Source organism: Amphibalanus amphitrite, unplaced genomic scaffold, assembly GCF_019059575.1.
Source record: "Amphibalanus amphitrite isolate SeventyFive unplaced genomic scaffold, NRLGWU_Aamphi_draft 000320F_arrow, whole genome shotgun sequence".
Taxonomy (NCBI): domain Eukaryota; kingdom Metazoa; phylum Arthropoda; class Thecostraca; order Balanomorpha; family Balanidae; genus Amphibalanus; species Amphibalanus amphitrite.
Window position 1 is genome coordinate 371762 of NW_024881815.1, and position 142710 is coordinate 514471.

The following is a 142710-nucleotide window of genomic DNA, read 5'->3' on the forward strand; positions in this document are numbered from 1 at the left end:
GGGGGGGGGCGTTTCGGCCCCCCCCTAAGATCTCGGAAAGTTACCGGCCGATTTTCAAAATTCAAACGGCGTTCGATAGCCCCACCCGGGAACTACCTTGTGACCAAATTTCATTGACCTAGGTCAAACCGATGACGTCACAGGTCAGGTCAAAGGTCAGATTTTCACCGTTCACAGGCATTTCAAGAAATGTGTTGTGAAATCGAGTAAATTGGTTATTTATTGAAAACCATCGATGGTACATTGTTCGTCAAACACATACTTTGCTATCTGAGGTCACTGATACCAGGTCAGGTCACAGCGAGGTCAGGTCACCGGGGGTCACAATATGAAAGTGTCGTGTGATGCATGTTTTATGGTCCATTTTACATGACAAATGCGATTATATGGGTTAGGCAGCCTTTGGGGCCAGCCTAGGTCACGTTTTGGTGAAGGTCAGGTCAAGGTCAGGTCAAATTAGGTCAAATTTCAAAGTTGATATTTTTGCATAAAATGGGTATTGATTCGATGCAGCTCGTCACGGGGAGTCTAATGTTGGCTTTTGTTTTGCTCTACGAGGTCTAGAATCGCCAAAAATTGAGTTTAAAAATTTGACGTCATCATTTTTGAACAGTTTTTTCGCTATAACTTGGCCAAAAAACGAGATATCGATCTGAAATTTGGTATGTAGATAGAAGACGGTAGGCACTATCACATATTTTCCGGTTTTTTTCGAAACTCAAAAAACTTTTTGGATTTTTTGGCTAATATTTCCAAAAAAAATGCTTTTTTGATTTTTGGGGGTCAAAACTCAAAAATTTCAAAAATCCGAGATAGCAGTTTTGTAGCCCTGTCAATTCTACACCTTTTATGTCTTGATCATTTTTTCTGTATCTTCAAAGCTGTAGGCCTGACAGGTCTTGTCGCGAAGGTCTTTTTCGGTCGAAAATGACAGAACATGACGTCATTCTGACGTCATTTGTGGCCAACCTATCAAAGCCTCTGAAAAAAAAATTTGGTCACAATGTGTAAAATTGATGCCCGGAGGGGTCCTGAAAGTTTGGTGGCGATATCTCCAGCCGTTTAGGAGATATCGACCAAAAAGGACAGGGGGGCCGTTTCGGCCCCCCCCCCCCTACGGGGCGCGGGTAATCAATGGAGTCTTGACGCAGTACCTTTTATTCCGAAACAGAATGACAAACGACGGTAAAATCTCTTGCGGAAAATATTTCGCACCTGACTTTTCAATTTCCCTGAAAATTGCATCAGGCAGAATGGTCTACACAATTTCTCGTAAGCTGTTTAGCATCAGGCATGCACCGACCTACGCATCAGGGTAGTTTAAAAGCGCTTCAAAACATGAGGAGGGCACTGTGTCTGACCGCAGATCCAGGATCTAGTTGGCACTCAGCGCCTCACTGCTCTTGAAATCAGACGAGAGTCACGTTACATATGGTCATGACAAATGTATGCGTACTGCAGGCACGTGTATGCAAGTCAATGCTTGTGTCATACCGAGCCGAAGGCTTCTCAGCTCAGTTCGATTACATGTACCAGCGCCAGCATTGTAAGGCGGCTAGCGAACGCGTCGGTACATTTCAATTTAATGCAGAGCTGTTGGAGCGTCAACGCGAAATTCAGGCTCGTGCAAGCGTCGCAACTCGCAACGCCGTCATATACATGGATGCCTACCTTCCTAATCGATGACGAGCCGTAGGACGTTCCCTGGCCTCTTATTTTAGGACTTGGAGCGCAAGTGCTCTTTTATTCCGAAACTCGTCCGCATAACCAGAAGATATCCAGTCACCTCTGACATTTGTTAGCCGTCTCGACCGGGTCTCCGGCTCGGCCCAGAGGTTATTGCTCCACAGGCCGGGACAGAGACTCCGGAGCCGGGACAGAGCAGACTCCGCTCGGAACTGGACAGAGCAGCCGCCGGGGCAGAGAGGTGAAAATTTGAACACGGCCGAGACTGGCCTAACTCGGCTACGGAAAGTGCTATCGACTGGCTTAACCCTCGCCCGCACATGCCATTTTCCCATCCTAGAACGCACATGGGGGGGTGGTTGCCACCCCCCCCCCGCGCCATTTCGTTCCTGTTGGAGATAGAGCTTAGCAGTAAAGACCAAAAAGATTCTTTGGGAAGAGACGAATCCAATGATACCCAGTTTTACCTTCTCAGGTCAGTCATTGACCTTCCAGGTCAGGTCAAACTAAAAAATGTTGCTGTTTTGGGTCACCGTTGGATATCAAGTGCGCTGCTTATCAAATACCAATGACGATGCTGTTTTCTGGTGCCAAGCCAGCTAGAACCTCTTTGTCACACTATCCGACCAGAATTTTGCTGCTGAGGTCATTTCAGGTCAAGTTAGGTCAAGGTCAATTATATGTGTTTGTATGTCTGTGTGTGTCTGTGTGTATACTGATGTGTGCACCGATTTTTTTGGGTCCATATCACATGAAATCATGATCTGAGAAGTTTTTACCAAAAATGCAGTCAAAAAAACTTCACAAAAAGTAAATTCAGCTTGCCTAAAACGCAATTATCTTAGATGACCTAGGTTGACCTTGACCCTGACCTTGACCCCTGTACATCATCGAACAACATGTTCCATGATAGGTGGGAGGTGAGACTGGCAAAAAAGGCCGAAATCAGGGTGTCAAAAGCTCACAAGGCCCATGGCAAACGCAAGATGTTGAGAATTGGCCATTTGGGTCATGACATGACCTGAAAAACAAGGTCATATCTCCGAAACCAAAAATCACAGAAACTTGAAATTTTCAGCGGACATCAAGAAAGGATAGACGAGCAGCTATACGAAAAATCAGCCTTCTAGCTCTAAAAATGTTGAGTGCAGAGCAGAAAGACTGCCTGGGGGGGGTGGCAACCACCCCCCCCCCCATGTGCGGGCGAGGGTTAATCCGTGTTACTTGAGCCTGTTATGAACTTCGCAATTCAACAAGGAAAGTAGGTACGCTTAAGCTATGCCGCAAAAAATAACCATTTGAAAAGGGATACAGTTACAAAAAGCTAAACGGCATCCAGAAGTCAGACCAGAATAGTGAGTTAATTGAATGCTCAACGCTAAAAATACCCTGGCATGTGTGTTGCTCAAGAAAGGCAAGAATGTCGCCAAAGCGTTACGTTTTAATGATCGAGCAGCCGACTAAAGGTTGCCTCTGTGATCTGTCCACAAGCCAGTCACTGCAACTGGCTCGCTGACACAGACGGCCATCTGGAGCATGCTTGTTCAGGAGCGCCTCGAGATCCAGTTACCAGTTTGGCGCTGCTGAACAAGGAAAATTTCGCTTCTCTGAGACTGTGAGCATATGACGCGTTTATTCGTTCGAGGAAGGGAAGCGGGGGCTGCGGGGGCCGGCGGTTGCGGCGCCGTGGGGCAGACCCCGCCCATTTCTGACAGTGCGGGGACCGCGGGGCACGCCCCGCCCACCCCCTCCCCCCTCAACACAGGCTCGACTGCATGCCAGCCAAGCAACAGGTAGGCCCGCCAGAGGCCCGCGCATGCGCGGTGCGCACTGCGGCAGCCTTGAGCGGCGGCGGCGGCGGCGGAGAAACGGCGGAGAGCGAGACAGGGCGGACCGGGTCGAGCGGCCGGCCGCTGCGACCTGTCCGGGCCCGAGGAGTGCTGCCGAGGTCACCGCGGGTCACCGCCGGTCAGTGGGGACCTCCTGCTCCGGGACCAGGCCGACCCGACCCGTGGACCATCGGACCGCGGCGCCGGCCGCTGCGGACCCGCCGCAGGTCTCTGCTCCCCGGCAGTATCTCCGGCGGCACCGGGCAGGTTCAGTGGCCGCCTGCAAGGCTGCCGGGCTCGCTCGCTCGCGCGCGGAGGGCGGCGTTTTTATGCGGGTGGCTCGGCGGCCGGCGGCGGGCCGCCTCGTCACTGGGGAGCGGGCGCGGCGCGCCGAGGGGAGAGCGCCGGCCGGCCGGCGGGGCGGTGCCAGTCGCGCGCCGCGCCGGCCGCCGTGTGGGCTGTGCCAGCTCTGCGAGTGACACACCAGCGCACGGGCGGCCACCGATGCCGAGCTGGGGCCGGCAGCGTGTCGCGCGGCTCGGCCAGCGGCGCCTTCAGATGGCCGCCGACGACGACGACCTGGTGCAGTTCGACAGGGACGACCCGGACTTTGTGCGCCAGGACAGCCAGCGCTCCATTCACGGTGAGTGTGCCGCCGGCTGGCCGTGTGCCATGGACCGGCGCCGCCGGCGTCCGGCTGCCGTCTGGCCGCCGCCGACGGCCGGCCGCATTATACGTGACCGGTCCGGCCTGCAGGACAGCGGCCGATACGGATCGGCCGGGCCTGTTGCACGTGCCCACTGCCATCTGGCGGCCGCCGCTGGCCGAGCTGGAACGTCCAGCGGCTTTACCTGGAGCCTGGTCCACTTTCCGCCTCTGTGGTCGGCCGAGGCGCCATGATAACCCGCTGTTATGAGCTTTCCTGACTTTCAATGGCCATGCAGTAACGGTGCGCCGGTTTTTGTGTTTGCGCCGGGCCTGGGCCGCCCGCCACCGCCTACCTGTCGCCCGGCTCGGCTCGGCAGTCGCTCGTTTTCCCCGGCGGCCGACCTCGATCAATATACGGCGTCCTCCCCTCGCAGGCCGAGAAGGTTCCACCCTCGCTCGGACGCGGCGGCTTATTATTCGCCCCGTGTGCCTCCGCCCGGCTCGGCGCGGAGGCTCTGGGCGCGTCAATCGTGTGCGGGGCCCGAGCTGCCGGGAAGCGGGACATCACCGGAGCGATGCGGGGAACTGGGGCCTACCCACTACCCAGGGAGGTGCCGGGGACTGGGACTTACCCGCCCCTGTTGGTCCATCCCTGCTGGTCTGTTTCATCATCCGTCCTCCCTTCCTTTCCCCGCAGAGCCTCTGTGCTTGGTCAACTGATATCGTTATATCTTTGGACCCCATCGATGGTCCTTCCCGCCGTTTCTAAGTGCCCCTATATGTTCGCTGGGACTGGGTATCGCCAGCTGAGCCAGGTCTCTGAGCCGGCCGATGCTGAGCTGTTTCCCTCTCAATGGGTGGTCTCTGCCGTCGGCCGGGGGTGTTTTAACCTTATCTCTTCATCAGCTCTGTCCACTATACTGGACGCGGCCGTCCACGCTATCATGGTTTTTCTACTCTTCTGGTACCGGCCACTCTCTAATCTTCTCCTCCAAAAGTTATCATGATGTGATCTGTCCTACGCATGTCCTGGTAATCGATGATGCGCTTTATTCAATGTTTATATGACCACATCCGTTGGGTTTTTAGATGATAAAAACGCTGCTAAGCCGTTGACGGTTCCGAAATCCTCGAGCTCCTTAGTGATAATCTTGGTTGCCAATTGGCCTCGGCCAATATCTCCATGTTTTGCGCTACATAAGCCTTTTCCTGCTGGGCTTGCGATTCTGCTGTAAGTTTTTAACGGGTGCCCTAACAAATAACCGTCTTGTTTATCGTTGCCATGGGTCTAAGCTCCGGTGAATAAAATGCTGATGCTTCATTTCGAAAAATGCGCACGGCAGCAGCTTGTTGCCGACTAGCCGTTACATATTTGCCGACTGGGTGCGTTTACACGGCCACCTATTGCACAAGGCACGAAAGGCAGGCCATTCAGAGCGCAGGACTGGCGACCACCTTAGCGCTGTTTATTTACGTCGGTGTGTTGTCAACGCTCGGACTGGCACTCAGTCCCGCACTGTTACCCGAACCAGGGGCATACCATGCCGGTTTTGTGGCTATGCTCGGCTTTCATCGTGCCGCGGCTGCCGAGGTTCAAGGCCCTGTCTGTTGCCGCCGGGCTATAGGACGGACTCCTTTGTGGCGGGCTAGAGTCTGGGCTGGAGCGGCCGGCGAGCTCCGTGCAGTCGCGAAGAGACGGTATCTGCTCGGCTGGGACGGAGGTCTGGCCGGCGGCTGTGCAGGGGGAGGGGTGGCCGTCGTGCCCCGGCCGAGGCCATGATTCAGGCGATGACTCGGTCGGCATGTCCGGCTCCGGCTCCTCCACCGCCTCGGGCCGATGGTGGCAGCTCTGCAGGACGGACAGAGCCGCGGCGGCCGCTGCACCGCTGGCAGCGGCGGGACCAGGGCCGAGCCGACCCTCAGAGCCGTGGAGGGCGCGGGGAGATAGCAAGGTACCCAAATAACTAGTCAAGCTGTGAATCACATAAGTTGCCGTTAAAACAGGCTTAACAATTATCTGTTGAAGAACATTTCTTAGCTTTAGATTCGCGCTGCTATACGACGCGCACATCACTAGTCGGTCCTTGTCCTGGATGCGCCCGTGATCCTGGATCCCCTCTGGCTGGGGCCGCTGGACGCGTGTGGAGGACCAGACCCCACTACAGGCGCCGCCACGGCTCCAACCAGCCCAGCCGAGCCCCGAACAAAGCACACCTCGCGCACACCGTGCACCGCCGCGCCGGAGTGCCGCTTTCACCACTCCAGTGTCCCAGAAGTGCGCGCGCAGAGAAGGAATGCACATTACACATGGTCTGTGCGACACTGGTCTTTGTCTAAACCGCTCCTTCACAGGGTACCCAGTCGCAGACAGACCTGCGCTGCTCGTTCCAGCCGCGGGATGTCCCCTCTCCTTCCCTCCCCTCCCTCTACTGTGCCGTGCTCGACGCGAGGCGGCTCCTAGAAATGACTGCACGACCAACACTACCACGAACGCGATAATGCGATTGTCCCATCTATCCGACTGCCTCGCCAGCGCGCAGCGCTCAGCTGCGTGGAACACCTGAGCTTCCTCGCGGGGGCGTGGTTCCTTGTAACTTCCCTGGATGCAGTTCCTTGTGCCCCCGGGTGAACAGGGTTCTTGGTTCTGCCCTTCGAACAACAGAGCTCTGTTTTAGATCGGTAGGCTGCAATGCGATGGCTGTCGTTCTCGGGATCAAGAGCAGTAACGATTTCGCCGATGTTATTTACGTGTAACGAGCACCGAGTCGGATGCCTTGTTAGAATAGCCTTTTGACGGCCGTATATAAAAGCGATATGCAGGTATTTGCAGTGCCTTGTATGGGCTCCGGGAATCAGACAGTTGGCGGAAACGCCGGATGATCAGACGTCCGCCCATCGGTGCTCGATGCTCGCCTGACTGATCGCTCGTCGGCGACCGACAGTATGATTGGCTGCTGACGGCGTGTCGACTACAGGCGGCAGGGGCGGATCCAGAAAATCTCCAAGGGAGGGGCCATTAGAAACCAGGAGGCCCCCATAATCCCACCTATTGGAGGCCCCATCTTCCCACTTGTTGCCCCCCCCCCCCAAAAAAAACTGCGTCTATTGAGCTTATCTAGCTGTTCAGGCAACATCTCATCGGATTTCGGCCACTTTATTTTCAGGAGGCCCCCTTTTCAGCTTTTTAACTTTTTATTTTATTTTTGAAAAAAATCGGCCAAGGGGGGGCATGGCCCCCATGGCCCCCCCTTGTATCCGCGCCTGACAGGCGGACTCGGCACAGTTCCGCCACCCACGCCGGTTGTGGCTCTCCTCAGTCTGCTGACGTCAGCAGGTGACGTTCTGACGTCAGTGCCCCCGCTCGGATGACAGAGGGGTCCCGGAGAGGGGCCGTGCCGGGGGTCAGATTTGGCAACACCGGCTGGCAGGGGCGCCTGACGTCCGCCGACCAACTGCACGGCACGTCACATATTGCACGTCACGGCCCTGCCAGCCATGTGATGCTATTTGTAATGGCACGTGCCCTGTGGTGCCCCGTCACGACGTAAATGGCTTTCGACGTGACCGACGCGGTGTCGATGTCTGTTTGACCTGTCGAATGTCAGCTCGAACTTTCCTGGTTTTTTGTCTTCTTTTCTAATGACCGAATCATATTATTTCATATAAGCGGACTTAGTTTGTGCCTTGCATCACATTTTATTGTCGTTTTTCTTAGGTTTATAGTTGTTAATACTGACAAAAAGATGGGTGTACTTTAAACTTTGTATCCATTTTAAATATATTTTTCTTATTCACATATTTAATTTGTATAATGCCTACTAATTCATTTTGTATGCAATTCCTTTATTTTTTAGTCGGTTGACGTCAGCTGCTGACGTTATGACGTCAGTGTCCTCGTCTGGGTGACAAGGGTAGGTCCAAGATTTTCAATTAATTTGGAAGATGGACTTCAATTTTAGATGCATGAAACAATGCATTGCTTCATGCTTCAATGTCATACAAACACAATTCTGGCCAAAGCGTGCCATTTCATGGGCAATAAGTTGTGTCTTTAATACATACTTTTGGTCTAAGTAATTTTATCATTTGTGCATCTTATTAGTTTCTCAGTTTATTTCTGACTTGATTGTCTTATCATTGTTGTAAGTCCCATGGGCTAGCACCGTCATACCCCTCTTACCTGAGGTGACTCGAGACTGCCCATTGCCCAATGCCCATCGGCTCCACTGCACAGCCGCGACGGTATTCAGTTCGCAGTCGCCGGGCTCTGAGAGACGCCTCCGCCCCGGCGGAGTCTGCCCCGCCCCCGACACCCCGATCGACGGCCGTGTCAGCTGACAAACAAGTGTGTCGGCCAGCTGTGTCAGAGTCTCGGGTCGTCCGACACCTGACCTGACATCCAACCCGATCGTCCCGGTGCCCCTCCCCAGCAGCTGGGCTTCCGGGTCGGTGTGTCCGAACAGTACGGGCTGGACACAGTGGACAGGCCGGTGGGCGGCTGGGTGCATTAGGTTTGCAAAAGTCCTGGGGGGGGGGGGGGGGGGAGTTCATTGCGCAAATACAGTTATCTGCATGATGGCCAGGTCTTTGCGTCACACGATTTCACTTTTCGCTGTTTTTCGGCCCGCTACTCATGTGAACGACTCCGTTTATATATCGAAAATGCAAGTGATCACTATTAGAAATGCCTGGCTCATGTAATTCATTCGCGAGATTCTCTTTTTCAGACGACCATGACCTCGAGCATTGACTTCTCTTCAATGTCCGGCCAATAATCCGTATCCAATGTTTCATCGCGTCCTTGTCTCGGACTTACACACCATGCACCCACGAGCTATCATGAACTGTGAGGAATCCGGCAGCGGTACTTCTTCCTGCCCGGCGCCGAGCCCCGTCAGCATGCTGGCTGAGCCGCGCCGCCGTGCCAGCCGCGGCCAGAGCCGTGACCGATACACGGGGAGGTCAGATGACACAGCCGCTTCCTAGCCAGATACACACATGGACGATCAGATGACACACCCGACTCTGACACAGACACATCAACTCGGGACGGCCAGCTGACACAGTCGCGTCCTAGCCAGTCACCAAACACGCAGGACCTCCAGATACTAACTATACGGCAGTCTCCTAGCTCAACACAGAGGACGCCCAGAGCACACAGTCGTCTCCTAACCAGGCTCATGGGACTTCCAGCTGACACACCCGCCTCTGGGCCCTCACCGGCGCCCCGTCCGAGCCTCCGTGATATCACCTGGACCCGGCGTGGGGTTCAGCGCCACGGGGAGCCAGTGCTACCGGGGACGTAACCTACTACTGATGGCTCATCACGTAACCGTCACGCTCCCGAGGGTCAACATCCAGAGACTTTGGTCGGGGGCGGCTCTCCGTGCTGGGGAGACGTTTCTGGGGAGGCTTTATTGCTGACGATGGTGCAATAAAAAGGGATGCTTGCAAAGAGATAAAATGGATATAGAAATATCTTGCAGGAACTTTTTCATCACAACATGCAGTCTTCCAATGTGGCGTCCTTGTTTCAACGAAGACTCGCTCATTTTTAGCAATGCTGAAGCCAGCTAGCCCTAAAATCCAGCTAAAACCCCTGCTGCACTAATGCCATCCATACACGTGCCGTGCCGTTAACTCCGGTTTTAGGAGCACATCTAAATAAGCCGTGACGGTCAACAGGAAAGTTATTGCCGGCTTGTCGGGGAATGTCATCGAGTATTTTTGTGGTTTCTTGGAAAAGGGTCCAACATTTTTGATGTAGTCCTAAGTGCTTGTCTACTGCACCGTTACACTAGATCGGAGCACTGACATTCCGCGTTGCATTTGATGGGCATTAAGTTGCACGGCTGTGGCGTCGACCTGCCTTTCATCACGAGGTATATCGCCGGCCACAGGAGACTCTTTACTAGATGCCGCTGAAGTGCGACGACTTCTTTTTATAATTTTGTCGACCTTTCATCGCGTTGTATACCTACCGTTATCCTTGTTAGATTTCGTGCATCGTGCACGAAATTGTCTTCATTCGTTTTGTTGTAGGTAATGCCGACATTTTTATCCCCCTAATTTTGAGTTGTTTACTGTGGACAATGGGCGCATTTTAGGAAACTGAAGTTAGATATTTTAAAGAAGGCCGTGCCATGTGACAGGCACGTTGTTAGCGTATTTTTCCAAACCAATTAAAAGTAATCAGAGCGAGGCGACTCAATGCTACCCCATATGCTACCTGTTTACTGGCGCCAGCCAGCGCTGCACTGTTCCGGCCCAAAAATGCTCGCCCGCGGACGGGTTGTTGCATCAGTTGTCCTCGTGGTGGTGCGGCGCTGTCGGCTGTGGTCGCGGCTTACCGTGAGTGTGTCACACTGCTCGTGGGTCACGGATCGCTGCACAGCGCTCACGGAGCGCACGATCGCCGGGCCTGATCACCGGCTCCCCGATCGGAACGTTTCACTGTTGTACCGCGTGCCGCGGCGATTGGGAAAACTTTGTGTAATCTATGTTTGTTTTTATGTGTCCGACTCCGAAGCCATGCCTTTCTAATGGTCTAGGACCTTGGTTAGAGAATCATTCGGTTTATGGTTGGAAGTGACCTATTTGTTTAAAATTGGCGATAGCATTCCTGTCGAGCATTTTATTGGGATTTCGGGAACCATGTCATCTCCGCACTAGCCTGGTTATGCCATAACTTCGTTGAATGGAACTGCAGGTACCGTTTGTCGGCCCAGTTTCCTCATCCTGCTCTTGACCTGCCTCCGCTTGCTTTCGGTTGCAGCCTCCCCTCCTCTCCGCTCCCGGCCGCGCGAGCCGTGATGTAAGAGCGACTGATGGCCGCGTGAGAGAGGCCGCCGCGTCGACTTTCCCATTTCTCCGTCTGCGGCTCGGTCCCCGGCGGCGGCGGCGGCGGCGGCACGCCGAGAGCTGGTGGCTCTGTCACCAGCCGCTGCGCTGTGGGGTGAGACGAGTGACCTGCACTGCAGGGAGCTGACAAAGTTCAGAGCTGCCTGCTATTTTAGTGGCAGGATATTGGCCATGGCCCCGCGGTATGTAATTTGTTCGGCCGTGCCAAGGTCTGGGAATGTTTTGTGTCACTCCTGTGGCATAGTTCTGCACATTCCTGGCCGGAACAATGCATCTCGGTGAGATGCGATGTCTGGCAGAGACAACAAACCTCACTTACCGGTCCTCACAGCACGGTCTGGTCGCGTGGGCCGTGTCTCTAGGACCGGGAGCGCCGGCGGGCGTCGGCATCTCCCTTCCGCTTTCCTTGGCCTTGGCGGCAGGAGGAGCCCTGACCCGCTGGTGGCAGGAGCCGCGGGGGCAGCCGCACCGTACTGGAGAACCTTGGCTAGCGGTGCACCTTGACTGATCGCACCGGTGAAAGGCACACGGCTCGAGCTTTGACGAGATTCCTGCATTGCACCACGAGCTGCAGCCCTCCCCAACTGCCGAGTTTTGCTTTTCGTGCATGCGACCGTCGTTCTACTACGTACTAATAAGTACGTGGTTTTCTGAAGAATGACAGGGTGTGCCACACGACAGTTATTGTTTCGGTTGTTATTTCCTGAGACCAGTCGCAGTGCTACGCATATTTGGCGATGGGTCAGGTTTTCCCTGGCACAACGGTACTGTCAGTTCGACGAGGCATTTCTTTCGGTGATTCGTCCTTGTTGATGTTTTCCTGGAGTTCATGCGCTCCCGTTGTGATACCCGTTTTAATCTGACTCGCACGTTTGGAATTTCCGACCGGTTCGGTCGTCTGAATGGCGCCTGCAGGTTGATAGCAATCCTAGAAATAGAACGATCGTTGCTCTTCAGGCTCGTTTTTTTTTTGTAGTCCGCTGAGACACGACGGCCACATTCATGATTCAGCATACGTATTTTGATCTCCATGACTGTGGCTCACTTCCGCCGACTGGCGGCAGCTGGTCCTACCCCAAGGTGACCTGACCTCGAGACGCGCGACTGAGAAACGGGCTTCCTTCCGGGACTCCTCAGTAGCGTGGTGCTTCACGAGTCGCGTTCAGCAAGTGAAACTCTCCAGGCGCCCAAGGGGCCACCTCCGGGTCCATTGCAGCCTTAAGCGTTTGAGGAGCAGCGCGGTGACACGCACCTGAGGAGAGCGGCTGAGTAAAGGAGCGGACGGGTCAGCTGCGGGTTGCGTCACAGCCGCTCCGGAGCCCCGCTGACCCACTGGCCCGGATCGGCGTGTTACCCAACCCTGCGGCGAGACGGACGGACGGCTCACACCCTCCCTCTCCGCCTCTCTCCGCCGCCAGCGGGCTGCCCAGCTCCCAGAGACGAGCTCAGCTGAGAGATCGCGCCAGAGGTGAGAGCTGAGCTGCTCCGGTAAGCCGGGATGTGTATTCGGGAGGCCGAGAGCTCGACTCAAGGAGGGAGACCGACTGATCCGATGGCTAGGCTCTAAGCCAGGTCAATGGAACGGCTGTGGATGGCAGGACGGGCGGAGCGGAAGCGGAGGTCGGGTCACCGAGTCAGCTCCGCCCTGTCGGGTCACAGCGGAACACGCGTGACTCACTGGGCGGGGTGCCGGCGCGCCTCTTCGACCGGGCGCCGGGACCCGCCCCGCGCCTGGCGCCGCTTCCGGTGACCCGCAGCGGCCGGAAGTGTCGATACCGGGCCGGTTTTGTTCGGACGACCCCGGCCACTGGTGATGTCCCAATTACAAGGATACGAGTCCGCCGGAACTGATGTCTGCGTCGGACCTGAGCACGAGGTCATATGCCTGGACCGGGCAGGACTGCTGTCTTCGAGCATATTAACTTTTTCGAGCGAGGCTGCGAAACATCATTTAGGTAAGCCTGAAAAATTTCGCTATGAAATTGATAGCATATGCCAAATGTTGTCATTTGTTGTCAAATAAACATTTGCTCTCATTTTTTTATGAACGACTTCCACCGTGCACTGTCTCAGACATCTATTCAGGGAGCAGCCGGGTCCTGATATTGAACCGTGGTCGCAAGTAGTCTGGCAGCTGTGCAGTCCTATTCCCGGATGTTACCTGATAATCTGGTTATCGGGAATCGGACAAATATAGGAACTCCGAGCAAGAGGCCTTGCAGGCTGACATCTTCGGCGTAAAAAGCCGGCAGATCAGCCACTGCCAATGCCCCTCGAAGGTCTCCGTGGGAGGACAAAAGGAATAACAAACTGCCGTTCTCCAGTACCTTTCAGCCGTCATAAAGTAGGCACATGCGGTATACATATGTCAACTGAAGGCTGCCGAAGCTTGATCAGTGAAGGCATACTACAGCCTATCTTGGCATTGATCAGCCGAAAAGATGTGCACTAGCGAATCACGTCTGATCGCAGTCTGTTGGTGATTGGCGGTCGCCGGTTCGTCCGTGACATGGTATGACGTCGGTCCGTCGGTCCGTCTCGCTGGTCCATAGCCCTGCCATCCATCTGTGGTGGCCGGACGGCCGCGAGCCGCCGAGCCCCCGTGTCCCTGTCGATCCGGGCCCCTCGCCACGGCCTTGTGGCGGTGCCGCCGATGGGATCGCGGGCCCCTCGACACGGCCCGCCCCGTGTAACGGTCCCCGTCAGCGGCGCCGGCGAATTCTGAAGAGCTGCTGGCGCGGCAGCTCAGCCTGTCGGGTATTCTGGGGACCATCGATATTCAGCGGGGACGTATTGTCATGTCTGCAGATGCCGCCCGTGCTGACTGCGGCGTGGGCTCCCCATATGGCTGCGCTTACGTCGCATGGTGCATTCGCTGCTGCTTACATTGACTGGGATATCTGCTGATGCTTACCTCAAATCGATCACCGTCCTGCTTTCATTTGTCTGTGCAGCGTTTAAGCTAAACCCGTGCCATTTGCTATGCACGTTGGGGGCCATGGCGACATCTGCGCGCTGTGTTGGGCAGGCGGATGGCGTTCCGTGAGGTTTCACCATCCTGACATTGAACACACCCTTCCATCATTGTCTGGCAGCGCTCGTTGTCAGTGCTGTGGGGCGTTTACGGTGCACGTGAGCGGGGCGTGCGCGCTCCCCGGCCGACCTCCATCCGCCATGGGCCGCTCCCAGCTTCCAGAGCGGAGAGTCATCGTCAGCCACGGGACGCTTTCTCTTTCGGCGCCGAGCTCCGTCCCGTGTAGGCATCTCTTATGACACTGCCGTCCACAGCTTCAGACTTTTTTGTCCGCGTATTTCTCTGGGAAATCAATTTCTCTCTGTGCATAATTACAGCTAGACAATTCGTTTCCAGATTCGTTTCGATTGGACCGACTACCCCGCTATTTTATTATTCCATTCGTACTCCTCCCGCCGTTTGGCTGTCGCCTGTTTCTAGGCCAGTTCAGCGCCGCCACTCAGTCAGCGAGGTCGTCCCCTGTCACCTGAGGCGCTGCCCTGTCCAGAGGACCCGCAGCTGAGTGAGCGATACAGGCACGTCCGGCTGTCCGGCGGTCCCAACACTGGCCCCGTGCCCGGCCCGGTGACGCCCGGGTCTCGTGATCGTTCCGGGTGACATTACTATTTCTGACGCTTCTCTGCTTTGTTTATAATGCTTTTTATTTCTTTGTTTCATCATTTGTTCAAATCGTTTATTTCCCTCTTCACTTTGGTTTATTCTTTCCTTTGTTTCATTTGTGGAAGGTAATAATTCCCTTGTCATGTTTCTCCTCAGCCTGTCATCTTTTTGCCTTATTTGTCTTCTTTTCCTGATTTCTCGACTGAAATACATTTTTCTTCACTCATTCTGTTTTGCGCTATTTTATCGTCACTTTTCCATGCATCTTACATTTCTCTTCCTTTTATTTTCCGTGTCTTTTTTCTTTCTTCGCTCCCTTCCACCTCGCTTTCCTGTATTCGCGTTGGCCGTTGCGTCGCAGCTCTGTTCTGCGGTTACCTGACCTTGGCTGCGGCCAGCGGCGCGGCTGGAACGGCGGCCACGCCTCTGTCCTTCGTCAGACCCGAGCTGCCACAGCCGCGCCAGCCGCGCCATCATTCCGCACGAACGGTGACAAATAACAACACACCGGGAAAGCGGTGGCCGTCGGCCGCCGTCAAACGGGCGATTTTTGGACGTCTGATTGTTAACGGCAGCCTGGCACCGGCGCGGACTCGATGGTATTTCAACGTCAGGCCAACATGGATCAGAGAGACTGATTGGTGACCTTGGCGCTGCATAACATAGCGGTGGCTTGAATAGTCACGGTTTGTTGTCGGACACGGATCCCCAGAGCTGGGCTCTTTCAGGGCTTAATGCGGGCTGACGCCGCTGCATTGTGACGGCATAATTTGTCGTCAGCGCTCTGACGTCACTCTTGTCTTTGGCCTGGCCGGCGGCTGCCATGGCAGTCGCCATGTTATTCGAGTCGGGTGGGGGTTGCCAGAGGCTGTTGCCCAAACATTGCCACACTGACCTTGGGCCCGTGCCGCGGCGGCGGACACAGCATCGGAGTGGAACTGGATAGGCGTGAAACTAGCCGTGTGGCGTCACACATGTTCCACATGACGTCGCACACGACCAAATGACGTCATTAGTGATTGCAGAGCTAGAGCCGATCGTATCGGAACGCACCGTATAGTTATTTCTGAGGCAGCAGCCGACAGCGAAAGGCGGAAGCTGCCGAGGTTTGACAGACTGCCCGACTGTGTCCCACATTGGAGGGCTTCCATCAGCTGATCGGATTACGACCGAAGGATGGCTTCATTCTGACATTGAACACGGGCTTCCCATTGTCGAGTATCGACGAATAGGGACGAATGTTACTTAAAAGATAGAATTTTCAATAAGGGCAGCTTATACCTATGTTTGCCAGTTCATGCCCTTTTGGCTTTTGCGACACGACATAAATTAAACACTAAGTTTGTTATTAAGAAACAATTAGTTTAAATGATTTAATGCATAGTTCCATGCGGTTGACGTGTTATTTTAATTTTCAACAGACCAACGGAATGTGGGTTTGGGTTGGGTCTGTTCTGTTATTGTTGACTCAGTGCTTGGATTGGATCACACCAAGCCTTCCGTATCACCACCAGAACAAACGTTTCTGTCCAGGCAGGCTCGACCCGCGCATTTCACATGCCTACCGTTGCTGGCTTTTTCCGCTGTTGATAGATCCGCTCACCTATCGCTGACATTTGCGAGAAAATTCCCGTCATTCGCCGGTGTATTTCGGTGAGGCTTGGAAAAAATGAAAAGCTAGTGTGAAATGCAGTATCACAGCTGGCTTCATGCTTGTGACAGGGCTCAGGGGTTTCACCGTTTCCCTCGGTCGTAAATGTTTGTCAGCCGCACGTCCTCCTCACATCCTTGATCCGATTCCGAACGGCCCGGTTAGGTGCTGGGCCACAGCTGAGTGTTCCTGTCGGCCACATGTGCCAGCAGACACATTCCACTGCACTTGTCACAGCTGTCCACCGCCGCCCACGGAGCCGCCCCCGCTCCGGGTGTCCTCACACCTGTCCGCGAGCCCCCGCACAGGTCCGGGAGCCCGGCCGGCCTTGACCCCCCGGCTGACCTCTCAGGCCGCCGGAAGCGAACATTGTGCGCCTGAGAATAGCCTAGTCGGCGTGTGACGTCACCTTGTGTCTGATGACGTCTCTGCGCCGAGGGGCGGCGCGGCGCTCCATCGATTGAGCTGTGTTGGTGCGCAGTGGGTCGGCCGGCGGAGCGGGCAGTGTGACCCGCCGAGACCCGTCACGTCTGCCGCCCCCGGGCAGGCCCTCCAGCTGTCAGCAGTGACGGTACGTGTCTGACGCGCGCCGCCGACCCCCGGGAGGTGGTCCAGGGGTGACCTCCGACCCTGGCGCCGCACCATGGGGCTCCGGGGGTGACCACAGGTGGCGCTGCTGTGAGTCTGCCCCTCCCCTCCCCGCTCCACCCCGCCCAGCCTCCCCTGGCGGGGCAGACTGACGGGTTGCTCGAGTGTTTCCTTTGGCCCCTGTTACTGCTATTTGCTTCACCTGTGCCAGATGGCATTTCACCGAAGACAAAAGAATCGCGGATGCGGATGACGCACCCAGACTCCATTCCACAGTCCCTGTACCTGACAAAACGTATTGGACTGGTTCGAGAAAATGGATTTCTTTGGAAGACGATACGTTGTTGTGTGTCCTGTATTCCAGATAAATCATTTGAAATTCGATGAGATTTGATTTGCCTTTTGGTTACCCGCATTCAAATACAAAGTCAATAGCTTTCTCATTTCCCTGTGAAATCGTAACGTATTGTCTACCTCATTGCAGTTGCATGAGCCTCATGCTAAGTTTAGGCTTGCAATGACGACCTCTAGATGCTCCCGGTCTGTGACTTCACCCTCTCGGTCACCCTCCCATAACCAGGGATTTTACCGCGAGTCTCGGAGCGAAAACAGTTCCGGTTCCCTTGCCGTGTTTATTTATGAGCTCTCGACCAACACAGCCTGCTTGCATCACTAAACTTGAGTCAGCTGCTACGTAACCTACCCAGGGTGTTTGCTTATTCATTGCACCCATACGTGATATTATGTCAGAAGTCGTCATGCATGTGGATGTGTTCGTATTTGATAGTAAGGTATGTGATGTTTGTTCATTTTATCACTCTGGTGATCCACAGTGCAGTCTTGTTATGTTCAGAAACATCACCTTATTTGGCATGCATGGATATTGACCTTCAGAATTTACCAACATAACAATTAACAATATGCAACACCTCAAAACCTGGGAAGGTGCGATCTACAGCATGCACAACTTAAGTTTCCTTATCCAGCCCGTTTCCAGTTTCCACTAAGTTACTGGACAGGCTGCGACCTTGTTCATTTTTCTGCTGTCCAGCGGTCACCCTGCAGTGGGAGGGGAGGGACGGGGGAGGGGGGGGGGCTGCTGGCGCCGATGACTCAGACGCCGGCGGCGGCAGCGGCCCGGGTTTCCTGGTGAAACTGCCGACAGTCAGGGGCCCGACCCAGGTCAGCGGCGGACCGGCACCGCGGGCCGCGGGCGGCTCTGTGGTCCCGCAGGGCTGCAAACGGCGGCCGAACGGCGACTCGGTACTGCCAGACCGAGCAATGAGCGGATGACCGGATCTATTAGAGCTCTGAGCGGTCACCAGACGGAGGCCGGACCGCCACACCGAGGGCAGACCAGACTGTTCGCAGACCAGAATGAAGTCAGACTGCCAGACTAAGAGCAGGCTAGACTGTAAAAAGACCATATTGTAGCTCGAATGGAACCAGTCTAGCTAAATCAGATCGTTACCATTTTGCTGATAGCATAAGTTTTTATTTTACGCCTCCTGCAAGTCCTGCAGTCTGACCATGTCACCCTCTCCTCCTTCGATCCACATCCCCTTCCTTCTATGGACCATATGGCCTCCATATGGGCTCCACTTCTGTCCCAGCCCCTCCCTCCACGCCCCATCCATTGACCGGGCCGGGCCGTCGGGCGTGCCACTGAGTGTTGCACGTCCCCGACCGCCGTCAGACTGCTTTATGATGTCCCATGGCCAACCATCCCCTCACCCAGTGCTTCCGGTCCACGCCCACTTGGCTCCACATTGGCAGGAATTCCCAGTGACGGTTGCATGGGTGAAAGCATCGGCACCGACATAACATAGAAATGAGCTATTTTTTTCCAGAGCTATAGCGTGGCCGGAACACAGCCAACGGATGTTCCGTTCATGTGCTGGCGCTGCAGAGCAGGATTGTTTGATTCAAATGATGCCGTCAACGGTGGCTGCATTTAACGGCCAATAGCACTGTTCCTGCTCCACGATGAAATGAAATGGGCGCCAGCTTTGGTCAGTGTGTGCAGACAGTGTCAGTAAGCCGCGATGATAATGGCTGGGCTATCCAGCCACTATATACCTGGAACGTCCTGGCGCCTTGTGGAGTTAGTTGACATCGAGTAAACTTCCCGCTTCTCCAAGGAACTCTGCCGAGGGTCATTGAAGCTTTGCCTGAATCCCAGCAGTGCGACGTTTTTTCCTGAAGGTCGGGCCGACTGGTCCCATCCTGACCGGGAGCCGGTGGCCGTTCGCCGCAGACCAGCCGCGCGAAGGACACGGGCGCTCATTTCTGGAAGGGTGATTTGTTCATCCGTTACGCAACGCCGGCGGCGTGCAGTCCGGGTCTTTTCAGGCCATGATTCAGGACCTCTGAGCGGGCGACCCGAGTTCTCCAGAGCTGTGCAGCCAAAGTGGGAGTCGTGCTAATTTATTGAGCGAGTGCAGGGAACGTGCAGGTCTTTTTCCGGGAGAAAAATACAGCAGCGAGTACCGATATAACGTCGTCACTCATCTGACTATTAACTGCAGCGAGGCGACTGTTCAGTGTTCCACTTTGGTCGCTGCTTGTATAGGAGAACACTGAAATAACTTTCACAGTAGAAAGTAAGCGGACTATCTTAGCGCGACATTTGTGCCAACCTGCTGCTGTAGCTGCACGGCTCCTTTGCCGCACACAGCCTCTCCTGCAGGCTGATCAGTCCGCTCCCCCTCCCCCTCCCCCCGTCGTCCGAGGACATGGGAGCGGCGCGCGGACTGCGGAATGCAGCGCCATGTTCTGTCGCGTGCACAGTCTCCATATTTGGGGGACACACCCTGCGCTGAGGTCGCAAAGAGCGGCTGCAGTCTCAGTCGCCGCAGATTGCCTATCGGTCACGCGTCAGACTCGTGTCGATCCAACTTTGTGCGCCGCGCCTGCCTCAACCGGACCCTGTTCGGGGCGGGTCGACCATACTGCGGCTGTCGCCAGCAGGCGTCGCGGCAATCATGGCTGCGGAGACGGACCGACCTCAGGCCAAGGAGCGATGGATAGTCTGAGGCAGACAGGTCGACTTGCTGGGCGACAGGATAAACGACGGACCTTGCAGTGACATGGAAGGAATGTGCAGACATGTGACCATACCTACGTAAGGTCGTAACCTGAATCTTCACGGCCAAATTAAACGGTGATGGGTGACTGCTAAACACTGAATCTATATAGTTAACCGCTTAACTGTTGGCAAGAATCGTGCCCATTTGAAACATCCCGAACGTTGCGACACCTTCGTACAATACGACACACCAGTCACCGTCGATGTTCGGTGTGTAAACACCAACAGCTGCTCTGGCGTTCGTGTGTTGTCGCACACCGTCCCTTGGCGCATGTATAGCTCCTATCCTTCGCACCCGCTGCCCAATATTGATCAACAGCCCAGCTGCAGGTCCCGGCTGACGGACCACGTCCACAAGTTACGTAAGCCGCCGCGCCGTCACTGTTTCTGTCGGCGCCGATGACAGGTGCGCCAGTGTCGTCTCAGCTCTGTCGGAGACCCGGTCCCCCGGGCTGCTGACCGAGTCCGACCTGGCACCGCCGACCGCCGTCACGTGCTCGTGTTTTGGGGGCCGCGGTGACCGGTGAGTGACGTGGCCGTATGCGGCTGACGTGTTACTCTGTGTGTGGAGGTTTCCATGGCTGTTGAGTGTTGGCAGCGTATCAAATTCGCAGTTATTTCTTTGGCTTAGGACAGCCGACACAGCTATTGACACAGGACGACTTAATCCTGTGTAAGTGGGTTTGAACCTGTGCTGAGCCGTATTTGTGCCGGGCTTGCTCTGAGACTCGCATTTATTACTCGTCACTCATGAGTGACGTATCTCATCATTGAACTGATGTTCATCAACGCACACAATGTTCGCAATTAACTGAACAGCAACATGTCAGATGAAGCAGTCTCGAGGATATGTGAACCGGAGTCAGGTTGTTTACACGGATGGTACAGTGCAGGTGAAGCACAGAGGGGAGGGGAGGGGCAGATGCCAGGCGGCGCCCCTCGCTGCGCAGCGCCCTCACCTGTCCTACGATGACGTCACAGATGTTTGGGCGTGACGTCACACACCGCTCCGGCCCAGCACGGTGCTTCGCCTCCCCTGTGGCCCCCTCCGTGCTCAGCCGGGTGCCTCCTGACTCACATGGGGCTTCTGAAAACGTGCTTTGTATTCCTTGCCTTTGTGTGCGCTGTGTGTTCCTGCCAGGTAGAGGAAAAGAAAAGAAAGAAGCTTCGTCATCATATCTCATGGCTCCATGATCTCGAATGAAATGCGCTATACGATGCTGCGCAGTATTTTGCACACGTCGCGAATCGTTTCAGTACGAGTGTGAATGTTGACGTGCCGTGTTGTTGTTGGCGTTGATGAGATGCCATAGTCAATGACCCAGGTGGTCGACCTTGACTGACAACAAGGTGACTCAGGGGCCCGAGCTCGGCGCGCTCCAGCTGGGTGCGGTTTCAGCTGGCTCGTATCGGGTGAAACATCCGACGTTCGGCGTGAACCGTAGGTCAGAGAATCTCAACACGGTGCCCGTGAGAGTGACCCGATCGGTAACTAACCGTACTGAGGCTCAGTTTGACGTCCCGAGCTGAGTGCCCCACCATGGCTGCCCGACGGGCTCTAAGAGCCGTTCCTCAGCAGATTGCAGTCCCCTATGTGGCCGGTATAGACGGGCATCTGAGTCGGATCGGGCGCCGCGAAATAGCTCACATTCTCGGGACTGCGCTCTGCGTGGGCGGCGGTACTGCGAACGTCCTATCGACGGCGGCGAGACGGTTCGGATTGTCGTCGGCCGGGCGCCGTCAGAACCCAGCTCTGAGCGGGCCTGCTGTCGATTTGTGTCAGCGGCCGGCAGCCAAAAATACGCCCGGTCACACGTGTCAGTCTGGGAAGGATTCAGCTGAGCTGAGCCTGTGCCATAATTGGCTTACCAGTAATGGCGAAGAGGCATTAATTACGAGGTGGGATTAAAGCTGGCCATGATTATGTGCTTCGGCGTCCGCATTTATGGTATCATGGCCAACTTGGCATTTTAAATTACCTTTGCTTCAGATTGGAAACTTTCACTGAGGGCTTACCGTGACTTGCGACAACAGAAGTACCCATATCTCATTTTAAGGTAAAAGTGCTCCTTTCTTAATTCAATTAAGTATGAAGCGCGAGCACTGTTAAGCTGTTGCCGCCTGGTATGAAACGATGCGGCGGCGTTCCACGCTTCGTGCAGTGCGGCGCAGTATGCCTTCAGGCGTTTACACTAGTGCCATCTAGCGTCGAAATTGTTATATTCACCTACGCTGTGTCGTGGTCGTAAAATGGAACGCTCACTTTTGCTCTAACTGGTATTGATAATGCTTGTATCCATTATTTTACGTAGCCGATCCAACAATCTCAATAATACCGTCAAGAAAGCGATGGTTTTCGGGCTTATCTCCTCTTGTTGTGCTTACAAATTGGTCAGGTGTTTCAATTATTATCTGTCTTAGCTAATAGTTCGTTTTTTGTTTGTTTCAGGCTGCCAGGGAGACATCAGTCTGCTCGGAGGTGACGGTGACACTGCCAACGCCAACAAAAGGTGAGCGGGTCGTCACAGAGGACCAGGGGAGTCCGAAACTCAATACAGTGTCCCCTCAGCTCACGACTTAGTGCATAGGTATACTCTATGCAGCACGCCATTGGCTGATGCGGGAGATATGCGCTGCATGGTGCATACCGAATGAAATCGTCGTATATGCAGCCGAATGGTAACGCGGGGCGGCGTCGATGCAAATATAGGACCAGCACCAATACACGGCTGGTTACTGCGCCATGTTACCATCAGTATGGGTGTAGCATACCGGACTTAGGAGCCGGTTTGTCAGAGGACACTTACCCACTTACCCAATACCTACCCATTGTTTGGCTTATGTAGGTTCATTGAGCTCTCTTTTTCTTGAAAGGCACAGTTCGGGATTGTATCTATTTCTAAAAGCTGTTGTAAGATAGAAACGCAATTAACAAGGAATGGCCATAGGTAAGAGGTGATTGCAATGGTGGAATACGTTTCATCAGCGCTCTCATTCTTGCCGACCGTTCGTTTGTCTATATGGGACACCCGGTTGACCACCACTCGATCGAAGCTATCCAGGGCCGAAGCTAACCTCCCAGCACCGGGCCAGGTGAGCGGCGTCGGCCGTGGCCCAGTCACAGCCGAACGAATGACGCTGTCGGTGGCCTCATTGGACTGGCCTCCGTCCGAATTTCCACTGAGTAGCGGGGCTGGCTCACCCGCCCACCTCCGACCCAGCTGCGTCAGTCACGTGGTCAGAGGTTGAATTTTTGAATGAATTCTGGCCAACCACGTGACCGGGCTGCGTCCCGGCTTACCTGCTCATAGTCTTCATCATCTACAGCACGGGGCACGTGCGTGGCACGCGCTCTGCGGCCGTGGGCATGGGAACCGATGGGAATTTTCCTCTTCGCACCGCGCACATCGTCGGCTGCCACCGGTTCTGTGTAGCACCCCCCCCCCCCCCGCCGGTCCGCCGGTCCGCCCCCCGCCGCCACTGCAGGACGCGTCACTGCCTACGTCACGGGCCGGCTCCGACTACTCAGCCAGCCGGCGGCGGTGACCGGCCAGTGTGCGACCAGCTCCCGGGCGGAGAGTACGAACACGCAGCGCTGGCCGCTGAGACAGAGCTTACACGAGTCAGGTGCATACACCCAGCTTCAGGGAGTCAGTGATCAGTACAGTGGCATTGGAGGAGCCCACGAACGACGGTCAGTGATACAGAGCGGCAGGAACTCACTCGAAGCTCAGACCAGTCAGGGAGTGAGGGACGGCCAGCGAGCGGACCGGAATCAGTGAAGGCCGACCTCTCTCCGACCAGCCAGGATGACCATGTTTGAGGAGCCGCCGTCGCCGCCGGCGTCCGAGTCGACAAGGAACCGGATCGCTGCGGACCTGGAATGGTGAGAGGGGGAGACGAGGACGGCGGGTCGCCGTTGCCGGGGTGCTGTCAGGGGCCGGAGTCAGGGTCGGAGGGGTGCCACGCCCCCTTTACGAGACTGGTGTGGGGGATGTGTCCGAGACGGTCTTGAGGGATACTTAGATGTGTTAGTTGAATACCTTGACAGATAGTTGTGCGCCTTTTATTAAACGGGTCCCGGGACTGACGGCGGTGGCGTAATCCGTCTCCAGGGCAGCTGAAACGCGGCCGTTGCGGTGGTGACATTAGCTGCAGCTATTCTGGGAGTCGCTCAGCGTTACTGCTGTCTAATACTCGGAGTCTGTGCCTGTCATCTGGTAATTGAATGATACATAGGATAGACCTGTCGAACGAACCGGTCGATCAGCCGCGTACCGGCTATGTAGCTGGAGAAATCGACACGCTTGGTTATGTGAACTGCGTGCACCTGAAATAGGGTCGCGGTGTAAATGTCCATCGTGTATGTGAAAACGTTAAATTGCCTCGTAGGTACATGTTCGTTTTTAAGCCCAAAAGCTAAAAATCAACACACTTACGATAACGACGAAAAGGTTTCACGGAGTGCTTGAGCATATGCGGTTGTCAATCGCTTGCGTTGATAGTATATGCCAGGTATATTTTTTCCCGGTATATTTCCTCTTTCCCCGATATCGGGAGCTGCTAAGCTGTACGGCGAATTTGAACGGCGCCGGTTTTACGGAATGGTCTGTCACGAAGGCAGCCATGAAGCCCGTAACGCTACGTGTCTGCGACAAACAGCTGCTATTATTGAATGCCCTTGCATTCCATCAAAAATGTCTGTGGTAAAAACTGGCTATCATTCAACGATGAACGATTTGATAATATGTTTTCCTCCACGAGCCGCTAAGGACGCGCCCCAGTTCCGAGTTTTCCAAACTGTGTGTTTGACGGCCCGTTAGCTGGCGGCACACCCATTTCCCGCTCCGTTATATGCTGCAGAGGCGCCGTCGCTATCGCCGGACCGACGACTCGGCGCCGGCAGTGAGAAGCCCGAGCGGGTGTCGGGTTTGTCAAACTGCGCCCTTCTGAGGCCGTCCGTTGAACCCGTTATATAAAACCACGGCCCGGGCCATTCCGCTGCGCGATATAAATAGAACTCAACACTTCCAGAAAGTTGTCAGACAGAACCAATCAGTGCGACTATTTTAGGGGTATCTGCCAACACCAATAACTGATCTTACACGACACTTGAAAGAGAAAACACATTCGCGGACGGACCAATTCCGACAAACCTGGTCGAGTGTTTCCTGTTCGATACGCCTCTCGAGTGCCTCTTCATCCAATTACAATAAGCCGACAAAACGCTGAACAAATACCTTGTGACGTAAGTTTCGCAGAAGAATGAAATATAAACAGCTTGAACTTCACGCTAGTGGTGACATCACACTGGTACGCACGAACCTGACGTCACGTCGTAAATAGAGGCCGAATCGAAACGGATCGGTAGTCTACTCTACATATGCCAAGCTGCATAGGCGATGGGCACCAGGGATGTCCCTCACAGGGCATTGCCGCTGTGAGCCGTTCCGATCCGACCTGCACCGGGTCGCCCACAGTACGAGGAAGGACGGTATTCACCTGCACTGAACGAGGAAAGGCACATTCGGCTGATGCAAGAGCGCGCTGCAGCAGCGCCGGGTGAGAGCTGCGGCGGCTCGGCCCACGAGCCGGGCTATCCCCCCTCCCCTCCCCACCGAACGTCCCGCGCCATCGGAGGGCACTTCTGCCCGGGGGCCCGTTCGGAGAAGTCGGCGGCCGGCTGCGTTGGCGGCGGGTGTGCTGCGCAGGCCGTGCGCCGTCCGGTCCCGCGCTGCTGGACCGGCTGGCACCTGTCCTGCCGGTCCTGCCGGTCAGTCCGCCGCGCAGCCGATTTCTGCTGAGTCACGCCGGCTCCGGGATGCGATAGAGGCGAATATTCGGGTACTGTGACGTCACTGAGGAATTCCGCTAGGCCACAACACAGCTCTGGAAGCCCACCTGGTGTTACGCAACACGCTCTGGAACTGTGTGTGTGGCGCCGGCTGCTGCAGTATCTGAGAGAAAAAGTCACTAGGGGTTTACCAGCCTCCCCTAGTAAATGCATGTGACTAGCCTATTTACCAGCCTTTGGGGCTGGTTTTTGGGGTAGTTATCACCACTTCGTCCGTGTCGTAGTTTCCCCCCTAGTTTTCGACGTAGTAAGGGTAGGTAGTAATGGTTACCAGACTGGCCACCAGGGGTGACCATGGGGCTCGCATTTTTACCAAGCCTTGAACTAGTATCCGAATCTGACGCAGAAGTTCATGCCGCAGCCATTTTGTTTTGCTTGACAACCGCCATTAGCGCTTTCGCCGTCGGCCGGAGAGTCTCTGCGCAGGTCCTGGATAGAATAAGGCTGTAGTGGCAAAGTTTTGCGTTCAGGCGGTGTGAGATGGTAACGTTTTGATTAAATTCTGTTAATTATTGTGCAAGAGGAGGGCAGCACCACGGTGCCGGCGATTCTCGAGGGCGAGGATGGGTACGCCGTTACCACCGACGGTGTAACGGTAGTGACGGTGCGCAGCCTTCGCGAGGCCCTAGTAGAGTTTGCGCTCGCTCAATATGTGTGTAACATGAAGGTTCGCGCGGTGACGACAACGCTAATGTGGTTTATGTCGACCAAGATCATGTCACTTCCTCAAGAGGGAGCCGCACCGGCGGACGTCGTCGCTGCCGTGCAGCAGTTGGATTAGAAACGTGCACAGTGGACATTGCCTTGGCGGTCACCAGCACTATCTGTAGCGGCGGAGCCTACTGCTATCGTTTCAAATAAATGGTTCGCCACCAGCGATATTGCGTGTGATCAGTACTATGGCTAGTAAAAGGCGTGGTACTGGGGGTAGTTAAAATACGTAGCACTCTGGTACAAGGGCTGGTAAGAAGGAGAACCCCTTCGTTAAAAGGGTGATACTGGCTACTAACCCCTAGTTATTGGTTTGGTAACCGCCGATGGGCCGTGGTAGTTGGGTTAGTAAATGTGACTACCCCCTTGTAAGAAGGCTGGTTATGGGTCTGGTAATAGACGTGTTGCGCTATGCAAAAATGCCACTTTTTTCGCACGTACTAGGTGCTATTTGATCTGAAAACTCCAATGGTGAAAAAATCAGCTTGATTCATGAAGTTTAAATGCCTTAAAAATCGGTTTAAACGTCAATTATTATCACGTGACTAAATAACGAGCGTTGATTGGTCGTGACGTCACGATTCGTATCCAGCGAGCCCGTGAAGGTTGGCTGCATTATGTTAGTGTTGGTCGGCGGACGAAGGTGAATCTTTGTAAAGATGGTAGGTACCTACAAAGCAAAATAAGTGGTGTATTACTCCAGGATGTACTAGTAGGTAGTTCATCCTCAACACCTGATAGTGTTTGTTAACCCGCGCACCGACGGGGGTTCGCGCCAACTTACAACCGACGGGGGGCGGATGACCACCCCCCCCTGAGATCTCGAGAACGAAGCAAGATAGCGACAAGCGGTAAACGGCATGGGGTACGCACGGAAAAGACCTAAAATTTTTACTTAAGTCATTTTCAGGTCAGGTCAAAGATGACGTCACAGGGGTCAAAAAAGTCAAAATGGCGGCGCTACATATGGATAGTTTTTCTCGAATAACTTTCGAATTAGGCAAGCTAGGAACAAACTAAGGGCACCATCGTGATCCTCTTGTCAATCGACATCGAACCATATATATGTTGACCTCGAAAGGTCAAGGTCAAAGGTTGACCTCAGGTCACGTGACCTCGAGGTCATCATGTATATCATTCGATGCGCCTTGACGAGCTAAACACAATGAGACCATCCGCGCGGCTGTATCTCGTTTCTGTAAGGAGTCATTGGCAGAAAACCTTTGGTGACCTTTGATGACGTCACATGACCTTACAGCTGCCCAACAGCAAAACAGGCCTCAAGGTAGTGAAGGTTGATCGTGTATGAAGTCGTGTATGGTATATGGGGCCATTCCGACGCGTTTTAGAAAAAAAAAACGGGGAGTTGATTTTTCCCCCATTGACTTATAATAGGTTGGCTTAAAATAATATAATAACACTTCAGTCAAGGCCACGACGTGGAACCAGCTGGCAGCTACCGAGGACTTACTGCGTGCGCGCGCGGCGCAGTTCGACGTACACAGCCGCACGCCAAAACGCCTCATCCCTCGCTAATAGCCCTCGACAGTGCCTACATCTCGTCGTAATCAACACTTACGATCGTGACCTGCCTATTGGTTTCGCAGGACGGATCAGCCACACAGAAGTATGCCATTTTGCACTGCGCCTTCAGCATCAACAACTGGACCTGTGCCACATGTTTCTGCGCGTTGATCTTTCTAGAATCATTGCTGTCGATGTATAGTCTCTCTTGAAAGTATCGCGTCATGGGCTGCGGCGGCTCGGCGAACTATTCCATCCAGTTTGAGGACCCCAGCAGTGAGGTCATGGCCTGTATCATAAAAAGTACGCAGTACCACGATTCTACGCCAGCGGTAGGAGGAAAACTGCTATATGACGCAGGCACCAGAGGCTGACAACTGGGTCAAAACAGGTGGAGGCCGGCCAAAGGTCATGCTCGTATCGCTCTTCCTTGACCCCGTCCCCCGCCCCAGGCGGATACCGGCGCCGCTTGGGTTCACCAGCCGGGCGTTTATTGGTCTGCCAGTGGGCGCCGATCACTCAGTGTGCGAGACGCGTAAAATCACAACGAAGCAAAGTTCCGCCATAACCCTAGTGTGAAGAGGCCTTCTGAATGACGTAAACAGGTCATGGGAGGGAAAAGGGGCAGCCTGGCAGCAAATAGGGCTTTTAAAAAAGAAGGCTAAAATGTGAATATTCTTCTTTTTGCGCCGTTCAGTAAGCGGCTCATTAAAAAGAGATAACTTCAAATATATGACTGATTGGCTAGAGATAATTTTTGTGATTTGAATCCGCTCGCGGGTGCATCTGCAACACGGATGCATGCATTCTTTTAGTGGATGCAACTGATGATTTTTTTTTTTGTATTCGGGCACGGATTTCCGGATTTTACCAAAAAACCTGTGACAGCATGGTGCCGATGGTGTGACAGTGGTGCCGGTCAAATTGTTAACTTTGCAATGAACCAAATCTCAACAAATCCTCTGCGAGTAGGGTGGCTTCCAGTGACCACATGCTAATTGAATTCACAAGTTACCGGACGGCTACTGCCACCTCCCTCCCCCCTCCATCCCTCCGCAGTCCGCAACCACTCCCCTCGCCCCCGTGTCAGGCTTCGGTCAGTGCTAACGGCGGCTCTCAAACTTTTCCGCTCAACCGCGGCTGGGGCAGGTGGCGCCTTCCCTCAGAGTCGCGATACTTTCAAGAGAGACTATACCTACGCAGTGTTTGGTCAGGCGAGGGACACTTCACCCCGACTATACTAGCACTGGCAGTTACCTCGTCTGGCGAAGCTCCGAACGCAGGATGTTCACTCTTGTCACTCGTGTCACTCTTCAAAATTCGTCACCACCTCTCCCCTGACATCCTCAAAATCCTTGTCCAAGCCCACGTCCTTCCCCACCTCCAGTACTGTTCATCAGTCTGGGGTGGTGCATCCAAAACCTGCCTGGATCGACTGCAGAAGGTGGTGCATTTTGCGGCACGGTTGGTCTCCGGCCTCCGCAAATATGACCACGTGACCCCTGCTCTCGCCGCGCTCGGCTGGCCCAGCGTGCGGGAGATGATCGCGCGTCGTGATGCGTTCAATGTGCACCGTGCTCTGTTCGCCGCCGCTGCCCCCGAGTCGTTGCGAGCTATGTTTCCCTCACGCGCTTCCGTCTCCGAGAGGGCAACGCGCGCCGTCGCCGCGGGCCCGGCGGTGATCGAGTTGCCCCGAGTCCGCCTGGCGGTGGCCAGGCGGCAGTTTCCCTACCGAGCTGCCGCAGCTTGGAACGGCTTGCCGCGGGAGGTGACGGCGACCGCCTCAAGGCGACAGCTGATGGAGCATTTTAAAGTGCAGCATTGATTGACGCAAAATTTGACTTATACTCTTTTATTCTTTGCATGTTTCTGCCTATATATGTGTGTACCTATGTGTTTTTTAGCATAGTTTTTTTTTTTAGCAATGTGATATTTACATGTACTGACTGGGCCGTAATAGCCACTCTGTTGGAAAAGCCCTAATAAACGAATACGAATACGATGTTCACCGCCGCTAAGAATGCTAGAGTGGCGATCTTTTCGCCCAGATGCTTTTCTACTTCCCTTATCACTTAAGGCTCTAGCCTTCGGCCACGTGCCATCGCTGCAGTGTCCTTCACCTTTGCAGCACCGAGGATACCTAACGCCAAAGAGCCATTGTTCTTTTGGCAGTGAGCCACCCCGTGCGCTTTGGACGCCGTAATGCGGCCAAATGGCACAGCGTGCCACAGAGGACACTTCCCCTGCCCCTTGGTCGCCTCACGCACTGCAGCACACAGAGCCGGAGTCATCCAGCATCCTACTTCTACAGTAGTCTTGGAATCCATCACAGCTGTCAGCCCCCTCCGCACATCCTGCCAGTTGGGTGAGAAGAGGCTTTAAAAGTAAGGCAGCTCCTACGATGCAAGGTTTAAACATGATAAAAACAATTCAGCTCACCCAGGAATGGATGAATATGTCGAAGTCCCAATAAAGACGATGCAAATTGCGAATTACCACAGAGATTACTACGGCCCAATACGCGTCTTAGTGCCGCCGTCCGGGAACGCTGCGCGCGCATACGAATCGTGACGTCACAGCCAGCATGGCCGTCGTTTTCGGTTGTCTGCTAATTGCGATTTTTATAAATGCAAATTAAATATGAAAACGTGAATGAAACTGAGTTTTTTTAATTCCTCGAATATGAAATCGCATATGAAGAATTCGTTTATGGTATTCTTGAAAATATAACAATCTGTCTATTGTAACTAGGCCTCTAGTAAAACCACTGGTAGGACACCTAGTAAATTTAACGAGGGGTGGTTAGTTTTGGCCTAGTAATTTTTGACACTAGGGTAAAACTAGCCACCCCTGGTAACTTTTTCTCTCAGTGTCGGAGGCGCATTGTGGCGGCTTATGTAAATACGATCGGCGGCGCAGAAAACCCGAGTGGGACGATTTCACCAGAAGTAGCTTTCCATAAACACAGCGATGCTCTGTAGCGGTTGATTATCAGAGCCGTAGCATATATCTATGCAATATGCAATATGCATGCCCTTTACCATTCGGCATTCACAGATACATACTGTTGAATAATCAATCATCCGTGCATTTCTATCGTCATTCTGTCTGCTTCCTAGCGTCCTGATTGAGTCTCCTTCCTTCACCTGCCGCCGGGACGAGCAGTGTGTGGCAGTTCCCCTGACTGAGTCTCCTTCCTCCCCCTGCCGCCGGGACGAGCAGTGTGTGGCAGTTCCACGGTCCACCACATCGATCTGACCGACAGCGACCCTGGAACTTCAGTCGTGCGCCGCCTCCGCGAACCACGCCGGTTTTTACCGCTCTTCTGCGTTCTCTTATGTGGAACTTTACCGTCGAACGAGCTCCGAACAGGATACGGTGTTTTACTTGTGACGCCGGCCCGGCTCAGATCTGGAATATTTACTTCGCAAAGTGGGATTCAATTTCATATGATTATAATTGTTTAAAATCGTTGTTAGATTAACTGACCGACAGAATGTCCTCAAAGGGAACTGATCCTTTTGACGAATGATCGGTACTGAAATACTGAAATGAATTGAAACCTCGCATGGCTCTCACAGATAAAAAATAAGTTTACGTACCTCACGACTTCGACCTACCCGTACGGGTGGTTTTCTCGCTGGTCTATATCAGAACAGAAAGTGAGCCCGCTATTGACCCTTGAAACATTAAACGGGCACTATTTACGCCCATCCTCGACCGTCTATCGGGCACTCTATCGACAAACACGAGGAGCGGGACCCGCAGCGGTTACAGAACTGCGCCTCTCGTCCCAAACATCAGCTCCCTTTGCAGCGTCGGCTCGTGTCCGCGGCTTGGGAATGGCGCATTGCGTCTCCCGTTCAAGGCTGCATATAGATCAAACCTGCGGCGTCCGGCGGAGACGGAGCTGCCGGCTCACACTGACAGTCGACTTCGTAGGTCGTAACCGATAATATCGGGAGCTGCCTTATCCGGCACCTTCGGATTTTCTCCTCTGTGGGTGGCGTTAACTTACGGATATCCCGGGTTTTTATTGTGTCAGACAGAGCACAGTCCATCGGGCTGCTCAAAGGCCTTGTCTTCCCAACCACAGCTGTGTGTCATCGATGTCGCCTGCGGGCTGAAGGAGGGCCGCATGTGAGTGAAAGTGGACCTGGGCGCCTGTCTAACCCTCTCCTTCTCTCCATTGCAGCGCCATCTTCCGTGTGCGGCGCTTCTTCGACAGTCTGCACCGTGGCGACGGCTCGGCGCTGGTGGAGGACACGTCGCCCGTTCCTCCGGAGCGGCGGAGCCTGGCGCTGCGGCGCTACCTGCACCGGCACCGGCTGCAGCACAGCCGCAGCTCGCCGGCGCGCCAGGGGTCGCTGGCCACCGCCGCCAAGCCGGCCGACAGTCCGTGGCCGTCGCCGGCGCGCGGACGGCGGCAGCCGCAGCCCCAGGCCGCCCTGCGAGACGTCCACTCCACGCCGGAGGTACGCACCGCCCACCGACCAATCGGGTAGAATGTGAGTATCGGGCAGGCGACATGCTGTACCTGATACTTGCGCAGATGGAAAAATAAGTGCTCCTATCATGGACCGTCTCACTTGTAAGCGTTTCCATTCTCTATTGCGATAAATCCAAATTTGTTTTATCCATGCTCTGGTTCTCCATTTCCCAAGCGAGCGAATGGTCTCGTATGCCACAAAACATTTCCATCCAATGGATGGAGACAATCGTCCGTTCCCTGTGTTCCGATCCATTCCAAACTTTCCCCGTCCATTCGGGTCCCGCCTGGCCATGTCGCCGGCTGTATAGCGGTCCAGACTGGCGTCAGGGGCCGCTGGATCAATGGACCGCCCCGCCAGGGTCAAGGGTCACTCGGGTCACTGCGGCGGTCGGCTCTGACGGGTGTCGCTCGCACGGACGGCCGACGGTCACGTAATCAATACAGCCCGTCTGTGACCCTGGGCCGGTGCAACCCCCCGGACACACGCGGGCTTCATTCTGAGGGTCGCTGTCCCCGCACTGCGGCGCACCTACTAGAGTTGCGGAGGGCGGGCGGTCAGACTTCCGGGTCCCAGCAGGGCTGAGGCAGCGCTGTTCGCCCCTCACCCCGGCAGTGTCCTCAGGCCACGCCCCCCTGGCTGCCACGCCCATAACGGTGCAGGGCGGAGCTCATGCCACAGAGGCTGGAAATGTCACAGCAGCTCTCCCCATGACCTTTGTTTGTGGGGTACCGCGAAACGCAATGCCCGTGGGCGTTCAAATCAGTGCAGAATGCAGTGTGACGCACCAGTGGGATGATCAGTCCATTCCTGGCGAGCTTTGTTGCGAGTTTGTGTGGATGCGTCACACCTGTTCGGGGCCGAAACCTCCCGCGATTCGCCCCGATGGAATGTCCGTTGGGCGGCGCACATACCGACATAGCGTTCAGCTAGCTCAGCCCATCCTGCCCCAGGGGATGACTGCTCTGAAATGTTGTTTTCATCAGACCACTCAGCTCAGACCGGACACATTTATCGAGCTGGCGGGCCAGGAATAGCTGATGTCGAAGTCCAGAAGTTGGCTTCTTCCACTGAACCAGTCGAATCCTCATCACTGGTGACAGACTATGGGCGCGGCGACGTTGCGAAGTTGGCCTCGGGGGCTCTTAAGATGTTAATTTTGTTCATTCTGTCTGGTGGCTATTTTCGCCAAAGTTCACTGCGCAGTACATTCCGACTGGCGGCGGCACGACACGGTTTGACGTCATCCAGGGAGCCCTGAATGACGCCCGAAACGGCACAGAGGGGCGAGCGAATGAATTCAACTATTGGCGGACTCTGCCGGTGAATGTGTGAGAAGTTCATATTTCATTTGTGCGCTATTCATACTGGGAGTTAGACGGCTGCGCTGACTCCCCTGGGTTGAACTCTGGTGGCGCCGCAGGTCTCACTGGCTAAGCCGGTGACATTCAGCCAGACCTGCGGTAATCCGGTGCGGGTAATTGACGGGCCACAGGGCTGGTTATCAGTCCTTTGATGGCCGTCCGGACGGTACTCAGTAATCCCCCGGTCGCCGTACCCTCCGACTCCCCAGGGAGACCGCGGGCTCCGGCGCGCCGCTGATCAGCTGGGGCTGTTTTGATCCCGGTCTGTCACCATCCAACCATATGGTAACCCGATCCCGGCAGGGCCGACCCTCCTGGACCCTGGCACCCGACCCTTCCACCCAATCTAACCCTACCCTGCCGGCTGTTCGACCCAGCCGCCCGGCCGATCGGTCGGTCGGTCGGTCGGTCGGTCGGCCGGGGGACTGCCTCGCCGCCGGGGGGCGTCGGTGGGGATGGGGTGGCGTGCCGGCCGGCAGTTGGGTGTCGGGCGCCGGCGGCGGCGGACGGCCCGGTTTCCTCGTGTCTCCAGCGGCACACCATGCCGTCGATCCGCCTCCTGGACCGCCTCCGTCGCCGGCTGCACAGCCACCACGCGTCCGGCGGCACAGCTAACGCGTCCGGCACCGCGCTCCGGCAGGTGTCGCTGGGCGAGGACACGCTGTCGTCGGCCAGCAGCCTCACCAACGTGTCGACCATCAGCAGCAGCTACGTGGGCGACGAGCTGGACCTGGACGACTGGGAGGACGACGGCCAGGAGGAGGAGCACTACCCCGACCAGGACTGGCTGACGGTGGACCGCAGCGCCGCCCAGCTCACCGTCGACAGGTGAGCAGATCACACCCGTGCACCCTCTCACTTTCTCACATTCTCGCTGTCGAAGTTCGATAGGTAATCGCTAGGTTCTGAGGGATGACTGTGTTATGTTGCGCCCGTTATGTGTGTTTGTGCCACACAGTGGTGATGTTTACTGTGGTGCGATGATGAGCCTGTAACGTAATGAGCTGGTATGTTTGTGTCTGTGGTAGGCCGGTCTGTGATGTTCTCGTCTGTTGTCGGGTGACTGATGCAGCCGTACAGCGGTTCCGCTGTGTTGGCGGCCCGGGCGACTGTCAGGATTGGCTGCAGCTCGCCTCAGTGACGTCAATGCCGTCTGGCGCTGGGCGCGGCTTTCCCCCGATCCCACAAGTTGCCACAGTGTTGGCCCGTTGTCAGGCGCTCAGTTTCTAGTGCATTAGCCTGTTGGCAGTGGTAGCAGTGATGGCGTGAACCGTGCGGCTGCATGGCGCCATTGTCCAGTTTGGATCGGCCCTCAACAGCCTAACCCACTCGATACCGACCGCATGACATTTCGGTGAAGTCGGCTATCGATGCTGGTCGCCTTATGTGTCGTAGTTCCATTTCCCTGCACGTCATGTTGTGCAGCGTCTGACGACACTGTCCGATACCGTGCCCCGCTGACCGCAGGCGGCAGGACCCCTCTGAGACCTCTGTCCGATACCGTCCCCCGCTGACCGCCAGACCCCTCTGTCCGGTACTGAGCCTCCCCGCTGACCGCCGGACACCCCTCTGTACGGTACCGACCCCCGCTGACCGCCGGACCCTCTGTCCGGTACTGCGCCTCCCCGCCGACCGCCAGACCCCCTCTGTCCGGTACTGAGCCTCCCCGCTGACCGCCGGACACCCCTCTGCTCACCAGGAACTCCTCAGCGGCGTCCAGTTTCCGCTCGGGGATCCACTTCACGGCGCGCGCGTGCGCCACTCCGTCCAGTGTCGGATCCGGGATCCAGTTCTCTGTAGGTCCGGCCACGGCCGCGTCCAGCTTCAGCTCGGGGATCCACTTTTTCGCGCCGCCCGCCATGGAGTCGGCCCACGACGAGTTCGCGCCCAACACCCTCACGGAGGAGTACGGCAAAATGCTCACCATAGAAGATCTCAAGGATTACAACAGTAACTGCCTCACGTAAGTGCATGCGGTCCTGGAGGGGCGTTGGGTGTTGGCCAAGACGGCAGTCCTTGGATGTTTATCGATCAGTATTATATAATTTATCAACACACTATGATGACCTTCAATTCAAAGGCCAGAGTGATAAGTGATGGTGCAATTTTTGTTTGTATTCAATTGAGGCGCCACTGGGAGATGCCGGAAAACTTGCGACGCAGTCCCGATCCATGATCTATGACTTGTCCACTGCCCCTTGACCTGCCCTGTGATGTGCCCTATGGTCTGACCTGTGACCGGTGACCTGACCCGTGTGCCCCTCAGGTGCGGAGTCAGCTGGCGGAACGAGGAGGCGTCTCTGGACTGTAACGAGTGTGGAGGGTACCCGCTGCGCCGGCCGTGCCCAGAGTGCTGCGGGCAGTGCGGCGCCGTCTGGGAGCGCGACCTCACCAAGGTGAGAACCGTGAGATGTGAGAGGGGTGTAAGGGTGGGAGGGTGAGCCGTAGGCAGTTCAGAGGCGTTAGCAAGGCGTCGGAAGATTCGAGTTTGTGAGATGTCAGCTCAAAGCATACGATAGGACCTGTGGGCCTATGAATCTTTCAAATCTGTGAAACCGGAGGCTGAAAATCGAACACGCCCCGCCGCCTCCGGCGGCCGGCCGCAGCCAATCGGTGGCTCCCTGTGCGACACCTTTGGGTCGGCACAAATTGATGACACATGTGCGACGATCATCACAGCTGTGCGGCAATCTGCAGCAGATGCTGAATGATTGCCGTTCGTGACCGATATTAATCAGCGCAACTCCGCACCAGCATCATTGACGGCGTCCTTCACGTGTGACTGCGACATAGGACCCTATGTAGTTCGTCATACGGTGACCTGCACTTTGGACCACTACCCCTCATGTGCCATGTGACCTTGACTTTTGACTGGCCCTCCGTTTAGAGCGCGCATTGGCTGTTGACCATAGCCCCTGAAGCATAACCTTTGGCCACTGTCTGTTGGGCATCAACTGTGACCTTTGACCTTATAGTGGCGGCTGTAACCTGCACCCCATCTGACCTCCTGGCTCTCTGTGTTTCAGTCGCACGATAAGGCGCTGGCCGCCTTCTCTGGAGTGTGTCTGTTCCAGCCCAACAAGGGCCGGTGCCAGCACATCGCGGCCGCGGCCGGCGGCAGCTGATGGCAGCCGTCCGCACGGCCGCCGGACGGCCCCCCCCCCCCCCCCTAGGCCAGGTCGAGAGGCGCGGGCCGCCGCCACACACCGCTGTGAATTGTGTCGTTCCGTCGCGATTGCCACTGTTGGATTAACCAGCTCGAGCGCGGGCGCGCGACAGACTCGTGCGCGCAGCACTGGGGCAAAGTGACTGTGTTCTGCGTCTTGTTTACCACTTATGAGCGAAATAAAGTTGCTAGCATTACTCCGGCGCGATTTTGGAATGGTTGGTGTCTGGGAATCCGAAGCTGGATCTGAGAAGGAACGCGGGAGTGATATGCGAATAAGTCACCGCAGTCACCTTAGGAACTCAGGGAATCCACAGCTATGGACCTAAGGCACCTATCATTTGTCTGATCATCAATAATTTCCACTACAGTGCACTACCGGAGCCGCACAAACCTTCCCGGATCATTGCTCGAGGGACACTTCCGTCTACTTCAGTAGGCCGTCTTCGAGTCCACCTAACCGCGCGCCCTGAACACCGAGCCCCCAGGCACCGAGTAGAGACGACCTTGAACCATCGCCGGAACCCCGGGCGATGGCCGACCTTATATAACCTTGACGCCAACACCAGCCCACCAGAGGCAATGAAATGAACCAATGAAATGAACCAAAACACATGGAAATAAAGCTGCCTCATAAATCACAGGAACACATTAATGTTTGCAGTCGGAGTGATGAAACTCGGTCATGTCGTGTACGGGATGTGATAATAGTTCCATTTCGGGTGAGTTGAATCAATCACTAAAGCGGGAGCCATTTGATTTCAAAAGTCTACACAGGAATGCGTTCTGTCTTAACTTCCCGCATGCCTCAGCCAGAATTAAGTAGTCGCCGTTCCTCCACTCCACAAAGCTGATGCATTCTTTGATTGGTCCATGCTCTTATACGGCCTTGGGTCCATGTGTTGGCGTCATAAACGGTTTTAGGGCGTTATTGGAGGTTTCCGTTTCCATGACAACAGTGCCTCGCACACCGGTAGTGACGTCAGCACAGAGCTGTAAATGCCTCCCGTTAGAATTACCCAAGGCCGTAGCCATGCGTTGCTGGATCACTTACGTCATGCAATTGAACTAGGGTATTACACAATACGATGTAATACTACAGTTGTAGCCATCGGTACAGTCATATCGAAAAACGCTCGGACAGGCGAGGACCAGGCTAGCCCCTACCATACGGTCTTTTCCCTGTGACACGTAATAGATACGGCCGATGAACATGGTATGTAATCTACAGCTACAGCTCGCTCCAGACGGCGCGGCGGCCGGTCTTAGAGCAGACCCAGTTAGCGGGAAGACGCGGCAGTGACCCGCCCCGAGAACTGCAATTCAACCGCTGGATGTCTCTATCGCCGCCACTGAGTCTTGGAGAGGAGCTGGGGGTGACTTCCCCAGACTCCGCGAGCCAGCCGAGCGTCCCCTTTTGTTTGCCAGCGTGGAGGGTAGGTAGTATGGCCGTGGACCACAGTGGTGCCGGCCGGCCTCAGCAGCGCCCTCTTCCGTCCAAAACACGAGAGACAGAGCCCGCCCGCCCGGATCCGTCCGTATAACCTTGCTCGGAACTATTTACTATTCACACAGCCCTATTCACTAGTAACAAACAGCAGCAATAGGTATTTCTCTTTTCACTAAGAGCATATATTGTGGAGAGTGACGCATTGACTTACAAGTAACAAACGAGACAAAAATACATTTCAATCTTCCTCTGCACATACGATGAACATGATACAAGCCACATTGTACACACATCTCAAACACAGTCCGCCTACAAAGTCACGTGCAGTTGATAATATAATTTGGCAACTTATCACCCATGCTACTCAGTGCATGCCAAACAATACCGGATCGTGACTACCTCGGAAGTGCTAAAAGGAGTGAGTAAAATGGTGGGAAGACTAATATTTCGAGGATAATAAGTAATCTACATACTTCGATGAATAGTAAAATATACTTCTGATGAGAATCATAATCGGATCAAATAATATATCAAATAATCGGAACACAAAACTGGAATGTCAGCACAGACATACCTACTGCCCTACGGTGCTCTAAGCTGCTCGAACATGACCATAGTAACAATCATTGAACTGCAATCAACGTATGCAATTGCACACACGTCCGATCAAGATAAATAAACACATGGAGTTACCAAATGCTTCGGGAAAAGGAGCAGCGTGGTTCGCGGACAAAACGCAGTCTCCAGAAGTATGGAAGGTTACGTATGGTTCCTTAGGGACAATATCCAGTCAACGGTCTTTGGACGGAAGTATTTTATACGTACAGGCATACAGTAGTCACTTCGAGTACCTACAAGAAGGGACAAAATAATAAGAGTGCCTACCCCTACCTTAACAGACGCTTACACAAGTGAATAGTTCATTACAAGACTTGGATGACTCAAAATTACGAACTCTGCCTTTTCGTAAAACAGCTCCAGACGTGCTCAACCACAAAAGGGACAACAATCCATACCAACGTCAAGACTTTACACAACATTTTGGTATATCTTGAAAGTGTCGGAGCCGTATCCAGGCTTAACTCCGAAATACTTTTGTAAAAGAAATAAACTATCTGTGATTCCGCTTTAATGAAATATTTTCAGCTTCAGGTTAGCCCGCAATGCCTATAAAAGTTTATCTGCCATATGATTATACTCATGAGAAGTGACGATGCTAAAGTTGAAGAAACTTTACTGAAATTTCAGCTGTTATATGCCAAATAAAGAATTTAAGAGGTGTGAAGCACCGCTTAACGAATAAGGGAAGCCCAACGGCCATCACGATACTAAACACATATAATCGGAAGCAATAATCTACACAGGAGAACCGCTTTACTTCAACAGCGGATGGAATGACGCAGGATAGCGATTCAACACAGGAAGAGATCGGGACAGACGTCGGACGGTACACCACCGGACTCTGTGCCAGGAGCTCGCACCACCCGCTACGGTACACGGACACTGCACACTCGCCTGACTTCCTCCTCAAACCTCACACACCAGCACAGGAACACACACAGAACACAGACGACCTCGAGCCGTGTTAGCTGCCCACGGGTGAGATCATTACCGCTACACAATTCGGCCCGTCAGAGGTTTACCAAAACACCCATCACACCGGCTCGCACATACGGCGCTATTGCTCGGCAGCATCTCAGTTTGTCGGGTCAGAGTCCAGCCCGCGCTGAACACAGCGGCCCCCGAGGCCGGCCGAGGTCCGCGAGACCGCCCCGACACCTGGCGGCGACCTACCGAACCGACTAGACCGACTAAGCCCGCCGCGCTCAGTGAAGACTAGACTACTTTGGTTGTGGTGCCTCCGCGACCGACCGCGGCCTGGCTATGCCGAGACAATACGAGCAACTAGTGTCACCTATTCCACGGTGGGTGATTGGAGCTCTCAGTTAGGTGACGCCATCAACGTCCCTTGGCCAGGCTCCGTTCGCCATGACTGCACTAAACACTTCGGAGCTCATACATGGTATGACGAATAAGTACGGACGGTCAAACGCTCAGCAGCTAGCATTACCCATGACTGTCTACCAGTGCCTTCAGAACAACGCATCCACGATTACACTAGGCCCTCGAATCTACACTAACACGTCAGAGGGGACCCGGCTTTTAGAGCACTCTTTGGTGGACAGCTAGCGCGCTCACCACTCACAGCTTCAGGTGGCGTACCTCTCTGCTCCAGCACGTCTGCCCCGTCATCGAGTCCGTCATCGACTCCAGACTGTTGAGGAACGAGTCGTTGTCCAGGTTCTCCAGATTGGTCATCTCGTCTCCCAGCTCCTGCAACACAGCGCCAGTGGCGGTCAGTCTAGCAACTATAACTTCCACTCCCCGCCGTCAGATGTCAGCACACGGACCTCACGTAGCCCACATTCCATACCGACTGAGTCACGGCCGGTGCGGTGATGGCGGCCGGCTCGGGACGGACACGCACCTGGGGGTAGAGCGGCGGGGAACCGGCCACCCCGGCCGCCGACCGGCGCCGGCGGGTCGGCGGGGGCGCTAGAAACTGGACACACCGCCCTCTGCCCGCCGCTCCCTGCTCCACGCCGGCGCGCAGAGCTAACCAACTGACGTCTGATCAGTGACCAGTCATCAAGACGCCTGAAACCTGACTGTACCCGAGGAACCGTACTTTTTCCCAACATCCTGAGTTCTTTGGAAGCATCGACAGAGTCCTGAGGGGCCCTGAGCTCCACCTCGCGCGCCCTCCCTGACCTTGGTTTTCGTTCGAGCCCCGACCACCCCTGCCGTCGCCCGGAGCCGCTCGCAATTCGCCTATCGCTCGATACTGCCGGCCTGCCCCCTGCCCCACCCGCCCGGTCGGTCGCGCCAGCAGGCTGCGTAGTTGTCTGGCGCGCGCCGCGGGGTCCCGCCCATTGGAGCCGGGCGGAGCAGCGCGCTGCTGCCGCCTGGCGGCCGACGGCCGAAGCTGACCGGCACGCGGCCGGCTCGTGTAATGGGTCTAGCCGCGGGGCGCGGGCGGCGCCGGGCGGGCAAACAGCCGGGGGCGCCGCCGCCGGCCAGCAGATGCGATCGGCGGATAGCGGCCAAGATTACTTTACTAGATAGCGGCCACCCTTTACCAGCAGTCCGGGGACGCTCAGAGGTGGCTTCCGGCCGCCATTCCACACACCGACCGACGACCGTTTGATCCGGAACTTTCCGAGCCCACCACGCCGTCCATATTTGGCCAGCGGGGAGCGGCGGACCTCGCGGGCGCGGCGCCGCCGTCAGCTTCTCCCCCGGTGGCGGCCGTTGGTCCGCGCCCGACCGACGGGGAGGGCCGTTTGGTCATCGGCTCCACCCGGCCCCGCAGCTCACGCCACCGAGGGATGGCCGGCCCCCGCAGCCGTGCCATCCTGAGCAGCAGCAGAGCTGAGCCGCCGCCAACTCTGGGAGCTGACTCAGACCGGCATCACGGGAAGCCCTCGCGGACGGACGGACAGCGGGCGAACGCGAACCGGCGAGCGGGGAGCGGCGGGCGCGGCGCCGCCGTCAGCTTCTCCCTCGGTCGGCCGTTGGTCCGCGCCCGACCGACGGGGAGGGCCGTTTGGTTATCGGCTCCACCCGGCCCCGCAGCTCACGCCACCGAGGGATGGCCGGCCCCCGCAGCCGTGCCATAGGAGCAGCAGCAGAGCTGAGCCGCCGCCAACTCTTGGGGCTGACTCAGACCGGCATCACGGGAAGCCATCGCGGGCGGACGAACAGCGGGCGAGCGGTGAGCGGCGGACAGTGGGCGGTTGTCAGCCCAGCCTCAGTGCCAGTGACACAAGAGCCCCTCCCCAGACAATGTGTCACCGCGAGTTCCTGGCAGCCAAGAGCGGAACATCGCGAGCTGGGGAGCTGACTAGCTGTGGTGCAGATTTCCGCTGCGATTTCCCAGCGAATTTCCGGCGTCGTGCCAGCATACACACACGAACGCGCTTGTAATTAACAGGTCCACAATCACTTTGTGTCCCAGCGCCTTCGTGATAATATCTAACAAAATACTCGCACGAACACAGAACACACATTACAGTGAACAATAGAAAACCCTGTTCCACTTTCACTCTACAAGTCTGGAAAACTGAACGCCTCTTCTTATTCCACCGTTTCGGAGCTCCTCTCGCCGGTCCATCTCAGACAGACCCTCTATGTCCACCCCCCGGCCCTGTCGTCTGTCCTTTCACCACCTGACTCAGTGCCCGCACTGTGTGTTAGACAGGTCGGTCACCAGTGAACGCCCCAGTACAGAGCCCGTCCTGTGTCAGTTGTCACCGCCTCGGTGGGATACGTCCTGCGTCAGTGTATCATCGCCTGGTTAGTCAGAGCGCGGCCGTGTGTAAAAGGCTCCATCTCGTCTGTGTAGTGTGTATCACCCTGCGTCAGTGTGTGTTTTGTAGTCTCTCTGTGCCTGTCTCTATCAGTTCTCGCCATGTGCCTGTGTCAGTATCCTGCCCTGTGAGTCAGTGTCAGTATCAGTGTCCTGCAGTGGGTACAGTCGGTGTTTTTGTCAGAGTCTCTCGCCCTCCCGCCGCGGGTACTCACGCTAACGGAAAAGTCTGTCGAAGCGTTGATGTAGCTCAGCCGAGTGTCGTCCAGCGGCGGTTCGCTGAGAATGGACCGTCGCTGCAGCACGCCGGTCCTCTGGACCACCAGAGCCGTGCCCACTGTGACAAACAGAGGGGACCGAGGTCAGCTGACGGGTCACCGACGGGCAGGACAGGTCACCCGGGACTGAGGGCACTGGGCTCATCGTATGTGAAAAGAGTGAGAAAATCGACCCGAAAAGTGTGTTAGGGCCTTGAGTGTGTTATGTAATTGCCGAGTGCGTGTGCCAGTGTGGCAGCAACGTTTTTCCAAGCCGGTAAGCAAACTCACAAACAAGAAGGGAGAAAGTTGAATCATATTGAAAGAACATCGTCATCCACCATCCATCTGCCTACCAATCTATCCGTTCAAAAGTACATCATCCCGCCAGTCTATCTGTCCATCTATTCGCCCACCGCAGCGATTGCGCAGTGCCCGCGCCCGCCGCCACGGCAGCGGCCGTTTGCCGGGCGCCGGCCGGCCACGTGGTCATGCAGTGGGCAGCGGACGGGACCCATGCTGCCGCCGCCGCACGAGACCAGACCAGACGGCTGCGCCAGTGCAAACTCGAGCTCTGTCGCGTCGGCCGCGGTGGGGGCGGAGTGAGGCTGGGGAGGCGGCGCTCGGTCGGGCGGCACGGGGAGCGCTGGGGACCGGTGAGGAATGGACGGGATGAGGATTAGTCACGCGTTCCGACCACGTCAGCAGAGTGCGCGCGCCGCCGGATGACGGCTGACGCGTCACCGGAGAGGGCGCCGTCACCCGTCATCGGGACGAGCGGCGCCGGGCTGACGGCCCCGCCGGTAATGGTCAGCCGATGTCGGCGGCACGTCCCGTCCGCTCGTGACCGGGCGATGGGACGGAGGGACGTGATGGGTCGGCGGGGCGCCGATCGGCCGATGGATGTCGGCGGGGCGGCGCCGCCGGTCGGCCGGCCGCTCTGTAGCGCCGCTCGGCCACACCCAGCCGCCGCACCGCGTATCGATCCCACTGCGGACAGACCGACGGCGCGGCGGCGCCCGTCCCCGCCCCGCGCCGCCGTCATCGGAGCCGAGCTAAACTGAGCGCGCCCGCCGGCGGCGCCAGCTGGCCGAGCCGCCGCCGCCGAGATGACGCGGCCACACCGTCATCGCGCCGCCGACGTCACCGACGAGTCGAGAACAGTCATCGGCGCGGAGCAGCGGCAGCCTGCGCCGAGCTGGGGCCGCAGACAGGGCAATACGAAACCACGCCCGTGGCGCTTACAAAAGCCCAGTGAGACAGGTAACTATAGCTGGGCAGGCAGGGAGGCCACGGCTATTTGCAGCTCACTCCGGTATTTCTACGCTAACAAGATCGGGGATGGCAGCGTAGTTCCGCCATGACGAAAAAGTTAATGGATTCCGAGTGCACACCGCACATCCACACGAAAGTCTACTTCTCTGGAACTGCATGCTATCATGAAACCCCAGAGACCTCCGGCCCCAACTTCAGGTTGACCTCTGCACTTCTCTCTGCCTCTCACCAGTCGCCAGCCGGCAGCTCGCCTACAAGCGCGACCTTTCCCTTCAGACGAGTCTCGAGAGGCGGCGCAGGCCAGCTATGACCGCCAGCTGCCGCGTCTCCAATACAGCATTCCCAATATCTCCGAGCTGGAAATTCCTCCTCGCAGACGGGAGACGGTTTATGAGTTCAGATCCCAACAGACCGCCTTTATCTGGAGCCAATTTAGCCAGAACCAATACCCATTGGCACCCAGGGAACACATCGCCAGATGCGATCGAATAAACAACTACTTCACTTTTTATGATTAAAAACAGTCACAAAAAGACCTAGAGTGTACCCTGAGCTCCAACTCCCTCTAAATAAGCCTCTCTCTCTCCGCTGCGGACCGCCTCCCGGTGAATCTATCTACCCTCGCCCCAGCGGCGGTTTTTCCACCTCCAGCAGAGCCCGCCCCCGGCGGCGCGGCGTCGGTCCGACGTCGCCCACGACGCACCTACGCGTCACGCGTGCTAATTTGGTCGGCCGCGCGTGACTGGCGGCCGCGCGGAAGGTACTGCGTAGCGGGCGGTGTCGAAAACAGGCCCGGCGCGCCACCTCCAGGGACGGGACTGAGCGGCCCGGCTCAGGTGACGAGACGGTGCGGAGGGATGAGAGTAAAGCAAAGCGCGTCTCTCTCTCTCTCTCTCTCTCCATCTCTCTCGCCCGGGTTCACGCCCCGTCTCGCCGCTGACCCGGGCCAGACTGTTGACGCCGGCCGGTCGACGAGCGGGGCGGAGCAGCTCCTCAGCTTTGATCGATCGGTCCGTCTCCATTGATCAGCGTCCTACCCGCCGTTCGTCGCGTCCGTCCGCCATCTCCTCGGCAGACCGTCTGGCCCACTTCCCTCAGAGCCGCGCCGGCGCCGGGTCACGGGTCAGCCAGTCACCGGGCCGCCGGGTCACTCAGGTCAGCCGGGGCGAGCCCCAAGGTCAACAGACAGTCGGCGCCTGAGCCCTCGAACCCGGGCCGCTGGGAATTTTCCACCGGGCGCCACCACCGCTCAGCCATCGAGGAACGGCTGGCGCGGTCTCTCTCTCTCTCTCTCTCTCTCTCTCTCTCTCTCTCTCTCTCTCTCTCTCTCTCTCTCTCTCTCTCTCTCTCTCTCTCTCTCTCTCTCTCTCTCTCTCTCTCTCTCTCTCTCTCTCTCTCTCTCTCTCTCTCTCTCTCTCTCTCTCTCTCTCTCTCTCTCTCTCTCTCTCTCTCTCTCTCTCTCTCTCTCTCTCTCTCTCTCTCTCTCTCTCTCTCTCTCTCTCTCTCTCTCTCTCTCTCTCTCTCTCTCTCTCTCTCTCTCTCTCTCTCTCTCTCTCTCTCCTCTCTCTCTCTCTCTCTCTCTCTCTCTCTCTCTCTCTCTCTCTCTCTCTCTCTCTCTCTCTCTCTCTCTCTCTCTCTCTCTCTCTCTCTCTCTCTCTCTCTCTCTCTCTCTCTCTCTCTCTCTCTCTCTCTCTCTCTCTCTCTCTCTCTCTCTCTCTCTCTCTCTCTCTCTCTCTCTCTCTCTCTCTCTCTCTCTCTCTCTCTCTCTCTCTCTCTCTCTCTCTCTCCTATTCTATGCAGAAGCCAGCGACCAGAGGAAGAGTCCGAGGGCCTCAGGCGGTTCTCAGTAGTGCCAGTTTCGTATGTTCAGAGAAATGGAGCCAGATCTGATGGGGCCCCGCCCAGATCCGGTGTGGACTTCCCAGAGAGCAGGCAGATCGGGCTGCTATTCGCCAGTCTCTCGATGTTTGGATTCGCACAGTGTCTGCATTGTTGGATTCAAAAATAGCTTTGGAGTTAACTATTGCACCACCCGGGGACTTTCCGCCAATACCGTCATAGACCACATCAAATAACGCCGTGACCTGCATCCCACACCGGAATTAGATACTGGCCGTTAGCTTGAATATTGGCTTTGAATGTTGACGATTGCATCAAAGCACCGCCTTCACTAGTTTAACTTGAGCAAACCTTCCGAACCAATCCCTGATGCCTCTTCACCAGTCGCTCGTCTGCCGGGTCGAGCTGGCGGGATCAGCTGATTCAGCCCCTCGGGCTACCCCTGACGAGGGACGTCCGCCGCCGGCCCTCCCATCGATCCCGCAGCCCGCCCGACGGACCTGTCTCTGAGTCAGCCCAGGGTGAGTCGAGAGCCGGTCTGCGCAGCGCAGCTCTCACCGCCCTGAAGGGCGTCGCCCACAGCCCCAGCCGCCGGCACAGGCGCGGGGCGGTGGGCGGCGGGAGCCGCCTTGATACAGGCACGCAAACTGCTGTATGGAGAACTGCACAACTTCAAAAAGAAAGCCAGACTTCCTAGGTCCTACACCATTCACGTCCAACACGGAAGCCAAAGTCGAAAGGAGCCAAATTGGGTTCGGACATGGAAATCGCGGAAATTGACGGCGTGAAGTATGTCTGGCAGCCGGGCCAGCGTTTCCCGCTGGGCTCAGTTCCCGAGCCATCTGTCTCCGCCCCGCCGCACAGTGGGCCAGGCGCATCAAAAAAGCGGAATTAAGTCGAAAATCAACTTCGGTGAAATTCCTGTAATTATGGGATAGAGTATTGTAAAAATGTCCAAAGTTTCCGAATAACCAAGTTTCCTTTCCCCAATGTCAAGGCAGATAATGCTATAACGTCGCAAAGTAGGACTTACCGACTGGAGATGGAAATGACTGCTGTGTACCATTTTCCGTTCCCCCGATTCAAAAGCTCTCAGCGTAAAATCATTAAAGTTATTCCGTACAAAATAGCTTTAAAAAAACAGCCGGTATTTCTGCGCATGTTTCTCGTACTCAAGTTCCCGGGAACTATTTCATGCTTACTAGTAGCGGTGGGGTTTACAGTGCCTGTTCGGAACCGTGGCAGTGCAACGACGCAATGAATTTATATAAGGATATAAAGAAAACGTCACCGAACAACACGAAGATATTTGCTGCCTGACTTTCCTCAAGGTGTATAGCTTGCTGCCCAATGCAAATATTTTGCGCATTTTTGCGCGAAACAGACAAATAAGGGAGTTTAACCCTCGCCGGCATAGGCCGTTTTGCATCCCTCGACGGCACAGGGGGATGCGACCCTCCTCGCGTTTGGCCCCTAATTGAGCTAGAGCCTCGCGGAAAAAACCATCGTGTAGGTCGTCACGAGACGAAGCCAACGGTACCCGGTTTTAAGGTCATAGGTCAAATGGTGACCTCTGAGGTCAGGTCAATGGCCGAAAGTCGGGACCTGTTAGAACGTCGTATAGTGTGGCTGCTAAGGGGTTTTTCGGGATGCTGATCACGAATATCATGTTAGTTTTGATCACAGATGATGTCTTCATGCATTTAGGCCAGGTCGGGTCAGCTCAGGTCAGGTCAACCAGTATGGGTCCTGCCGGGTATTCGTAGTAGGTGTCAACCCGCCTCTGACAGCTTCGTAACATGTTACGAAGGCACCAAAACTACTTCGTAAATGTTCAAATGGTTCCTAAATTCGAATTCAGCTCCAAAAACTAGCCCAGAAACATGTAAAACTCGAAAAAGTGAACCGAGGTCATCGAAGGTCAATGATCTGACCTGACCTTCAGGTGACCTTTACACCCACCCTAATGCATGGGACCAACATCATATCACATGTTTGAACGCTTGAAACCACGAAAAGACTGCAAACGCGCGGCCAATGCGGCATAGTGCCCGCCTGTCCCAGGCATATGTGCAGCGCAGAAATTAAATAATGACGTCATAGGTCAGTGACCTAGCGTAACCAATCAAATTTGAAAATGGATATCGGATTCGGCTTTAGCATGATATTTTACCCTGTAACGAATCATTTTTGGCACCGCAGCTGTGCTCATTGATTTAATTCCGCTTTTTTGAAGCGCCTGGCCCACTGTGCGCCGGCGGTATGTGACACGACACGTGACCGGGGGCAGCAGGTGCCGGGCCGCGGCCCGGCCGGTGCCAGAGGCCGCCGTCGGTGAGGCAATCGTCGGGCGGCGCGGCGCCGCTGCCAGCCAGCCGACCGGGAGGGAGGGACGGCGGAGTTGGGAAGACGCCACGCGTCCGTCCAACGTTCGACCGTCCCTTCGTCCGGGCTGATCGGAGGTGACCTCGGAACTCACCGGCCAGAGAGAGGAATCCTAGGTGGCCCCGGGGAGGGCTAAGAATCTGAACTGACCCCGGTTAACCTCGGGGGTGCTGCTGGGAATCTGAAGTGGCCTCAGAGGACAGCCTCGGAGGATGATAGGAATCTCAGGTGACCTCAGGATTGTCTAGGAGTGATAGGAATCTGCGTGCCAACGCTGAGGCGTGGCAGTTGGACAACGGGACACTGCTGGCTAGTTTGAGGGACGACGAAGTTATTTACATATTGCGTTCGCAACAGTGAACTCATCCCATATTAGTGAAAATTTAATGTTGAAAAAGATATAATTGAAATTGTATGTTTTCTGACGAGCAGCCGGAGCATAATTCACGCGGATGCCATCTCGCTGTTTTGACACCATAACTCCCCTGACGGGCAGCAGCTGGCCGGCCGCCGTCTCGTCCCAGCCTTTGATCCCGCTCACAGCTGCGCGCAAATCCCGCCGAACCGCTCCGCGCCGGCGCGCACCGGCCGAGAGATCAAATCAGAGCACCGGCCGGCCGGCGCGCGGAGCCGCGTGGTCGGCTCGCTCGGGCCGCCCGGGCCTCCGTCCGCCGTTACCATCCGGGCTGCAGCGCCCTGTCCTGGCCGTTGCTAGCCCGCAGAGGCCGCCGAGCCTGAGAAGACGCACCAGTCACCACAGCGGTGCGTCTGGGCCGGCCAGCCGTCTGGCGGAGTGCCGGCTAGTGTTCTGGTCACCGACCGTCTGGTCAGTGTCAGAGGGAAGGCCCAGAGGCAGCCAGACCGAGCTGAGACGGACTGCGTTAGTTTGTACTGCAGTGAGCGGTGTTCATCAGAGGAACGGATGGCCAGCGGACGCGGCAGGGAACGGGAACAGACACCGCCGCACCCACCCCGGCAGGGCACTGTCGCAGTGAGGCAGGTCCGACTAGTCGGGCATACGAAACAATTACTCATGTTGGTGAGATGCCAACTCATACAGACAGCCCACCAGCTATTCAGGCAGTGGTTTTGTCACTGATCCACTCAGGTCACTCCGGGTCAAGTTTCACCGGGTCACGTGCCGAGTGTCATCTGGCCGCCGAGAGCAAGGTCATAGAGAAAACACGATAACCCCATCTGGAACTGGACGAAAACAGTGTAGCGGCCGAGCTGATGGCGCACTGATGGTGTGGACTGCGAATTGTGACGTAGCCTGTGCCAAGTGAGAATAAAATTAACTGCCGATGAATAAGCGGTTAGGCTGATATCCAATAGCGCAGCTATGCCATTGTTATCGGGTGGACACAGGCGGCTCGTTGGGGCGGCTGATGCGGTCCGTTGCAGGTAGCGCGCATTTCCGCCCCGTTCTGCCTCGCCGGCCCGTGTTGGGCGCAGCGGCACGGAATCTCTGCTCATTACTGTGAGACGCCGACCGCGACAACAGACGAACCGGCACTGGGTCTGGGCCTGTCCCACAGAGCGGCACTAGGTCTGGGTCTGTCCCACAGACCGCCGCTGGGTCGGGCTGGGTCTGGCTACGGGCCTACCCCACAGATCAGCTCCAGCTAGGTGCTGTCTGGTAGAGCGTGCAACAACGGATGTCGTCACCGCCCAGGTGCGCCGTCTCAGAACGCTGAGCAAACCCGCTGCACCGCTGTGAAATCGCGCCCACGCAGTTCAAACCAAGGTCAGTGATATGTCGAGCGAAAAACAGCGCGACGTAGCGTTGTCAACGCTCTGTGTAACCTCAGCACGGGTATCAGAACTTGCCTCTAAGATAAGGACATAGATGAGCACAGCGCACCCAACTTCTGCACTAAGTTCCAGCTGCCTCGGAACTTTCTGGAGCCGCTCCGCCAAGTAATTCCCAGACCTCGGACCATTTTCGCCGCAGCGGCGATGGCTAAATCCTCTCAGCGTTCAGCCAGTGTGTACCCCATCAGGGCCATCATCTGGGCTGCTCAGAATCCGCGGCAGAGCGGCGCCATATATTCAGCCCCGACAGCCCGCTGACGCCATTTCGCGGCCCGACTGAGCGGCCGATCCGAGCTCGGTGCGGTATCGCTCCTACCATAAATTCCGACAATCCCCGCCGCCGCCGCCGGGCGATCATCCCCGCATTGGCACGGGCCGCAAGACGTATTTGGGCCGTGATAACGACCTATCTGTGGCTGAATATGTGAGCAAACAGGCGAGGCAGCCACAGTGCGGCGCAGACCTTATTCGGTGAGATGCCATGATGTAGACTCTTGTTTTGGAGTTGCCATCGAATAGTTATTAGGTTAATCATTTCACGTGAGCTTCTTGGGATTGACCGTCAGGCATCAGGTGATCCATGGTCACGGCCAGAGGCCTGCCTTTCAAAAGAAACGGTCTCAGAGAGACAAAAGGCATTGCCTAGTAGGGTACAGTGTAATCCATGCACTGGCAATGTCACTGTACCAGTGCCATCCCGTCTCCCGTTCCGCTCAGCCGGTGCTCGTTTGGTTCCATTCGCCGCCCCCTCAGCCGGTATCCGTTTAGCACCAGCAGCCGCCCGCTCACAGGATCTCCGTTTAGCGCCATCAGCCGCCCGCTCACAGGATCTCCACTTAGCACCAGCAGCCGCCCGCTCTTAGGATCTCCACTTAGCACCAGCAGCCGCCCGCCCAGGGATCTCCGTTTAGCGCCAACAGCCGCCGGTTCCCAGCGCTGCGGCCGCGTCCGATTGACATGCCGCGCCGCCGCTGCATTCCAGGACGGTCTGCCGCGGCCAGCCGCCGGCAGACTGGGCCCGGGAGTCGACAATATGCCTCCGCGGAGGGTTCACCGGGGAGGGACAGCCGCACCGCCCAGCCGCGCCGCTGCAGGCGCTGATAGTCTATCGGCGGCTCGGCGCCGTCTGTTTGCCAGACACTTGGACAAGGATACGAGACGTTAGGGCGTGCTTACATCAGCAATGTCCGGCGTTCTGATCACATAGAGCGACAGGCTGAAGTTTATCACGACATGGACAGCGGTTTTACATCGAAAATACAGCACAATGGTGTGCCAATCGAATACATCCAACCGATTCTTCCTTGCACCTGGGCATTCCAACCAATACGGAAAGAAGACAGAGAAAAGACTGTCCGCCATTGCGTTCCACAATCATTAACCACTTCCCCGAATAGCCGACTCCACCAGACCAAAATCCATCCCTCCTTCCACGAATCAGATTCCTTCCTTCACGCCTCACACCATAACCCGGCACCACTCGGTCGGGTCTCTGACACCACCCAGCTCCCCCGACCTCACACGACCTCCATCACAGGCGCACAATGACCGCCGTGTAGCCGTGTCGAGCGGGGTACCCGGCCGGCAAACCGCGTCTCGCGCGGCCGCGCACCGGACGCGCCGCAGTTCATCACGAGAGCCGCCATCCGGCGTCCCGGCGGAGGTGGCGAACATCAGTGCCGCCAGACGGGTCGTCAGCGCCAGTTAGCCGCCGGTTCCGGCCGTACAGCGGTCACAGACAGGAAGCCCCAGCCGCCTCATGGGTACTCAGAGCCCGGATTAGAGAGAGGAGCTTACTGAAGGTCGCCACGAATGACCGACATGAAACGACCGTAATCCACTCAATTTATCGCCGCATTGCAGCTCACTTTCATACCGTACTTTTACCTGAGCGCGGTCCATTCCAGGACATTCCAGTTCTATCGAAGCGGCGGCGGCGACGACTCATCGTTTCAGTCACGCCTGGTTGGATTCCTAGGAGTAGAGTCAGTGGCGCGCCGGCCGCCCGGGCGGCCCGCTACCTCCGTATTTGGCGCGGGTCCGGCCAGGCGCGCCGGCCCGGCCCAACCCGTGGCGTGACCGAGACAGGGCTGACAGCCGCACGCAACAGGAAAATGCATCGATAATGAACGTGTAGCCAAAGCAAATGTCCATCACTCGGGCCTGAAAGCATGGCCTGATGCTGTGGCCATTGTTCGTTGGCAGGGGACAAAAATCGCGCGCGATATGCGAAAAGCATCGGTACATTGTCCGTAAAAAGGCCGACGGTATAGAAGGAGTGACACAGGCCGTCGGGGGCAACTGCGAGGAAAAGACGGCCTTAGCGGCCAGGACAATACAGGGCGAAACAGATTAACACGCTGCACACTGCCTACCCTTTTTCCTAGCGCTGGAGGCGTTACGTTCTCTGTCTGCTCATGTTCCTTGGTCATCAGTGCCAGACGTACCGTTAGTACCTAATGCGTGACTCAGCTTATTAGTGCTTACGCAGTTGATGTGTATGTTAAGGGATACAATGTACGAGAAGTGAAGGAAAATACATACATACAACATGCTGGCACATGAGTGTAGTCGCAAGTCAAGCTACGTCCATGTGCCTAATACCGATGCAGGTACTCACGTATGAAGGCGGCGGCGGCCAGGACGCAGCCGACTGCCACGGCGCTGATCTCCGCCGTGCTGAGCTGACGCTGCTGGTCGGGTGCTGAGCCGCGCGCCTCCCGCCGCACCGTCTCGGCGGCCGGGGTGCTGCCGGGGGGCGCCCGTACCCCGGGGACCGGCCGACTGGGCCCGCCGCTGCCCGACCACTCGGGGTCCGACCCAGAGGACCCCGAGTCGGGTACAGAGGCGGCCGGCAGGGCGGCGCCCGCCACCACCGCCGCCAGAGCGGCGTCCGGGCCATCGTCATCGTCATCGTCATCACCGTCACCGTCGGCGTCGCTGCCGTCGCCGGTGTTGGTCTCGTCTCCGTTGGACCCTGCACCGGTCGGCTGTGAGTTGCCGGTGTCCGAAGCTGACCCTGAGGCGACCCCAGCCTCGGGGTCGGACGGAGCCGGATGGCCCGGCGCCGGGTCCACCGCGACCGGCTCTGCGACTGGTGCTGCCACAGGCTCTTCAACGGGCTCCTCCACATGTTCAGCGACAGGCTCTGCGACTGGCTCAGGCACTGGTTCCGCCCCTGCTTCTGCGGCCGGTTCTTCGGCAGGCTCTGTCGCTGTTTCGTCATGCTCCTCGTCCAAAGGCATCAGCGGCAGCGTAGCCGGAGTGGCCGCGTCACTGTCCTCGGCAGACCCGCTGCCCTCGACATCGCCCGCGTCCGTCCGCTGCTCTCCCTCCGCTCTCTGCTCCTCCTCCCTCCTCCCCACCTCCTCCTCCTCCTCGCTCTCCTGTCCTCCGCGCTCCCTGCCCTCCTTCACGGCCGAGGTGACCGCCTTTTCGAGCAGCTCCTCCTGGACGGCGCGCACGTTCGAGCGTCGCGCCATGATCTGCTCCTCCTCCTCCTCCTGACTGTCCTCGGCGGTGACGCGCCGGTCGGGCAGCTCGGCCGTCAGCGCCGCGCTGCTGACCGCCACCAGCACCCGCTGGCCGCCGGGCTGGGGCTGGGGCCAGCGCTGGTGCGGCGCCACCAGCCGACGGAACTGCAGCAGGTCGGCAGGCCGCAGCACAGCCACTCGCCGGCCGTCCCGGGAGCGCACGTAGCCGTCCGCCGGCGCCGCCGACCTGGGGGGCGGGAGGGCGAGAGAGGTCAGATGAGGAAAGGTTGACACGGGGCGGGGCAATACGAAGTGGCGGAGGAGAGTAACATCTACTTCGGGACCATCTATGGAGCCCTTCCCTCGGTAGTTTCCCAGTTCGCAGTCTGTTGTCGATCGTTCAGAAACTGGCAGTCGATCGTTTGAGGTCATAAGTTTACACTAACGAAACCCTTCGAACCAAACAGTTCGGTCGACCGGGCCCATACCCTCCACTGCCGACCGGCGAACGAGCTCCAGCCCCTGCATTGTTAGCGCTGGCAATATGGCTCCCCAGGGGCAGCAGGTCTGCAAACCCCACTCGAACTTCAATATTTATCCGGTGTAATTTCACATTCTGTTGCCGTTTGCTATCGCGTTCCCGGACCCTATGTGGGCGGGAAATGCGCAGTTCCTGTGCACACCAGTCAATGCTGCCCCCTGTCGGATGGCGTCCCCAAAGGAACGACCACTGGGGATGGGGAGGAAGACGGCATTTCCGTCGTTTGTTTTCCCTGCAGGAGTCCACGAGGCTCCCGGGAGGGGGAGACAACGGGGCACTAGTGGGAACCATGAACCGTTATCTGTCGGAGCTGCGAATGGGGTGGTGCAGTACCGGGTGGGACAGCAGGGGGAGGTCCGAGGAATTGAGGGTCCGGCATAGGGTCACAGTATAGGTATATGGAGGGTCAATGCATGCTGCAATCGGCAGAAACTTGGAAACGTGAACTTAGGCAGACATGCTGATCTTCCACTGATGTAGGCACTTTGTTATCTCATCATGTGTGCAGAAACATGACATCTATGGTATGGCAGGCATCTATCGCTGTCAAGTCCAGGAATCTTAAATGATTGGACTGGCGAAAAGACCGCTGACGTGAATTGAAAGACGACGACAGATAGACGTCTATCCATCATCGGCCGGGCCAAATCAACGTCGACACTCTAACGGCCGCGGCACTTAGTTCGGACGAGCCCGGTGATTCTGAAGGGAATCATTACACGTCCGCGGAGATCCGAGCCCATAATCACGGTAAACCCACTCCCAGGCTACTGAACCATTACAGTCAGCACCGTCCAGCGTATGTACGACCGTATCTGCGTATGATAGCAGTATGCACACCATTGGACAATGGACAGCCACCCAGGCCAAACACCGCGCCCGCCGGAAGTGAGGATTTCCGGTGCGGTCTGTTTTGGATAGAGTATAGACACCTCTCTGTGCACATTTGTTATGGCCCTGCCAGTCTCCCAGTGCTCCGTGCCGCATCTCTGGCGCAGCTCCGCGGCCCGAAGGCATCAGCGCCGCATCTCCGCCCGCATCACCGGCGCGGACAGCCGGGGGCACATCCTGCGGATCCCGTCGGCACACGCACGGCACAGACGCCCATTGTGAGCCGGTGAGGCGGGAGCGGCCAAATAGCCGGCGGCGGATAAAGGCGCCGTGTGCCAGCCGACCCAAAGTGCCGCCACCCAGATCTGGCGATGGGCCTCGAGATGGCCATTAGCGACGTGCTCGGAAAATTCTCGCCTGGTCGGCGGACGAACGCAGAGCGGAGGCCATCTCGGCGGCGTGCTCATCTTGTGGGACGGTGGAAGAGCGGAAGGCCGTAGGCAGATAGAAAATGCATGAATAGGGACGGCACAGTGCGGCGCTGAACACGCAGTCGATGGTGATAACTTCTGAATATTTCAGGACAGGCTCCGAGTGCTTCAGTGTAAATAGTAGCATTACACACACTGCGTTGAATTTTGTAAGTTCATTCGCTATGAGCGAGGTGCGTAGGCATGTGACAAAGTGCAACCCCTCAGTCGAACAGCCGGCCGTATGATGTCACCTCCAGATAGGTTTTCATTCCAGTCAGCATCCGCACACTTCACTGGTTTTCCCAGTTCTCCCACTTCTGAGACGCTGACGGCAGCACAGCCTCCCTGGCCCCTCCACTACAGCCCTTCCACACCTCGTGCCCCTGCCAGACACCACTGTAAACCTGGGCACGGCCGACCCCGCTGCCGATCACCCCCTCCCCGCCCCTCCCTGTGACCTCCTGACCCGCCGGCGGGGGGTGTTTACGGCTCCGCGGGAGGACACAGGTGCCGACTGAGCTCCCATCCGGCGCCTCGGGGTGTGGCTGACAGCCGGCGGTCACAGAGCGCTCAGCAGGGCGCCGCGGGGACAGACCCGAGATCTCCAGACGGGCACGGGCGCAGAGACCCACTGTGGCACGATCCGGAGAGAAACGAGACGATCTGGCGGCGCACCCCCGGCGGGTCAGGTGTCGGCCGGATGCCGGGAGTGGCGCAAAGGTGTGTCTGAGGTCAGACAGATGGTCCGGGTGGCAGCCTGAGAGGCGGACTAGTAGTGTGAAAGTGGCTGAGTGTTTACATTGAAGTATTTAGACTGCATGGATATAGGGGAAGGTGGGGTAAGACGGACCAGCTAAGATTTGAGGCCGCATATCTTGCTACACTGCTCTCGTAATTCATATTATCTATAGTCTTCGGAATGCTCAATCCTTCCTCTGTTGATACGTGTAAAGACTAAATTTCAAATTAAAGACATCTAGGTGGTGGATGCTCTTAAAGAGGGACATGTCAAAAACTCAGACAAGAAAAAACGTGGGGTAAGACGGACCACCCAGCAGTGCCTGCTATCCGTTCATGTGTGTTACACTTCTGCTCTGTACTCTTGTAAGAAAATGTAACCAGAATGGTAAAATAACAAAATGAGCCTTTATTCTTTACTCATGTGTGATGGAAGTGCAGCTAAAAGCTGGGAACATGTGTATTGATTGTCGTTTGGCATGAATGCATGCTAACTGAGCACTTGCATGCATGGCTCACATGCAACAAAGACTCCTTCCTGAAAAATTAGCTTACTTAAACTTGTGTCAATGTTTTGGAAAAGAACTTTCCATATGCAGGGTACAATGGACCACTACAGGGTAAGATGGACCACAGTGGTCCGTCTTGCCCCAAATCTAAATTCTGTCATTATCATGACGTATATGTCAAATAGCCCAACATTGCAAAACCTTCCCTTTCCTAAAGTGTGACTATAACTAAGTTTATAACTTTGTTCTTCACAGTTAAGTGCAAAATAAAAACTAATCATGCAAGAAAGGCGCCGTAATTGAATCACCCGTAGACCTCTTATATTAGATCGGTTTGACGAAAAACAACATTTTTCTCAATAACTCAAAAGCTATGCATCCTAGCAGCATGAGCTCAATGTGGCCATTGTAGCGAAGGAAAACAAACATAGTGAGTGCATAAAGCAGTAGATACCAGCAGCGGTTCAGCCGGGAGGGCTGGTGGTCCGTCTTGCCCCGCTGGGCCGTCTTACCCCACCTTCCCCTAAGATATGGGGCATGGCCTTTTCAACCAATTCTGGTGCTATCAGACAGCTGTTTGTTTTGTTTAGTTAGGAAGTGAGCAAATTGGCGTGCAAAAGACAGACAGCTGTTCCATATATTGAGATTGTCCTTTCAACACATAATTAGCTAAGTCAAAGACCAACTACTATTGACGCAGGTGGTGTCACCGCTTAGCTGAAAATGCTCAACGGCAACAAGTAAGACCTAAAAGCGCGGGTCCTATGTGCGGGCGTGTCAGGTGTGTCGGCTGCCATGTGTCTTTTGTGCCGGTTTTGTCCGGTATCTGGTGTGTCAGATGTGTCGGTTTTGTCCGGTATCACGTGTCGGGCAGGTGTCATAGCGCGGCGCGCACACCGGTCCGGCGGCGGCCGCTGCAGTGACACCGTCCCAGCACGCGGCCGGGCCGTGACTGCGCGCTCGGATTTCCTCCAGAGGACGCGGACGGACACGGCGTCCGAGCCATAGCGTGACAGGGAAAGGTCAGACAGCGGTTACAAGGCGGACGGCCGGGTCAGAAACGGGCGAAACCAGTTAGCAGAAGGCCGCCGACTCGAGCCCAAGTTCTGTAACAAGTCGCACGGCCCCGTTTAAGTATTCTGACAGGCGCTGAAAGTAGACTGAAATGTTCATGTGCTGCTCGTTACCAGAAACAGGGTGTCTTAAGCCAATCTTTGACACTGAATAAAACAGCATTACAGTGAAGTTAGAAGCATGCAGACAGCCTAGCCTTTGCAAGGTCGCAGGTCGTGTGAGGCGCCTCTATTGTTCAGGGAAGTATTCAGATTCGGAAAGAATGTTCCACTTTCAGCAACGATATTCATTCTGATTTCACTTCAGAACACAACAGTGCCCGTGATTAGGCCATCACCGAAATAAAGGAATTCACTCATTAGTAAATAAAAACGAGACACGAAAGGAACAAACAGGTTGCCCAAAGCGAAAACACCTTTGCGAACTTCTTCGGAGTGTTAATGCGTTGAAACAAGGACAACCATGCGGCTTTTCAGAATTTCTCTCTTCTCGCCGACACACCTTCCGAGAAAGATCATATCATCTCAGACGATGGCTCGGAGGGTGTTATTTCCATACCGGAGTAGGACAATCGACTGCTTTGATTAATTCGCAAAGGTGTGGCATCACCACATCAAGGCCGAAGGTAGCGGTGACCACAGCACCATCGGGTGCGAGGGTGAGGCGTGGTGAGAGGGAATCCTCCAACAGCGGAGAAATAAAATCCACAGAGAGCGGAGCACAAGCGACAGAATTAACCGCACATGCTGTGATTGTGGATTTGTCGTCACCAAAAAGTGGCAGGCCACACATGTCTAGTAGCATCACTGTCGCCGATGCGATAGACAATGACATGTTCCGTACTACATGAGCTGTTGAGCGATTTACAGCACAATCCATAATTCCAAGCAGCTATGCCTGTATTTCAGTCTCTCGTTACCTATGAGAAAAAGGTTTCATGCTATCCACGAGCCAGTGGTAAACGTTTCACCTCTGATACAGCGTGACACACATCACACCTAGCGTCACAAAAATGCAGTGGCGACTGTGTGTCGGAAAGTGGGCGGCATTAACTGTACCGGGGCTGATCTCGCTGTAAAGACCAACGGCAGCAGGCCGTTACAAATAACACAGACACAAGCAGTTACGGGTGAGCGCGCTCCAGAATTAAATGGTGTCTGGGATACTGCCGCCATGGATTGCTGGGCACTGGGGGAGATTATAGCAGTAAAACGGAAATGAAACGCCTACCAGAGACCGGATAAAAGACATCGACCGACAAATTAGGGGATTAACTTTATGCGAGTCTGTCAAGTATGCACGTGCGCTCTGGTTCGTTCAATGTTGTTATATAAAATGAAAACTTCTAACAATGTAATTGGTTCTTTTTCTCGTGTCCCTTTCCAAGTGTCGGTATTTCATCAGTACACTCGGGCCATTTGCAGTCCAATTCATCCCGCCGAATCTTCCTACCTGCCTGTTACGCCCCACCACTCTCCTATCTCATGCAGTCTTACCGCGGTGGTCCTGGTGGCGGGGCTGCCGGCGCGGGGGCCGGCCCGGTCCCCTCCACCGGGCGCAGGGAGTCATCAGCGGACGGCACGAGCTCCCTGGGCGCCGCGGCCGTCAGGGAGGTCAGCGTCAGCGTCAGCAGCGCCAGCAACAGCGGCAGCGAGGTCCGACCATGGTCTGAAATGGTACGCGGCCTCGGTCAGTTCAGGGGCCAGTACGGCAGGGGTGGACCGACCAGGGTGGAGCAATGGTTACCAGGGGCACGGACGATAGGCGCCCACCGCCAGCCCACCCGGCGACGTCAGTCAACACGCATATCACTCAGCAGAACGGTCCCTCAATACACACATCAATCAGCGTATACGTCAGTCGCCGCCTCATCATATACCCCAGCCGCGCATCACTTGCTAGTCGGTAACACACATCGCTCACCGCTCGCCGCTAATATAAGCTGCTAGAACCCACACACGACACCGTATCGCTCACCGGCGACCATTGCAGCGTGTTACGTAAGCAAAGGTGCGTAATTGATAACGTGCTGGAGCTATAAACCGTCTACCAGGGCCAAAAAGGTGGCAGGATAAAAAGCTGAAGCTCAGTCTTGAAACGGGATTTCGTATAGAAAATAACCGAAAAGCACCAAGAAGCACTGGAGATCGAAATGAAACGATTCAGCGGAACAATGCACAGTAAAGGCCAAGCCACGAGTGAAGAAACTGAAACAATAACACCGCTAAATGCAAACCTTCACCAACACACAGCCCTTGCGCTACCGTGCGCCAGGGAGGCGCCCCGGAGTGTCACCTACGCGGCGTGCGCCACTCACGTCGCACGTGCGCCATTAGTGCTGTCACTGGTGCCACTGGCTGCGGCGGGTCGGCCGCAGAGGCTTCCCCCGAGGTCGGTCAGGTCAGCCGTGTCAATACCTAGGGCTTCCGTGTCGTGTGAGCGGTGTGCTCACGACATCCGCTGACCCCGCGCCCCGCCCGCGGTCACAGAAGGACGGCACACGCACCCCGACCGACAGAATAGTGGATAGGTAGGTACTGCGATAAGTAATGGCACTCGGACCCCCGGAACCATGTCACAGGACACCGCAAAGAGCGGCCAGCCGGCTGTGATCGCCAAGCCGGCGATCAAAAGACAGAACTCGGACTGCGGTGTCTACAGGCCAGTGGCAGCGCGAATCAGTGCTGGCCTTCGCTAACGAGAGTTTGGCATTTCATCCTGTCGACTAACAGAGATAATCCGTGCCGACAGCCGGATATAGCCCATCAAACGCCGATTGAAGTCACGCCTCTATGCGATGCCAATTGGTGCTGGTTGGGTACAGTCGGTTGTATGGTGGCGTAAAGATAGAATATGACGCGCGGTTCGTGCCAAACAGGGCCCATGAAAGACACTAACGCCTGTGTGATTGATGCAACTCAGAATAGCCGATGGCGGGCGGAGCTTGAGCCGACCCCAGGAATAGACGATACGTGACCTGAGCCAAATTGGGTTACGTGAGGTCCGGTGAAGTCGGAGGCGGTGGGTACTACCCTGGAGGAGGTGTGCCGTGCGGCAGACCTGCACTGTGTCCGGTCGGGGCCACAGTTCAGGGTCTGGACCGGTCTGTCTGACCTCTCCCCCGGAGCTGGGCGTGTCAGACCGCCGTCTGGTCGGGTCGCCGCCCCAGTCTGGATCGTTGTCTGGACCGACCGGGGGGCTCTGCCGGGCCGACAGTTTGCCATCGATCGCGACGGGCGGTCGTCGGCAGCGGCGGCGGCTGTGGCGCAGGTCCGCGCCGGCCGACCGGCCGGCCGACGCCCCGAAATAGCCGTCGACCGACCGACCGAGCGGCTCTCCGTGCCGCCCGGGCGGCGGCGCCGTCCGTCCATCAGCCGGCCAGGTCATGACCCGGCGTCCTCAGCTGAGGTGCAGTCCGCGGGGAACAGGCACACACTACGGGCGAGCTCGTCCCGGCACTGCTGGTCCCTCGGAGACAGGCCGTCCAACGGGTATGTGGAGGGGAGAAGAAAGGAAACGGACACGACAGGCACTTTGTAGAGGCGAAAGGTCAGCGGCGGCTGCGAACGAATGGGTTTTTAATTTCCACAAAAAGTGGACAAACTGGTCTCCGTAAGGGAAGGGGCGTGATCAAGGCCATTCGTGGATGGAGCTGAACAAAACTTGAGGTAGAGAGGAAGAGAGATAGAGAGGTAGAGAGGTAGAGAGAGAGAGAGAGAGAGAGAGAGAGAGAGAGAGAGAGAGAGAGAGAGAGAGAGAGAGAGAGAGAGAGAGAGAGAGAGAGAGAGAGAGAGAGAGAGACCATCTACAGGCCACAGTCCGATGATAGTTTGGCGAACCATTACTGTTCCGTTCCAACTTTCTGTCCTAATGCTGTCACTTAGAGCTTTTTATTGGCCGTTTCCACATAAATGTGGGATAAATGGGTGCCTTTCAGCAAACTAAAAACTAAGAAAAAGGCTACGTTTCGTGCTTTCTTGCTGTGAATACCAATCCCTTGTTCCCCTGTTTCATATCATAAAAGAAAGGCAAACTGATTCTATCAGCAGTAGGGCACTGAGCCTCTCAAAAGCAATTGGAACTTCCCTGGATTTTTTTTCTAAGATAGTCCGTTACCCATGATCAGGTAACCAGGAGTGCCCCCTCCCACAGTCCCGGCGACGCACAGAGACCTTACTTTAACACCAGGTAACATAATAACATAACGGATGGTAACATAATGGATGCCATACGTTTGTTACCTACATAGGTGCGGCAGATACAATAAAAATAACACATTAAAGTGAGTCAATAACTACACAATATAAATGACTTTTTCAGGTAATGGAGTGTTTACTTACATATTACAGCCTAATATCAAAATATTTAATTTCAAAATGCGATTGGTGGCGCAAATTAGGGTACACACAGTGAACTGTGACTAACATACCACATATATCAGCCATATCAGGGCTTATGGTGATCCCCTGCGCGGATCCGGAATTCAGGGTTATCTCTGACTCAGGACAAACTTCTGAGTGACGTCAACTGCTATCATGAGGAGACGTCGCGCATTAATTTTAAAGCATGGCAAAGATTGCCTATCCATAGATTGTTATATATCACAAAAGCACTCGATAATCGTTCGTCGACGCAATGAACCTGTCGTGAGAGATTAAGTAAATGGCGATCTGCGCATTTGAGGCCCGAAGTCCCTCACCTGTATAACATATTTGGATAAAGTGACCCAAAGGTCAACGATGCACTGTTGGCCGCTGGGCAAAAAGACTTCCCCTATTAATCACATTTTTAGAATGGCATTGCAAATAATATCCAATGTTTACGAATCTCCTATCAAAATGTAGTTTTACACCTGATCTCGTGGCAGTGGGTTTCGATAGGCGAACATACCGTGTTGGTCAGGAACGGTGGCCAGAGTCCGGGACATGTCTCATTTCAGGGCAGCCCGGCCGGTTGGTGGCCCACGCCCTGTAACAGAGAGCATAGAACAGGTCAGACTTAGGTCAGACACAGCACAGGCACAGGTCGCCACGGTGCAGAGCTAACGGAGAACATGGCACAGGTCAGACTCATGACGGTATCGAGCGCACATAACTGGTGATACACACAACTAGAGGTGGCAAAATGTGGACCCGAGGACCCGGTCCAAAGAACCAGTCTGGACCCATATGGGTCCAGATTGGTTCCTGGAAATTTTCTGACGAGTCCAACCGGGTCCTACCAAAAACTGTACAACTTGCACACTACACATTATTGCAAAATATGAAGTCAATGAAGTGAATGTTTCTTGGCACACAGTAGCTCATGAGTATTCCCAGTGAGAAATAGGCTGCTTTACATGATGCAACTAATGATACCTACAAATAGTTTGTATTAATCGACTTTTGGGGAGCCGGGTCCATTTGGGTCCGATTCCAACTAAGGCCGGGTCCGACTGGTTCCAGAAATGTCCAGCCGGGTCTGGTTCGAGTCTGGTTCCCAAAATTTTTATCTTTTGCCACCTCTACACACAACACACTAGAAAATGTCAGACTTGAACGGTCTTGTGCACAGAACAAACGGAGCACATCGTAATCGTTTTAGACCAGTGGCGTACCCAGGAATTTGCGAAGGACCAGGGCATCGACTGGAGGGGCGCCAACACTGGACAGAGGGGCGCCACCCACCATCATCTAGGAGCGCGACGCTATCGATTGGAGGGGCGCCAATACTGGACAAAGGGGCGCCACCGGCAGGCACGTACCCAGGATTTCGCCCAGGAGGGGGCCACCTGCTTTCGAAGGGGCCCCCACAGTGTATAGGGCCCCCGGGTTCCCCGGGGGCCCCCGGGAGTCATGAAGAACCTTTCGATGGTGGGGGGGGGGGGCATAGTGGATCTGGTCTCTCCTGCAGACGTAGGTGAGAAAACGCCACGTGTGTGGGAAAACGCAATTCAGTTCTTTACAACCTAATGCAGCATTTGGTTGTGACTTCTCGCGTTCAACTTCATCAAAGTCAATTAAAACGGTCTCTGTAACGGTCTAAGCCTTGAGAAAATGTGGAAAATTGGAAAGTAAAAATATTTTTGCTTGAGGAGTGTGCATGAAACGCACGGCATTTTATGAGCGAGCGCCTCAATTACTGAACATCCTCCAATTCCGGATATGTAGGTATATAATATAATAGTGGGGAATAAATGTCTCGTTATCGGAATTCCACTATCTGGCAACTAGCCCTATGTAAACGCGGCTATTATATGTTTCACTAGCCCGCGCCCGGCTGGGGGTCCTGGATTTCCACGCCCTGCTGCCCCCCCCCCCCTTGCAACTCGGCTCCTGGGCCACGTAGCGATACGCGGAAGGCGGCGTTCGAAAGAGCGTAAAAAATAATGACGAAATCACTTCGGTCAATTTTTTGGTCAGGTCAAAGGTGAGGTCACCAGAGGTCATTGAAGGCAAAATTTCGCCGATTTCCAGGTCGAATGTCGAAAATTTCCAAGAAGCCAACGCATAACTCGGGAACCAATAGAGCTACAGCGCCGCGGAAAAGTGCATTCGATAGCCCTATTAACACCCTTTCTGAGTAATTCTATCAGATTTGACCTAACGTCAACGGTTTTGCCTGCAGGGGGCAAAAACTGCAAAAATAGCCGATTTTTTCGGAAAGTTTTTCTGCAATAACTTTTGACCCAAGCCTTGTACGAGCTTACTTTCACCGGCATCGTGTTCCTCTCGTCAAGACGCATCGAATGAACTATAACTTGACCTTGAAAGGTCAACTTGAAAATTTGACCTCAGGTCAAGGTCATGACCTGACCGGAAAGGGTCATGTTGCATATCAGTCGATCCGTATCGTCGAGCTGAACACATATAACGCGTTTTCATCGCTCTAGCATGCCTCTATCAAAAGTTATTTGCGAAAAACTGTTAAATACCATTCGTGACCTAAGATGACCTCAAGGCACAAACAAGGGTCACGGACACCATTCTCATGTTCAGTGTGTCTAAACCACTTGTAATTCGGTGTTTGGGAGTGTTTATAATGTCCTTCGTCCAAAAGAGGCGCATTTCAATTTTCTCCCATTGACTTATAATGGGGAGGTCGCAAAGTTGACCTGGCCTTAGGTCATCAATATCAAAATTCTGAGATATACATTTTGTACATGCTATTGCTCCTAGCAATCGCTGAAAGTTTCAAAGCGATCGGTCACTCGGTGTAGCTATGACAGACATTGAAACTTTTTATGAGGTGAGGTCACTTCAAGTGACCTGGTGACCTGACCTTGAATGACCTTGGTCTGAAATTTTCACAACATGTGTATAATTGATGTATGATAAGGTGTACCAAAAACGGCTCCTTCAGATGAGTGCCTACTCCAGTCACTACTTATATCCAGTAGCCAGTAGCCACTCAGATGATTTGGGATCAATCAGGTGATAAGCGTACTTTCAGACGACCAGGGGCCCCCAGTCGACCAGGGGTTCCCAGGCGACCAGGTCCTCCAGATGACTAGGGGCCCCACTGCCCCAGGCGACCAGGGCCCTCCAGGCGACCAAGGGCCAATGCGATCAGGTCCCCAAAGCGATCAGGGGCCCCCAGGCGACCAGGGGGCCCCCATGCGACCAGGGGGCCCCATGCGACCAGGCCCCCGGCTACCAGGGGCCCCCAGGCGACCAGGGGCCCTTTAGGTGACCAGCGGCCCTCAGGCGATCAGGGGCCCCCAGGCGACCAGGGGATCCCAGGCTACCAGGGGCCCAAGGCGACCAGGGTCCCCCAGGCGACTAGGGGCGACCGGGGGCCCCAGGCAACCAGGGTCCCCATGCGGCCAGGCCCCCCGGCTACCAGGGGCCCCCTGGGCGACTAGGTACCCCCAGGCGATCAGGGGCCTCAATATCATGCAACCAGAGGCCCCCCATGCGACTAGGGCCCCCTAGGCGACTAGGGGCCACAGACTATCAGGGGCCCATACGACCAGGCCCCGGGCTATCAGGCCCCCTAGGCAACTAGGGGCCCCAGTCGATCAGGGGCCTCATGCGACCAGAGGCCCCCCCCATGCGACCAGGGCCCCCTAGGCGACTAGGGGCCACGCCGCCACAGGCTATCAGGGGCCCCATGAGACCAGGCCCCCGGCTACCAGAGGCCCCCTAGGCGACCAGGGGCCCAGGAAACTGGGGGCCCTTGGATGACTGCAGGGGCCCCTCGGGTACCCAGGGCACGTAAATGAAACTTTAATATCAATTTTTCTTCCGAGTAAAAGACATTTTATCCAGTGTTTAAAAAAATATCCTGGGGCCTGAGGGGCCCCCTGAGCGCCCCCCTGAGCGCCTTCGGCGCTCAGGGGGGGGGGGCCTTGGCCCCCGTGGCCCCCCCCCCTTGGGTACGTCACTGGCCACCGGCCCACCATATCGTCTAGGAGGGCGCCACTATCACCAGAGGAGCGCCAATACTGGACAGAGGGGCTTCGCCATCAACTAGAAGCGCGCCGCTATCGACTGGAGGAGCGCCAACACTGGACAGAGGGGCGCCAGTCACTGAGGGCGCCGGGGACGATGAGCCAAAGGGACAGGGCATGCACGGAATGTCCTGTATGTGCGTACGCCACTGTTTTAGACCAAGGATGTTACCAGAACTCCGCACGAGACACAAGACTGCACTAGACACATGCAAGTGACAGAGACCGACATCAAAAACTCACTCAATACACTCCAGCAAGCATTCCGTGATCAAAGCACAAATCAGATCAAAGCGCGTATGCCCTCGGCAGTAATAACTTCAACACTGAGCCCTCTCAGTCGGTTGCCATCGCTGCGATTTCCTTCAATATTGAAAATTCACAAATATAATGGATATCACGTCCTTCCGCCAACGTCACGGTGCAGGCGGTCCGGACAGGTTGAGGTGAGCCGAACCGAGAACAATGGACGAGCCGATCGATGTTTATAGGAGTGCACAACACACGGCACCGTCCAGCAGGGTACGGCACGGCGCAGTACAGCACGGCACGAACAGTACGTCCCCCAGCCATTCTGGAGCGTTCGTCAGGGGCAGACGGCCCCAATTCACCAGCCAGCAGCGGCAGGAAGCATGCAAGGCGGCCCACCGCGCACCGCTGCCCCCGGCGAGGTCACGGCGCCAGCCACCCGGCTAATCCCGATTCAGCGGGGCACGGCTAATCACACAGCCCCTTACCTCACGCTCATATTTCCGCCACACGGAGCGTGAGGTGGAAGGACACCCAGGGGAGGGGCTGCAGGCACGTGTCCCCGCAGACCCACCGGAGCCAAGGACACGGGTCTACACTCCCCAGAGCGGCCCGCACCGGCGCTACCTGGTAATTCAGAGGCGCGCCGCCGGAGCTCAGCCGGCAGAGAGCCTTTTACGAGCGCGCCAGAGTGCAGACATGCCTGTGGCCTGATAATGCGGCACTCTGGGCGGTAATGGACGCATTCCTGCATGGTGAGGGACCCGGAGGGACACACGTGGCTGGCAGAACCACCATTACCGTGGAATAACCAGCCTGAGAGCGGGATGGTGCAGACTTCACTACTCGTCCACCTGGTGCTGTTTTTACAGTTCCATCAAACCGAGAGCTGGAAGAGACCGCGGCACATGCTGGAACAGCAGCCTTTGCTTAACTAAAGACAGAGCACTGCCTTATCGGCATCCATTTGTTTTTGTGCCATCCATATGTTTATATTCCCGATCATACACACAAGCCCCCGCCCGGGCTGCAGCGCGGACCGAGCCGCCCCACTCCGGCTGGTCCCGCCGACCTGTGGCGGCCACGTGGGCGTCAGCCGGCGCTAGGCCAGGGGCCTCCGTCCGCCTCATGGCCCGCCGCATTGCGACACGGCACCCAAGCCGGCCGGCCGGGGCACTCGGTCGAAATATGCTGATCAGTGAGCCGGACCGGGCGCGGCGCGGCGAGGCCGGCCGGACGGACGGGGCGGGGCTGTCGCCGGGTCCGCGGCCCACGTCTGTCCGCCCGGTGACCGAGACGGCAGGCCGGAGCCGCCTGGCAACTGCAGACGTGGCGACGCACCCGGAGACGGCCTTTCTGCGCGGCGCACGGCCTCACTGCACGGCCCAGCCCGCTGACAGAACTGGCTGGCCAGGCGGGAAGTCAACAGCACGCTACTGACTCATGTCAGCGGCGGAGTGGAGGTGACACACCATCAGCCGGACAGAGAAACAGAACGACTGAGGGCGAAAAACGGACAGCGCTTCGCAATTCCAGCAAATAACTTTTAAAAATAAAACTCGCTTAATCATGCAAACTATCTAAATCTATAATCGAAACTGCTGACATCAAATTTAAGAAATGATCACTCTTTTCGCGACGTAAGCCCTCAGCGGTCCGTTTGTGACCCCACGCCCGATGCCCACACACCAAACAGCCAGCCGGCGCTCCCCGCCAGTGTCGGGGCGTCCGGCGTCCGGCGTCCGCTCCCTTCCCGCCCGTTCGACGATGGAATGCGGCCAGTCGGGTCGTCCGCCGCCGAGCCGTCCGAGCGCGCGGTCCGCGGCCACTGGCAAGGTCGTCCGAGTACACGGTGAATGTGCCGGCATGGCGTTCGAAGGCACGCCGGTCTCGCACACCTGTCTGTTAGGTGCGTAAAGGCTCACACCTGCCTTATGAAGACTCCTCCTTCCACACGGAGCTCGGAAACGTTCGGCGGTAGCTCAAAGAGAGAAAAGTATCGGATCCTATTAGTAATATTGGACCCGGTATTAGAAGTAGAGTTGGGTACTCACAGAAGCGCAGACACTTGTTGAAGTCTGGGTGTGCAGTTCACTCTCTGCCCGTCTCTGGTTAAGAGCGATAGAGCGAAACTGGGTGAAACACTCAATCACCCCACTCGTAGCTCGCTTGGCTACAGAGATAACGACGAAATGAAAAACGGCCAATTCTCTCTACTGATGTGCGGGGCGCCGAGCAATCGACGGGCCCTCTCGCGTTCAGACGCACACAGATCTATCAAAGGACGAGCACTGGGCCGCGTTTGTCGGGTCAGCCGCCTCTCCGTCTCGACTGGAGACCGCTTAGTCACCGCTGTAAGGACGTGATCGTACGTATATCCGCCGAGCCGACCTCGATGGCTGTTAGTCACGTCTTGAGGTGTGACCTCACATCCGCTACATTAGCTCAGAACAGGGATCTGAGGCCCTCAGAGTTCACCAGCCCGCTCACGAGCTGCGTGTCCTGGCAATGTTGGCGGTACGGGAAGTGACACGTGTCTGTGACAGGCCCCCGTCACGCGCGTCACGGGACCCACACGCGTGACGAATTTGTGTCACCATGCGTGTGGCGAACCGTCACAGCAGCGTTCCGAGTGGTGTGGGTGGTGAACGGAGCAACGCATTACTAACAAACAATAGGGAATCGGGAATCGATGATTGATCACGCTTCTACTAGACTGGGCTTGCAGTAGGCTACTGAGAACCCATCTGTAACCAGAGATACAGGATTTCACTTCATTTCCATTGTAGTGAGTAGGGGAACCCCTCATTGCACCACAAGCATGACTCAATCAAAGTTCGCATCCTGATTTGGACCCGAACTGCTGTTTGGTCATGTCCCCACATCCAGCTAGCCTCGGTCCCAGTGACCCCATCCCGTCGGTCCGACACGCCTCCTCCAAAAGTGCCCGTCGCCGGTCGGATCAGCGACACGGACGGCGTCAGGGTCGACTCGCCTGATCCTTTCACCAGCGAGCGACCGGCGACCGGCGCGGCGCGGCCCCTGGCGCCGGGCGCGGCACGTGGAGGCGGTGACCCGGCCAGACTAACGGCTTCAGACGCCAGACACCTTCACCGGGCGGGCCAGGGTGCGGCAGACTGGGACTGTCCCCAGACTAAAGGCTTCAGGCGCCAGACACCTTCACCGGGCGGGCCAGGGTGCGGCAGACTGGGACTGTCCCCAGACTAACGGCTTCAGACGCCAGACACCTTCACCGGGCGGGACAGGGTGCGGCCGACGGTCTTGGACTGTCCCCGGACTGACTGGCCGGGACGGAAATCTCACCCACCGTGCCGCAGTGCGACCGTTGGAAAAAAAATAGGCTGGGCAGAATATCCCGGACTGATGACATCAACATCTCGCCCAGCGCGACTGTCTGAAGAGCTGAGAAGGCTGTCTCCCACGCCGTGGCCAGTTCGGGGACCCGGCAGCTGTCGACAGATCATCGTTAACCCAGCTCAGCGCCTGTGGAAGTCTGGGCCGCCGGACACCGACCATAGGTTAACTGTCCAACTAATGGACTTTCCAGAGAACGAGCTGCTTCACTGAATTTCGAGCTCCGCCGATCAATTCTTTTCAGGCAGAAAACGAGCATGGCAGAAATGACAAGATGAGAATGGACCTAACTAAAAGCTTCGAAAGGAGCTGTTCCCAGGATAATCACCTTACAGCTGTAACTGATGAGCCACTAAACAGCGACTATATAGCTGCCACTCCGTCATCTTCCCAACAAGAGTGTTACTTTGCCATAATCGACTGGGACTAGAGATTGCAATCCCGGAACGTTTTACCAATCCCGGGATCCCGAAAGTTTTTATTTCGGGATCCCGGGATCCCGGGATCCCGGTCTTGTCACTAAATGTCGTAAGAGTGATTTCCTACTGACATATTTTGCGTCTTTTAGCTTACCACAAACAAAGAGGGAACCAAAAGCCATCCTTAGACCATGTCATTTGCATTAAAAACGATTGAATTAGCGAATAAAACGTTTCGATTTGATTAGCATTAGCATTTATTCCCAATTGGCCTTCATAAAACTGTGCGTCGACCAGTACGTTTACTAGACGGGTTCCAGCACATCCACGCCTCACTCACTCTTCCTCTACGCTACTCGTAGTTAGCGCGACAGTTTTAAGCTATTGCCATGCTGGTAGGTCTGTCTACTTAAAAACTCGCAACCAGTGTACGCCAACTTTAGTAGCTCCCTATTTCACAATGTTTTCAAAACGTCGCTTGGTCACTTTACCTCCTTCCGGTTCCGCTTTCATCATTAATGTCTCTCAGAATTTGCTCGAAAGTCGCTTTGAGAGCAGAGTCACTGACTGGGAGAGCTCCACTCTACCGTCTTCAACGTCTGAATCAGTGAGCTCTGCCGTCACTTGCGTGACATCTGTGACATGTTTCTGCGACACGAGCTCAAAGATTGTCTTGATGACCTCCTTTGTTCCGGCCACGGACGGGCAAGTCAGAATCGCTGAAAGATCTGTGATCCTGATAAAGATGTTGCAGCGCTGATGCTGCAATTTTTTTTTTGGCGTTCGGGACCCTTTTTCGTACGTATTTAAGCGGCTTAACCGCTGTGGGTGATACCCGAGAGCTACCAACACGGTCGATTGTCGACGGCCAATACGGGGTGCCAGCTAAATAGTTTATCTGCTTTATGTCACGCAGCACCATAAACAGTGTAAACAAGAGTAAGACTCGTGCAGCGGCTGCATTCTTTTTGAAAAACTGATTCTTTTCGGGATCCCGGGATTGGCGGAATTTCGGGATCGGGATCGGGATTAAAATCCCGCCGGGGTCCCGGGATCCCGATCCCGGGATTGCAATCTCTAACTGGGACGTGTCTGAACTCATTCACATTTATCACTGGACAGCCCTGGGAGGAATCCATCTCCCGCGTCCAATCCCCGTGCAAATTGATTGGAGACGCCGCGCCCCGCCCAATGCGTCCAAGGGCCGACATTAGCATACATTTCCACAAATTTGCCTGCGCGGCCGCCCGGACGGCGCCTGGGAGCGGGGTTTGCGGGGGCGGGCGGTTTGTCGGCGTCTCCTGGCCGGTCATCCATCAGCGGGTGTGGTGAGCGGAACCGACACGGGCCCGGGCGCGCCGAGCGGCTCAGAGGAGACCGCAGAACGGCTCAGCGACCGGCGCGACGGCAGCGGCGGACGGACTGCGGCGGCACGTCCACTGGTGTACATACGGACAACTGTGAACTGACGGCATCGAATGGTGATGTCGTGCACTTAGTGAAAACATCGAGGTACAGTCAGCAAGCCTCTCAAACATTTTAATCAGGGCTCAGTCATAGAAGTTTTGAGCATATGACAGGAAGACAAATTGTAGGTTGTTTGAGCCTCTGGTGCTTATTAGAGCGGTATGTTCGAAATGTTTACAATGACGTGCCGGTTCGTAGACTCATTCTCCCTGGCATGTTTTACAATGCCAAGAAAAAGTGCACATTCCTCCCATGAAAGTCTACCAATCTGAAAGCTCGAGTTTCAGCGGACGAGCAGATGTAAGCTGTTTTAGACTGTAGCTTCCCAATCCACTGGGACTCTGGAGGCCCTGGCCATGGCTACCTTCCACGTCACACAGGCCAGAGTCGCAGTATCCGGCTTCAGCCAATCACGGCGCAGAACAGAGCCGATCGGCTGACGTCACTGGCGGCAATAGACCAGTCGATGAGTGATTGATTGGTGGACGAAACGCGTCCGTCCGGCCGCCCGTCCTTCGTCAGGGCCTGCTCCGCGCCGACCCGCCGCGCCGGTCGTCAAGAGATTGTAGTCGCTAACAACCCGCCACCCCTGCGCGCTGGCAGTTCCAAAAACCAGCTTACATAACTGTCCATAGAAGGAAGCCGTCACCTTGACTACCATGTCGCTGTCCTAGCTGGTCGGCCGGCCCAGACCTTCCCGGTACGCGTGTGCGCGCGTCGCCCTGCCCTCGGGCCTGCGGCACAGGGCGGCGCGCGCCCCCGCCCCGGGGCTGTGTCCGTAATCCGGTTACGGCGCTGTCGGGAGGGCGGCGGCCGTAACTGCGCAGTGCCGTCCGTACAGCGGTGCGCCCGTCGTCGGAAGGTGGAGGCATCTGCATAGCGCGGCGGTACGGGGCAGCGATCAATACCTGCTGACCGCCGCTCGGCGGGCCGCACCGGACCGGCCTGCAGCAACACAAAGCGCAACGGCGCTGCCGGCGGCTTCCGGGTACCCCGGCGCGGGCACGGCTCTTCAAACGAGCCCAGCTGCAACGCTACGAAGTCAGATCCGTCCTCAAACAACGGGGCTGCGCTGCTTGCGCAAGACACAGTACAGGGATATTTAAAGAAGTATATACATGAAAAGGGTTCGCCAAAAAATATGAAGCATTTGTGGCCAAACTCTGAGATTCTGTTTCAAGAGCCATAAATATACAGCTCAAATGGACAACCCCAATTCCACTCGGGCGCATCTGAATTAAAAATTGGCTAACCAACGTAGCATTAGTATCCCACACCAGAACTGAAACTTCCTCAGTTCACAAACACCGCTCGTGACAACACCAGAGAGCCCCACCAAACCACCTGAGAACCGATCGGCTCGTTTTTTTTTTTCACACGAGCGGACGTGCCTAATCTAATATGGCTTGGAAGTTCGCCCCACACGTTGTCATCAATGACTGCGATCGAGCGTGGCACCTGCGGAAACACACCTAGCGGGCAGAGAACCACCCAAAACGGAAACGGACACCGACCCCGCCAGCGGAACCGAACCGCGGTTCCCTAAGCGGAATAAGCGTGGTACCGGTGTGGGCTAGAGGAACCGTAACGAGGGAGGCTCCGAGAACTCATAGAGCCGCCACAGGGCAGCGCCGGGTACTCAGGTCAACAGCCTCCCTAGGGTTTTTGGCATTCATAGGACAAATTCTAATTTGCAGTTGGTTACTTGAAATGGAATTCATATAGCATATAAATCAAAATTCAACATACATGCCCGCCTAGAACAAATGCAGAAATGCATACCAATAGCGCAGCTGAGTACGACCACGATTGCTAGAGCTGATGGAATTCACAAATCACACCCACATTGCTACATGTCATGCACGGGGCGTTACACACCCATCGACCTACGCTCTGCCGGAGGCGTCACTCAGAGCACCAGGTCACGGTGACGGGGCGGGCAAAAAGAGTCCACAAAAACCGGCACACGCTCTACCGGTCGTGCCACGCTATTCCAGCCGTATCGGCAGTGCCTGTGGGATGCGTCGTCATTGATAAACGGCAACAATGGCCGTGCCACGGCCCGAGTGGATCGGGAGAGTTTATTCGGAGGTCATGGTGGGGTGGAGAATGAAATTATTCGAACTCTTCGGTCGTTTCGCCAACGTATGAAAACCGACGAAAAAACATCGATCGTCTCCAGTCATAGCGAAATGAATTTTTCTCTTTTTCTTGAAATTTCTATTGTCAGATGACACAGCCAGAATCATATCTAGCCAATACAACTCTTATTGGAACTGTGCAACAATCGGTGAAGGAGGAAATTCCCCAGTACCTAGAGGTGACAGAGCACCACCTTTATGAACTCCCACCGGGAACAGAGTCCAATACTGACCGCTGCGGTGACCTAATCAGTGCCAGCGACCGGCGTGGGCCGATCCCAGCACCATCAAACGGATGGGTCTGCACCGAGCTCCGATGGGTCTGATTGGTGATACGCTTCGACTTGACACACCATCGGTTGATGCCCGAGCAAAGGTCAGCTGGCACCCCGACACCGGCACAGAGCGCCGTGGGCCGACACAGATGAAGATCAAACGCTCTGACGCCAAAACTCTGCCGGATCAAGATCTCACCAGTCACCATGCGAGCGCTCGTACAAAAACTAGCGTTGAAACTTGAAAGAGCGCAAACTTGGGGGGGGGGGGATTAGTTGATTATCTAGGGAAGCTGGACGACTAAAAACATCAGAGAAGTTATGCCACGTTGTGGGACTAAAAATATCATAGAAAAGTTATGCCGATGATAAGGGAAGTTGGACGAGTCTCAAACAAAAATATGAAATGAAAAGCGCAACAAAAACTTAAAGAACACAGTGTTCCGTACCTTAGTGTTTCCGATAAACACCGAAACTCCAAAGAACAGTTCCCGGACGGCCGGATCCTATGAAAAACGTTGCACACACACACCCTGCACAGTGCACGCGGCTGGAACGGGTCCAGAGTCGCCGTCAGCGGCGGGCCAGCGGTCGGCCGTTCTGCCACGGCACCAATCTAATCAGGGCCGGCGATACGGCAACTGACGCACGCTGCACGACGGACGAGATAACGATATAAAATCAGCAGCGGAGACGGCGAAACCGGCGCAGCGGCGGCGGCATGCACGGAGGGGTGTGGGCGTAAAGTCAGCACGGAGAGGATGTAAACGGGCCACTCGGCGGAACCCTTACGTCACGTCCGCCCGGGGTGGGGTCTGGGCGGACGGGCGACAGGTGTTAGGTGGGATGAGGGTTGAGGGGTGGTAGGGGTGCTAAGAAAGGAAGCACGCCTGAGGAGAACGTGATGCTCATGAAATCACAGCGAAAAAGGAAGCATTCGTTTCCTGCACGCCAAAGACTGCCGGCAGTTGAAATAGCACTTCATTAGCAAGGTTGATCTGCCCAGGAATAAATTTCTTGAGGGTCATCCGAACGACTGGATATGAGGAGGCGGTCACTAGTCACTCACTACTGACCAATAGTCAATAGGTACCCATCGTCTCTAGTCCAGCGGCCCTCAGAGGTGAGGCAGAAGAGAGGACCAGCGCCCCGGTCTCGGCGGGGCTCCCTGGCCCCCCGCCAGCACTACCATCAACATACACTTACGGCCTCACTGAATATTGTACCATCGACCAAACAGGCCCAGCAGAGCAATGACCATTAATAAGACAGACACATGCTGAATACATGATAGGTGAGTGCATTTTGATGTAATGACAGCGCCCAGGGGTATAGGTACAACCGTGCCATTAGCTGTATGTCCTCAGCATTGTTTGTTTATCTGAGCAAACACCCCTATATGTGTTACTCATTAAATGTAAGGAATGGTTACAATAGAATAGAGCGTATAATGAAGTGCATTCAACCATGCAGTTGTCAGACTCTTCGTGCACAAAGATAAAATAGATATAATGTATGCTCATTACTGAAATACTGCATGCAAATCGAAGCGTCGGCAATATCCAGGAAAATGAAACAAGAAGCATGTGCCAAATCCATATCATTCATAAAAGCTTCGAACATAGCGATCCCGCCTCCAAAGTCGTGCAGATTAGGGTCAAGTTCAGACGTAAAGCCCGTTCAATGTCATCCCGTGCGTCATCTCACACGCACATATGTTCTGCCCCACCTCCACCGACCCATCCCCCAAATCCCTGACCCCTGCGCAGAGCACTAGCCCCTGTGACTGCGACTGTGGCCGGGGGAGGTCAGAGGTCACCACCCAGGTCACCGAGGGGCTACCGCCGCCCCTGCCGCCGCGACCAACGGGTGGTTGACCTTGGCCGGCCGCTGTCACTCATCCCCCAAATAATGACAGGTGTGAGACGCGTCACTGGGTCAGACTCAGAGCTCCGAGGTGCCGGCCGGAGGTCACCGCCAGACCGCGGGGTCACGGCCCAAGGGCGCGCGGTGCGTCAAACGGCACCATCGTTTGTCTCGTTTGTTTCGTTTGACCCCGTCAGCGCCGTAGTGGGAGCGTTTTGGCCCGGCCGGATCGCATTACTTTTGTGGCACTGTTATACGGCTGGGAGCGAGACAAGGTCAGGGGGGCGGGGGGAGGGGCGGCCGTTCCAGGTCATGCGAGACGTTAAGACTCATCGCGATGATACATGCTGCGGCTCTGACCAGAGCCGATAGCAGCAGATGAACCACAGTCTGATTTGACAGACAGGATAACTAAAAGGCGGACAAAGACGTCACGCTCGGGCAAACCAAATTGGTGTGCCGCGTCAACTGTTCAATGTTCAGCATAATTGAAATGATAGCAATGACATATTTGACATTCCCCTGCAACTAAGCTCAAAGCATCATCGTCGTCATGACGATGCCATTGCGATAGCAAATAACAGCATTGCCAACTTCTATGCGTTGTAGCACGATAACACAGCACCACAATGCAGCAAGCAATCAACTTACTACTCGGTCTCGACTAATCAGCAGCTGAAACATTGCGTTACCAAATCAACTAGACCACGATCAATGGCATCCACGTGTTCCAGTGGAAATAGCGTTATAAATCAGCCCGTATCGCCAGTTCATCAGTCGCTGACATGAGCCTCATGGACCACGGTATGTGACCATCAGCCGTGGCATAGCACGGGAAGAAATATGGGTGGCCACCGCATGTTCCAGAGGCACGTGTCCGCAGTCAGCATGGTTGCCGGCGGCGAGTTCATGACGCCAGAACTAGCCAGAGATATGGCTGGAACATGACGGGTATGATATACTGCAACAGCTCTCATCTAGCTCACTCGCGGACCAGCATCACGGTATCATCCCGCGTCGGCGATTTCGTGTGACACCAGGCCACCCATGGGGGGGGGGGGCGGACTGATCGACACCTCAGTTCGGACCCAGCAGCCGTGGGCCGCGCGCCGCCCCCACGTGCGCTCGTTTTTATCCGACAGTCCGTACCGACTCCCGACACACTCGCAGGCGGTTGGACCACCTCCTCCGCCGCGCTCCGCGTGAGCCGGTCGCCACAAAAACCCACCCCAGACACAGGGCGGACGGTACGGCAGGTGCCGGGGACGGTGGTCGGTCCCCGCGTGGGAAGGGGGGTGTGAGGCGGTGAGTCATACCTGGTGGATGGTTGGTGTGACCAGTCCGGCCCCGCGTGGGATATGTTGATGACCAGAGGCCGGCCGTTGGACCTCTGCAGCTCCCCGAGTCAGTAGCACGCTCGAGGAACGTAGCCAGCCGTCGGGGCGATTTGGGGCACTCCGGAGATACCACACAGGTGTCACTGGCACTTTTTTCGGCGGCACTACCCGCCGACACAGGTACTCGGTCGAGCCGCGGCGGTACACTGCAGTCGGGCGGGGGCGGGGGCGGGGCAGGGGCGGCCTTGTGACGCCCGGCCGCGCTGCCGGGTTTCCCACCGTGACGAGCTGTGACGGAAGGATCAGCGGGCGGCGCGCCGGCCGCGGGCCGACAGGTGCGCCGTCTCGGGGTCTGCTCAGAGCGGGCCGAGAGCCGTCACGGAGCCGTGTCACGGAACGGCGACACCGTCACACCGACACCGCCGGGACGGCGTCACGTCACGCCCCCGTCCGACACCGCCCCGTCACCCGTCACGGTAAACCGAGAGTGACTGGTGGCGGGCGGTGAAATTTGATTGGCCCTGGACACAGCGACATATTGGGACATGATTATAACAATCAGCTCAGCTTCGACAGAGGCGTGACCGGCCCCGGGTCATGACACATTCATAACTTGCACCATGCCACGCCGCGCCGAGTATAAATGGCCCCGCTACCCCTGCCAGATTGGAACACGCACATGCTCCCGCTATAATCGACATGACTCAGTCAGGTCCGCCCGCCCACGGCACGACTGCAGGCGCAAATCACGACCAGTAGCGATACGAACCGTTTGCAGAGAAGTGAGTCAACGGCCGAACGCTGAGTCGTGCCCCGCCCTTTTCAGAGTAAGCTGGTCACGAGCCGGCAGCAGCGCGTGTCGAACGCTAATGAACACCACGAGCCAGATCAGCGCGGCAGTCTGCGTCCCTCAGCACAACCACGTGACTAAACGACGGCTGATTGCCGCCGACGTCTGCGCCTCAGCATGGGACAGCCGTAGGCAATAGCACCACAGCAGCCTGACTAAAACCAGGAACATTCGGCGCCCAAGCGAGCCAGCGATAGAGCAGTTGCAGCCATCGCTATTTCATGTTTATGATGCACCAACACTGGGTGCAGACGAATCAAACAAGTCAGCTATAAATCAGTTATTTCAAGTTTATTGTACAAGACAAAGCTTTCGATACATAAAGTATCTTGATCACTGTCAATGAGATGTAGAATATTTGAAAATTCACAAATAACAAAAACCGACGTAAGTCGTTGTATTTCTTTCTTCCTAACATGTGACATTCACCCTATGACACTTTCACTGCTAATTTTGCTGCTATGCTAGACCATGTAATAAACCCGTTTCTTGTGTTGAACGTATTTCTTGACATGATATGAGCCGCTTCGAGACATTTTCGTTTTCGTTTCTTCATATTTCGTTCCAATATTTTGGTATCGTCCCACTTCGGCAGGTGCTGGCATTCTTCTATGTGTAGTACGATCGCATTGGAAGTCCGGTGAAATTTGACATCGTTCTTATGTTCCTGTAATCACGTTTTTAATCCCCTTCCTGTCTCGCCTACGTAAGTCTTATAACACCCCGAACAAGGCACTTCGTAAACAATGCTCTTCTCGGAGCCTTCGTTTTTCTCTTTTCTTTCTAATATGTTCTTGATTTTCTGTCCTGAGTTCGTAGCAATCCGCACACCTATGCTCTCTAGTTGCTTTGAGATGGCATTCGCTTCTCTTGAATAGGGAATCGTTATCCATCTATCAGGCTTGTCTGTACGCTTCTTCATTTGTCCTCTCTTCTTTTTCTTGACGATTTCTTCTGCTTAGAATATTTTCAAATATTCTACATCTCATTGACAGTGATCAAGATACTTTATGTATCGAAAGCTTTGTCTTGTACAATAAACTTGAGTTATTATCGTCATTTCACATCTGTCATGGATTCGTTACAAATCAGTTATTGCCACTATCATACAATGTCCCCTTGTTGGTAATAAGCTCGTCTTATCAGAGCCGCGGGTGCCGCCTGCCGCGGACAGCGGTGCCCGGCGCAGCGACAGATTTTGTGCTGACCGCAGCACTGCATAGATTGCATTGTCTGCCGCACACGCCCTCAGATCTTGGGACGAAGGCGGGGGCCGAGTGAGGCCACTGTCCGACACACTCGAGAGCCACTTGCGCGCGCGGCGACCGCCGGAGGTCGGAGGCAGATGAGCCCCTGTCGCCAGGAGCGGGGAGAGGGAGAGGGGGGCTCAGAGCACGGGTCACACGGGTCACACGGGTCAGCAGGATCGGACCGATAGTTGTCAGGGCGATAACTGAGCCGGCAGCAATGCTTTCAACGCACTTGTGTCAAAGAGAGCATCAAAAGTGTGAGACGTCAAACGTCAGAATGATTTTTTTTTTCTGTCGTAGACTCTGGACACCATTTTCTCCATTATGATACAGATCATAACACCTGACTCTCACCCTTTACTCTTGCAGAGCGCGTCCGGAATATCTCTCCAACAAATGAGCTGCCCACCGAGCCAACCCAACACCTCAGCTGAGCGGGTCGCCCGCCGAGCCAGCCCCACAGCTCAGCTGCTCTCAGCGGGTAGTTACCGGGCGGTGGACTGTCGCCTGCAGCCCGTGTAACCCAGTACGGCCACCCCAGTCCGGCTGTGGCACCTGACACCACCCCGTGACCGCCGGACGAGGGTCACCTCGCAGCTCCAGCCAGCAGACCGCAGCGTCGGTCACCGGCGGGCTGACGTGAGAGGAAGAGCCCAACCCTTGACTTCAGAGTCGTGGGCGGCACCGCAGCAGCAGCGGCGGCGCGGGCGGGGGCGGGGGCGGCAGCGGACGTGACGGCATGCGACCCGCCCGGCCCGGAAGTGGGCGGCGGCGGCGGCAGCGGCGGCGGTGCGACACGGCCCGTCGAGCCGGAACCCACGCCGGCGTCGGTCCCGCGGCTTTATGTACCGCTGTTCGCGACCAGCGACTGAGCGTACCGCTGTACCCATGAGTCGTGTACCGCTGACGGTGCACGGTACTGTACTCTGGTGGGTAACAGCCCGTACCAACCGACAGCGGCGACCAATGTAGTGAGAACGCGCCCTCTAGGCCGGGCAGCCCTACTGATAACTCGGTCCAAACTATCGAGTACGGACTGGTGATCTGATGATGCATACAAGATTGTCGACAGCCATTACTAATGGCGGAGGACATGGGAAAGAGAGGGGAGGAGAGAGGAAGAGAGAGCGCGCTACCAGTGCCGTATCACTCGATCAGCGTCACTCGATCAGTATTCTGCTGCCTGTCGTAGTTCTTTGGGGGGGGGGGGGGGGGAGAACGGAAAACCGTGCGTGGTCGATGCTGCGCCGCCCGATGACTCATGCTCGTGCGGTCGGCGGTCAGCTGACTGTGCGCCGATGACGTCAGTGAGGACTGATGACGTCAGCGGTGCGCCGGCGTTTGACGCACAGCCAGAGCTGGTAATCTGGCACGGGGACCGAGGCCGAGGTGCCGGAGATGGCGAGCTGCCACGGCGCGAGGTCAGCTCGGGCAGAAAAACGGCGCCTGGCCGCGGACACAGTCCAGGGAGGACAACTGCCAAGCTGCGGAATGAAGCTGTGCGGCCGTCAGCGTCGACAGGATAGCTGCAGCTGCCAGCTGCGTGCGTGAAGCTCTGCAACGCCAGTCTCGACACAGCAAGTCGAAAGTGGTCTATCACTTTTGCGTAAAAAGAGATTTCTATTTTTTAACGTGCATTGTCAATGCAGCACGTCACCATACCAATGCGTCATTTGTGCAATGTTAACACACGCATTTGGTACATTAGTTTGTATGAAAGATTCAGCCATGGCAAGAGCTCCTGTCGTATCCCAGACTCATAAATTATTGCCCTATGCTACGCCTCCCCCTTCCGATAAGGTTTCTCCGCTGAAAATCCTACCCACAAATGGGTATCTGACCCCCCGTGCAGAGTCCACCATCGCGGAGCTGCGCGATGCACAGAAGCTTGATAGCACGCTCGGTTTCACGAAGCCTCTGCAGCGGTCTGATACGGTCACCGCTGCGGGGGCCGCGCCGGTGGATCCGCCGGCTCGGGTGCGATAACGACGGACAGTTCCACGGACCGCAGCCATCAGCGGCGTCCACTGGCGATAATGGCATTTGGGAAATGCTATTCCAAAAATGAAGGCAATTCTTGTCTACAGCTGATGTGTGTCGCATATGGCAGACAATTAGGTAGGTAGGTTTAGTCGAGGGTTAGAAAGGCGAACAGCTTCAACTATAAATCCGTGGTCGTGAGTCATTTGTAAATAGTCGAGCCTCCATTGTTGGGCGACATAATAGCGTCCACATAAACATCTGGCGATGACAAGCCTGACAGCGAGCCCGTAATTTACATTGTTGATGGAAGCATAACTGCATGCGAAAACACCAAGCGGCTGGAGCTTCGAGCCGTCTTCATATATGGGCGAACATTATGACCCAACAATGAGCAATTTACCACATGCCGAGATATCCCTTTAACATTAGCACGTGCATTTGGGAAATGACTTCGGCCCGCCTCGGCTAATGTTGAAGGTATTTGGGAAACGATTCGGCCCTAGGGCTTTTTGATTTTCCCAGACAAAATCTTACTGAATATTCTGAGTGGAAGAACCAATTTCAAAGAAGATATTTACGGATTGTGTGTTCACTAACAGCAACAGCAAAAGTAAGTGCCTGCGTGTTTACTTACTTTTGCTGTCAACGTAATTCAACTAAACAAGGCTATCGTTCCAATGCCAATGTATTTATTGCTGCAGAACATGGTCGGAATAATCATTATTATCTATTTCTACATAATGCACGCAAAAAACGAACAATTTAAATGCGTAAAGCATCTTAACGTGCCACAATGAAACATTTGATATTCTTCCAGCTGGGATCTAAGACGCGTTTGATTCAGCGTTTCACCCAATTTTCAGTTTTCCTCACGGTTTCCTCACTCCTGCTGGACTCCATATCTTTATTCTAACTTCTGGCGCTTCATCATCTTCATCCTCAGCTTTTTCAAACCCTAAATAAGGGGGAAGTAGGAATTTCATCTTTCATACTCAACGCAGCTCAATAATGAAAAACACAAAAAAATAATCACGGTGACTATAAATATGAACATATAGTACTAATATAATATTAACACAATATTAAGAATAAAGTGTAAAATATCAAATGAATATGATATTAACTGTTGCGCCGGTACGGCATGTGGTAAATCCTATATAGCCTTGGAGTTCTATAGCCTTGGGCAAGGCCGTATAAGAGAGGTAGAATCATCCCGCAATTTCCAATGGACCGGTCGCTAAGCATTAGCGTGACGTCACTGGTGGATACCGCGCGGCGCCCGGCTCCAAGCCGTACGTCGGGTACATTTGGCACTTTATCGTTGCTATTACTGAACGTAACGACAACTAATGACTCTTAATAACTTTTTTATCCACCTAAAGCTGATTTCCTTGCCGATACATGCCGACCCGAGCCCCAGGGTTGACAATCTTGGGATATATGGGTCGGATGGGCGACCTCGCGACGGGAGAAGGAACGATTGCAATTGTTGTGTCCCGCACCGCCGATTGCATTCTCTATCTGCACCCGGAGGGGGGGGGGGCAGGGGGCACGTGTCCCCGTCGGATCAGGGGGCCTCTCGGGCCCGAGGGGCCCTGCGATGCCAATTGGCGGCTGAGGGTCCACGCTGGCATTTTCGACTCAGAAGGGCCCCACAGGGCTCGAAAGAACACCTTATGTGCTCCGAATAGCCACACAATAGCCACACTTCTCTCCATAAGAGCCACACACCGGCTTTTTATTGTTCCTTGTCGGCATTTGAGGGCCCCTTGCCGGCCTCTCAGGGCCCATTGGCGACCTCTGAGGGCTAATTGCCGGCCTCTGAGGGCCCTTACCGGCCTATCAGGGACCAGCAGCTCTAAGGGTTCCACACACGCCTGTGATGACCCCCTAAACCAATAGTTGAAGGCCCCCACAACGGCGCCTGCGAGAGCCCTCACCGGCGGCTGTGAAAGCCCCAAAGCGGTGCCCAGCTGAGGGCCCCACACTGCCACCTCTGAGTTCAACCGACACCCCTGAATGAAGTTCCAAACTCCAAAGGCCCAAACCAGTGCTTCTTAAGGCCATATATCGGCGGCTCTGAGGGCTCAACGCCGGAGCCTCTGACGGCCTAAGACGGGACCTTCTCGTCGGACGGCCACTCACCGGTGACTTTTGAGGGCCCCGCACCGACGACTCTGAGGGCCCCCACCGGCATCTGAGAGTACCTTGCTGGTCTCTGAGGACTCCACAGGGCTCCTGAAGACACTGCAGACCTCTTAAGGGCCCTTTGTCGGTCTCTGAGAGCCCCTGTCGGCTTATAAAGGGTTCGAGCCAGCAGCTCTAAGGGTCCCACACCCGACTGTGATGACCCCACACTGCAGTGTCTCTGAGGGCCCACAATGACAACGTGAGGACTCTCACCGGCGCCTCTGAGGGCCACACACTAGCACCTCAGAGGGCCCACAGCGGCACCTCCGGGGCCCCGCACCAATGCCTCTGAGGGCCCACACCAGTGCAGGCTTCATAACCGGCGGCCCTGAGGGCACTACACCGGTGATTTTTGGGGGCCTACCGAAGGCACAACACAATCCCTTAGTCTCGCTGAGTTTCCACCCCAATCCCATACCGGCTTCTATCCCAATTCCGGATCTAGCAATCCCCCCCCCCCATGGGTCAGCGGCGCCGCGCTGGTGTCGGTGCCGGGGGCCAGCGCCATCGGGGCGGCAGTCGGCCACGCGCACTCAATGGTTAGCGCTTAGCACCGGCGGCTAGCGCACGCCCGGCGTGTTATCGGCCGTGAGCCGCTCCAAAACGGATGCAGTAACTGGTCGATATAGGCAGTAAGCAGATGAGGAGATGCAGGTGGATTGATAACCGGCAAGCTTTTGTATTTTACGAGGGCGAAGGGTCGAAGTCGGCTGCTACGCCGTGAGCGGATTTTATCAGATGCCGGTTCACTATGACCTTTATCCTGGTCCTGGTCCGCTGACGCACTCTTGGAGAGCCGAGTCACAGCAAAACTCCATCCACGACTGTATCTATACGGCTTACGCTTTTCTGAAAACGTCTGCGTTTGGCCTACGGGCCCGGCCGGCCGGCCGGCCCCGATTGGTGATCCACCAGTGACGTCACTGGTAGTGTTAAGCTGATTGGCGAATAATACATGGGCAGAACCGGGACGACATCCCCCTGGCCTTGGGTAAATCTCTTCCCAACCTTGGGCTGTGAAAATGCAGTTTTATTCACCTCGGTTTTTTGCTACGGACCTCGTGCCTACCGGCACTCGGTCCTCCGCACAAAAACCTCGGTGAATAAAACGCATTTTCCCAGCCCCGGTCGGGAATATATAAACGGACGCCATTTAATTGCGTCCCAGAAAAGCTATTTCTGGCATCTAAAAGCTGACTCGCCCCAAAATTGGTCCTCAGCACCTATTCGGTGGATACCAGCACCAATCATGAAAAATGACCTTAATTAGCTGTTTCTGGCACCTATTCATCGGTACGCCTTACTCTTTTTTCTGAATCTGGCACCTAAATGCTGAGCGTAGCACCAATCTAGTAGAAAAATGAACTACTGGCTGGTAGAATCATGTTGTTCTGGTATAATGACCCCTGGAGTCTAGCCTAAAGGTTGCCAGTGAAGCTACACTCTAAGACAGCCCTGTATTGATCTCAGCATTGTATATGACGTTTAAGTAAGCAAATCATATTGATTTGTTTGAAAAAAACAATATCATTTGAATATTTAAAAGTATTTATTTGTAATGCTTAAAGGGAAACATTTTTTGTGAGTAATTGTCTCGATTTTGACCATTAAAACGGGTATTGTATTTTTTGACGTCATCAAATAGCTCCAAAAAAGAAATGTAATGTTTTCATTCCGTTCAAGGCCGCTGAAGAAACGCGGGATCTTGCGTGGGACATTGTCCGTTGTTTGTTTGCCGCGCAGAGTTGTGCCGTGGTTGTGCCTTTTTCATCCGTTTCTTACTTATGTCATATGTGTGCATGAAGCTTTGATTTTGTTTTTGGTTATTGTGTGGCCGGTCAGTCAAACGCCCCTGTAGAAACCGGATGCTGCGTTTGATCGAGATGGAGTCAGACGATGATTGCAGAAAGCTAATAATATTGAAAAGAGGGCCGGTTGCGTGGCATGTCTGTTCAGAGTTGACATTTTGCTTTACTCCAGTTTATGACCTGAGAGCCTGGCTGGAAGTGACGGATCCAAACTTTTCACGTTAAAATGGCTGAGGGTGCAATAATCTCTAGTCTCTTCTCTACATAGCGGGCTGGTATAGGACCGTCTTGCTATGCTGCACCATAGCTGGCTAGTGATTCTCTTTTGGCTAGAAATGGCATTAATCATTATCTCCACTGGCGAAAATGGCACTTGACATCACCGAATGCAACGTTCATGTTGTTAGGATACATAAAATCAGGAAGATTACGCGAATTAGGTAGGCAAACGTGGAATAAAATAGGTGCTGGATGTTTTGGTTTTGGTGCTGAATCAGCAAACAGCAAATACGGAGTTCAACTAGACGATCTGGCAACTTTAGGCTGTGTGGAAGCAATTAGGTGCCAGATTCAGATATTAGGGTCGAATAAGCATTTTGGGGCTGATCAGCAATTAGGTGCCAGAAACAGCTTTTTAGGGACCAGAAACAAATATTCCCCTATATAAACTCAGGACACACAGAGTTACCCAAAAATTGTCAACCCGCTCGCTTCTTTGAAACAAAAGCAATTACAGAAGCTATAAGCCAACCTATTTCCACTTTTGGGTCTGATTATAGCCTGCTGCGAGTATATATTGCCACGGCTGACCAATTTCATCCCGTTATAGATCAGTTCGGCGGGCGGTCGCTATTCTGAGACTCCACTATGCGGCTTCCGAACCTCCTCTGCCCCATATGAGCGGGATTCGGCCTCTTCGGGGCGTCTCCGGGGCGTCGGTATCGATCCCAATAGAGCACGGTCCGAGCCGGGGCGCAATCAGCGGCCTGCGCCGCGGCCCGGCCGGCCGTGCTCATTAGATGACAGGAGCGGCGGCCGACGCCGTCCGGGACTGGAGAGAGAGAGCCATGGACACATGAGAAAGAGGCAAAGACGCAGTTCGGCGGGTCACGCTGCCAAAAACCACGGAAGCATTGATCAAGACATCAGTCTTCCACCCTCCCACCTGTCATTTTTTCCGGATCATCCTCACATACCCTTGAGCACTGCGCAAAACGTCGCTGGGTAATCTGTGAAGGCACGCGGCCAGGGCTTACCTACATGCATTGTCAGGTCGGGTGATCGAGGATCAAAGTCCTTTGACAATAGACAATGGCACTCGGCGGTGAGTCAGAGCTCAGATCTGGGACAGAGCTGTTCAGAGGGAGACCCAGGCCGGATACGGGTCAGGTTCTGCAGCGGAGCAACTCCTTATGCTCCCTCGCGCTCAGAGTGACGCCACGCCACCAATGAGGGTATCGGTACCGGGAGCAGCGACACGGAGCCATACCGTCACGATTCATAGTGAGAGAGCGGTTGAGAAATATGAGACGTCGTGCTGCTTCCAATCCAGCACCCTAAGCATTCCCTTCATCAATATAAATTATGCTGGTCAAACTCAAGACAACTCAGTCCTCATCAGACGAACCCAGTCTCCTTTAGGCCGACCCCGTCAGCATCACGTCAGACAGACCTGTCAGATGGACCCAGTTCCCGTCAGATGGCCTCAGTGCACCCAGGTCTTCCTCACCCCGGAAGCGGGCCCGACTGCCAACCACCGAGCCGGTGTCTGGCAGCGACGGACAGAGCCCGGGACCGTGCCAGACCCGACCTGGGGGCTCGGCCGACGGCCCGCTGAGAGCGACGGGGTGAGAATAGCTCACCTACCAGGGTGAGAATAGCTCACCTACTGCCGAGGTGAGAATATCTTACTGAGAAGAGCACGCTCGGCGCCGGCGGAGGCGTGCCGCCAGCGGACAGCCGGCATCCCAGAATGCGTCACTTTAGAGTATCCACATTAGGGAAAGTAAAATTTCCATTGCCTGTAACCTGCATGCATTTCTCAACCAGGTAATCTTGTCAGGCGATGTCTGGTCAAACTATGCACTTAAACCAGAATCACCAATCCATGTTTGAGGGAAAGTAAATTGGTTGTTTGCCAACATCAAACGAACATGTATGCGGATGACGTCAAAATTTACCGGAAAATCCTCTCCCCATCTGACGGACTACAACTGCAGCGGGACCTTGACCGTCTGTCGGCGTGGTCCGTCAGGTGGGGACTGACCCTAAATCCAGCAAAATGCAAATCTTTCACGATGACTCTCAGGCGTGCCCCCGTCCGGACCAAGTATTGTGTCGCCGACACCGAGCTGGAATCTGTTGCAAAAATTAAAGACTTAGGTGTAACACTGGACACGAAGCTGACATTTGAGCCGCATGTGTCCGACATTGTCAGTAGAGCAAACCGTGCGCTCGGTCTTCTGATCCGTTCGTTCCAGGTCGGTGTCGGCGAGTCAAAATTCAACCGCGGAGCGGCGCTCGCTGCCTACTACGCTAACGTGCGTTCCATTTTAGAGTACGGCAGCGTGGTCTGGGCGGGGGCGGCCAAGTCCCACACGGTGCGGGTCGATCGGGTGCAGCATAAGTTCCTCATCTGGCTCATATCTCATAGCACTTCTGGACAGACAGCCTCACTTTCTTATGACAGTCTTCTGTCCCACTTCAAATTGCCAACCCTAGCAAAACGTAGAATTCAGCACGACATCATTTTTCTTAGAAACATTGTGCGAGGAAAAATCGATGCGCTAGTCTTACTCGACTCATTCCATCTACATGTGCCACCCCGATCGACCCGCACCCTCACACTGTTCAATGTACCACGAGCACGCGTGAGCACGATAGGAACTGGGATGTTCTGCAGGATCCCAAAACACATGAACGCCTTTTTGGCAAGTAATGCGAGCGCAGACATCTTCTCTGACAGCTTTGGAGTTTTTAGGGCTCGTTTGATCCATCATGTTTTATCCACATAGTCATCTCATTGCTCATGTTACACTCGCTGTTCAGCTCATCTGATGGTTTTTATTGTGGTTTTTATTGTAGTTTTTTAATATCAAAGTTTTTTTCTTTATTTTTACTTTCATATTTACTTATACACGTATTCTCACTCTTACCTTCATTCTCATATTTATACTTCGAACTGTGGATTTTGTTTTCAGTCTGAATGAATGTTCATACTCGTGCGGTTCCCTCATACCGTTGTGTGTGTTGATGCATTTCATTTTCCTGACTTCACCTGTTAGTGGAGAATTTCTCTGTTGGTGATAATCACAAATAAACAAATAAACAAATAAACAAACATATTTATTGGAATGAGCTTTGATGGGAATACGTCAACTACCGCCCGACCATCAAAGTACCAATACCCAAAGAACCACCAGCCTGGTGATGACGGCATTCGAAGGAATGTGTTTCCCGGAACCGCCTTCCTTTAGAACCAGCACTGCGGGCGCGACTGACTGCGCCTGAGGCGAAGTCAGTCGCGCCTGACAGCGACACTGCAGGCGGCCGGACCACCGCCATTCGCCGGCCGTCAGCGGCGACAGTCGGAACCCTCAGAGGTCACAGGAAGGGCCCGCCAAAGGTCAGAGGTCGCCCCTCCCAGACGTCTGACCCGCCGTCCCCAGCCGCGCCGATCTCGACACAGACGGTCCGGCCGCGGCGATAAGGGCCGCTCCGAGATTGGCGGTCGGCGCGGCGTACGGAGAAGCTCTGCGCTGCGCCACTGGCCGTCCGAGCCGGAAGGCAGGACGCCGGCGACAGATCAGGGTCGTGGGGACCGTCTCCGCGCCAGATAAAGGGAGATATGAGAGCCACGGAGCCGTTCCTAATGGCAGACGGATGGACGAAAACTCCTGGGTAGTGGGGAATCGCCTGAGAGCCTGGAAGCTGAGTGCCTCCAGCGGACTTCCAGGACTACTCAGAATCCAAACAGCCAGGACAAAGCAGCTCTTACCCGGGAAGTTGAGAAACTTGATATGAATCAAAAGAACAGAATAACAAAAAGATGCGGACGCAAGAGATCACGAAACGTCACAATGACCTGTGACACACAGGTATGAGTCACCTCCGGTGTTGGCGGCTGCGCTGTTGGACCGATACCAAGCATCCCCTGGAACAGTCCTCTGTTGCGCCCGCCAGCCGCCTCCATCAGCCCGCTTCCGGTGGATCCAGGAGGCCTTACCCCCGGATGGACATCAGATGGGGCACGACAGGACGCCGAGGGCGCAGTGTCACAGCCCACAGAGCTCGGCGTCACAGCCCACAGACCTCGGCGTCACAGCACCGCGTCAGGGCAGTGCCACAGCGTCAGCTCCGTGACATGACCGCTTCCCGCAGCAGTGTGCCGCGGAGACTGACTCACAGGCGCGCCCGACCGACTCATGAGTCATCAGCCGACTCTCCATTGTGTGAGATCAGGTAAAGTGACGGAGACTCTAAGACAGGGCGGACTGTGACTCAGTCCCCCACGTCGCATCAGAGGCAGATGTGAGTCAGGGTTAGCACCAATTCCAGTAGCAGCAAAGCTGGGTATGTGTGCTCAGGATATCTTGCAGAGCTATGAGGTAAGTCTGGTAAGCCGTGTTTGCCAGCGTCCCGATAGCACCCTATCGGGCGGCTGATGAGTCATATCTGAGCACACAGAGTCAGAGTCAGTCGCTGCAGGCCGGTTATTGACTCAGGGCAGGTCAGGCGGTGTAACTTCACGGAATGCCAGCCGGGCGGGATTGGCTGCGACAGCCAGTCTGCCCAGATGCCGGCTGAATCAGTCTCAGAATCTCTTGGCACCTACCGCTGTTAAAGAGAGCTCGCTGGTCCAGAGGGCGGTCTCAGACACGTCAGATCAGCACCTTCAAGGACTGCGATTTTTAGCCCTAAAGTGTCCCCACTTCACCTCACCATCCCCGGCAACTCGTGCCTCGAACACCTGCGGGCTCACCTTAGCTGTCTGTGCGACGCGGTCGTCCCTCGACTATCCGAGGCAAGCACCAGTTGTTCGCGATAGACTTGCACTAGTTTCAGGCAGCCCTGTCTCACCCTTTCAGGAAGTCTTCCTGGCACACAGCGTGGCGGAACCTTCCCGAACAGAAACTCTCGAAAACCTCCCCCTAAACAGCCTGTCTCCCCCTCAGCTGCGCGGCGCCGGCGCGGGTGTGGCAGGTGCGGGCCCGCCGTGCCGACACCTGTGCGTGTCACCTGTCACGGTGTCACGGTGTCACTCTGTGTCAGACCGCTTCCGGCTGAGGGTGGCTGGCACAGACGGAATGAGGGAGAAACAGATGGGGGCGATACTAGGTGTATGAACGAGTATGGGGTCACGACCTGACACGGTGGAGCGCCGCCAGCGTGCTGTGAACGCGGCAGTGCCACGAGAACATGTGTGTCCTTTGATCCTCATATGCGTTTTGATAAATTTAATTGGTTGTTTGGCTAGATGAAAAACGTATTTCCTTGAGACCAGGATCAAGGCATTGTCAATGTGCAGACGGTCAGCTACTGGTAGATAGCCATTCGTCGTAAATGTAATTAATGGTTGCAAAGTGAAGCTGCGCTTCATTTGGCATTGATGTTATTCAGTTTTCATGAGCATCAAACGTGCAGCGAAACGGCACATTGGTTTTCCAACAAAGTGTGATAACTACCGAGAACGTGACCAGCTGGTACAGCAACGGTTCAATGGTTTTTACAAATAGCAATACTCGGCAGCGCCGATCGCCATCGAGTGTTATCGACGATACGGCACAGGCGTGCCGTGCCTGGTCAACAGGTCGGTGGGACCGGGCCAGGTGCGCTGAGAGGGCCCCGGGTGCGCTCAGACGGCCCCAGGTGCGTTCAGACGGCTCCGAGTGTGCTCAGAGGGCCCAGGTGCGCAGAACCTGCGGTGGCACACCCGGAAGACACCGCGCTCGGCGACCGTCCGTCCCACGGGGTGTAAACGCCAGACAGGTGCAGAGGGATGGCCGGGCACGGCAGCAAAGTTGCCACAGCCGCCCACGGGTGGGACAAAGTTCTGTCCGCGTCGCGGGCAGTCTCTCGGCACCTCCGCCTGCGGTCGACAGCGCCGGCGGTCCCGGAACCCGCACAGGGCTGGCGCTGGCGGCCGTCCAGGAACAGTTCGCAGAAGCGCAGCGCCGTGACAGCCGAGCTGCGGCGGCTGCGGCGTGGCGGTGGCAAACACGCCGCACGCAGCGGGCCGATAATGAGTGGGCTATCGAGCGCCGGCCCGAGGCGGGGCCGCGCCGGTCCAAGCTGCCGTCAGAGCACGATAAGTGAGCTCTGATCGAGAGAGCATGCAGTATACCCACAGGTGGACCGGCATGTGTCCACAGGTGTTGTGCAAAAACGGCCGTGCGTGACTTCATTACTGCAAGAGATAGGGAGGTCATGTTGACTCTACATAGGCGGTCGAGCTGATCGTGCATGTGCAGCGGCCGGATTCGTGCCGGATGCTTGGAGTTGGGTCAGCTGGTCGCCGAACCGACCGCTGACCGCTCAGATCAGCTCCGCAACGCTCAGCTGTTATGAGCTGACTGGTCGTGGGAATCAGAACTAATGACACGACCACACGTTTGTGACCGTAAACACGATGCAGCAGACCACAGTGTAGTCTCGCCGCCAAGCGGTTTTGCATGGATGATTACGACTGTAAATACGTTTAATGCACTGTAACCATTTCGGAGATTTGGGGATCCAGTTAAATCGGGAAAAATGTTTGGCATCGAAAGTGAGCTGGAGCAGCTGAGGTAAAAACCGCTGTTCTCCACTGCAAGCTTATCACGCGCAGCATCGTGTTAATCATCAGTGGACCGTGAACACCAGGCCAAAACGATCAACTCGAATACACACTGCCCCTCACCACCATATAAAGGTCCAGCCATATATACGAGCAACAACCTGCTCCCAAAAATGCATCCCTCGCATGAGCGAACACCCGGGATGAGTGCAGTTCATTATAGCTGTATCCTGCCAAAATGGTAACATTCCGCATCTCTGACCCGGCCGACCCGACCCGGCGTCACCTGATGTCACCGTTTGGCCCCTCAGACCTCAGGCCTCAGACCTCAGTGGACCACCTACAGAGCGCCGCGTCACCGGCGAGGAAGCGGGCGGTGCAGTAACAGCCGCCGACCATCACGAAACTCCCATCCCGCTAAGTGGCGGTGTTAGGCGGCACGTGCCGGCGCCGGAAGTCATCAGAGAGTAGGCGCCGCGGGTGCCAGAGAGATTTAGGAGTCAGGTCGACGATCAGACTGCTTCCAAGAGGTTAACGGTTTCCCGGCGACGAGCATATGCAAAGCAGCGACGAATTGGTTGTTGGGCGAGTAAAAGAGCATTTCACGTCACAATAGCGAAAATATACTATACACCAGAAGAAAAAAAAACATTGAAATCTAAAATGCCTGGAAGGAAGCCAATAACAGCGTTCCCAATGTGGCATCAGCTACCAACTTGAATGCGACTAATCGTTAAGTAAATGTGCCAAGATATCACGTTGCAAAGGATTAAGAAGCTGGCTTTGAGGTAGGCTAGGGCTAATATGACGAACGATGTTATCAACAATGTCACAACAAAAATCATCCCAACGTCCTAATTTCACGCTAACTCATAAAACGTTGAGAACAATAGATTGCGACAAGTTGGACATGCGATAAAATACCGAGATAAGACAAACAACAAAAGACGAGCCTCGCACCAGTCTATGTATGTACAATCTCTGAATGCATGCAGACCATCACTTTTACTGCTGCGGAGTGATAAGAAATGGATTAAGGCACCGATGCAGCAAGTGGGAGGGAGGGGAAGGGTGCAACCGATAAAGAGTGGGGGGGGGGGGGGCGTTACCGATACTGAGCGAAAGGGAGGGGGCGCCACCGGTCAGCGGGAGGGAGGGGAGGGGCGTTACAAGTCAGCATGAGACAGGGCAGGGGAGGGGGCGGCGCCGAAACAGTGAGGGGGTGGGGGACGGGCGAGGGGAAGGGGCGTTACCGGTCAGCGGAGTGAGGGGAGGGGGAACGTTACCGATCAGCAAGAGAAAGGGGAAGGGGAGGGGCGTTACCGGTCAGCAGGGGACAGGAGTGGGGGAGGAGGCGGTACCGGTCAGCAGGGGAGGGAGGGAGGGAGGGAGGGAGACAGACTTTACCGGTGAGCAGCTGCCAGGAGACGCGGCCGGTTCACCCACACGGGATGACTCACTCGGACGCTCCACCTCACGCGAGGACGACCCGCGGCGGTCAGTATTCACCGGTCGGCACACGGCACACCCTGTACCGGACAGCCTGTGTCACGGCCAGCCGCCTCTCTGCACTCGGCCGCAGTACCAACCTGGCGGCGGCGGGCGCTCACGGCTGCCCGACAGTGGTGCACGAACACCCCCTCCGCGCCCCCTCCCCCTGCGACAAAGGCAGGAAAACCGAGCCAGCCGCCAGCGGCCGCGCCGGCAAAGGAGAGCCCCCGACGGCCAATGACATGGCCGCGGTGACTTTCCACGGCCAGGTGGACAGTTGGCGTGAGTGAAAGCCCCGGGGGCATGGGAGAGAGGGAGGGAGGAAGGTCGCGACACGAAGCAGAGCGGAGGGATAATCATCGGCATCATGTCGGACATGACCGCCCCTCCGCTAACGAAGTTCCGCTGGCAGTCGCAGTCATGACAATAGAATGACTACCGAGACAGCTCGGCCGGCAGCCGGGTCACGTGACCCGAGCAGAGGTCACGTGTCAGGGGGTCACGTGGCCGGCTTCTCCGTATCGGTGCTGACAAAGACAATGTGGCCTGAAGGGTTCGACAAACCAGGCTGCTTGACGGTTTAGCCTAAATCTAAAACCGTCGTGCTCCGTGGAGCTCACAGATCCGCCAGCTATCTTTTCGGAGCACAGTTGGCAGTGGAAAGGGAGTGAGGTCACCGTTCAGCCCATACTGGCGGCCCGAGAACGCTGATAGAGCTGCCTCAGTCGAGGGCATAGCCGTCAGAGGCATATAGCTTCTGAGTCGTCGGAGAGCGAAATGAATGATCATGAATGAACAAACGAATCAACCGTGACCACTATCAATACACAAATCGCCTCCAGATTTTCGAACTTAATCTCTTCCGCTGGAATCGTCCGTGGTGCAGTGATTATTACGTACTAAGTGCTTGACATAAGACCAAAATGTCAGACCTCGACAGCCACAGAGTGCTACGCAAATGTAGGAAAACTCTTTTATAACGAGATTGCTTCATGCTTCTTAGTTAGCAGGCACATACTTCATCAAATATAAATTATCTGGTAAAACCTTCGAGGAAACAGCGCGTTAACAGTCGCAAGGAAACTATTCTCAGTTTGGATCACGCTTAGGAAGGCTATCAACGGATCTTTAACTCATTAAACTATAACTTGTCTGCATATGTACAGAAAGCGACGCTAGAAACTTCCGGTTTGTATTGCTAGACAATCGACCCGTGCCACAAAGAGAACGACAATACCATGTTTTCCGGTAGAGAAATATCCACCTCACCAAATCAATCAACTTCTTACTGCCGAGCTGAAGGACAGGCTGGGGTTGGACCACCAACAGGGCCGCGACGTACCGGCATTCATACCTCGCCGAGCCCAGACAAAGCCGAGCACGGCGACCGCCTGCCACAGACCAATCATGGCGATACAGAGGCGTGAAACGGCACCGCAGTGTCGCACCCAGACATGTAGCCGACGCCTTAGACCGCCACATCGCGCGGAGACATGGTCCGACCGCGCACATACACCGGCACACGGCGAACAACACCCAGCTTCAGCCACATACGGAAATCGAACAAAGATACCAACCACTGCGAACAAAGAGGCCCGACGCTTCCACCTTGTCGGCAGCTGACCAGGTCTGAGCAAAAACAGCTATCGATACAAGTGTCCCCGACAGCCGCGTCCACCGGCCGCTCCTCCTCTGTTCCGGAGACCAGAGACAGCAGTGCATGGCCTTGGCGGGTCGGCGCCGGTCCTGACAGGTCATCTGTCGTCGGTAGCGAGTCAGCGTCGGCCCTGCCAGGTCAGACGCCGGTCAGATTGTCTGCTGTCCCTGGCACTGCAGGGCTGCGGAGTCGATGGATTTTCAGTGACTCCCACTCCGACTCCGGATTTCAAAAACCAATTCCGACTTAGACTCTCCGAGTCCGAACAAAACTGTTGTGTTTACTCCGACCGACTCCAACTCCGACTCCCAAGCTCTGCCAGATCTGCGGAGTCGATGGGGATTTTCGGTGACTCCGACTCCGACTCCAGTTTCCGAAATAGACTCCGATTCCGAGCCCGGTCAGAACTGTCGACTCCGACCGACTCTGACTCCGACTCCGCAGCCCTGCCTGGCAGGTCGGTTGCCATCGCTGTGAAGTCGGGGCCAGGTCGGCGCCGTTCCTGGTGGGGGTCAGTGGAGAGTGACGTGCGGTAGCCCCGCCCGGCCGGGCAGCTGTTCCGGAAGCCACGAGCCGTTCTGGACACTGGCCGCCCAGCAGTTTCACTGGTGATGAAACGCACGGAACGCGCTGACCCGCATGGGTTGCGTAGGGATGAACGGAGCAACTCGGTATCTCTGGATCTTGCGCAACTGGCATGAAGTCTGCCCCAGCAAACAGCATTGAAATGGGAACAGAGAAAATCAACTCTGCCAACTGTCCAGCAAATGGCGTGTGTTGACGCCGTTATCGTAGTAAATATCCTTGTTAGAAGTATGCTGCCTCAGCACCACCAAAGATGAGTGTTTTGTTCGAGAAGTACGAGTAAACGAACTCACGAGGCGCCGTACACCGAGTGGGAGACAAGAAAAGATAAACAGTATGTAGACGACCTCTGATCCCGAGAAAAACTCACTCCAAAAACATGCATGAAAAACACGAGCCAACAAATAAACCAGACGGCGATAGATTCGTCAGCCCACCATCGCAGTCGCAATCGGACAGCACATGTTATCAGGGTGGCCTCAGCCGGATTAGCCCCGATCCGCGTGTAATCCGGTGCGCAGCCGCTGTATCGGCGGAGTTGGATTCGCCGGAGACGGGCCCATCCCGCCTGCAGCTCCACCCGGATAGCGGCGGCGCGTCCTCCGCCAACACCGATGACGTCCTCACCGCCCTCTGTCCTATGCCGAGAGCCGGCGATACCGACACGATATCCTCCTCCCTCCCAGCACGACCCCCTCTCACCTGAGACGGCCCCACTGGCGGCGGCTGAGGCTCCGGCAGGGCGGCTCTCACACCGCTGCGCCACCAGCGACTCAGGTGTGACTCAGAGGTCCCGATTGAGCCCTCGGCCGGCGGCAGCGCGATACGCTATCGTACCACCGTCACCGGCGGACAGCAGCCGCGCGCGGACCGACCACCGTGGGTGGATGTCGGTCCTCGGTTCTTGCTCTGTGGTCCTTTGTCCGCGGGTTGGTCCGGTCCACAACCCGCGACCGTCGTACTCTTGCAGCTGCCACACTACGGCAGGCGTCTCCACACACAAACACAAACACGCGACACAGAGGCGCGGGTGTGGCGGGCGGCGGGGGCGCGTTGCCGGCGGCGGCGCGCTGCGGACCGTCTGCGGCGGCAGCTGGAGGCGAGAGCGGCCGGCCGGCCGGCCGGCTGGACCGGGAACAATGCACCTGCGGCCGCCACCGGAGCAGAAAGGTCCGCCGCGCTCAGCCGTGACACCCGCCGACACCGGAAGGCGGCCAGCGGCACGGCGCCGAGCGCGCCCGCCGGGGTCGCACCGCCCGCCGGGGCGCGGAGGGTACTCTCCACAGGGCAGTACCCTCCGAATGGGCCAAGAATGGGCCATCAAATTCAACGATTCCAAAACAGTACAACAAACATTTTCCCACAAACCAAACAATACATCACCAAAACTCACTTTCGGAGGACTTCCAATACCCATAACAAAAACACACAGGCACCTTGGATTGACCTTTTCTAAAGACCTAAGATTCCACGAACACATAAACGCCATCCTTACAAAAGCTAACAAATCCCTCAGTCCATTATATCCCATAGCACGATTCCTTCCCCGAAACACTCTCGACGCAATCTACAAGACGTACATTCGACCACATCTAGACTACTGCGACACTATTTACGACGGACACATTACTATTCACGACACCATGAGACTAGAGACATTCCAAAACAGGGTAGCAAGACTAATAACAGGAGCACTTTTCAGGACCTCTTCTGACAAATTACGTTATGAATTAGGATGGGACAAACTAAAAACCAGACGACAACTTCACCGACTACTACTTTACCACAAACTATCAACACCCGGACGTCAAAATTTACCCTCTTATGTCACCTCTCTTCTACCGAATTCACGACATCAAGCCACACAAAGGACGCTAAGGAACGCCGCCCACCATTCCCAGCCACATGTACGCACAACCAAACACCAACGCACATTTATAACACTCACAGGAAAACAATGGAATCAACTACCAAACTCAATTAAGCATCTTCCCTACAAAGACTTCAGAAATGAGATCAAAGAGCTCATGTGCATGAACAAGCCTCCTCTTTACTACTCATACGGCACCACGACACTTAACACAATGCATACAAGAATACGACTTAATATGACGATACTAAACGAACATAAGTACAAAATACAAAAGACAGATAATCCTAAATGTTCATGTGGCAATTCCCAAGAAAACGTAAAACACTTTATATTTTCATGTCCAAACTACGACCAACAAAGAGACATACTCTACAACAGCCTGCGTCGCATCCTTAACTTTGACCTTAAACAAAAACCCAAATCATACCAACTTGAAGTCCTCCTGCACGGCCGCGGACTCGGTGGCGGGGGCGGTCGGCTGGTGGCTTGGCACTTCCAAAAATTTTTGCAAGAGTCAGGTAGATTTACCGGTGGATACTAAATTACCTATTCTGTTCGCTGAGCCGGGTGGGCCCGCGCCCGTCGCTGGGCACGCGTGGGGGCGGCTGGCTGCGCGGGGCAATCCTAGACACGGCGGCGGCGGTAGTGGTAGTGATACTGGAGATAGTGAAGAGGTCGAGATTTGGCGCCTCGAGATGAGCCCATGGCTTTTGCGCCAACTCTCCGTGATACATACTCGATGTACCTCATGTATTATGTCAATAAACTCCGTGTGTGTGTGTGTGTGTGTGTGGGCAGCGCTGCTTCTTACACCGGGGAACAGCCCATCATCCAGTCTCAATGAATTGTGGGAGATGCCGCGGCAGCAATGCGCCCCATTACGTGTCTTAGCTGCGGGGACTTAGCCAGCAGACTAAACATGTTTTGAAAAACAAATAGTTACGAATGGAAACAATGGTCCATGGGACCTCCCGGTTTCCGAGAGGGCTACCGGAGAGCAATAGGGCACGCGGAATAGGCTCCTCAATCGCCCGGTTCCGAACAGCTAACTCATGCTTGTCTGTACTTACAAGACAGGCGAGCAGGAATGCTTTTGAGGTTCGGCCACTACAGTCTCTCAGGCTGGATCCGCCATCATTGGAGGGCTGTCCGTAGGCATGTTCCCAAATAAGACACCAATTTAAAGGCTAAGGTAATAATAACAACATTAGCGACCTTCGGTACCACCGTTCGCGGCCACTGAAGCCTAGCACCAATGAAAGCTGCCGATAGCAGTGGCCAGCAGCAGGTAGAAAGTAGATAGTCCATTCACAGCCCAGCAGGTAGGATTCAGCCACATTGACCACCAGCTCATGGGGACGATCAAACACTCCAGGGCCGTCGGACAGAGACCGGTGGTTATCAGCACAGACCAGTCGCCAGACCATAGTCTGGTTGTGCACAGTCATACAGCATCGCTTATCGCAGCCATTAACACAAACTAGCAGCCAGAACAAAATGCGAGTCACAACCAAAGAGCGCCAATTGCTGTTCATGCGGACAACATCCCCCAGCACCAGGAGCTAACCACGACTATAACTCACCATCGCCGCATCTCGTTCCATCGCTATAGTCTGTTCCATATCAAGCTTGCAGTCGGAGTTTCTTGGGCAGATCGCTCCTCCGCTCAAGAATTTGCGTCTTAAAATGTAAGAGCTGTATATACAGAAATCACGCACTGCTTTCAGCAAAGCACTTCGGCTGCAAGCTTGAAACGGAACAGAGTATAGCCGATACTGTAGTTAGTGTGTCATCCCTCACCGATCCCGGCCAGACATCCGGAGCACCACTGCCCACCATAGGGCGGTATGGGTCGACGGGACGCTGGGAGCGGGGTTCAAGGCGCGAGCCCGGTAACGGCGCATCCCTCTGACGACCCTCCCCAGGCTCCAGCCGGTCTCTACATGGATCCAGCTGTTGCCGCCTCTCCCAGCCATCCAGAAAGTGAATAGGGCGCCACACGACGGCGTAAAAATGGCACCCGAAGGCCTCAAAATGCTGGCAGATGGGTTGAGATCAGTTGACAGCTCTCAGCTACTTCCTTAGGTACCCCTAAGTCCTTGCATCTAACTGTAAAATCATTTAGTAGTTCCTCCTCATGCATTGTGATGCTTGAAAAAATGCACCATGAAATGAAATACAACACAACCTGAATATGAGCCTAATGAATAAGTATCTAATCATAATGAACATGCAACATTGCTATTAACAAACTCAAAAAGCAAAATTGAGTAGACAAGATGACACTGACACATAAATGTTTGTTTCCAACTGTTGCAAGGATACATTCTGCTCTGTTTACCATGGTTTTCAATTAAGTACCTAAGCATTTTTGCAGCCAAATACTATCTGCAGAGTCAATTGAAAAATAAATTTGCAGATGTCATGCCTGCCAATAAACTGCTACACAAGCAATCACTAATTATTTACAAAGTGGCATGCAGGGTGAAAAACAATCAAGCCAACTTTAAAAATATATGCACCGGGTTTGGATTCAAATAAATCTTCATGGAATGGCCTTTATAATGGATCCTCTATAATAACCATTTGGTTGCACAGTCAATCTATTTACTACAAGGTGAAGGGCACAAGACAGTGGCAAAATTTCTCACCTGAAGTTTAGGCAGCAGGACATTCATTTCCAAATTGGCCAAGTTTTCCTGGAAACATGAGTGGTTTGTTTGTTTATTAAGGCTGAAGCAGACTCTTCCCATATTCAGTAAATCACATGCAAGAGCCTATTCAAATACATCATAGTTCTGCCTGCATCAATCACATGCAGGAGGTGCGTGCGATTGATGCGAGCGTGCTTCCATGTATTTGAATAGGCTCTCGCATGCGCATGTGATTTCCTGAATGCAGAAGTCAGTTTCGACAGTCATATCATAGGCATATCCCATATGAATTTAATTCAGGTGGCAAAAAATTAGCGAAATGGTGATGCCTTCATTTGCAGTAAACCTCACAACTACCATAAAAGTGACACATTGACATGCCATAGCATTGAATCGAGGTACAAACTAAACCATAAAATACAATAGCAAGACATTGATATCAGTGGCCAATGATCAATTGGAATCAGAATAGATGACGCCCTGTTGCTGTAGACTGCAATTTCAATGCTGGTGCAGGTGACCAACAGACGCGCCTCTTCCTCTTCTCAACCTACCTTCGACAATGTTGATGTGCTCAGACTGGTTAAAAAATAGCTACAAACTAAAAGCGCGTAAATGCATCAATCGGAACCTACCACGACGGGATATAGTTTGAACATCGCAACCAAATATACCATCTTGTTCTTGTTCTTGTTGGATTAGGGCGCGTGCAAAATACACTACAATTAGCACCAACATTTCATAAAATCATCTTCGTCACATTTCATGTTGTTTGTTTGTTTTGGTAGTTCAGCAGAAAGCATGTATTTGTAACAGATGCGCCATGAATGAATAAACTTATTTGTTTTTGAGAAAATACGACAGGAATGTATTCCATATGGTAAACAAACATTTCCTTTGGAAAATTGAGTTGCAACAAGTGTTTTCATTCAAATGTTTGATATCTTTTTCACATTTTCATTCATGAAACAACAATAACCCGGTTTACATAGGGTTTGTTGCAAGCTTATATCTCCGTCCGTGATGTTGCAAAAGATGCCAATGGTGCATAACAATTTACAAAATGATCCCCTCTAAATATTTGAAGAACACTGCATCGAAATTATCGCCAAATTAACGAGCTAGAGCCTCGTCAAATATGCTATGTAAACCGGGTTAATATCGAAAAGTATAACTGAGGCACCTTGCTGGCGAAAAAGTAACAAACTATAAACCATTTCTTGGAAATAATTTGTACACGCAAAATTTGACAAAAAACAAAATTTGTTGGTTTGAAAATTGATGAAAGATATAATTATTATCTTTCATGCAAAGTACATGCCTATTTCCGAAATGGACTGCAAAGCTTTTTAAAATGCGATAATTTTTCTGCCTGTTATTCCTGATCTAAAATATTATAAATATTTCTAAAAGACTTATTTAAAAAAATGTAAAAAGCAATGTGTAAAAAATTAGCGAACTAATCATCTACTGAATCAAAATACAGTAAAGTTGCTCAGTTGAGTGAGCGCCTTCCGCTGAAGATCCTTCACGAACTTCTGTCGGCCCGGCAGTCTCGTTCAAGGCGCGCGTGGCTGTTGGGTGCATTTCCGGGACTCTCGTGCGTCAAAAAAGCGTTCCCTGGCCGTGCTTGGATTCAATAAACAGGTTGGTTGTTATTGCGAGTGTTTCATAAACCGGTGTACTCTAAACCGACTCCTCTTTGGCGGGTTGTGCTGCTCATTTTGCGCCGGGCCGGGAATCTTCCCAGTCCCGTGAAGGTGTGGCACCGTTGAAACAGTGCGGCTGTGGGTTATGCGTTGGTCCGCCTATTATTTCTTTGCAGCTGCTGGAGATAAAGTCTTCGCGTCAGAACGTCCTGTGTGCATGCTTTATATTAAGAGTTATGTTAAAAGCTGTGAATGGCGCGAATTGTTTAGTTCATGACCCAAGTTTTTGTGTCAATATCCTTTGCTTTAGATTTTGTCAATTTCCATTGTCTAGCAGATGGTAATGATGAACTGGTGTTGTTTTTGTAGTGGATTTGAAGATACTGCAATATTTTAGCAGAAAATAATGATCCATCAGGCAAACTTTAAATTACAAACTTGTGGTGATTACTTATAGTGCAAAATTGACATCAAAATTTGTACTCTACCATTTAGTTCACTAGTTCAAAGGCTGAGTACTTAGGTTTTGGATTGGCTTAAGCAGCAGACAAGCAATCTTCAAAATAGGGGTTAAATTGGTGACACCCACTTATGCTAGAAATCAAAATGTATTTTTCCCTTACAGGATGTATTAGATATAGGAGGATTAGTGGTTTGGGTCCAATGATTTCTTGATTGACTGCTTTGATCTGACATTTGTGCTGGATGTAGTCTACAATTTATGGGTATGAAGTAGTAAGTGTTCCTCATCAGAAAAAGGGTTTCAGATTGCAGTTTATGTTGGAAATGTGTTTTAGTTGCACAATGAAAAGTGGGGTCAGTAACATACAAAGAAGTTATGACTATTAAACCCATGCTATAGGACAGGGAAGTTCAGTTTGTATTGGTTCATGGGATGATTGACATGAAATGCACAGCTTTGTGCCAATGTTTGAATGCATCCTGTTTTGTGCCAATGTTTGATGACTTAACTTCAGGATAAGCAGATAACATTGAGCTGTTGAACCCCATTTGTCTTGTTTGGCAATGCCTTGGTCCTGGGATGAAGAAGCTCCTCAGACATCAGCATGAAAGTAAAAGATAGTAAAATCAGTCTAGTCATTTACCAGACTAAGCACTAAAACACTGAGTAGCAGTGATGTTTAAAATTGGTTTTAAAAGGCAACCAATTCACATTTTTGGGCAGGGTTAGGAACCAATACTGTGAGTAAATAACACATTGCCAATATGTTTGGATGGAATACTTAGGATGGCATTTGTTTGCAATTGATTTGATGAGCCTTAATTGCACCCACTGAGAGGCAAGTTAGAAAGCCTTTCTGTAAGCAGCTGGATAGACACATGTTAATGTGACAGCTGGCAGTTCAGCGCCATCAGTTCAGCTCATTCTGGAATGCTGATGTTTGTGATTAAATGAAATCCATGATAAAGTAGTGCCACCCAATGCATTTAATTGAGTTTTGGTCAGACATTCTGTAAGTTGTAACAGTTCTCGACCCTAGAGATGCTATGGGCCTGTTTCAGTGCCTCCAGAGAGCGTTCCAGCGCCTCCAGAAAGCTCGCCAAAGCTTCAGAAACCTCCAGTAGCCTCCAGAAAAAAAGGACTTTTGACTGATATTTTACAACTTGAATGTAATGAAAATTACATTGCTATAATTTTGCTAATCTTTCTTACTACAATTGAAAACAAACTTTGCGTTTCAAGGCCGGAGAACAATCGTCATTCTTTCGGTATTTGTGACGCCAATCTCCAGAAATCTCCAGTCAAGAGTTTCTATTGGAGGTGGTGGAACAGGCCCTATGTCCAGTCCTAGAACCATAAGTCTGCAACAGATTCCTGTGACAGTCTTCAACCAAGAGATATCATGCTCAGTCCCACAAGTCAGTGGCAGATCTGACCCCCTGAAAAGTGTGCATCGGTTGGCCCGCGCTCATTGACCAGGTTTTCTGGTAACCGGCGATGAATGGTCTCCCTGTTCCGGGAGGACCGTGTCGCCATCTGTGAGCGGCACAGTAAACTTTGCTGCTGTACGGGACCGGGTGCGCCGCGAGCGTAGTGTCCCCGGGTAGCCGGCCTGTGGGCGTGCTACGAGCTCCGTTAGCAGACGTTAGGGCCATGGTCTGATTACTAACTCGAACTTAATTTAGATAATGGACAGTGAAGCAGGGAAAATTGAACCATTTGTTCTATCAATCCATCGCTTATTCCAACCAACTGCTTGGCGGTACTGGGGGATATCCAGCAGTGACCGTTTATGCGTCAGCTGTGGTATACGGCTCAAATGGACTGGATGGATCGTGCGTTGTTGGTCATTGGTGTGACAGGTAACTGACGCCGCTCTCCCTCTCCGCAGAGATGGCCACCGACAAGGACGAGCTGGTGCAGCGGGCCAAGCTGGCCGAGCAGGCCGAGCGCTACGACGACATGGCCGCCGCCATGAAGAGCGTCACAGAAACAAGTGAGTAGGCCTTAGACAGGGTCGCATCTGTGCTGAGTGGTTACTGCCCACTAGCTCGGCTAGGTAGGTCGTGGACTCGTTGAGTCGCTCCGACGCACTATACAGGCCTTTTCTGGAGATTGGTGACGGCTAGTGGGGACCGACTGAGGTGACTGCTGAATGAAAGCGCCGAATAGGCTCCTCGATTGTGTTCAGCCCGTGCGGCGGCATTATTTCATGATCGGATGGTGCAGGCCAGAGCCTGAGCGGAAAGGTTTGCGTAGCTCAGACTCGACTTGCAGAGGTTTCCCACGGGCAAGGTATTTAGCTATTCAAAATGTATCGTATATGTAATGTAAAATGTATAGCTATTCAAAATATTTATAGCTATGTCCTTGTCGTCCTTGTCGGTGGCCATATGTATAGCTATTTAACATGTAAATAGTCCACGTGGGTGTCCGTCTCCCGGGCTGACGGATGGTCAGGGCCCCGTTCGATCCGCTTCCATGCCGTTCATTTTCCCACAGCGGGGGTGGCCCGCGGTCAGTGGCAGTGGTCGCGTTACAAAGTCTGTTCGGGGTGAACTATGCTGAGCTTATTTGAGCACGTCAAACATTCGGCGAAATCCCGCCGTGCACGTGTAACTTTCGGATACGGATATCGGCACACGGGATTTGTAAATGCGCTGCGCAGATGGGGTTTGGAAGGCATTCCATACAAAACATATAAGCTGCTGCCCTTGATCACGTACTTGCGGAATGTTTGGACAATTCCATATGGGCGGTACCATAGAAGGACCTTGTTGAACCATTTATCAACTTTAAATCTTCAAGCGGGGCTGGCAAATGAACCAGGCTTATGGGATTGCCTATACACAGAACTTTTGTCATAGAATATGTTCACCAGTTTGTTATTTCGCTCATCTTCAAAAGAAAATGTATGTCGCGTGATATGACTTAAAAAGGGTTGAATGCCGCCGTTTTCAATCTTCGTTGGACGGAACGTGATGCTGGCGGTGCAAAAGAAAAAAGAAATGTTTGGTTACTTGGATCCAGACATGTGCATGGATCCGAGAAAATAGATCTGGGATCTGATCTCGGATCAGACAGGAGTAGATCTAGCCCTAATTTATCGAGGGATCCGTAGGGATCACAGATCCGAGTCTCATTTTTGCTTGTGATCTAGTGAGAGCATAGATCCTCACTTATTTTTCGTCAACACAGAAATCCCCCAAAACACTTGTAACTCACAAACGTTCTCTTTTAGTGATCTCATGTGATTGCGCGTCATAATCCATAGTTTGTTAGCACTTGTTGACATAGCAACCCTTTTAAAATATGGTTCCAAATGTTGTGCATGGTGGGATCCACCTAGATCATAGACCCATGTTCTTGGTTTATCGTTAGATCGTTTGAGATCATAGATTCAAGGTTAATTTTTCACGCCGCATCCGACGGGATCATAGATCCTTACCTGCAGTTTGCTCCGAGATCCACTGGGATCGTAGTCGCTCGGATCCATGCACATGTCTGCTTGGATCCCAGGCAGATCATTCTGGAATGTAATAAGCGTTTGGCCAGTTGAACGCTCTCACGGCTTCTGCTTAGCTTCAGCCTAGCTTCAGCTTCAGCGGCGGGCCCTTAAGCCCCATTAAACCAACAACAACGGGCAGCGTCCATTTTGTTGTTGGTGAACGGTGTTTACCTTCGCTGAGTGCAGTAGGTAGCTCGTGGGCTGTTCAGTGCGTCCCCACTCCGCTTACGCTTACCACTGTCAATGCCATGACGTCAGCATCTCTGCTTCTTGCAGCATTCGCTGATGTTTCCGAGATATCACGATAAATTTTTGCTTCTCTACCAGGACAAATTGTTTTGTACGTCTAAAAAGCATTCACTGGTTACCAACGTTGTGCCAACCGCTTTCTGCTTAGTTACGATACAAAATGCGTTGTCGGCTGCCGAAGGATCGATAAATGCGAGTAGTGATGAACTTTTCCCGGTTCTACTCAATTTCGTCTAGTCTGATATGAGCGTTCTTGACATTACTGAGAAACAAAATTGGTAGCCGTTAGCGTGCTTCCTGATGATCGGCGTTTTTTGGCCTTGGGACCTGAAAGCCACGTGTTTCGTGCTGCCTACCGATGAGGCCGATAATCACCAGCCGGTAACTCACATGTATGTATATGGCAAAAGTGTTAGCAGCTTTGTGTCCTGTTACGGGAGGTTACTACCGAACCGTGATCAGGATCGGTCTAGTTATGACAGCGGAGCGACATCAATTCATTCAAAATTCTTCCATCACTTAGGAGCCACCGTATGTGGGCGTATCTATGTACTGAGCAGCCGAAGTGTCGGCCGTGGAAGGATGAGTGATGGTGTCCGCGCAAATGTGCCGCGTGTTCGAACGGGCCAGAACTAACGGGGAGGCTCAATTCATTCAATCGGTTTGACTCGTATACCGTATCTCTCATCTCGTAGCGTGTTATGGGCGTCGATGACCAATGCTGTTCGGCGTGCAGCATTGGTCATCCATCAGTTTCATGGGACTGATCCGAAACGTATTGACCTGTGATATGTTGAATTGTTTGTCACAAAGTTTGAGAGGGCCGGTCGTGCCACTGCGGGTCTGTCTTGCTGTAGGTGGCTCACATTGTCGCACATTATGAAAGCTTCATATGGGGCATTCGGTCGAGATCAAGATATGTTTACGATAAACTTGAACTCGTCATCCGGTCGGTGCAATTATGTGGATGGGTAGTCACATTGCTGCCTGAGATACAGTCATGCTCAAGTTGCTTGCACCCTATTCCCTAACCTATTGACCTGCTTTTGTCGCGCCACCCCTGGCCAGCTCGGGTCATTCGATTGACGTGAGGCCTGTCCGATTTCAGACAACGAGCTCAGTAACGAGGAGAGGAACCTGCTCTCTGTGGCCTACAAGAACGTGGTCGGCGCCCGGCGGAGTTCCTGGAGGGTCATCTCCAGCATCGAACAGAAAACAGAGGGCAGCGAAAAGAAACAGCAGATGGCCAAGGAGTACCGCGAAAAGGTCGAAAAGGAGCTCCGCGAAATCTGCAACGATGTCCTGGTACGTACTTCTAGCAGGAAGTGAAGGTAGTTGGAAGTGTGCGTTGACGACTGCGCTAGTGCGTTTGTGTTTTGATTTCAATTTGGGTGATGCTGGGTTCTTGATGCGTCTGGTGATCGCCTGTGCAGTGCCGCCATGTTCAGTTAGTCGATCTCGGTGGCAGAATACCGTAGTGACCGGCCGCTTCCTGTTTTCAGCACCTGCTGGACAAGTTCCTCATCCCCAAGGCCTCCGTGGCGGAGTCCCAGGTCTTCTACCTGAAGATGAAGGGAGATTACTTCAGGTACCTCGCAGAGGTCGCGACGGGAGACGCCCGCACCGGTGAGTGCCAAATCGTGAATCTGGTGTGGGGCACACACTGGAGAACGCGACCAAGTGTCTTGTCGCGTTGTTTTTTTGACGGGACATCCGGGTTTTATGTGATGTGTTGTAGAGTGTATAGACGCCGCTAGATTAGTTTTCTGGCGAAATGTTTTGATGACGAGTATCTGGTTATCTGTTAAATCCAACTTGCTCTAAATGTAACTGGTAACTTTTTTGCAGCCATTGTTGACGACTCTCAGAAAGCCTACCAAGATGCATTTGAGATCAGCAAGACCAAAATGCAGCCCACCCACCCCATCCGGCTCGGGTTGGCGCTCAACTTCTCAGTGTTCTACTATGAGATCCTCAACTCGCCCGAGAAGGCGTGTCAGTTGGCAAAACAGGTACTGACCCGTGACTACCGTGTGCCCAGTGTAATTATGTTCTCTCTTCTCTCTCAGCCGTTGTGAGCGACAGCCAGAAGGCCTATCAGGATGCGTTTGACATTGCCAAGGCCAAGATGCCCTCAACCCACCCTATCCGGCTGGGACTCGCCCTCAACTTTTCCGTTTTCTACTACGAAATCATAAATTCTCCCGATAGGGCTTGTCACTTGGCAAAGCAGGTATGGGCCACGTCGGTGGCGGTTTATGCAGTGCCTTTCTCTAATATCTAGTCCTCTAATTGTAGTCCGTAGCCTTCTGGACTAATGCTTCCCAAACTTTCAAGACTTCCTTTTGTTCTAGAGTATTTTTGGGCGTTGCCCGGTTTCCCAAATGCAACGTTTATTTTGTGCTGAGTGCACATGTGTGTGTGTGTGGCCGATTTGTAGTGCAGTCTCAGGGCTGCTGCATTCAACCAGAGTGTGTGGTGAGCCTGCTGTGTTTTACGACTAACAACCGTGGCCGTGGCAGTCTGCTAACATTGGTTTGCGGTTTATTTGTGCGTCCTGAGCGCAGACTGCGCCTCTCATGTGGTCCCGCGTGCTGTTGTCTTCAACGATTGTTGTCTCTCCGGCTGTCTCTCCGGATTGTTCAACTCGTTGACCCGTGCTCTCGTCTGGCAGGCCTTCGATGACGCGATCGCAGAGCTTGACACGTTAAGTGAAGACAGCTACAAAGACTCCACCCTCATCATGCAGTTGTTGAGGGACAACCTCACGTTGTGGACGTCAGATGCTCAGGTCAGTAACTCGACGTCGCCCACGGGAAGGGAATCAGGGTCAACTAAGAAAAACAAGGGAAATACTAGTAAAATAATTGTCACGTCATGGCCTCTTACATTTTTTTTTTTTTTGCCCCGTATGTCCACGCAGCCAATATCAACTTGTAATAGACAAAACCTGCGAATGGTTAGCTCGTGAGAGTGCTTTAAAGTTGAATTAAATGTGTGGCTGGTATCGGGCGCATTATCCTCAGTGAATGTCGCTAACTGATATGTTCTGTGTCGTTCGCAGGGTGAAGGTGACGAACAGCAAGAAGGTGGTGACAACTGATGAATTTAATTGAACTGTTGTGTGAACTATGTATTGAGCGTCCGGGCCGAGGCCCGCGCGCGCCCGAGCGTGAGCTTCTGGATCTACACGTCTGCTCCGCGCGCGCGCGCGTGTGCGCTTGGTACGACCTGATCAGGAATGCCCGCTTCGAGAGTGCTTTCTTTTGTAAAAGCTGGTTCAGCATGGGCAATGTGACACTGTTGGGTGGCGTGTCATGCGGCAGAATGTCGATTCAAAAGCATCCGAACCGGCCCAGTCCCGTGAGGCACGAGAGTACCTTCTGGCGCTGCCTCGTAGGTCATTCCAGTGCACCTATTATGTCAGTGTAAGTGATTGTGTTGCTAACATCTGCAAACTTTGCTCACAAGTTTTATAAGCCAGCAGAGATAGATAGTTGTTTTCTTACCAAAGTTTGCATGTTTTGTTCGTAACCTGCCGTTGATGTGTTTAGGAAGTCTTGCTTTACCGCGGGCTTTTTGAGGGCCAACGGCATGTGTCCAAATTGGGAAGCGTGACTATTCTTCGCCCAACTGTGAAAAGTACACTGGCACTGTGACCTCAAGCGAATGGTGTGAGCCATTCTGCGCAACTAGGGTTTTGCTGGGTCTCGCTGCAATCGATCAAACCGAGTCGGCTCTTGCTGCTGTTTGACCGAATCGAATGACTATCAGATGCCGTATATGTTATGTTGAATGTGAGGTGGTCGTCAAATATTTTGGCTCCAAATTAGCTGTTTCAATGCATCCTCTTGTTGGTTGTAATTCGTCCGATTCGTCACTACTCTGGTACCGGTATACAATAAAAACGCAAAATTCGTTGACTTTCACACCATGTGTTGGATGTGGCAGGAGTCACTTGTAATGCCGGATGTATGGCCAGTGGTTTGTCGGGAACGGCACGGGGTGGCCGGAGTTGCCGCAGAATTACGCCCCCTCCTGCCCCCTCATCCAGCCCCGTTAACGTACAGTGGATCTAGTTAGGATCTCCAGACGTAACTAGATGGCGTTGAGCCTTAGTCGAGTCCATGTCAAATTCAAGGGGAGGTCAGTACCGAGCTGGGCACGGTGGGGAGGTGGGGAGGGGCGAGGTCACGGTGCGGGTGACCTGTCAAACAGCCCCGGCGCAGCTAGGCGCTGCCGTAGGCAAAGGACGCATTCCAGCCGGCTCGCTGTTCCATATCTCGGTGGCGGGCCTGGCGGCCCGTAGCCTGGCTGCTTGGAGGGAAAGGATAAAGGCATGGGTTTGCCGTGGTCGGTTCATCTATTGTCACCTATATGACGCACTCAAAGTGCTGCATATGTGATGTTGGTAATGCATGATGCTATGGTATAGGTATTATTGTTGGTAATGATTGTGATGTTGGTAATGCAGCTGGCAGTGGAATACTAGCGAATGCTCCGAGCGCCGAATAGCTCAAGGGATTAAGATTCTAAATATAGCCTGAAATTTTCATTGAAGATAATTCCAGCACCAGAAATACCTATCCTTCACCAGTTTTGGACTGGCTGGTGTTTCTTGCGTAGAGCGCCTTTTGACAAATAATTGTCATGGCCGGCGATTTTTTTTTTTTTTTTTTGTATGACGGGTCACATCGGACTAAGGTCATTTAGTCGCTAAAAGGTGATGAGAAAAAGTGGACGAGTATCGCATTTGTGTGCATAAGGTTTCGTATTAAAAAAAAAAAAAATAAGCCAAAATAAGTTAAACAATAAACAAACTCATAAGAATATATGACCTGAAACTAGCTTCTGTTTTGTATGATCATGATTGGGTGTAAGACCCCGGTCCAGCCTGGTTCAACCCGGTCTAATGGGTGCTGGAAATGAGGCCGCTTTCTGGTCCAGGCGTTTTATTCTCCGGGCGGGTTAATCCCGTCCAGCGTTTAGCCTTTCGAGACCCACTCAGGGTCGCGGTTGTTTTTGCCGCGCGCCCCAGTCGAGATGCAAAGTTAATAGTCACACGAAGCTTATTTAGGGCCAGCCAAACCAGCCTAGTCTGGAGTCACTGTTAAATGTATGCATATAGATGAAAGAAAAAGGTTTTGTAGAATCGATTAGTTTCGAAGTCGTATATTCAGGGGCCTCAAATAAAGTTCGTGTGACTATCAACTTTGCATCTCGAATGGGCCGAGCGGCGAAAACAACCGCAGCTTTGAGAGGGTTCCGAAAGGCTAAGCGCTGGACGGGGCTAACCCACCCGGAGAATAAAACGCCGGGACCAGAAAGCGGCCTCATTTTCAGCACCTGGTTCGGCTCCCTCATTTACCTTCGGGCTTGGCCTCGTGACATTCACAGACGTCAGACATTCAACAAACAATTTTGGCGGAAACACTATCCAGCAAGCTGCGCAGGGGCGCAGGGTGACAGGTGTTCGTAGCCAGAGGTGAAAAAAAGCCTGCTACTCGCCTGCGTGCGTAGGCGACAGCCATAGGAATAAACAGACAGATTCGAGCATCTCAGTTGATGCATTTAAAGTAGATAACTAGGCCGTTTCCACTACAATCAGAGCTGTCTTCCCATAGAAGACCACTATGGACCACGGCACAAAAATTTAACAGCGTCATCTCTTTGTAGACAGCTGGGGCTGAAAAATCCCGCCGGTGCGACAGCCGGTGCGTTGTGAAGCGCCATAGACAACGCAGGAAAAACGGCGACAGCGCGACAGCTCGTCCCCGCTCGTCGCCGGTTGAGCGGAGGCGGGGACCGGCGCGGCCTTGGCCGCCGACGGAGTAGGGAGGGACCGGACGATGGGACGGGGGACGTCACATCTGGGCCACAACTGAGGCGAGGTCCATGACCATCGGTCCCAGAAACTTGGTAGGAGCGTTGATAATTGGTCTTGACTACTGAAGCAAAGATAAGTGAAGCAGTGACAACTGACAATCCTTTCGTGAGTTCTGATTGAACTGGATCAGGAAGCCAGGACGAGCTAGGAAGTCGATCAGAGCTATAGGTAAGTTTAATGATAGTGATTTATTTTTTGTTGTGTGACTACTGAAATGTGGTGTTGCGTTGTAATGCCCAGAGGCTGAAATTTGAAAGATCAGTTTTTTTCTAACCAGGGCTGCGGAGTCGATGGATTTACGGCGACTCCGACTCCGACTCCGACTCCGGCTTTCAAAAACCAACTCCGACTCCGACTCCGACTCCGGGCAGAAATGTCGACTCCGATCGACTCCAACTCCCGACTCCGACTCCGCACACCTGGCAGGGCTGCGGAGTCGACAGATTTTTGGTGACTCCGACTCCGACTCCGGCTGGGGTTTCCAATATCGACTCCGACTCCGACTCCGACTCCGACTCCGCAGCCCTGTTTCTAACATTCTAGCCTCATTTTCAAATGTACTTTTTAGGCCTCAAAGGTGATGAGAAAACGGCAAAAAAATGGTACCTACTGTTTCAAGATGACTTGTGAAAAATTGGCGACAGCTAGACATCGCGCAGGTGACAGCTTTTGAGTTTTATTCACCTCTGTTCGTAGCGTTGGGGCTGGGTGATCTGTGTGCCGAGTGCGATGTCGTGGGTTCGAGCCCCACACTGCTCTGGTTTTATCTAGACACTAGCCAAAACCTTCCCTTTTACTGCAATACTGACAAGCACGGTGATTTATCTTTCCCGATATCCTCTTAACAAAGTCAAAATTGTCGCACCCATATATTTATTTTAATGTTTTGCTGAGTTTCATGAATTTTCATTTTTTTATTTTTGGTCGTTTCTCTGGACCCATTTCAACTCGTGGTTCTTTTCGATCCGATAAAAAAAACCATCAAGGCTGAGCGTGCCAAATAATGAAAGAAATTATGCAACTGAATATAAATTTTAGAAAAGCCTTTCACATCATGCAAGGATCGACTGAAAGTATAGGTCCTAGATTTCAATTATGATTGGTTTACATTTTTGCTGCAAGTTTGAGGCGTTGCCTTTCGCTTACCCGTTTGTTTGAGATAGCTATTCCCTTCAGTCGCATTCTTGCTGGCTTCACATGAACAGGGTGTTGTTTCACCGGCGATCGCAGGACGCTGCTATTACTACGTGTCAAATTGGGTTTCCATGGAGACGTTAACAAGCCCATTGCTCCAACACTACCACAAGTGTGACGTCAGCAGATATCACCGGTGAAACACCACCCGGGATACCACCATACCTGAGGGAGCGCACCCGCAACCAGCATCCCCTCCCCTCAGCCGCGGCGCAGTGGCGGGCGGCCCACTCCCGGCGCTACGCACGCTCCACGCCGCGATAGCAGCGCGTCACCCCTCCCCCTCCCTCCTCCCTCCACAATGACCGGTGACCTCGCTCCCCCCGAGAGTTGGACTCGCCCTACCCCGACCGTAGCGCCACGTGGTGGCTCTGGAGATCTTAAATAGACCCACTGTACGTTTAGGGTAAAGGACAGGACAATGTAGGGTGAATAGCGGACGTGCACCGTGCCCGCGGGGGGGGGGGGGGGTGAGAACGAGGTCTACGTGAGTGAGACTACCCTTGCTCGTCTGTTGGTTGGTCCCAATAGGCTAGCAGATGCTGGATACAAAGATCCAGCGCTGCTGAATACAGCCCTTCCCTCGTGGTCGATTGGGTTAGTCTCGTGGGTTGTCATTTATTGCTTCATGCACAGAGCAAGGCAAGAGCGTAAAAACATCGCTGGTCGGATCTGGATGAATTCTCCCCAGATGCAAGTTATCAGTCTGCATTTCAAATAGGAATCCGTGAGCACAATAGCGATAAATCACCAGGCTGCTCCTAGCTCCTGTGTCTGGCTTCTGGCTGTCTCGTGTCTTAATCACTGTCGAATCGCTGTCATACTCAAGATGATGCTATCTGAATCGCTGACGTACTATTCCAGCTCCACCGCACGTGGGGCGACCCTCGACGAGGGACCTCGCGTTTAGCCCCCGATGTCCAGTGCCGTCAGCGCCACCTGTGAGCTGCTTACCCACTTACGTTTGACCAGGCGATGGCTGCGACCTCTGTGGTCACTGGTCAGGTCCGTTTGGGCGTAGGTAGTGGTACTCTCGCGGACTGCATTGCAGCGGAAGGTTGTAAACACCGCTGCACTGTTCTTACGGATGCATCACAGGAACCCTTAATATCATGAATGTCTCCATATTCTTGTCTGGGCTACAGTCTACGAATAAATCGCCATGCCTAGCTCGGCACCAGGTCGTTGAACTGGTTCTCGATAATCCACACGAGCGGAGCTTCCACGGCCTTCACGATGATCGTTTTCAGCATGCTGGGGAAGCTCTGCGCGCCCACGTTGAGGGCGTAGTCCATGCTGCCGAGCCCCTCTGCCCGGAAGGTCAGCTTGCCGAGGTCGACGTCCAGGTCGTCGATGCGCGGCCTCTCGCGGAGCGTCAGCACCTGCGCCAGCCGGGCGCGCAGCTTCAGACTGTCGACGCTGAACTTGACGAAGCCGCTGCGCTCGAGCAGGTTGAAGCCGCGCACGGTCCAGCGGTACTTGCCGGTGACGCGCTCGGTGCCGAGCGCCAGCGTGGCCTTGGCCGTCTGGTCGAGCACCCCGAGCGCCACGTCCCCGGAGCGCTTCAGGTTGCTGAGGCCGGTCAGCACGCCGTGGCTCAGCTCCACCTGACGGGGCGGCCGGGGTGCTAGTTAGGCTGGACTGCAACTCACGAGTGTGAGGCTAGGGCGTGGGTTACAATGGCCTTGAGTCGGTCACAGAGCTCCACGAATTCACAGCTGGCAATGGAACAGCGCGGGATCGCATTTATTGAGCTAGCGTCATGTGTGCTGGAACAATGCTACATATATTCGGTCAGGTATAAAAATGGTAGATTGCAAATGCCAGCACACAACGTTCGTGAACATATTACATAACAGCAATAATCTCACGCCACTGCATTTCTGTGCACTTTCCACACTACCCTGACTATCCAGGAACTATCCCGACCAGCGTACAGCACCCGTTTTTTATGTGTACTGACCTCCACGCCGGAGCTAGCCTGGCTGATGTCCGGCAGCGGCAGCGGGTCGTAGCCGGCCTGACGCACCCTCTTCCTGGCCTCCAGGACGGCCGAGTCGACCATGGCGAACGAGCCCGTCAGCATGCGCTCCTCATCGAGCTCCCTGGGCGGTGGGGAGAGGGTCAGATGGGGCAGTGTTGGCAGCAGCGGCGCGGAGGGGTCGGTCACTGTCAGGGGACATCCATCATTACGAGTTATTTGTACGTACCCACATTTACGATTTATGCTATATTATATTTTCTTTATTCTAAGTCATGCGGTCACTTACGCTCTGAATGCATAATATGCAGTTTCCTGAGCAATGAGCATGCACGGCATCTGTATAAGTTCCGTCGCATTAGTATTCCATTCACCTCCCCACTCTGCGAAGGCGGTGCGGTCGGAGGTTCTACATTGGCACACCAGCTCTGGTCCTGACAGCCCGCGAGTGGTGCTGCTTATCACAGAGGTAGCCATTTCCGCCTGCGTGTGCCTCGTCCCAGAGGGGGGGGGGGGCACGCGACACGGTACCTACACTGAGCGAGGTCCAGGGCAGGCCCCAGTCGCGTGCCAACATCGCTAATATATATCCGCTCTAGGAATGACCCAGAAGACTGCCGGTGGGTTTGTCACTGATTTTGGCTTGTGAGTGAGCTGGAAACAGCTGTGAACTCGCTGTTTGCGAGAAACTGACTGTAGCAAAATAATTAGACCCATGATGTAAATCACAAAGTCTTCGTGCATCTCTGATGCACCAACACGGAGGTAAGGGGTGCTGACTTGAGGTGCGGCCGGCAGCGGTTTATAAACTGACAGGTGGCGAGGGGTATATATGTAGTACCTAAGTACTGACTTGAGGTGCGGCCGGCGGCGGCGTTTTTAACTGACGCGGTGGCGCGGGGTAGGTAGCAGGTAGGTACTGACTTGACGTGCGGCTGACAGTGCCGCTCCAGGTAGCCGTTGACGCGGTCCAGGGTGCTCGGCTTGATGACGTCAAACAGGTACGGACCGAGCGCGCCAACGGCCGTCTGGACGGCGCCCTCCACCAGCAGCGGGCTGCCCAGGTCGGCATGGATCCGCGCATACGTCACCTCCACGTGACTGTGGCCCGAGTTCAGCTGGCGAGAGGAGAGGGACGGGGTCAGCTGTGGCAGGGGAGGGGCGGGGGTCAGCTGTGGAGACGGGCGCAGATACTTATCTTTAATCTTGGTTAGGTGCAGGAGTTAGCTGGAGAGAGGGGGGGGGCAGTGAGAGCAGAAATACAGAAACTAGGTTTTAGCTTTTTCGAGGCATTGGCATTGCTGTACTTCGTGTGGTCTGTGGTCCGTGACTGACCAGAGACGTCTTAAAATTCCCATCACGGCTCACTCACCCGAACGGTGCCGTTGCCGCAGACGTCCAGCAGGCCCCGCCCCCTGGCCGTGACGTCATACATGGAGATGGTAAAGTCGCCCTCCCAGGCGCGCCAGTAGTAATCGAGCACGTACTGGCCCAGGGTGGACAGCGCCGGAAACTGCAGCTCGTACGTGTACTGGGAACGGCGGCCGAGGGACGGTCACCACGCGGAACTGACCAGCACACGGGTGGTTCGAGGTCACGTCAGGGCTTCTGTTCGCAGCACACACTGTCTCCAATAACTAAAACCTATGGCGCTAATCCAATGTGTCGATTGGACCCCGCTGTCATGCAGAACAATCTACCGTCAGGCGCTAGCTCCTACTGCCATCTAGCGACAATTAATCCCCCTACGTTGATGTGTGCTATGTGGCACAGCCTACCTTCAGGCGCAGACTCGTACTGCCACCTAGCGGCGAATAATTCGTCACATGGATGTGAGTTGAGCGGCACAGCCTACTTTCGAATGCTGACGCGTGCTGCCATCTAGCGGCAAATAATTCGTATCACGTCAATGTGTTATGCGGTACAGCCTACCTTCAGGCGTTAACGCTAGTGACATCTAGTGACATAAATAGCACTCAAAGCTTATCTAGTATAGCATAGCGCAGACCCAAACAATGTGAGGCAGGTTCGGGCAGAGGACTCCAGTTTGGAGTAGCAATGCGACTGACCTCGTGCCCTTTCAGGTCGACCTGCACCAGTTTGACCTCGTAGTCGCGCATACCCGTCAGGACGATGTTGTTGAGTCGAAAGGTGGAGCCGAGGATCTCCTGTTCCAGCGAGGCCGGGACGGGCAGAGGGTCCTCCATGATACCACCTGGCGAGGAGAATCAGAGACAGTAGTTGGTAGGTAGCACTGCGACAGATCCCTGTGCTGGTCGAGAGTGGACGGTGCTAACCGCTAACTGCTAACCGAAGGCTCGGTGCTAATGAAGACGGGGATAGTTAGTGAGCATCTGCCAGCAAAGGCATTTTTCAGGAACCCGAAATAAGAGGTGGTCATGATTACAATAATAAAACAACAACAAACAATATTGCCGATCCGTTAGCACACGTTGTATTCCATCAGGAGGAACCTCACGAATGGATGCTGGGTACCGAAGGGTTTTTATAGTGACCTCCTGAATGCTGGCGAATGACATGTGTTACGCGTCGCAATCGATAAGAACATGCTAGATGTGGCATTATTGCCCCATTCAATAAAAAAAAAAAACACCCGCACTGGCCTACTGAACGCAGGACACTGAGGCTGCACATGGGAGGAAGACCTGGTGACATTCATTTCAAACACATACTTGACAGGTCACGCATTGTACACAGTGCAGTAAAAAAAAAAAACGCTCCCATCTCCATTCCCCTATTTGCTCCCTTTGCCCCCACGAGACAGGTATCTCGCTAGTTCAGGGTCAGACATAGGGTCACGGTCCAGGCCGGCAATAAACTGTGCCCGCATTTCCTGATAGAGCTCGCGATACTTTTTCAGAAGGTCTGTCGACCTAGGAAGCTGCTCCGTCTCTATCATCAGAGAAGGGGTTTCGGTATCTGTTAGGATCGTGGCGAGGTCGTTCACAGCAATATCGGAGCCTTTGTCGTCATGCGTATCGAGTAAGCATTCGTGGTCGTTCCTGTTTCTCGATTCACACGAGTTTTCACTGCCCCCAGCTTGCCAGTTGGTGTCGTCCTTGTCGTTGGGTTCGATGCTGCTTCCAGTTGTGTGGGCTGCTCCCATGAGGATTGACGTGGCGTTACCACGGAGCACGGCAAGCGACACTCGCTGAAAGAGGTACTCTGTAGCCCTCCTGTCGCCGCTTTCACGTGCTATTCGCCGACCTACGTCCTTCAAGAACTGGACAGTGGACTGTCCCAGTGAGCCACTCGTTTCGACGGCGATGGGCTGGAACTTGAAACGCCTTTCCAGCGCTCCATAGCGGCGCCTCTTCCGGCTTTCGGCGGCTTCTGCTGCAGCTCCTGCATGGACCGCCGATTTACCGATGATGTAGCTGGCGTATGTATCGACGCAGGTGCTATCCCATATAAGGCACTTGCCTTCGGTGAAGGGGAAGGTGGTCATCCCATCCGGGCGCCGGCCGTCGCCGCGATCAAGGCCTGTTGGTTCCAGCACTGATGGCATGCCTGCGCTGTGCAGGGCGCGTTTTATGACATCATTCAGCGCGGAGTGTCGCGGCAGACGGCCCGCACTCAGTTGGCAAGACAGCGAGTGCAGCCCCAGGGTGTCGACGGTGGATCCGCACCGGCAGCGGTGAGGAGCACATACCGGAGCGCCGACTCGAAGAGCAACAGCTACTCTGAGAGTTTCATGGTCGAGAAGTGTTCCGAGACTGGGCACAGGCAGTGCGTTCAGCCATGCACCGGAGTGCGGCTGCGCTGCTGCGTGAAGTCGGGCACGGTGTCTGTCATCGGGACTAGCCTCGAGCAGCTTCGCAGCTTCAGCGGCTGCCGCGGTTAGATCCCAAACGCGCTGCCGTCCCTGTTCGGAGGCGTGCGGGAGCTCGAGCCCAGTCTCCACTTTCCACCGTTGGTGCAACGATGTCTCGAGCCGATCGATGCTCTCTGCCATGCTGGGGATGATGTCCATGATCAGGGGAGCGGAGGATCTTAGCGATGCAATATATGCTGGAAGAGCTAAGTCAGAGACCCTCCGGATTCCAAGTCCACCCAGACTCACAGGTAGAGTAGCCTGTCGCCATGATTCACCTTGCAGTGCCACATTTGTGACAGCCGTGATGCCTTGCCGAACAAGCTCGTCAAAGATATTCGTATATGAAGAGGTAGTCCACCCAGTATATATTGGGACGATCAACCCTCGTTGACGAGTTTATCGGCGGTTGGACGCTGGCCTACGCTAAATAGTTTGGCCGATTCGGCTGACTATTCGTATGGTTGGGCGCACGCTACATCAGCGATTTTGCCGTTTATCTTGGTATCAGATCGATCAGCAGATCGACATGTTGACTGGGTGTAAGGAAAACAGAGGAGTTGTGTGCGCCGGCGCCGCAGCTGTCAATTTTCCAACCTCCCGATGCCTTCGGCTACCTATCTTCACATACTAAGTTATGTATATTTACCTGTATGTAAATTACCTTCTGGGTAGGTATGTAGAAGAATACCTGTGCACTAGTAAACATAAATTTTGCTGTCAGGGTACTGGTTCAGTTAAGTTCACTTTCAAGTCAGAGAATTCGTTTCAGCCGACCATCGCCGAGTCCTGATTATGTATTCCCCAGACCGGACCCACGTCCTATCGTTAGTGTTGCCGTGAGTCTGAGAGGCTCACAGCCGGGTCAGTGCTCGCCTCCACAGGCCGTTGTTCCCGCCCGGCCCGGCGGCCCGGCGGCTGACGGCGGGGCGGGGCGGGTCAGTTGTTTACAGCCCCATCAGGTGTACAGTTAGCGCATTCTTACCTACCGGTGGAGCGGGACCGCGGCCGGCTGACACCCACGCCAGAACGGGCCCTCCACCACCGCGCCGGTTACTCTTTGGACGGCCGAGACCGAGTCGGAATGGGAGCCGAGACGGTTCCGTGTGACTGGTGAAATAGGTGTTTTATTCAACATAAACATCTATTTTTTATATAAGTAATTACCTCACCTATTCAAGTCTAAATTAAGCGAACACAAAACTTCAAAATTAGAAATAAACAATACCATCACGCTCAACGTGTGTAGATAACCGCAGGTTGTTTGAAAAGACAAACACTATTCGTTAGAATTGTGTTTTTCTATTGAAAAACAACCGGAGCGGTCGTTCTCCGGGCTATGTTTTGCATGTCTGGCCGCGAATTGGGGCAACTTGCTACCTGCCCAAACTACTGCAACGATTTTCGTAAAAATTTCAGGGTATAGACTTTCGAAGGCGATCTAGCTGATGGCACCGGTCGCTACTCGCTCAGAATTCTTTTGCGCGTGGCACGTGCGTTTCCATTTTCCCATGTTTAGTCAATGGGGGTTTGGGGGTCTTTTTGCGCCATCGGGAATGGCGGAAAAACGAGCCAAGAAAGGGGTGGTTTTCATCCCAGCATTTTATGGCAAACACGTTCCGGTACACGCCAGTGTGCGCCGTATACCCGTCAGAATCTCGGAACGTTTCTTTGCACGAGGTCAAAGTTGGAATTTTGCTGTGTCCCATGTTAAGTGAATGGAGAGTTTTGCAGCGATATTTTCATTCGCGCATTGTAAAAAATTATGTGTCACGATTTCGTTCAAACTTTCGAGAGATGTTGAGAAAGGAACATAGGATATGCTGTTTTGCTTCGTTAAGCTGTGCAAAATCGTTTTTTCTAATAAAGTTCGTTTGAAAATGGAAATTTTTAACATGGAAAGTCAATGGGAGCGTCTTTATTCCTCTATAACTTTTATCGTTAGTAATATATATAGGTGAAAAGTTAATATAATATACAACTTTTGATGCTCTTTCCACTGATGCATTGAACGTCACTGCACGATGTGCCGTTTTTAAGAAAAGCTGTAAAAAATCAGGGCTCGACTGTGACTTGAACCCAACCACATTAGAGTATACGAACAGGTGACGGGGATACCTCCCGTGTGCGGATGCGACACTGATTATTGCTAAATATTAGCAGTCGGCCGCCGTGGGGGCGCCTTGCAAAGCTTCTATCTCCACAACTGCTTGACTGATTCACTCGCGGTCTTTTGTGTGGGATAGCTCCTTCCTTTCTTACACGTAGTGTGCTATTCTCGATGCGTATGGGTGACCCCTAATGCACGTGCCACGTGCAAAACGATAAGGTGTCAGTTCGGTAACAAGTCTAATAACTCTGTAGTTATTTTGCCGATTGCGCTGATACTTGGCATGGATGTAGGCAACCGCCGGGCAATGCATTTCCATGTGTCACGGTTGGGGTGCAGCTGCACGTGCGCACGGGCAGGGTGACGATTCCAGATCTCGAGAACGGCTGGGCCGATTGTGATCAAAGTTGGCACACCGTTAGGGATCGGCGAGTAGGGTGCCGTGCACAAGTCAGATGGGACCCATTTGGCACGTGCGCACGTGCAGGCTGACGCTTCCAGATCTCAAGAACGGCTGGGCCGACTGTGCTCAAATTTGGCATACCGCTTGATACCGATCAGCAGGGCGCCGTCCACCAGTCATTTAGTATGTATTTCCATGCGCCACGATTGGGATACAACTGCACGTGCGCACGTGCAGGGCGACGCTTCCAGATCTCGAGAACGGGCGGGCCTATTGTGCTCAGATTTGGCACACCGCTAGAGACCGGCGAAAAGAGTGCCGTGCACAAGTCAATTGGGACCCAGGTTGCACGTGCGCACGTGCAGGGTGTCGCTTCCAGATCTCGAAAACGGCCGAGTCGATTGCACTCAAATTTGGCAAACCGCTAGAGACCGGTTAGTAGAGTGCAGTGCACATTAGTTCGTGGCACACCCGCTCCGGTCTGCACGTGCAAGGCTCATCCTCTCGTTTGGCGGCGGGCGTTTTTGCGGCGTTACAGAGGTGCTTGCTCAAACAACCTGCGGTCCCGCGATGCGGAGCCCAGCATCGCAGATGCTGGTAACCGCAGGTTGTTTGAAAAGACAAACACTATTCGTTAGAATTGTGTTTTTCTATTGAAAAACAACCGGAGCGGTCGTTCTCCGGGCTATGTTTTGCAAGTCTGGCCGCGAATCAGTACAACTTGGTCGCAGCCTAGACGAATCGCTCAATCTACGTAAAAAGTTCAGGGTATGGGCTCTCGGGGGCGATCTACCTGATGGCATTAGTCGCTACTCGCTTAAAATCTCGTGGCACGTGGCACGTGCGATTCCATTTTTTCCATAGTAAGTCAATGGGGTTTTGGGGCACTTTTTGCGCGATCGCGAATAGCGGGAAAACGAGCCAAGGAAGAGGTGGTTTTCTTCCCAGCATTTTATGGGAAACACGTTCCGGTACACGCCAGTGTGCGCCGTATACCCCTCAGAAGTTCGTAACGTGTCTTTGCTCGAGGTCAAAGTTGAACTTTTTTCGCTCCCCATGTTAAGTCAATGGGCGCTTTTGCAGAGACATTTTCATTCGTTCATTGTACAAAATTATATGATACGATTTTGACCAAACTTTCAACACTTATTCAGAATAGGCCGTAGTACATGCCGTTATGCTTCGTTAAGCTGTCAGAATTCGTTTGTTCTTTTTAAGCTCGTTTAAAAATGAAAAAGTTTAACATGGAAAGTCAATGGGAGCGTCTTTGCTGCTTAATAACTTTGTACGTTAAACATATATTTAAGTGAAAAGTTGATAGGTTATACAACTTTTGATGCTCTTTCCAATGACATATAGACCGCTATTGCACGTTTTGCCGTTTTTGAGAAATTTAGTAAAAAAGCATGACATTACCGAGATTTGAGCTCACACCTATATATGGCACTCAGACAGTATACGAACAGGTGACGGGGATACCTCCCATAGAAGGATGCGACACGAATTTAATGCTAAACATTAGCGGAGGGCCGCCGTGGGGACGTTTTTGTACGACTTATATCTCTGTAGCCACTGGACCGATACACTTGCGGTTTTTTGTGGGGGGTAGCGGATACCCTTCTCACAAGTATTTACTATGGATGATGTTTGCGGGTGACCCCTACTGCACGTGACACGTGTAAAACGGAGAGGTGTCACTTTTGTTGTAATGACAATACCACGGTAATTCCTGGGGAGATTCTGCTGAAATTACACAAGGATGTAGGCACCCGCCGGACCATGCCTTTCAAAGTGCTACGGTTGGGGTGCAACTGCACGTGCGCACGTGCAGGGTGACGCTTCCAGATCTCGAGAACGGCCGGGCCGATTGTGCTCAGATTTGGCACACCGCTAGAGACCGCGTAGTAGGGTGCCTTGCACAGGTCAGCTGGGCCCCAGGTTGCACGTGCGCACGTGCAGGGTGACGCTTCCAGATCTCAGTAACGGCTGGGCCGATTGCATTCAAATTCGGCACACCTTTGGAGACCGGTTAGTAGGGTGCTGTGCACAGTCAGTTAGTATGTATATTCATGTGTCACGGTTGGGGTGCAACTGCACGTGCGCACGTGTAAGGGTCGCTTTCAGATCTTGAAAACGGCTGGGCCGATTGAGCTTAAATTCGGTACACCGCTAGAGACCGGCAACTAGGGTGACGTGCGCAAGTCAGTTGGGACCCAGCTTGCACGTGCGCACGTGAAGGGTGCCGCTTCAAGATGTCGAAAACGGCCGGGCCGATTGCACTCAAATTTTGCACACCGCTAGTGTGGTTAGTAGAGTGTCCTGTTCGTCAGTTCGAAGCACACCCACTCCGGTCTGCACGTGCCAGGCTCACCCTCTCGTTTGGCGGCGGGTAACCGCAGATTGTTTCTTCATTAGACAAACAGTATTCGTTAGAATTGTTTTTCTATTGAAAAAAAAAAACAACCGGAGCAGCCCTTCACCGGGCTATGTTTTGCATGGTTGGCCGCGAATCGAAATGTGTTTGTGATTGCTGTAGAAGACTAGACCAGGAAACACTCGGTGAGTTTGCTACCAAAACACATTAACCTCCGAAGAGATAGTGGTTTTCCCGGATCCCTCATTACTCCGCCATTCATTTAGGCGGTTATATACAATAGAGCCGGCATTGCGGCACAGCATACATTCAGGCGTTTGTCGCTTCTGCCATCTAGCGAGTAAAAAGGAATGTAAGGTGTTTTCGGCTGATATACAGATCCGTTGAAGCATCAATATTAAACTTGATATTCGGCACAAGTCACTGACTCTGATTCGAATGGTGACGTCGACGGCGACCGTGACGTCACCATTGCGTCAATATTGATTAACCCTCGCCGGCGGAGGGCCAGAGGCAGCACCCGCCTCTTCCCATAAGGTTTTTCGTGATAGCTCGGGACAGCCGGCGACAAAGTGCTGAAAACTTGGAAAACCTGACCTATAATTCAAGCCGGATCTCATGACACCGACCGCATTTTCTTGTTAGGTAAGGTCACTGACCTATGACGTCGTAAGTGAACCTGTGCACTGTCCTCAGAGGTCCCAACTTCGCACCGCCCTCAGTACCGGAGGAACTTTCACAAAAAGATGAAACTTACAGGACGTAGTAGCCTCCCAAGGTCTGCAACTTGTATAACTCGTATTTTTTAAAGGTCACATGAGTTCAGGTCGGTCTTGTTGAGAAAAGACCATAGAACTTGTTGTTATGCTTTGTTAAGCTGTCAGAATTCGTTTGTTCTTTTTAAGCTCATTTAAAAATGCAAAATTTTAACAAGGAAAGTCAATTGGAGCGTCTTGAAAAACTGCATTAGATAGACACCTTTTTAGGCCTTAACAACCAATTTCAAAATTTGACCTCACTTGACCTGACCTTGACCTGACCTCGACCTGAAATTTATCCAGATGTGGTCCATATCACTTATTGAGTGTGCCTATTGAATTCTATAAATAAAATGACTCATAAAACTGGTGTCGCATATGCCCTTTTCTATACTTTGTTTTTGGTGACTGGACTTGACCTGACCTTGACCTTGAGCTTTGAATAATATTTTATGCAACGAATATTGTCTTGGTAGCTAAGAACACGTTTTGGGCGATCTGTCTTCGTCCAAACTACGGTGCAAGGCCGATACTGTAGAAGCTTGCATTTTGTATCCTTGACCTGACCTTAACCTGACCTCTGACCTACTGAAGCAAAAAATGGGCTCTTAAGATCCGCCTTGTTGAGAGCTTTCGATTGCCGTTTTCCCCGTCTTTCTACGACCATCGGTTAGGAAGTTAGACAGGGGGCAGAATCTGCCCCCCCCCCCCACCAGGGCGCGTATGGCTGAATAGCCCAGCGGGGCGCGGGTTAATAGGCAGGTGTATTCGCAGACAGTCACGACCAGCAGCGACGGCGGCACTCGTCACGACACTCCGGCGCCGGCGATTGGCACCGCGCTCCGGTCGCCACTGCCCGCCGGCCCGCCAGCCGGCCGGCGCCCTCACCCAGCTCGGGTCAGCCGGGACGGCACTGCCCGGGACGTCACCAGTGGCGGCGCCACGAATTTTCGCCAGTGGGGGCAAGCTTGAGCTGACCCGACTGTTATCTGACAAGTGACACCCCGATCTGCAGAATCCAGGAGCACCTTGTCCCTAGCCGTTGTCCTCCAAAATTGTCCAGATGAAGCCGCATAGGCGTAGAAATAGGGGGCGGGGGCCTTTGACCTTTGGTGACCTCTGGTGACCTGACCATTGACCTGACCCAAAAATGACTGAAATGTTTCCGCTATAATTTTTGACGCTTTTTTGAATGCCGCTTACCGCATGTCGCTACGTGACCCAAGAGCCGAGTTAGACGGGGTGCTCAGACCCCCCTCCCCCCGGCCCGGCGCGGAAGTCGCGAAGCACCGACCCGGCGCGGGTTAAATACCAAACTGAGAGCAGGAAATGGTTTAGCAAGGTGAGATGAGTATAAAACTACAAGGAATTTCTTCATAGGGGTATTGGGGCTCCCACAAAGTGACATTGAAGTTTCGCTGCCCCCCCCCCACACACACACACACTTTTCGTGACTACGCCCATGGATGAAGGAAAAGTTATCGCAAATAAAAGAATTTCTTTGCCATCATTACATCACCACAGCTTTGCATTGGAGTTTTGTAGCCTTGTTTGCATCATCACATCCTATCCTATCAGGAACATTGCACAGGTCTTCTGTTCCCTTTTCAACATCAGCCAAGTTTTGTGGGGGCGGCGCCCCACGGTGGCGCCGCCCTTGGACGTCACCGGCTCCGCTCTGCGGCGCGGCCCCCGATGCGCGACGTACATCCCAACAAAAAGACCCCAGTGGGGCGCGGGTTGAGTTACAGGCCGGGTTGGGGCGGGACGCGGGTCGATCCCCTCGTTCCGTTCATACTGAGATTTTCCTGTTACATTGCAAAGACACGCATCGCGATCGCCCGTAACCAGCCGCACTGCTTTCAACCCCGAAGTGAAGGTGCCCAGATTAACGAAGTCATGTGCTTTGGGAAAAAGTCAATATGAATCGCTTGCATCGCTCAGCATCGCTTTGGGACCCTTGACGGCTGCCGACTTGTTGATTGAGCTATCAGTTGTGATAGAAGTGATAAGATATTATTTCGAAAAATTCGTTATACCTAAATTGTTGCTGTCTCATTTCATTGAAGCTTGTGAGTTTTCTTGAAGACTCGGAAAAGAACAGACACGGTGAGTTTGACGCTGCCCTGCCACGCTCGACCATCTCTGTCGGCTCGGCTAACTCGTTTAGCATCTGTTTACTTTTTAGGAAGGTAGGTAATTACGGAATAAACATGAATTTCGCAAAAATCGTCCTTGTTGATAGTCGAATGGTCATTCTATTTTCAACATTCATTATGAGGCCCAGGATAACATTTTGCTTATATGCTCCGAAAAATGCGCATCTGAGACAAACGCGAGTTGTTTACAGCTTCGTTTCACGTTGCTAGGTGGTTGCTATGGAGCTATGGAATGGATACTTCCTTACCTAGTGATTTGCATTTAGGTATCTTACGAGTATATGATATCGACCTTACTCCACCCGCTCTCCCTCTCCATAAAAAGAGAGTTAATTGTGTTGCATTTTATTCATATGCAGAAAAATAGAGGCGTCAAAGGATATGGCCGAATATCAGCGACCCTTGCTGTGTAAGCAATGGGGTATGACAAGTGGGGGTAATGGCCCCGTCCAGCGCCCATAAAGTGGGCACCACTCGTGCGACCTGCCGACCACTGTTCTATGTAGATAGAGCCATAAAACACCATGAATGTTTTAAACTTGACGATACGGATCGACTGGTATGCAACATGTTTTATTTCTTGTAAATAAGCCAAAAAATCAAAAAAGCTTTTTTGAGTTTAGAAAAAAAAAAACAGAATATATGTCATAGTAGGGTAAGGTGCCTAATTAGCGACCCCCTTAATTTGAACCGTCATTGCTCACGCTCTGTGGGTGCCACTGTGTTACTGGCTTGATTTTCGGAGAGATCGTTCATTTTTCTATTAAAATATAGTCATTTTCTGCCCAAATATTCACTAACTTATTTGTAGTGAGCATTTTGGCAAACCATTGCAAAAAAAAACGCTAATAGAGAACTCTTCCCGATTAGCGACCGGGGAGGGTCGCTAATAAGTCTCCCGACCGTGACACATGATAATTTATTGCCACATGGAACCCATATAGGTATGTAAAATAGAATAGTTATACAAGCCATGAGTTACATAATAATCGTTCCAATCCTTGCAAAGATATGTGACTTGTGAGAGAAGCCATTTAAACGCTCCTGATTTGGCATTTGAGAGAGAGAGCCACGCGCCTGGACGGTTACCCGGATACATCAAAACAGTTATTCAGTTTTTAAAATGATTGGGCTATCTGATGCTCCAGACCGCTGATGAATCGGCCAAGCGGTTGCCAAAATATATGGCTGGAAAAGGGTAAACGAAATACAGTTTTGATTTGAATGTGACCTTTTTTTAATTTGAATGTGGTCTTTTTAATTTGTATGTGACCTTTTTTAATTTGAGTGTGATCTTTTTTAATTTGATTGTGACCTTTTTTAATTTGAATTTGCCCTTTTTAAATTCGAGTGTGACTTATTTTAAGTTGAGTGTTAAAAGGTGTAGCTAGCATTCTTTCTGAGATAATCTGGTGTGGTCAAAAAGCCCCCCCCCCCCCCAACATGACAAAGTTGGATGAGAGGCCAAAACGGGCGCGTGCTAAAGCATATCTCGATGTTGTGAGAGCCGAAACCGGTAATTGCGAGCCAGGGACCCCAATAAGCTATCTCAACTAAAAATATATGTTAACCCGCGCCCCACTGGGGTCTGCGTACACACGCCCAATATGTCGGGGGCCTTCATAGCCCCCCACCCACCTAACTCCGAAACTACTGGGCCGCTCGTCAAAATTCAAACGGTGTCTGATAGCCCCGGAAAAACTGTCGAGCGAAACCTAATTTCATTGACCTCGAGGTCACTGATGACGTCACAGGTCAGGTCAAAGTAAAAATTATTAGCATTTTGGCTTGTTCACACTTTGGGCTCTGACCGCCGTCTTACAAGTCAGATCAGGCTCATTTTTGGTTTACACACTTGTGAACAGATGCTCTAGATACCTGGAGGGTACCAAACTTGTACTTTGATTTTCAGGTCAGGGTCAGGTCATCACAGGTCACGGAAATATTATATCATGCGTCGGTCACGTGACACATGTTTTATGGTCCATTTAGGCCATATATTTCGAATTTGATGTCGTCTGTGTCATTCAAGGTCATTTTGAGTCAAGTTTAGCTTAGGTCAGGTCACTTTCAGGTCAAAAAAGTTCAAATTTTGAAGTTTTAGTTTTTCAACAAAAAAGGGTGTCTACTGGATGCAGTTTGAGCTCAGGAACACGATGGTGCTATATCGATAGCATAGCAATGCTTCATTGAATTAAAAATTCAAAATGACTGATTGGCGTTAGAGCTTCCATACGATGACATTGAATCCTACACTACACTATCCTTCTCCGTCTTAACCCGCGTCCCGCTGGGGGTCCTGGATTTCCACGCCCCAAAGGGGAAGGGTGTTTGAACACCCATCCCCTTCTAACTCGGCTCCTGGGCCACGTAGCGATACGCGGAAGGCAGTATGCGAAAGAGCGACAAACATAATGACTGAACTAATGTACTTCAGTCACTTTACTTTTTTTTTGCTCAGGTCAAAGGTCAGGTCACCAGAGGTCATTGAAGGCCAAATGTCGCAGATTTTCAGGTCAAATGTCAACAATTTTTAGAAGCCGACACATAACTCGGGAACCAAGAGAGTTACAACTTACAGCGCCGTAGAAAAGCACATTTGATAGCCCATTCACCGCTCTCGCTCTCTGAATATTTCTCCCATATTTGATCTAACGTCAACGTTCTAGCTTGCAGGTGGCAAAAACTGCCAAAATGGACGATTTTTGCGGACAGTTTTTTTTTTTCACTGACTTTTGACTCAAGCTTTGCACGAGCTTAACTTTACCTGCATCGTGTTTCTTTCGTCAAGACGCATCGAATGAACTATAATTTGACCTTGAAAGGTCAAATTGAAACAATTGACCTCAGGCCAAGGTCTTGACCTGACCGGAAAGGGTCATGCTGCGTATCAGCCGATCCGTATCGTGGAGTTGAACAAATCTAAGGCGTTTTCATCGCTCTAACATGCCTGTATCCAAAGTTATTTGCTAAAACCTGCTAGATACCCTTCGTGACCTGACATGATCTCATGGGCATAAACAGGGGTCACGGGTGCTATGCATTTTTATGTTCATTGGGTCAACTGTCAACGTTACTTGTAATTCGGTGTTTGAAAGTGTTTAGGATGACTTTCGTCAAAAAAGAGGCGTCTTTCAATTTTCTCCCTACAAATAATCATGTAATCGAACACAACATTTTTTTCATTTGCAGCAAAACATAATTATTCAACATAGCTTTACGTACCTATATTTGTATGATTAAATTGCATGTCATTTATATTAATTTGCATTTCGTTTATTTTAAATCGCATGTCAGTTGTTTTAAGCTGAATGTCACGTGTTCTAACTCGCCTGTCAATTGTTTTAATTCAGAAATCAGCTGTTTTAAATTGGACTTCATTTGTCTTAAAATGCATCGAAAATGGTGTAGATACCTGGAGGGTACCAAACTTGTACTTTGATTTTCAGGTCAGGGTCAGGGCATCACAGGTCACGTAAATATTATATCATGCGTCGGTCACGTGATAAATGTTTTATGGTCCATTTAGTCCATTTATTTCGAATTTGATGTCGTCTGTGTCATTCGAGGTCATTTTGAGTCGAATTTAGCTTAGGTCAGGTCACTTTCAGGTAAAAAAGGTCAAATTTTGAAGTTTAAATTTTTCAACAAAAAAAGTGTTCATTGGATGCAGTTTGAGCTCAGGAACACGATTGTGCTATTTATATTGGTGTATGATGTCAAATAAGTACTGAAAATTGATTTGAAAAATTATTAATTGTGAATTTTTTGCAATAATGCGTATAACTTGGCCATTTTTGAACATATTTAGCTAAACCTTGCTAGTGTTATTCATAAGCATGCGTTCTATTACATATATTCCGGTCCAAAAACTGGCTGTGTCTGTGCTGAGGTAAAGCCTTGGGTGCAATCAGCCTACATCTATTGAGACCTCCCAGGGATAGGATATTTTCGCCATGCAAAAAACAAGTTACGCCAAAATAGCGGAGGGCGTAAAGCCATCGTTCGTGGAGGTGCTGACGGGGATGTCCCGTGAGGCCAGGTCTGGAAGGATTTATTATCATGATTGGCAATCCACTCCAGTGGTCAGCAGGCAGGACCCCGTTTACACTGACTACGGTGCTAACATCATTGGCATACATGGCGACGGCAACTGTCTGTTCCGGGCGCTCGCCTACGCTGTCGGTGATCCCTCGCTAGATCACGTGGCCCTTCGGCAAAAGATATGTGAAGAGGAGCGCAAAGATGAACTGCTTAGGGCAGTGTTCCCTGACCTGGACGGCTACATCAATTCCATGCGCAAGGGAGGTGAGTTCGGTGGTGAGCCAGAGATAAGAGTAGCAGCACGTGTGCTTCACCGTCTCATCTATGTGTGGGAAAACGGTCATCAGGTGGCTGCTCATGGAGCACCAAACCAGTCTCCTATTCACTTATGCTATTATAGTCGGGGGGAGCACTATGACCTGCACATGGTCGCTCCATCTCCCCCAACACCACCAACACCCCAGGAGGAACCAACTGCCCAGACTTCACCGGCCATCACTGAGCAGAGCACCGACAATGATGGTGCTTGGACTCTTGTTAAGGGACGACGCGGTCGCCAGGCAAAGTGCCTAGATACTGTGACAAAACCAGCGAGTAAGGAGGGCTCCGCAGCTGCTACGACCCTCAACACTTCAGTCTGTGTAAATGCAGCAAAACGGCCAGTTGGCCGTCCCAAAAAACAGAAACGTATTTTCACGCATCTCTTCGGACGTCCAATCAACGTCGAGGATGTCTGTGTAGAAGCGCAAACAGCCTCTGAGGGCGCAGACGTGCCAGTGATCGTTTCCAAAACCATTCCGGTCTTTCCACTGGGTACAGATCATGGGGAAAATGAGGAAGCAGCAAAAAGCTGTGAGGAGTCTGACACCGTAGTCAGCGCTACTGCCAAAAAGGCACGCATTGGGCGTCCTAAAAAACGGCCCCCACCACCGCCATCATCAAAACGTGCAGCCCCTATGGAACTTGATGTAGCAGAGACCAAAGAATTAGCTCCTCAAAACACTGTTCAGTCGGTTGCAGCACTTGAAGCTGACTCTTCAAGGATAGGACAGTCGGAGTCTAGTGCTACGGGAGGAAGCGCTCAGCGTCGTGCCGGGCGCCCGAGGAAAGGTAAGGCTGTGGTACCACTTCGGAGAAAGGATACCGCCACGGACGCTACTATTCCTCAGGCTATTCAAGCGGATGGTAAGGAATCTGGTCAATTGCTCATTGACCCAGCAGAGAGTATTTGCAATGAATCAGAACTTCAGTCGCCATTGGCTGTTCCTGTGAACGGCCATAACCCCCAAGGACGCATGTTATCTACGGCTGGCTACATTCAGTCAGATTTAGACATCGACGGGGTTTCCACGCTGACTCGTGCCACGCTGGATGACTTCGTGGATAAGTCTTCGCATTGTGTTGTCATAGAAAGTGTGACGACTGATCTCAGCTCACCAGTGGACAACAATTTAATCGGCCCCTGGCCATACCGAGACAGCACCAAAGTCGTTGTGACGTACCTTATTGGTGATCATGGAGAAAAACGTCAGATTAGCCTACGCCACCTAAAAAGACGTGGGTTTCCTACTCCATCGCGTAGCGGCCAATTCCGTTACAGCTCTTACTCATGGCTCCGTTTTAAGGACATGGTAAAAAAGTCTGGCCAAACAGTGGCCGCTGTTTTAGAGGACGAGGATCTGTTCCACAAAACGCTCCGCCTTGTAGATCGCTTCTACTCCACACATCCACGTCGGGCGGAGGAGGAAGGTCTGCAGCCGCATCGGGGTCCGCAGGCCTGGGAGGACCGACATAATCTCCTCCAGCTGCACTACTACGGTAAGGGTTGGTATAAATTTTACCGCTCCTCTACCCTCCGTGAGATATTCATATCCAGACACGGAGCTGATCGGTGGGCCGAGTTTCAGGCCGATCCCTGGTCGGAGACACTTTCAGACGAGCATTTCGAACTTCTGCTTCGAGATGTTCATCATAAGCTAAGACAAAACCATGCAAAATACACCCATCTGCTGGAAACCTTCGCCGGACCACAGTGTCACGAAGATCGCGGCAACGCCACTCGCGTCCAGTACAGCGTAATGTTTGTCACTCGCTCCGCTACGTCTGGTAGGCGTCAACAGCGCAGGCCGGTGGCACAGGCGCCGCCTCAGCGCACTGCAGCCCCTGCCATTGCAGATGTCGGTGCTCTAACATCGTTCTTTCTACGTTCGTGTGTCGATTGCGGCACTCTGCGTGTTATTGATGCTAGAGCTGCGTCCAAGTATCCTCTCGGTCATTACACCTATGCCGGCGAACAGCACAGAGTTCGTTTCACATGCGACCGGCTGGTCGGCATCACGTGTGACACTCCGCCAGACTTTGTCACCTGCACGGCGGAAGAGAAGCCGTCCACCTGGGTGGCCATGGGCGCTCGGACGGCGGGAGACGCATTACCGCCACCGGCAATGCAGCTTCGCTCATTACGTGTGCTGGACGCGTCTGATCATACAGAGGAGACTGAGGTTCTGGCCAGCTATCATTACCATGGTGATGACAGAGCTGCTGAATGGACTGGTCGTCGTGCCGTACTGACCCGAACGTCAAACAGTGGCGTCGTCACACTGGGCACGCAGGCGAAGCGCAGACGCTTCCGTCCTATTTCCAGCAGTCAGTTCACAGCCGGCCGTTTCACCGTGGACAGTCCGCGCGAGGCAAAATGCTGCCAGGCGTGGCACGATCCACTCGACACGGATTCTGAAGATCCGTCGTCCGAGCTTGAGTTCTCCAACTTACAGGTACTACGCGACATCCATGCCTTGTACAATTCGCTTCGCCGTGTGCGTTGCGTCAAGTGCAACCAGCAGACGCCCGGATTGCCGTATCCAGGCTATCAGATCCAGGTGCCTGAGCATGGCCGTTTGGTTAATTTGCCCCCGGACAGCGTTGTTTCTGGCGCCGTATCACGCTCGTCGCTGCTGCGTGAGGGCGGGCGTTGTACGGTGACGCTAGACCCCGAATTCAGGGGTGCCAACGGCACAGTTTTCACTGACCGAGACGTCACGGGCGTTTGTACAGCATGTTCATCAGCATATGAGGTTGACGCCAACAACAACATTGTACCTCGGCCACTGGTGTCGGACATAAATCAATTACGTCCCGATCCGAATGACGTCGGCGACTTTGTCGGCGGCGCTGAGCGGCCCGTCGCCTCCCAGCCAGCGCTGAGCGCAGACGGCACGTCGGCTGCAAACAACGGTGCTCCAGAGGACGACAGTGACGAGCCAGAGCCGACGGACATCAGCCTGTTCTCGGCAGAAAATCTGGTAGCCACTGATGTATACTCAGACGAGGCGTATCATCAGTTTGTGAAGTCATGGACACCCGCTGAGACAATGGTGCTGCGGCCAGTGCATCTGGTTGTCAGCGTGCTGCGTTTGCGTGCCAACCAGGTTCCGTTCTGCAAGCACGGCACCATTTCCTATCCGCTGAAGGACGCCTGCCGGGCGCGGAATTTACCATGGTATGATTTTGAAAGGCTGCCATTCGTTGTGCTGGTGCAGAGCAGACGAGACGGCACGTCTGCCGAGGCTATGGTAAACATGCAGACCATACTGAGGGCCAAGCACTTTATGGAACGTACCATGGAGTGTAAATACAACCCACGGCAGACGCGTCCATTCTATCGCTTTGTCGGCGAACAATGGATGCCGTTTTCAAACGAAAACCTGGCAGCTCTGCAGCGTCGGCTGTCCGAGCCAGGACCGGCCGAGCACGCCTGCCGGTCTTCGTGTTGTACTGGCCAGCGACATTCACGCCCGTGCAGACAAGGTGTTGCGGTTCAACGAGTTCTGCAATTGGCTAGAGTCTGGCTTCACCATGGCCGACGAGCTGTGGAAAAGCTTCCGGCTGTCGCGCAGCGGTGAGGGTGCCGACACCACAGAGGCTGGCCAGGATGACTTATGGGAGGTCATTGAGAACTTTGTGGTAGGTCAAGCTGTCGACGCGGCTGCCGACCGCCACAACGGAGGGCAGCACGAGCGACGCACAGATGACGACGACGAATCGGACGCCGATGAAATCGACGTCACCATGCGTCACGTTCTCAACTGTGCCGTTGCTAACGGCTGGCTGCTGCCCGCCCCCGTCGACGGAGACAATGTTGACTCGACCGGCGAGCCGAGTAGCGTGCTGTTACGCTGTTGTGAGGAGCTGGAGATGCTTGGCCGCGAGTTCGGCAACGATGAGGGCGTCCGTGCTGGCGGCATTTCTGCCGGTGCCGTCTGCGGGCCGCAGAGTGAACGTCCGGAAGACATTCGCCGGCAGGGTATCGCGCGTTCTGCGCTCCTTCACATACCGATGCCGGGAGTCGACCGGGAAAATCCGCTGCCCGAGTCGACACCCGGCTACATGCAGATGGCTTTCCCAGAGGTGTTCCGCTCGGGTGACGCCGATCCGTACCAGGACCGTAAGGTCAGCATTCGTCAGCCAGTCACCTCCTGGCGACAGAACTGGCTTCACTGGATGTCGCGTCAGCCCGAGGCGGAAGGCAACGTTGACCTTCAGTTCGTTGTCAGCAACCAGCTGAGTCGTGATAAGACCGGCCAGGAGGCCAATGTTGCCATCAGAATGACCGATTTTCCAGACGGGTTGCCAACCAAGGAGCAACTGGAAAACGACCCGGCGCTGTGCAAAAGGCTTGCTCAGTCGCTGCTTTGTCTACGCTCAAAATTGGAGGATTCTGACGCTTACTGGCGAGTGCAAAAGCAGGACGCCATCGGCATCGCTCGCTACCTTGAGAGCCCGCCGCCGTGGCGGTCTAATGCAATTCCCATGGAGGTTTACCTGTGGCAGACACGAGCCGTTCCCTACAATCATCATCCGGCTATTCATCGGCTGTGTGACAACGCTGCCGCGAATGAGGCGCTCAGTGACGAGCGCTATCTCCATGCACGGCTAGCCAACACGCTGCGACATCCCGGCATCGTGGCGTGGATGTCGGCTCTGATTGGTGAGCTGGACACGTTGGCGCTATCTGTGGCGCGACACTCTGCAACATACTTCCTGGTGCGCTCTGAGTGGGGTGCTAACGCCAACCCACACATTCACCGTCACGTGATCAGTGAATCGTTCTCACGATTCCTACACCAGCTTCAGACCTCTCTGAAGCAGAAAGTGGCAGAGATCGAAAGAGATTTGCGGGTGGAAGACCCCACTTTGGAGAGCGATGATTCTCGCGTCACTCTTGAGACGCGCGTCAGCGCGGCCTGGCGTGACTGTCAACAAGAGTATGTCAGGCACATCGGTCGCTGCTACACCAACTGGAATGCCGGCTTCACAAAAGACGGCGAGCGCACCTTTGACTTTGCCTACGATCGCAAAACAACCGTTTGCCGTGCTAGCATGGCCGTCCAGCTGGACGACGCGCTGTCAACCGGCGACTTTGCCGCCATTGACGAGCTCTATGTGCGCGTCATCAACGGCACGCTGCGACACACGGGCCACAGCGGACGCGGAGACGCGCCGTCTGCCAAGGACGGGTGTGCCGTGCGGCGACCGGTCGTGGACAAGGCGGCAACTGAGGCGGCCCGTTCGGCAGATGGACGTGCCAAGCAGGTAAAAAAGAGGTGATTGTGTGCAAGAGACGCATGCCACGGCGTCTCCGCACCGAGCCGGCTGTGGTGAAAGATGCACACGATCCTCGCATATATCAGTTCGAGACGGCCTCAAACGACAAATGGCTAGGTAGTCATGATCCGTTCACCATCCTGCACGTCCTTAACAACGTCGACGACAAGGCAGTGGTGCCCGCGTGGCTCACCCGTACGCCGCGTGTCGAATGGAAAAGCTCGCCCACGGACAGCGGTGGCTACACATTTAACGTGCTGCTCGCTCAGTCCCGCGGCGACGGTAGCGTCGAGTACGCGCTCAAGTACACCATGAAGCCGGTGGCTCCAATCAGGACCACCGGCGACATGCTGTTGTCGGCAATGGAACGGCGTGAGGCGAGCGATAACGTGGATATCGGCGTCGTACAGAAAATGTACAACCAGGCGGCGGCATCCATGTGTCAGTCCATCTTTCAGGCAGTGCACAAAAACTGGCAGCTGCCGCTGCTGCAGAAGAATTTGGACGTGAAGAGGTTCAGTATGAGCGGCTGCCGCGTGGTGAAACCAGCCAATGCCGCTGACAATCCGGTGTACGTGTTGCTGACTCGGTGGAGCGCTTCAACGCGCGGCTGGGCGACAACATTCGTCATGGCAATATTCCTCTGACCGATATTCAGCGCAAAATGTCAGTCTACGAGTTTTGCGACACGTTCACGTCCATTGAGAAAACCATAGATGGTCAGCGCGTATTCCAGATAAGTCGTCGCCAGTCTTCATGGCGTGGTGTGCTGAAAACAGTCATGTTGGCACCACATCATGGCATATCGAAGGCAAATCCTGCCAGAGTCAATTTCTGGAAGTATGCTCGCGACATCGTGCTGTGGTGTCAGCCGTGCCTGACATCGCAGGAGCTGATGCCGCCACTAGATTGTCTCACTGACTGCGCCATAGCCGCTCACTGGAGAGCCATGTACGATCAGCTGATGGCATCTGACGTACACAAGCCTGTGTGGGTCACTCGGTATTACGAAGACCACAAACGCCGAGCGGCGGCAGCCACAGGCGAGGACTTGTCTGACGAATCGGACAGCGACGATGACGACGACGGCGACAACGCTGACGATGCTGCTGATGTTGTCGAGCCGCCTGAGGTAGAGGAAGAGCGTGAGCTGATGGCTCAGCGTGTGCGTGATCGATTCTACCAGACGGCTCTGGACGCCATGCTGGCGTGTCCTGCAGAGGACATTGACGACGCAGTGCAGCGAGCTGACAGAGCGGCGGCGAGCGTCGCAAACCCGGCCGGATACGACTTCCAAGCGCAGTGGCTCGGCGATCGCATAGTCAATCCAGAACATGTGCGTCGCAACTATGGCCGACTGGCTAGTCTGAGCGCCGGAGACGCTGCGCATTCTGCTCCGGTGACGCCGAGTGGACGTCAGCTGGTGCTGCCGCGTCTGGTCACAGGCTATCTGAAAGAACAGCGCGAGTGGCGACGCTCCTGTCGTGAATGGAATGCCTACGATCAGGCGGTGGCCAAATGGCGCCGTAATCGGTCGTCACGCATCGTCGAGCCTGTCGCGCCCCTGGTCCCCGATATTAGGGACAAACGGCCCAAGGCACTGCGTGCATTCCTGCTGGGTGATCCTGGCGCGGGCAAATCGACTACGCTGCGCTCTGCCGTGCACGAGTTGAACGAGCTGCTCGTCGCTGATGAGGCCTGACTGGACTGACGTAGTCAAACTTTCGGCGCCAACGGGCTGCGCATCGTTCCATATGGCACACGGTGCGACCACCATCCACCGTCTCTTTGCTATACGAGTCGGTCAAGTAGGCGATGACCCGTTGCCGGCCGAGAGCCGACAGTTTGCTGCACTCTGTGAAAGGCTCGGTCCTGATCTGGGTCTTCTCATATTCGACGAGTTCTCAATGATCCAGCGCAGGATGATGCGCTGGATAGTTAAGCGACTCGAGGAGGCCGGCATCAATTTGGACGACATCGGCGTCGTGCTTGTCGGTGACCCGGCACAGATACTGCCGATCGGCGACAGTCCTGTGTGGAGTCTCCGCCAGCGAATGGACGACGGCAAAGACTGCTGCGAGGCATCGCGGCTGGGCATGCTCGCCTTCCGTGAGGTGTTTCGTATGCCGGCGCTGGAAACCGTGGACGGCTTCGCGGCGTGGAGTCACGCCGCTTCACGGGAGCCGAACACGCTCAATGATGATGAGCGCCGGGCGGTGGCTCGTTTCCGTGCGGCAGCACTGGACGGCGATTATGAGACCGTCTACTTAAATGAAGTGCGGCGCACTGTTCAGAACGACGAGCTTAGCCGACCATTTCACAAAGGTGATCATTCCATCGTTCCGCTACGGCAGGGCGACACACGCCAGTCTGCAGTGGCTCCGCGACAACACGGCCACCGCCGAGCACATGGCTGCTGATCCACTTTGGGCTGGCGCCGTCACACTGCACGGTAACCATTGGTTCAGCGAGCTGGCCGTGAATCGTGCTACCGTCGAGTCGGACAACGCCAGGGCGCTCGTTCGCTTCGCCAACGAACGTGACACGCCGGTAATGGCCGTGAACGCACAGCATTTACCGACGAAAAAAGCAGCTCGACTGCAAAAGGTGTCACCCAGAGAGTTCCGCAGCATACCGGCAGTGTTCTTTGCGTGCAGTGGTCTGCCGCTGATGCTGTTGGAAAACGTGGCACCCAGTGTCGGTCTGTTCAATGGCGCTCACGTCGAGTTCGTCGGACCGCTGTACTTGGAGGATGACTGGCAGGTAACACTGTCCAGCTGTGAGTACAGAGAAAGGGTGCGGACCAGTGGCGTCACGCTGACCACTCCCCTCGACACACCCGCCTCGGACCGTGAGCGTATGTACCAGGTTCCCGTGGGCAGTGTCATTGTGAAGGTCAACGGTCACACCATCGACGGCGATGAGCATCGTCTCGACGAGCTGGTCGCGGCGTCTAGCACCGTCCAGCTGGTATTTCACACGCCAAAACACCCGCCCCATCTGCCCGAGTTCATTGTGGTGCGTGTTCCAAACTACACCGAGAATCGTGGCCCAAATATCCTCGGCATCGAAGATGCCGACGATCTGGTGCCAATACGGATGGTAAAGCGCGCCCGTGACAAGGGCAAAAACAATCGGGCGATAGGCGGCGGTGAAGAGAGTCGGACCGAGTTTCGTGTTGGACCGCCGCTGGAGGGCGGCAGCGCATTCACCGGCTTTAAAGGCCAGGGCGCCACGCTGGATCGAGTGGTGGCCAAAGTGAAAGCGTGGGTAGAGACGCCCGGCTTCTGGACGGTGGTGGTGTCGCGTGTCAGACACCCACATCACCTGCACGTTCCCACTGACCAGTGGCCAACTGTCGAGGAGATTCAGGTTCAGCGTCTGAATCCAGACGTGCTGGAGGCCGAGATTTTCGAGCGCCAAATGAAAATCAATGCTGCAAAGACGTGGCGTCACTTTGTGGCTGCCGAGGATGACGGCGAGTGGACTAGCGCCGATAATGTCATCGGAGACGCTGTCCACGTGGCTTGGAGGCGGCTGCACACACGCGACGTGGCCTCTGTTGTGTGCGACGAGCTGCATGCCAAGGGAGTGGACGTGTCTGTAAGTGACGTACAGCACGTCGTCCAGAAAATGTCGCACACCGACGAGGCACTGATCCTTGCTGATCATATATACCTCACCTCACGGCAGCACTGCTGTCTTGTGCGCAGTAAAATACAGCGGGGACGACGACGACCCACAACCACCAAACCGTCTAAGCGGCCAGCCTCCACGTCTGCTGGTCGGGGCCGGCGTGGTAAGGGTCGCCGCATCTCGTAAAAGTGGACGACATGGTACGGAATGGGCACCATGCTGTCCGCCGTACCGGCAATCTCTCCAATCGGTAGATTGTCCGCCATCAACATCAACGAGACTCTTCGAGACTGGGCGCCGGGACTACGTGGTACGGAATGGGCACCACGCTGTCCGCCGTACCGGCAATCTCTCCAATTGGTAGATTGTCCGCCATCAACATCAACGAGACTCTTCGAGACCAGATCTGGGCCCCCGACGTGGTACGGAATGGGCACCATGCTGTCCGCCGTACCGGCAATCGGTAGATTGTCCGCCATCAACATCAACGAGAGTCTTCGAGACTGGGCCCGAAGACGACGTGGTACGGAATGGGCACCATGCTGTCCGCCGTACCGGCAATCTCTCCAATCGGTAGATTGTCCGCCATCAACATCAACGAGACTCTTCGAGACTGGACCTGGGCCCCAAGGCGACGTGGTACGGAATGGGCACCATGCTGTCCGCCGTACCGGCAATCGGTAGATTGTCCGCCATCGACATCAGCGAGATTATTCGAGACATGGGCCGTCGACGTGGTACGGAATGGGCACCATGCTGTCCGCCGTACCGGCAATCTCTCCAATTGGTAGATTGTCCGCCATCAACACCAACGAGATTCTTCGAGACTTCGAGATCTTCGAGACCAAGGGCTTGCTAAAAATCCCAGCATATCTACTTTGGTACGGTGTGGGCACCTGGCTGTCCGCCGTACCGGCAATCTCTCCGATTGCCCGCCCTTGCTGCATAGTAAATCCCTGTTGCTGGGGAGTGTGGTGGCGTGCACACACCACACATTGAAAAGAAGATCTGCCCGTGGTTGCTTAGTCTTGCGCCTGTGCTTGTACGGCTCCACAGCTGGGCATCATCGCCGTGGTTGTGGACCGAGCTCCCACGCTAACCACGAAGGCAGGCTGGCTGGGTCGTTCGTGCGGCGACATGCGTCACCTCTTGATTCAAATAACAAATTTAAAGGGACCCTCTCACCTCGAAAAAGTTAACGAATTGGCATGAAAGTGATGTATCTTGGTTCAGAAAGAACAAACATGAATATCCACCAAATTTCACTTAAAATATTGCTCGTTTTTTTTTTGGCCATAAGCAGACTGGTTATTGATTCACCTTTTTTGGATCGATTCAATCATTGATTCATTTGTTTTTTGTTTGATTCAATCACTGTTCGATTCCTTCCAAAAAAATTGGTGAATCGATTCCTTTTGATTCAGAGAATGAGAAAAAAGGAATGATTCACGTTTGATTCAGCCAAAAAGTTATTGAACGATTCTTTTTTTTATTATATTTAAAAATAAAGATAAATATCAGGGATAGTATTGTGTTTGTTGTGTTCTTTTTGTTGGTATGCAATTATCATCACATGGCAGTAGTGTTAACATTTGTTGATGAACTATGTTCGCTTCATTTTTTTTTTAAGGTTCATGAATCGTTAATTTGGTTGATTCAATCAACCCTGATTCCCAATGAGTTTGATTCAATCATGGCTTAAAAATCAAACCATCCGGACGGTGAATCAAACCTTTCGACTCAATCACGGTGAATCAAACACCAGTCTGGACATAAGACTTTAACTTTTTTCCCTTTCCAGGGCCTTACCTGTTCCTATGACGTCATTTGGAAGCAATAATGTGGTATCTTGAAAGTGCGGGATATGTCACGCGCAATTTAGTATCTATAAAACCATGGCAAAAATTGTCTTACCAAAGTTTAAGTAAATCGGTGATGTCACACATTAAGAGGGGGCATCTAAGTGCATTAGCCCCTCTGAATCCAAAGTGCTGCAACTTTGAATCTAAATATTTTCGATCTAAGGCATTTCTCGATGTTGCGAGTGCCGAAACCGG

The 142710-nt window shown here is 53.9% G+C and overlaps 4 protein-coding genes across 13 annotated transcripts; 2 read left to right on the forward strand and 2 right to left on the reverse strand.

The window, feature by feature from the left end:
- Positions 1 to 3759: 3759 nt before the first annotated feature.
- On the forward strand, positions 3760 to 37291 carry LOC122388402. Of its 2 annotated transcripts, XM_043379452.1 has the most exons (7): positions 3760 to 4158; positions 22435 to 22495; positions 32270 to 32549; positions 34569 to 34756; positions 35628 to 35891; positions 36195 to 36324; positions 36955 to 37291. In XM_043379452.1, exons 1-7 carry the CDS (start codon positions 4020 to 4022, stop codon positions 37051 to 37053), a joined length of 1161 nt encoding a protein of 386 aa, XP_043235387.1. In that variant the 5' UTR covers positions 3760 to 4019; the 3' UTR covers positions 37054 to 37291. The 2 variants fall into 2 exon arrangements, with proteins under 2 accessions (XP_043235387.1, XP_043235389.1); XM_043379454.1 differs by lacking the exons at positions 3760 to 4158; positions 22435 to 22495 and adding an exon at positions 23542 to 23871.
- A 1413-nt stretch (positions 37292 to 38704) lies between these two features.
- LOC122388399 (actin cytoskeleton-regulatory complex protein PAN1-like) lies at positions 38705 to 101765 on the reverse strand. 7 transcript variants are annotated; one of them, XM_043379440.1, is made up of 7 exons: positions 101354 to 101765; positions 100797 to 100844; positions 63014 to 63091; positions 59620 to 59791; positions 53105 to 54204; positions 43129 to 43250; positions 38705 to 40878 (listed from the first exon to the last, which is right to left on the reverse strand). In XM_043379440.1, exons 3-7 carry the CDS (start codon positions 63048 to 63050, stop codon positions 40747 to 40749), a joined length of 1563 nt encoding a protein of 520 aa, XP_043235375.1. In that variant the 5' UTR covers positions 63051 to 63091; positions 100797 to 100844; positions 101354 to 101765; the 3' UTR covers positions 38705 to 40746. The 7 variants fall into 7 exon arrangements, with proteins under 7 accessions (XP_043235375.1, XP_043235376.1, XP_043235382.1 ...); XM_043379441.1 differs by having other exon boundaries at positions 101435 to 101724; XM_043379447.1 differs by lacking the exon at positions 100797 to 100844 and having other exon boundaries at positions 101435 to 101724.
- A 185-nt stretch (positions 101766 to 101950) lies between these two features.
- On the forward strand, positions 101951 to 110597 carry LOC122388400 (14-3-3 protein zeta-like). 3 transcript variants are annotated; one of them, XM_043379450.1, is made up of 7 exons: positions 101951 to 102446; positions 104803 to 104907; positions 107777 to 107973; positions 108171 to 108294; positions 108517 to 108680; positions 109343 to 109459; positions 109733 to 110597. In XM_043379450.1, exons 2-7 carry the CDS (start codon positions 104805 to 104807, stop codon positions 109769 to 109771), a joined length of 744 nt encoding a protein of 247 aa, XP_043235385.1. In that variant the 5' UTR covers positions 101951 to 102446; positions 104803 to 104804; the 3' UTR covers positions 109772 to 110597. The 3 variants fall into 3 exon arrangements, with proteins under 3 accessions (XP_043235385.1, XP_043235383.1, XP_043235384.1); XM_043379448.1 differs by lacking the exon at positions 108517 to 108680 and adding an exon at positions 108738 to 108901 and having other exon boundaries at positions 102289 to 102446; XM_043379449.1 differs by having other exon boundaries at positions 102339 to 102445; positions 104799 to 104907.
- A 3750-nt stretch (positions 110598 to 114347) lies between these two features.
- On the reverse strand, positions 114348 to 117942 carry LOC122388401. The gene is made up of 5 exons (XM_043379451.1): positions 117800 to 117942; positions 117103 to 117261; positions 116655 to 116848; positions 115713 to 115854; positions 114348 to 115356 (listed from the first exon to the last, which is right to left on the reverse strand). Exons 1-5 carry the CDS (start codon positions 117935 to 117937, stop codon positions 114916 to 114918), a joined length of 1074 nt encoding a protein of 357 aa, XP_043235386.1. The 5' UTR covers positions 117938 to 117942; the 3' UTR covers positions 114348 to 114915.
- Positions 117943 to 142710: the final 24768 nt, after the last annotated feature.

Coding starts and splice junctions, on each gene's coding strand:
- LOC122388401 (XM_043379451.1), bottom strand. CDS start 117,937: ATGGAGGACCCTCTGCCCGTCCCGGCCTCGCTGGAACAGGAGATCCTC. Junction 117,262..117,799: donor TCGACCTGAAAGGGCACGAG/GTCAGTCGCATT, acceptor CGCCGTTCCCAG/TACACGTACGAGCTGCAGTT. Junction 115,855..116,654: donor CACTGTCAGCCGCACGTCAA/GTCAGTACCTAC, acceptor CCCACCGCCCAG/GGAGCTCGATGAGGAGCGCA.
- LOC122388400 (XM_043379450.1), top strand. CDS start 104,805: ATGGCCACCGACAAGGACGAGCTGGTGCAGCGGGCCAAGCTGGCCGAG. Junction 107,974..108,170: donor AAATCTGCAACGATGTCCTG/GTACGTACTTCT, acceptor TCCTGTTTTCAG/CACCTGCTGGACAAGTTCCT. Junction 109,460..109,732: donor TGTGGACGTCAGATGCTCAG/GTCAGTAACTCG, acceptor TGTCGTTCGCAG/GGTGAAGGTGACGAACAGCA.
- LOC122388399 (XM_043379440.1), bottom strand. CDS start 63,050: ATGTCCCGGACTCTGGCCACCGTTCCTGACCAACACG. Junction 43,251..53,104: donor GGCCGCCGCCGCCTTCATAC/GTGAGTACCTGC, acceptor TGTTTGTCACAG/TGGGCACGGCTCTGGTGGTC. Junction 40,879..43,128: donor CGACAGACTTTTCCGTTAGC/GTGAGTACCCGC, acceptor GCTGTGTTGCAG/GAGCTGGGAGACGAGATGAC.
- LOC122388402 (XM_043379452.1), top strand. CDS start 4,020: ATGCCGAGCTGGGGCCGGCAGCGTGTCGCGCGGCTCGGCCAGCGGCGC. Junction 4,159..22,434: donor CAGCCAGCGCTCCATTCACG/GTGAGTGTGCCG, acceptor TGTTTGTTTCAG/GCTGCCAGGGAGACATCAGT. Junction 32,550..34,568: donor ACGTCCACTCCACGCCGGAG/GTACGCACCGCC, acceptor GCGCTCCGGCAG/GTGTCGCTGGGCGAGGACAC.